The 113,268-nt window shown below is 45.2% G+C and overlaps 1 protein-coding gene across 1 annotated transcript; it reads left to right on the top strand.

The window, feature by feature from the left end:
* The first annotated feature begins 30,487 nt into the window (after positions 1–30,487).
* Positions 30,488–94,212, top strand: MPPED1 (metallophosphoesterase domain containing 1). Its single transcript, XM_077261307.1, has 7 exons — positions 30,488–30,722; positions 43,066–43,333; positions 68,645–68,826; positions 69,938–70,163; positions 80,798–80,913; positions 90,642–90,755; positions 91,915–94,212. The coding sequence occupies exons 2-7, from the start codon at positions 43,182–43,184 to the stop codon at positions 92,031–92,033; spliced, it is 909 nt and encodes a 302-aa protein (XP_077117422.1). The 5' UTR covers positions 30,488–30,722; positions 43,066–43,181; the 3' UTR covers positions 92,034–94,212.
* The last annotated feature ends 19,056 nt before the right edge of the window (positions 94,213–113,268 follow it).

Raw genomic sequence — 113,268 nt, 5'->3', positions numbered from 1 at the left:
GAGGGATAATAATACATAAAACCACCATCAGGTTACAGTAGGGCTGAGTAACAATACATACTGTTCCCTCTGTGCGCATTCTCCTATATCTGACAAGTCAGTGCCCTCTCTAATAATTCCTATGAAGTCAGGGGAGGTTTTTATGCCTAATTGTTGGAATCACTGTCATATTTTGAGAGTCTGATGTTACATAAAGTGACTGCAGAAATTTGTCTAGAACCCAGAATACCCATATAAAACTTATTTAACATTGGCAGTCTCTTAACTACAGCATTTAAGGAGGGAAACATCCAGGATCAGAGTTTGCTCCCATCCCGGCTGTGGCAGTAGGACATCAGCTGTAGGTTCCAGATCACACTGCGGAATACAAGGAAAGCTCGGGAGCACATGCAAATCCTTTACTTGACTCTTGAGCAAGGGTGTACTTGTCTCTGGACAAAATGTTAGATTGCAAAAAAAAACACAAAATAAAAAAACCCTAAAAACAATAATACTTTAATAGTTCAAAATTAAAATCCTGCAATACAGGTTTTACACTACAATTCTAAAGTAGATGCTGTGTCGCACACTGCTAGGTGTCATAGTGTGGAATCCAAGATAATGCAAACTAAATATATGGAGTTAAGGAAACTGTCCCTACGCTCCCTGACAGAAGTTTTGTCCCTTATCCATGTTATGTAAATAAAAGCTTATAACCTGACGTTAAATTCATCCATTGGTTGTATAAATTATTCTTTCGAAAGCTGAAACCCTACGAAATGTGGTTTAGGTCAAGAAAATAAATTGGCATCAATGCAGAAATATTGATCAGTTAATGGACACAGAATGATCAAATTTTTGCAAGACAAAGTTTTGTCGCCTGGTCATATAATGCACCCAATCCTAGTTTACATCCTCACTTGTGCTCAGTAAATAATAGATTAATTAGTGTGTGTGTATAAAAAAAAACCCAGCACCCGAGACCTTCACTTGAACTGCAACTTGAGCTCTGACAACATGTCAAAAATCCACCCTGCGACCAAAGCCTGGATTATCAAGAGGCTGAAGACCAGATCCACTGCAAACGTGGCTGGCACCTTTAATGTGTCTCAACGTCAAGTACAAAGAATTAAAAGATTTGAAGAGACTGGGGATGTGTTTGACAAGCCCAGGTCCGGCAGACCCCTCAAGACAACTGCTCAGGAGGAACGCTTGTTGGTTAGAAAATCCAAAGCAAGTCCCTCTTCCACTGCAGCACAGGTCCAACAGGCCTGGTCACCTCAAGTCCCTGTGTCAAACTAGAACAAAAAAAAAAAAAAAATGTGACAAAACCAGCTCACCTACTAGGCATTTGTTGTGGGGAAGCCCGGATAACGTGCAGTCTTCACGTGAGGCAATGGAACAAATAGAGGAGAAAATCCAGCTTCCAAAAATATCAAAATTTATTAAAGATAAAATCCAAGATCCAAAAACATGGTTCACAGGAGAAGAAGTGGCAGCATGCTGCCACTTCTTCTCCTGTGAACCATGTTTTTGGATCTTGGATTTTATCTTTAATAAATTTTGATATTTTTGGAAGCTGGATTTTCTCCTCTATTTGTTCAAACTAGAACAGTTTGTAGGATTCTGTCTCGAAATGGCCTCCATGGCCGAATCAGTTCCCAGAAGCCAGCACTAAACAAAAGGCAAATAAAAAACCGCGTGGCATTTGCAAAGTCCCACAGCCTGCTAAACAGATGGACGCTGGATAAGTGGCAGAAGGTGGATTTCTCCGATGACGCTTCAGTAGAATTACACCACAGCCGCCGCAAATACTGCAGGAGACCTACTGGAGCCCGTATGGATCCAAAGTACACCCAGAAAACAGTTACATTTGGTGGTGGAAAGATCATGGTCTGGGGTTACATTCAGTATGGGGGTGTGCAAAACTTTTGCAAGGTGGAAGGCAATATCAATGGCCTAAAATATCAAGAAGTATTAGCTATCTCTTATATTCCAAATCATAAAAGGGGTCAAATTCTGCAGCAGGATGGTGCTCCATCTCATACATCCATCTCTACAACAAAGTTCCTCAAGGCAAAGAAGATCAAGGTGCTCAAGGACTGGCCAGCCCAGTCACCAGACATGAACATCATTGAGCATGTTTGGGGTAGGATGAAAGAGGAATAATAATAATTTTATTTATATAGCGCCAACATATTCCGCAGCGCTTTACAAATTATAAGGAAGCTTGGAAGACAAAACCAAAGAATCTAGATGAACTCTGGGAGGTATGTAAGACTGCATTCTTTGCTATTCCTGATGACTTAATTAATAAATTGTATGAATCATTGTTGAACCGCATGGATGCAGTCATTCAAGCTCATGGAAGTCACACAAAATATTAAATATGACTCTAATAGCACAACAACTTCATTCACCAATGTTATGCAACATATATTTGTATTTTAAGTTAATTATTTGATTGAATATCACATTACTTTCTGTGAGCGACAAAACTTTTGTCTTGCCGAAATCTGACTATTCTGTGTCCATTAACTGATCAATATTTCTGCATTGATGCCAATTTATTTTCTTAACCTAAACCACATTTCGGAGGGTTTCAGCTTTCAAAAGAATAATTTATACAACCAATTGATGAATTTAACGTCAGGTTATAAGCTTTTATTTACATAACATGGATAAGGGACATAAGGGCCCCTTCACACTGTGCAATCAAAGTCTGAACGAGCGTTCGATTTGTGACGTTTATCCGTCCTCGTTCCGAGGTTGCAAAGTGTGACATGGCGTTACGATTTGCGACGCAGCCCAGCATCGTACGATGTGAAAGAAAGAGCAGAACTTTCTTTCGTCGTAAATGTCTCGCTGTGGCGGTCGAAATCGTAGTATGTGACGGCGGTCATACGAGCTCGTAATGCGACTACGTGGGTTGGGCTTCCGCATACCTGTCTCCTGATTGGGCGTGACGTTTTAGCACGCCCATGCTGGTAATACGTCACGCTCGGAGTCGTAGGACTATGGCGGTGTGAAGGGTAGCGTACGATTGCGACGCGTGACGTTCACATCGCAACTACGTCAGAAAAAGCGTTAACATCGTAGAGTGTGACCGCTGGCTACGAGCTCGTACTGCGATGTCGAATATGACGCAAATGCGTCGTAATCGTAGCAGAATCGACCAGTGTGAAGGGGCCCTAACTTCTGTCAGGGAGTGTATATTCTCCCTTCAAAAATTCCCTATTTTGCCACAGAGGTTGGTGCCCTAATATATCCGAAGTGGCGCCTCCGCTCACTGTCAGCTGGCCCTCGTGTCGCCTATTATACACCCTACCACCAAGAAAGTGCAAGTTAAACACATGCAAAAAAAAAAAAACAACAATATAAAATCAATGAACAGAATGATGATACCACAAGTATATTGCACTTTCCTGAGGCCGATGGATCAAGTCCAATAGATACAGCATCAGCCCCTTGCTCAAATGATAATACAACCGTATAGCATATAAGGGGAACAGCTCCCAATCACATATTTCCCGGTTTATATGTAACATACATGCTCAATAATTATATATATTATTAATGATGGTACTTATCTAATCACGAAACACTGTCCAGACTCGTTTCTCCCCACTGGTTGTTGAGGTTCATCAAGGAACTTCAGGTGATCCAGAATTCAAAGTTCTTAGGGCAGGTACCATCAAGGTGGAATTCCCTATGGCTGCTGATCCAATGTAGCTGAAATCAATGTGGCCACTCCTGCTTTCTTCTCGTTTTGGGAGGCTAAGTATACTATGGGATAGAGGCGCTTAGCAAAATTACAGTTTTCATTAAGGTATAAATGGGTTTCTTGCAGAAAAACTGCATCTGCTTGTTGGGTACGTAACTCGTTTATAACCAGACGTCTTTTGGTGTTAGAATTTGCACCCTTAACATTTAGTGATAAGAGATTAACCATTAAATCATGATGATGAAGGGCGTATGAAGTTGTACCTAAAATGCAGTGGTACTGTTCTCCTATCTGAGAGTTGATCACATTCTGGTGAGGGATTGCTCTTATAGAAGTTCTCATCTTACCTATTAAGATACAGAAGAGATTGGGGAAGACTAAGACATAACATACACTATAACATAAACAGATATATGTGGCGCCCCAGGGTCCTGGTCATTACAGTAATGTCGCTTTCCTTACGGGGAGAGTGATATTACGTTTGGAGGCAAGAAAGAATAACTGCATCCAGGTATCACAAACATGCAACACATTTCACACTCCAGACCAGCAGGGGGAGCCTTTGATCCTATTTACTAGGTGACTCCCCACATAGCAATATAACTGGGAGTGTGGAGGGAAAGTTAGCCAGTCCTTCAGGGAAGCAGTTCCTGGCAGGAGTGTGTTCCTGTCAGGGGACTGAGAAGAGAGTTCACGGAGCTGTGCATGCCCCCCGAGCTGCAGCATCCCAGAAAGAGACATTTAGAAGGAGAAGTGCATTGTAGCGAGCGTGAAGAAAGCAAGGCAAAGGAGAGGATATCAGAAGGGGACCAGCCCTGCTCAGGCTGCCTCCTTCTGAGGCGCAGAATCTCAGTAGCCGGAACACCGAGGGAGTAAAGACCTATGCTTTACTTCAGAGACCGGCAGGACAGTTAATTCTACGTTACCTGTCGGACCCACACCCAGGAGGCACAGTGACAACCCTCAGAGCTGGGTCATCTAAGAGATCCTATAAACAGGCTCAAGTCACCCGCCATACGGGTTTATAATCTATCCGACTACAGGGGAGAGAGATACAACATCTGTGAGGACCTCATGTAAGCTTTTAGCAGTGAGGACCTACACCATTACAGCGCATAGGAAGGCTATTGATTTCCACCTGGACAAAGGGACTCTTGACTTGCCTCCAGACCGGCCAAACTCTGCCTGCCCTGTGATCTGGTGCTCTGGAATGTGGACGCTGAAGCCTTCAGTAAACAAGGTAAAGGACTGCAAACCTGTGTCCTCGTTCTTCACTGCACCTCTCACCATTCTACCATCTTCATACTGGGAAGCCCTGGGGACATACTTCACCTGTGGGAAGGTATACCATCTAGCTGCCATAACATCACCCCAGCGGACCCTTTAAAGCAGCGTCGGTCACCCTGACCGAATACCACAGGTGGAGTCAAGAGCAATAGACTTTATTCCTTTTAAAGACCTTTTACATGGGCGCCCAGGGCCACGGACCGGGTCACTGCCACCGTGACATCCCCCTGTGAACCATTGGACCCGGTACCGAGTACCCCGCTGCCCTGGCGGGCGTTCCATATACATGAATAATGCCACCATTAGAAAAGGAAAGAAAAAGGAGGGAAAAAAATAAATTCCATATTAGGGGGGAGGTGGGGTGTCATGAAGTAGAGCAGAAATCGGAGAAGAGGGGAATCACATTGTCCATCGCTCACCGCCCAACAATAATGAGATTAAAATAGTGTATGAGAGAAGATAAATGTACGTGAACTTAAAGCATTTCTATGCAAAAAATGACAGAAATCCAACACCGGTAAACAAGATAAACGAATACAGTATATAGGTGAAGCATAGTGTCACCAATGTCCTGAGATTAAGTAAAAGCACAATTCTCCAGCTCAGGTCAGGCTTTGTTGCTTCTCGTGGTGAGGATCAGTTTTTCCTGGATGCTACTCGTTTACCAGAGCAGTGAAGGTGCGGTGAAAGGAAGTTCCAACTCCCAATCTGGAAGACCAGGAGCTGGAATGTCAATTCAGTACAAAAAGTTACCAGATCTCGGGGTGAGCGTAGAGTCACTGGTCGCCTATTTTTCATATCTGTAAAGGGCAAATGGGAAGTTCCACCCATATTGGAAGTTTTTTGTTCCTCACAGCAAGAAGGAGAGTTCTTAGGAGTCTTCTTCTTTGAAGGGTAATCCAGGAGAGATCGGAGTATAGCTGAATACGTGTTCCTTCAAGTTAGATCTTGTGAAGACTATGAGCTTTGGACTATATGGACTATTTTAATTGAAAGTCGTGGACACAACACATCATATCTGATTGAGACTGACAGCCTTTGGTGAGGAGGACTCTGCGTGCTCTGTCCAACTTTAATTTATGAGAGGTAGGTTGGTCCAGGATGGAATTGAATAACGATTCAAGTAGAGCATAAAGATCCTCAGAACTTGTTGCTTCAGGAATACCTCTCACTCTGATATTGTTGTCTAGGCCTTCAAGGTGCTTATTTGTCTCATTTAAGGCCTTAGTGTAAGGGTACTGTCACACCGTGCAATTTTGATCGCTACGCTCTGCTCTCACTGTACGGCTGCACTCAGTCAGAGCAGGAAGCAGACGGCAAGGGACCTGACGGACATCAGATGGTGAGTATGTACGGTTTGTTTTTTTTTACTTTTACGCTGGTAACCACGGTAAACATCGGGTTACTAAGCGCGGCCCTGCGCTTAGAAACCCGATGTTTACCCTGGTTACCAGCGAACCTCGGCATCGCTCCAGCGCCGTGATTGCAAAGTGTGACCGCAGTCTACGACGCTGGAGCGATACTCATACGACGCTGTGACGTCACGGATCGTGCCGTCGTAGCGACGAAAATTGCACGGTGTGACAGTACCCTAAGAGGTGACGTGACTCTGTAGCTTGGAGATGTATTGTCTGGTAACGTCATGCTCTGTTTCCATGAAGTCCACTCTGTCCATGAGAAGTTTGACATCCTGACGCATGGATTTATTTTCTGCTCTGCAGGCATCCTTTACCTCAGAGACAAGGGATTTATAGTCGTGTTTAGTAGTGAGGTGACTGCGGTATTTTTCCAGTGACTTGTTTCCTGAGGGTGAAGCTATTTCTCCTAATTCAGTGTATGAGGGGGAACCCTGAGAGCCTCCTTCCACGTCTTGAAGATAAAGTAGAGCATTTAATGATGGGGCTGCCCCCAACTCCGTATTGGGGGGGGGGTCCAACCGGGCTCAATTTTTTTTCCTAGTCCTCCCTTATGAGCTGATTGTTGCTGAGATATTGGTGACATAGTATTTCCGGTACAGATTTTTTGCAGTATAAGTGGAAGGGTAGAAGAGGTTTGAGCTTTGGTTGATCCGAAAGGAGGTATCCTCAATGGCGTATACAAAGGCCCAGGGAAGAAGCTTGCAGGTAATGAAGATAGTGGGTGCTTGGTATCCCTCTCTTTCACTACTGCACCTTATGGAGAGTTAGCTGAAGGTTGTTGTCCTTTTAGTTGCAAGTCTTGTGACTTTATACGGGGAATGTCTGTATCTCGTTATGGCTCAGAAGAGATTCCTCCTTGTTGCATCCCAGCAGAAGACAGGACGCCTTTGGCACAACTCGCGGTTCTGTTACTATAAAGTGGTGACTTTTTTGTTGAGAAATTTAGGGACATGGTTCCCCTTTAAAACCGGTCTAGGGATGTTAGATGGGTTGTTGATTTTCGTACTCTTGGGAGCAGTGCTGCCACTAGGAATTTTGGGGCCCCATACTGGCAAAATTTTCGGGGCCCCCTTGAGACTCCTCCCAGGCTCTACCCCTCGAACTGTCCACAGTCCCACCGCTCTCTCTTGGAAAAACTCCACTTCTCACCAATCACACATTAACGGTTCCCATCACCAGATCACACATATAGCCAGCAGATTTTGTTTTGGCCAAAAGATTTTTTAGGACGCCACCACAACAAGGTAGACTCTTTTGGCCGTGCACTACTCTACTCTAACCTATTAAACATTTGTTAAAATATCCAATACAATTTTGGTATATATATATATATATATATATATTTTTTTTTTTTTTTAAATGACCAATAATATCACATACAGGGGACAAATATTGCCGCACCATGACCAGACACCATATTACCACCACATAGTGACCTATAATACCACACACAAGGAACAAATACCGCCACACCATGTCCAGACCACATATTATCACCACAGTGACCGAATAAATATCACATACAAGGGACAAATACCACCACACCATGGCCGGAAAATATATTACCACCACATAGTGACTGAAAACTACAATACTGATCAGTAATAAAAAAAACCCACAATACTAATATCACCATAAGTGCCATTATACACAGTAGATCTGTACTTAGTATGCAGTGTCCGTGTACAGGTATTACAGTGATCGCCGGTGACATTATACACAGGAGCTCTTTATACAGTGTCAGTGTACAGGTAATACAGTGATCACTGGTGACATTATACACAGTACCTCTGTATATAGTGTCAGTGTACAGGTAATACAGTGATCACCAGTGACATTATACATAGGAGCTTTGTATATAGTGTATAGTGTAAAGGTAATACAGTGATCACTGGTGACATTGTACACAGGACTGCTGTATATAGTATACAGTGTATAGTGTCAGTGTACAGGTAACACACTGACTTACCAGTGACTTCTTTACTGTCTGGTTCTCTCGCCACTTACAGCTGATCGCTGTGGGTCTCAGAATTGGGGGACACCATGATCAGCATTGATGGGGGTCTGTCATCAATCGTTTTGCTGCAAAAACATTTTCTCGGTATCTGCAACATGGCCTTCTTGTGTGCGTGGGAGAATGTAATGTGGGGGGCATCCTACTGTGTGAGATGTGGGAAAGCATATGGTGTGTGTGAGTGTGAGAGTGGGAGGGAAGGAGGGACTATGGGAATATCATACTGTGCGTGGGTGACTGTACTGTGGGGGGCATCCTACTGTGTGAGCGGCTGTGAGGCAGCATACTGTGTAGGCCCCGTCACACTTAGCGACGCTAAAGCGATCCCAACAACGATACGACCTGTCTGGGATCGTTGCTGCGTCGCTATGTGGTCGCTGGTGAGATGTCAAACAGTGAGATCTTCCCAACGATCGCTGCTGCGATCTCACTGTTTGACATCTCACCAGCGACCTGTAGCGACCTGTACAACCATGTCACATGGGAGCTATTATGACGATTCAGTGTCTGAATCACACATTGACAGTTCCCATCACGAGATCACACATATAGCCGGCAGCTTTTGTTTTGGCCACAAGATTTTTTAAGCCACCAAAATGACAAGGTAGACACTTTTGGCCAGGCCCTACTCTACTGTAACCTATTAAATATTTGTTAAAATATGCAATACAATTTAGGTATATTTTTATTTATTTTTCAATTTTTAAAATGACCTATAATACCACATACAAGGAACAAATACCACTGCACCATGACCAGACACCATATTATCACCACAGTGACCTATAATACTATCTACAAGGCACAAGTACCGCCACACCATGACCAGATGACATATTACCACCACAGTGATCGAATAATATCAAATACAAGGAACAAATACCACAACATCATGACCAGACCAGATATTACCACCACATAGTGATTGAATACTACAATACTGATCAATAATTAAAAAAAACCCCACAATACTATCACCATAAGTGCCATTATACACAGGAGATCTGTACTTAGTATGCAGTGTCTGTGTACAGGTAATACAGTGATCACCAGTGACATTATACACAGGAGCTCTGTATATAGTGTATAGGTAATCCAGTGATCACTGGTGACATTATACACAGGACCTCTGTATATAGTATACAGTGTATAGTGTCAGTGTATAGGTAACTGTTATGGACCTGGTGGTTAGGAGCACCTGGAAGGACCTGATAGTTAAACTGAAAAACAGGACGAGCTCTGGGAAGTGGGAACTCTGCTGACCGTAACCCTAATCCTATTATCACACACACTAGAATTAGCCGTGGAAAGTACATAACTCTGCCTAGACGTTTCTTCACAGCCTAAGAGTTAACTACCCCTAAAGATAGAAATAAAGCCTCACCTTGCCTCAGAGAAATTCCCCAAAGGAAAAGGCAGCCCCCCACATATATTGACTGTGAGTTAAGAGGAAGGTACAAACGCAGAAATGAAACAGGTTTCAGCACAGGAGCCCAGTCTTACTAAATAGACAGAGAATAGAAAAAGGGATCTTTGCGGTCAGCACAAAAAACTACAAAAGCCACGCAGAGTTGTGCAAAAAGACCCCCGCACTGACTCACGGCGTGGTGGTGCCACTCTGCCACCCAGAGCTTCCAGCTAGCAAGACAAAATCATGATAGCAAGCTGGAAAAGAACTTAGCAAGTACTAAGAAATATATTCAGTACACAAATGAACAACAAATGAGCTTAACAGGGACTTAGCTTCTACTGAAGTAGACAGGTCATCAGAAAGATCCAAGAGAGATCTGAACCAGTACTGATACATTGACAGCTGGCATCAAGTAACGATCTGAGCAGAGTTAAATAGAGAAGCCAGCCCAGTCCTAAACGATGGCAGCTGAGGAAGCAACTTCAAGACCAGCAGCTCCACTTTCAGCCACCAGAGGGAGTCCACGGACAGAACTCACAGAAGTACCATTCCTGACCACAGGAGGGAGTTCGAGAACGGAATTCACAACAGTACCCCCCCCTTGAGGAGGGGTCACCGAACCCTCACCAGAGCCCCCAGGCCGATCAGGACGAGCCAGGTGAAAGGCACGAACTAAATCGGCAGCATGGACATCGGAGGCAAGAACCCAGGAATTATCCTCCTGACCATAGCCCTTCCATTTGACCAGATACTGAAGTTTCCGTCTTGAGATACGAGAATCTAAAATCTTCTCCACCACATACTCCAATTCCACCTCGACCAACACCGGAGCAGGAGGGTCAACGGAAGGAACCATAGGCGCCACATATCTCCGCAACAACGACCTATGGAACACATTATGGATGGCAAAAGAAGCTGGAAGGGCCAAACGAAATGACACAGGATTGAGGATTTCAGAAATCTTATAAGGCCCAATAAAACGAGGCTTAAACTTAGGAGAAGAAACCTTCATAGGAACATAACGAGACTACAACCAAACCAGATCCCCAACACGAAGTCGGGGACCAACACGGCGACGGCGGTTAGCGAAACGTTGAGCCTTCTCCTGTGACAATGTCAAATTGTCCACTACGTGAGTCCAAATTTGCTGCAACCTGTCCACCACAGAATCTACACCAGGACAGTCCGAAGGCTCAACCTGCCCTGAAGAAAAACGAGGATGGAAACCAGAATTACAATAAAAAGGTGAAACCAAAGTAGCCGAACTGGCCCGATTATTAAGGGCGAACTCAGCCAAAGGCAAGAAGGTTACCCAATCATCCTGATCAGCAGAAACAAAGCATCTCAGATAGGTTTCCTGTTATGACCCCAGTGGACAGGGTCTCAGAGGAACGTGTAAGTCTGCAAGATACAAAAATCCAGCTCATAGGGCTGTGGTAACTGGGTTGACCAAATAGCTACTCCTAACGCCAACACTAGAAGTAGCCGGGGATCATGCCTACGGTGATCGCTAGATGACTCGCGCCAGCCGGAGAATCTAACTACCCCTAGGAGAAGAAAACAAAGACCTCTCTTGCCTCCAGAGAAAGGGACCCCAAAGCAAGATACAAGCCCCCCACAAATAATAACGGTGAGGTAAGAGGAAATGACAAACACAGAAATGAACCAGGTTCAGCAAAGAGAGGCCAGCTTACTAATAGCAGAATATAGCAAGATAACTTATCTGGTCAACAAAAACCCTATAAAAATCCACGCTGGAGATTCAAGAACCCCCGAACCGTCTAACGGTCCGGGGGGAGAACACCAGCCCCCTAGAGCTTCCAGCAAAGGTCAGGATACAGATAGGAACAAGCTGGACAAAAATACCAAACAAAACAAAAGCAAAAAGCAAAGAAGCAGACTTAGCTTGAAAAACAGGAACCAGGATCAGAGGACAAGAGCACAACAGATTAGCTCTGATTTCAACGATGCCAGGCATTGAACTGAAGGTCCAGGGAGCTTATATAGCAACGCCCCTGAACTAACGGCCCAGGTGAGGATATAGGAAAAGACAGACGCTCCAGAGTCAAATCACTAATGACCACTAGAGGGAACAAAAAGCAAAATCACAACAGTACCCCCCCCTTAGTGAGGGGTCACCGAACCCTCACCACGACCACCAGGGCGATCAGGATGAGCGGCATGAAAGGCACGAACCAAATCGGCCGCATGAACATCAGAGGCGACCACCCAGGAATTATCTTCCTGACCATAGCCCTTCCACTTGACCAGGTACTGAAGCCTCCGCCTGGAGAGACGAGAATCCAAGATCTTCTCCACCACGTACTCCAACTCGCCCTCAACCAACACCGGAGCAGGAGGCTCAGCAGAAGGAACCACAGGCACAACGTACCGCCGCAACAAGGACCTATGAAACACGTTGTGGATAGCAAACGACACACGTAGATCCAGGCGAAAGGATACAGGATTAAGAATTTCCAATATCTTGTAAGGACCAATAAAACGAGGTTTAAATTTGGGAGAGGAAACCTTCATAGGAACAAAGCGGGAAGAAAGCCACACCAAATCCCCAACACGTAGTCGGGGACCCACACCGCGGCGGCGGTTGGCAAAGCGCTGAGCCCTCTCCTGTGACAACTTCAAGTTGTCCACCACAAGATTCCAGATCCGCTGCAACCTATCCACCACAGAATCCACCCCAGGGCAGTCAGAAGGTTCCACATGACCCGAAGAAAAACGAGGGTGGAAACCAGAGTTGCAGAAAAACGGCGAAACCAAGGTGGCGGAACTAGCCCGATTATTAAGGGCAAACTCAGCTAACGGCAAGAAGGTCACCCAATCGTCCTGATCAGCAGAGACAAAACACCTCAAATAAGCCTCCAAAGTCTGATTAGTTCGCTCCGTCTGTCCATTAGTCTGAGGATGGAAAGCAGACGAAAACGACAAGTCAATGCCCATCCTACTACAAAAGGATCGCCAGAATCTGGAAACGAACTGGGATCCTCTGTCTGACACAATATTCTCAGGGATGCCGTGCAAACGAACCACGTTCTGGAAAAACACAGGAACCAGATCGGAAGAGGAAGGCAGTTTAGGCAAAGGAACCAAATGGACCATCTTGGAGAAGCGATCACATATCACCCAGATAACAGACATGCCCTGAGACACCGGAAGATCAGAAATGAAATCCATGGAGATATGTGTCCAAGGTCTCTTAGGGACAGGCAAGGGCAAGAGCAACCCGCTGGCACGAGAACAGCAAGGCTTAGCTCGAGCACAAGTCCCACAGGACTGTACAAATGACCGCACATCCCTAGACAAGGAAGGCCACCAAAAGGATCTGGCCACCAGATCTCTGGTGCCAAAAATTCCTGGGTGACCTGCCAACACCGAGGAATGAACCTCGGAAATGACTCTGCTGGTCCACTTATCAGGCACAAATAGTCTGTCAGGTGGACAAGAATCAGGCCTATCAGCCTGAAATCTCTGCAACACACGTCGCAGATCAGGAGAAATAGCTGACAAGATAATACCATCCTTAAGAATACCAACAGGTTCAGCGACTCCAGGAGCATCAGGCACAAAGCTCCTGGAAAGAGCATCGGCCTTCACATTCTTTGAACCTGGTAAATACGAGACAACAAAGTCAAAACGGGAGAAAAACAATGACCAGCGGGCCTGTCTAGGATTCAGGCGTTTAGCAGACTCGAGATACATCAGATTTTTGTGATCAGTCAAGACCACCACACGATGCTTAGCACCCTCGAGCCAATGACGCCACTCCTCAAATGCCCATTTCATGGCCAACAACTCCCGATTGCCCACATCATAATTTCGCTCCGCAGGCGAAAACTTCCTAGAGAAAAAGGCGCAAGGTCTCATAACAGAGCAACCAGGGCCTCTCTGCGACAAAACGGCCCCTGCTCCAATCTCTGAAGCATCCACCTCAACTTGAAAGGGAAGCGAGACATCAGGCTGGCACAAAACAGGCGCCGAAGTAAACCGACGTTTCAACTCCTGGAAAGCCTCCACGGCAGCAGGAGCCCAATTAACCACATCGGAGCCCTTCTTGGTCATATCCGTCAAAGGTTTCACAATGCTAGAAAAGTTAGCGATAAAACGACGGTAGAAGTTAGCGAAACCCAAGAACTTCTGAAGACTCTTAACTGACGAGGGCTGAGTCCAATCAAGAATAGCTCGGACCTTGACTGGGTCCATCTCCGCAGCAGAAGGGGAAAAAATGAACCCCAAAAAGGGAACCTTCTGTACACCAAAAAGACACTTTGAGCCCTTGACAAACAAAGAATTTTCACGCAAAATTTTAAAGACCATCCTGACTTGCTCCACATGCGAGTCCCAATCATCAGAAAAAAACAGAATATCATCCAGATAAACGATCAGAAATTTATCCAGATAGTTCCGGAAAATGTCATGCATAAAGGACTGAAAAACTGAAGGGGCATTAGAGAGCCCAAAAGGCATCACCAAGTACTCAAAATGACCTTCGGGCGTATTGAATGCGGTTTTCCATTCATCCCCTTGCTTAATGCGCACAAGGTTGTACGCACCACGAAGGTCTATCTTGGTAAACCACTTGGCACCTTTAATCCGGGCAAACAAGTCAGACAACAGCGGCAAAGGATACTGAAATTTGACAGTGATCTTATTTAAAAGCCGATAGTCAATACAAGGCCTCAAAGATCCGTCCTTTTTAGCCACAAAAAAGAATCCCGCACCAAGAGGGGAAGAAGACGGACGGATGTGTCCTTTCTCCAGAGACTCCTTGATATATGAACGCATAGCGGTATGTTCAGGTATCGACAGATTAAACAGTCTTCCCTTAGGAAATTTACTGCCTGGAATCAAATCTATTGCACAGTCACATTCCCTATGAGGAGGCAATGCACTGGACCTGGACTCGCTAAAGACATCCTGATAATCAGACAAGTACTCCGGAACTTCCGAAGGCGTAGAAGAAGCAATAGACACAGGCAGGGAATCCTCATGAATACCACGACAGCCCCAACTAGACACTGACATAGCCTTCCAGTCAAGGACTGGATTATGGGTCTGTAACCATGGCAGCCCCAAAACAACCAAATCATGCATTTTATGTAGAACGAGAAAACGTATCACCTCGCGGTGTTAAGGAGTCATGCACATGGTCACCTGTGTCCAATACTGCGGCTTATTTTCTGCCAATGGCGTAGCATCAATACCCCTAAGAGGGATAGGATTTTCTAATGGTTCAAGAATAAAACCACAGCGCTTAGCAAATGAGAGATCCATAAGACTCAGGGCAGCACCTGAATCTACAAACGCCATGACAGGATAAGATGACAGTGAGCAAATCAAAGTTACAGACAGAATAAACTTAGGATGCAAATTACCAACGGTGACAGGACTAACAACCTTAGATATACGTTTAGAGCATGCTGAGATAACATGTGTAGAATCACCACAGTAGTAGCACAAGCCATTCCGGCGTCTATGAATTTTCCTCTCATTTCTAGTCAGGATTCTATCACATTGCATCAAATTAGGTGTCCGTTCAGACAACACCATGAGGGAATTTGCGGTTTTTCTATCACATTGCATCACATCAGGTGTCTGTTCAGACAACAACATGAGGGAATTTGCGGTTTTGCGCTCCCGCAACCGCCGGTCAATTTGAATAGCCAGGGACATGGTATCATTCAGACCTGTGGGAATGGGAAAACCCACCATAACATTCTTAATGGCCTCAGAAAGGCCATTTCTAAAATTAGCGGCCAGTGCACACTCGTTCCAATGTGTCAGCACGGACCATTTCCGAAATTTTTGGCAATACACCTCAGCCTCGTCCTGGCCCTGAGACATAGCCAGCAAGGCTTTCTCTGTCTGAATCTCAAGATTGGGTTCCTCATAAAGTAAACCGAGCGCCAGAAAAAACGCATCAATATCAGCCAATGCCGGATCTCCTGGCGCCAACGAAAAAGCCCAATCCTGAGGGTCACCCCGTAAGAATGAAATAACAATTTTTACTTGTTGAGCAGAGTCTCCAGACGAACAAGGTTTCAGGGACAAAAATAATTTACAATTATTCCTGAAATTCCTAAACTTAAATCGGTCTCCTGAAAACAGTTCAGGAATCGGAATCTTGGGTTCAGACCTAGGATTTCTGGTAACATAATCTTGTATACCCTGCACACGAGCGGCAAGCTGCTCCACACTTGTAATCAAGGTCTGGACATTCATGTCTGCAGCAAGCTTAAGCCACTCTGAGGTAAAGGGGAAAAGAAAAAAAAAAAAAAAAAAAATGAGAGAGGGAAAAAAAAAACTCAAAATTTTCTTTCTTATAATCCCACTTCTGCAATGCATTAAACATTTAATACTGGCCTGGCATACTGTTATGACCCCAGTGGACAGGGTCTCAGAGGAACGTGTAAGTCTGCAAGATACAAAAATCCAGCTCATAGGGCTGTGGTAACTGGGTTGACCAAATAGCTACTCCTAACGCCAACACTAGAAGTAGCCGGGGATCATGCCTACGGTGATCGCTAGATGACTCGCGCCAGCCGGAGAATCTAACTACCCCTAGGAGAAGAAAACAAAGACCTCTCTTGCCTCCAGAGAAAGGGACCCCAAAGCAAGATACAAGCCCCCCACAAATAATAACGGTGAGGTAAGAGGAAATGACAAACACAGAAATGAACCAGGTTCAGCAAAGAGAGGCCAGCTTACTAATAGCAGAATATAGCAAGATAACTTATCTGGTCAACAAAAACCCTATAAAAATCCACGCTGGAGATTCAAGAACCCCCGAACCGTCTAACGGTCCGGGGGGAGAACACCAGCCCCCTAGAGCTTCCAGCAAAGGTCAGGATACAGATAGGAACAAGCTGGACAAAAATACCAAACAAAACAAAAGCAAAAAGCAAAGAAGCAGACTTAGCTTGAAAAACAGGAACCAGGATCAGAGGACAAGAGCACAACAGATTAGCTCTGATTTCAACGATGCCAGGCATTGAACTGAAGGTCCAGGGAGCTTATATAGCAACGCCCCTGAACTAACGGCCCAGGTGAGGATATAGGAAAAGACAGACGCTCCAGAGTCAAATCACTAATGACCACTAGAGGGAACAAAAAGCAAAATCACAACAGTTTCCAAAGTCTGATTGGTTCGTTCAGTTTGGCCATTTGTCTGAGGATGGAAAGCCGAATAAAAAGACAAATCAATGCCCATCTTAGCACAAAAGGACCGCCAAAACCTTGAAACAAACTGGGAACCTCTGTCCGACACAATGTTCTCCGGAATGCCATGCAAACGAACCACATGCTGGAAAAACAACGGAACCAAGTCAGAGGAGGGAGGTAATTTAGGCAAGGGTACCAAATGGACCATTTTAGAGAAGCGATCACAAACGACCCAGATGACCGACATCCTTTGAGAGACAGGGATATCTGAAATAAAATCCATGGAAACATGCGTCCAGGGCCTCTTCGGGACCGGCAAGGGCAAAAGTAACCCACTGGCACGATAACAGCAGGGCTTCGCCCGAGCACAAGTCCCACAGGACTGCACAAAAGAACGCACATCCCGTGACAAGGAAGGCCACCAAAAGGACCTAGCCACCAAATCTCTGGTACCAAAAATTCCAGGATGACCAGCCAACACCGAACAATGAACCTCAGAGATAACCCTACTAGTCCATCTATCAGGGACAAACAGTCTCTCCGCTGGGCAGCGGTCAGGTTTATCCGCCTGAAACTCCTGCAGCACCCGCCGCAAATCAGGGGAGATGGCAGACAAAATTACCCCCTCTTTGAGCATACCAGCTGGCTCAGAAACTCCCGGAGAATCAGGCACAAAACTCCTTGAAAGGGCATCAGCCTTCACATTCTTAGAACCCGGAAGGTATGAAACCACGAAATCGAAACGGGAGAAAAACAGTGACCATCGAGCCTGTCTAGGATTCAACTGCTTGGCAGACTCGAGATAAGTCAGATTCTTGTGATCCGTCAAGACCACCACGCGATGCTTGGCGCCTTCAAGCCAATGTCGCCACTCCTCGAATGCCCACTTCATAGCCAACAACGCCCGATTGCCAACATCATAATTACGCTCAGCAGGCGAAAACTTTCTAGAAAAGAAAGCACATGGCTTCATCACAGAGCCATCAGAACTTCTCTGAGACAAAACAGCCCTTGCTCCAATCTCAGAAGCATCAACCTCGACCTGAAAAGGGAGCGAAACATCTGGCTGACACAATACAGGGGCCGAAGAGAAACGACGTTTCAGCTCCTGAAAAGCCTCAACGGCCGCAGAGGACCAGTTCACCACATCCGCACCTTTCTTGGTCAAATCAGTCAGTGGTTTAACAACACTAGAATAATTAGCGATAAAGTGACGGTAAAAATTAGCAAAGCCCAGAAATTTCTGAAGGCTCTTTACAGATGTAGGCTGAGTCCAATCATAAATGGCCTGGACTTTAACTGGATCCATCTCGATAGTAGAAGGGGAAAAAATGAAGCCCAAAAAGGAAACCTTCTGAACTCCAAAGAGACATTTAGACCCCTTCACAAACAAGGAATTAGCACGAAGGACCTGGAACACCATTCTGACCTGCTTCACATGAGACTCCCAATCATCCGAAAAAAACAAAATATCATCCAAATATACTATCATGAATTTATCCAGATACTTTCGGAAGATATCATGCATAAAGGACTGAAATACAGATGGCGCATTAGAAAGCCCGAATGGCATCACCAGATACTCAAAATGGCCCTCGGGCGTATTAAATGCGGTTTTCCACTCATCGCCCTGTTTAATACGCACAAGATTATACGCCCCTCGAAGATCTATCTTGGTGAACCAACTAGCCCCCTTAATCCAAGCAAACAAATCAGCCAGTAGAGGCAAAGGGTACTGAAATTTGACCGTGATTTTATTAAGAAGGCGGTAATCTATACAAGGTCTCAGAGAACCATACTTCTTGGCCACAAAAAAGAACCCTGCTCCCAACGGTGATGACGACGGGCGAATATGCCCTTTCTCCAAGGACTCCTTTATATAACTCCGCATAGCGGCGTGTTCTGGCACAGATAAATTGAAAAGTCGGCCTTTAGGAAACGTACTACCAGGAATCAAATTAATAGCACAATCACAATCCCTATGAGGAGGTAGGGCACTGGACTTGGGCTCATCAAATACATCCTGGTAATCCGACAAAAACTCAGGTACTTCAGAAGGAGTAGAAGAAGAAATTGACAATGATGGAACATCACCATGGACCCCTTGACAACCCCAACTGTACACAAACATTGATTTCCAGTCCAATACTGGATTATGGACCTGTAGCCATGGCAAACCCAACACGACCACATCATGCAAATTATGCAACACCAAAAAGCGAATATCTTCCTGATGTGCAGGAGCCAGGCACATGGTCAACTGGGTCCAATACTGAGGCTTATTCTTGGCCAAAGGCGTAGCATCAATTCCTCTTAATGGAATAGGATACTGCAAAGGCTCCAAGAGAAAACCACAGCGCCTGGCATACTCCAAGTCCATCAAATTCAGGGCAGCGCCTGAATCCACAAACGCCATAACAGAGTAGGATGACAAAGAGCAAATCAGAGTAACGGACAAAAGAAACTTAGGCTGTATAGTACCAATGGTGACAGACCTAGCAAACCGCTTAGTGCGCTTAGGACAGTCAGAGATAGTATGAGTGGAGTCACCACAGTAAAAACACAGCCCATTCTGACATCTGTGTTCTTGCCGTTCAGCTCTCGTCAAAGTTCTATCACATTGCATAGGCTCAGGCCTCTGCTCAGAGGACACCGCCAAATGGTGCACAACTTTACGCTCCCGCAAACGCCGATCGATCTGAATGGCTAAGGACATTGATTCATTCAGACCAGCAGGCGTGGGGAACCCCACCATAACATCCTTAAGGCCCTCAGAAAGACCCTTTCTGAAAATAGCCGCCAGGGCACACTCATTCCATTGAGTAAGCACAGACTACTTTCTAAACTTCTGACAATACATTTCAGCATCATCCTGACCCTGACATAGAGCCAGCAAGATTTTCTCTGCCTGATCCACAGAATTTGGTTCGTCATAGAGCAATCCAAGCGCCAGAAAAAACGCATCTACATTAAGCAATGCAGGATCTCCTGACGCAAGGGAGAATGCCCAATCTTGAGGGTCGCCACGTAACAAAGAAATAATGATTTTTACTTGCTGAATAGGGTCACCAGAGGAGCGAGGTTTCAGAGCAAGAAACAGTTTACAATTATTCTTGAAATTCAGAAACTTAGATCTATCCCCAGAAAACAAATCAGGAATTGGTATTCTAGGCTCTAACATAGGATTCTGAACTACATAATCCTGAATGCTTTGTACCCTTGCAGTGAGATGATCCACACTAGAGGACAGACCTTGAATATCCATATCTAGGGTTGAGCGAAACGGATCGGTCATTTTCATAAGTCGCCGACTTTTGGTAAAGTCGGTGTCTCATGAAACCCGACCCGATCCCTGTGTGGGGTCGGCCATGCGGTACGAGATCTTGGCGCCAAAGTCGCGTTTCGTATGACGCGTTTAGCGCCATTTTTTCAGCCAATGAAGGAGCGTGGGCAGAGTGATGACATAGGGGTTAGGGGCGTGCATGCCTATCATCATTTTATCGCTTGTGCGCAGTAGGGATTTGGAATGTGTAACACGAAATTTTCTGTGCTGGGACAGAGGGGGAGAGAGAGAGAGAGAGAGAGAGAGAGAGAGAGAAAAAAAAAAATCCCCATTGATGTGCATAGGTTTTCGTGTTCCGGCCGATCCTCGACTTTTCGTAGTAATCGGCCGATTTCGCCCGACTCGACTTTTCCAAAAGTAGGGTTTCGCAAAACATGACTCGACCCTAAAAAAGTCAAGGTCGCTCAACCCTATCCATATCTACACCTGAGTCCTGAACCACCCAGAGGTTAAGGGGAAAAGAAAGACAAAACACACTGCAGAGAAAAAAAAATGATCAGAACTTCTCTTATCCCTCTATTGAGATGCATTAACACTTTGTTGGCCAGCTGTACTGTTATGGACCTGGTGGTTAGGAGCACCTGGAAGGACCTGATAGTTAAACTGAAAAACAGGACGAGCTCTGGGAAGTGGGAACTCTGCTGACCGTAACCCTAATCCTATTATCACACACACTAGAATTAGCCGTGGAACGTATCTAACTCTGCCTAGACGTCTCTTCACAGCCTAAGAGTTAACTACCCCTAAAGATAGAAATAAAGCCTCACCTTGCCTCAGAGAAATTCCCCAAAGGAAAAGGCAGCCCCCAACATATATTGACTGTGAGTTAAGAGGAAGGTACAAACGCAGAGATGAAACAGGTTTTAGCAAAGAAGGCCAGTCTTACTAAATAGACAGAGGATAGAAAAAGGGATCTTTGCGGTCAGCACAAAAAACTACAGAAGCCACGCAGAGTTATGCAAAAAGACCCCCGCACCGACTCACGGCGCGGTGGTGCCACTCTGCCACCCAGAGCTTCCAGCTAGCAAGACAAAATCATGATAGCAAGCTGGAAAAGAACTTAGCAAGTACTAAGAAATATATTCAGTACACAAATGAACAACAAATGAGCTTAACAGGGACTTAGCTTCTACTGAAGTAGACAGGTCATCAGAAAGATCCAAGAGAGATCTGAACCAGTACTGATACATTGACAGCTGGCTTCAAGTAACGATCTGAGCAGAGTTAAATAGAGAAGCCAGCCCAGTCCTAAACGATGGCAGCTGAGGAAGCAACTTCAAGACCAGCAGCTCCACTTTCAGCCACCAGAGGGAGTCCACGGACAGAACTCACAGAAGTACCATTCCTGACCACAGGAGGGAGTTCGAGAACGGAATTCACAACAGGTAACACACTGACTCACCAGTGACGTCTCTAGGTGAAGTCCTTCATTTCTCATCCCGCACAGACCGCCATCACTTCATCCAGCCAGGACTCGTCTCTGCAGGAAATAACACAGTTATCTCGAGTTCCACTTGCAGAACACATTACTTAATTTTCCAAACTTCTATATTACACCACATGAAGAAGGCAACATAGTATCACTCTACACAGTAATAGGAACGCCCCTCCATTTAAAACAGTGTACTCAAAAAATAAAATAAATACATCACTGCAGTAATAATATCCCTTAATTAGCCCCTATGGTAATAATACTGTATTCGCCATCCTAGCCCCCGTGTGTCTCATTCCTGGCGTCAGCCCTAATGAGTATCCATCCTGCCCCATATGATCTCCCCATCCTGCCCCATCTGTCTCCATCGTATCCATCCTGCCCCATGATCCTGCCCCATCTGTCTCCAATCATGCCCGTATCACCATTCTGCCCCGTCTCCAATCATGCCCCCATTTCTGCAATCATGCCCCGTGTCTCAATTCTTCCCCATCTGTTTCCAGTCCTGCCCCATCTGTTTCCAGTCCTGCCCCATCTGTCTCCAGTCATGCCCCAGTGTCTCCAGTCATGCCGCCATGTCTGTCATCCTGCCCCCTGTGTCTCCAATCGTGCCCCGTTTCTCCATTCTGCCCGTGTCCAGCGTTCTGCCCCTGTGTCCAGCGTTCTGCCCGTGTCCAGCGTTCTGCACCTGTGTCCAGCGTTCTACCCCTGTGTCCAGCGTTCTACCCCTGTGTCCAGCGTTCTGCCCCTGTGTCCAGCGTTCTGCCCCTGTGTCCAGGGTTCTGCCCCAGTGTCCAGCGTTCTGCCCCAGTGTCCAGCGTTCTGCCCCTGTGTCCAGCGTTCTGCCCCAGTGTCCAGCGTTCTGCCCCAGTGTCCAGCGTTCTGCCCGTGTCCAGCGTTCTGCCCCTGTGTCCAGCGTTCTGCCCCAGTGTCCAGCTTTCTGCCCCAGTGTCCAGCATTCTGCCCCAGAGTCCAGCTTTCTGCCCCTGTGTCCAGCTTTCTGCCCTGGGCCCCCCAGATCGCCGCTCTCAATAAAAAAAAACAAAAAAAAACAAGTCCTGCTTACCTGCCGCGCTCCTGCTCTCTCTACGCAGCTGAAGCGTGCACTGCACTCGCCGGCGACTGACAATGACGTCAGACGCCGGCGACATGCACGCTGAGGCTGACGTCAGCTGCCAGCCTTAGATTGGCTGGCGGCTGTTAACTATTGACGTGCGGGCGTGGGCCCACACGTAAATAGCGTTAAACAGCTGCAGCGCCGGCCGCCGCAAAGGGCCCGGTTTAGCCTGCGGCTGCCAGTAGGGGCCCGGTGAGCAGATGAGACGGGGCCCGATGCGGGCCCTCTCTGCCCACCGGGCCCCATACGCCAGTCACGGCTGTAATGCCCTGATGGCGGCCCTGGGGGGGGCATCCTACTGTGTGAGGGGCTGTGGGGCAGCATACTGTGTGTGTGTATGTGTGAGAGTGAGGGAAGGATTGACTATGGGAATATCATACTGCATGTGCGACTGTACTGTGAGGGGCATCCTACTATTTGAGGGGCTGTGGGGCAGCATACTGTGTGTGTGAGAGTGAGGGAAGGATTAACTATGGGAATATCATACTGTGCGTGGGCGACTGTACTGTGGGGGGCATCCCATACCTCCCAACCGTCCCGGATCCAGCGGGACTGTCCCGATTTTGACAGTCAGCCCCGCGATCCCGGGCGGGACATTAGTTGTCCCGCAGTGGTTGGGAGGTGTGCTGCTATATCAGGCGGTCAGCCTCATCCCTGCACCCGCAGAGCAGCCTGAGCACGGAGCACACCACATATTGGCTGCTCCGTACGCACAGGACCTGTGATGAGGTCACAGGGGGAGGAGTCAGGGGTCACATGATCGGGACCTCCATGGATTGCAGGACTCGGCTGTGCTGGTTGCCAACTTGCCATGGTGCTGCTGGATGAGGTAAGTAGCTGCCTTGTGTGGGGTCAAGAGGTGTTTACAGTGTGGATGTAGCAGACAGTGTGTACAAGGTCAGATGTATGGAGCGGAGCCATGTGTGTATGAGGTGTATGGAGCGAGCCGTGTGTGTATGAGGTGTATGGAGCGGAGCCATGCGTGTATGAGGTGTTTGGAGCGGAGGTAAATGTGTATGGAGCGGAGCTGAATGTGTACGAGGAGTATGGAGCGGAGCTGAATGTGTACGAGGTGTATGGAGCGGAGCTAAATGTGTACTAGGTGTATAGAGCGGAGCTGAATGTGTACGAGGTGTATGGAGCGGAGCTGAATGTGTACGAGGTGTACGGAGCGGAGCCGTGTGTGTATGAGGTGTATGGAGCGGAGCTAAATGTGTACAAGGTGTATGGAGCGGAGCTGAATGTGTACGAGGTGTACGGAGTGGAGCCGTGTGTGTATGAGGTATATGGAGTGGAGCTGAATGTGTACGAGGTGTACGGAGCGGAGCCGCATGTGTACGAGGTGCATGGAGCGGAGCGCGTGTGTACGGAGCGGAGCCGTGTGTGCAAAGTCTACGGAGTGCAGCCACGTGTGTAGGAGTAGCTATGTGTGGTCATTATACGGTACAAAGTATCGTGCGGCCAGTATACAGTATGAAGCATCATGTGTGGTCATTATACAGTATGAAGCATCATGTGCGGTCATTATACAGTATGGAGCATAATATGTGGCCATTATACAGTATAGAGCATCATGTGTGGCCATTATACAGTATGGAGCATCATGTGCAGTCATTAAACAGTATGGAGCATCATGTGTGGCCATTATACAGTATGGAGCATCATGTGTGGCCATTATACAGAATGGAGCATAATGTGCAGTCATTATACAGTATGGAGTAACAAGTGCAGCCATTACACAGTATGGAGCATCATGTGTGGCCATTATACAGTATGGAGCATCATATGTGGCCATTATACAGTATGGAGCATCATGTGCGGTCATTATACAGTATGGAGCATCATGTGTGGCCATTATACAGTATAGAGCATCATGTGTGGCCATTATACAGTATGGAGCATCATGTGCAGTGATTATCCAGTATTGAGCATCATGTGGGGCCATTATACAGTATGGAGCATCATGTGCAGTCATTAAACAGTATGGAGCATCATGTGTGGCCATTATACAGTATGGAGCATCATGTGTGGCCATTATACAGTATGGAGCATCATGTGCAGTCATTATACAGTATGGAGCATCATGTGCAGTCATTATACAGTATGGAGCCTCATGTGTGGCCATTATACAGTATGGAGCATCATGTGTGGCCATTATACAATATGGAGCATCATGTGCGGTCATTATACAGTATAGAGAATCATGTGTGGCCATTATACAGTATGGAGCATCATGTGGGGCAATTATACAGTATGGAGCATCATGTGCAGCTATTATACAGTATGGAGCATCATGTGCAGTCATACAGTATGGAGCATCATGTGCAGTCATTATACAGTATGGAGCATCATGTGTGGCCATTATACTGTATGGAGCATCATGTGTGGCCATTATACAGTATGGAGCATCATGTGCAGTGATTATCCAGTATTGAGCATCATGTGGGGCCATTATACAGTATGGAGCATCATGTGCAGTCATTAAACAGTATGGAGCATCATGTGTGGCCATTATACAGTATGGAGCATCATGTGTGGCCATTATACAGTATGGAGCATCATGTGCAGTCATTATACAGTATGGAGCATCATGTGCAGTCATTATACAGTATGGAGCCTCATGTGTGGCCATTATACAGTATGGAGCATCATGTGTGGCCATTATACAGTATGGAGCATCATGTGCGGTCATTATACAGTATGGAGAATCATGTGTGGCCATTATACAGTATGGAGCATCATGTGGGGCAATTATACAGTATGGAGCATCATGTGCAGCTATTATACAGTATGGAGCATCATGTGCAGTCATACAGTATGGAGCATCATGTGCAGTCATTATACAGTATGGAGCATCATGTGTGGCCATTATACAGTATGGAGCATCATGTGTGGCCATTATACAGTATGGAGCATCATGTGCAGTCATTATACAGTATGGAGCATCATGTGTGGCCATTATACAGTATGGAGCATAATGTGTGGCCATTATACAGTATGGAGCATCATGTGCAGTCATTATACAGTATGGAGCATCATGTGCAGTCATTATACAGTATGGAGCATCATGTGTGGCCATTATACAGTATGGAGCATCATGTGTGGCCAATATACAGTATGGAGCATCATGTGTAGCCATTATACAGTATGGAGCATCATGTGCAGTCATTATACAGTATGGAGCATCATGTGTGGCCATTATACAGTATGGAGCATCATGTGCAGTCATTATACAGTATGGAGCATCATGTGTGGCCATTATACAGTATGGAGCATCATGTGTGGCCATTATACAGTATGGAGCATCATGTGTGGCCATTATACAGTATGGAGCATCATGTGCGGTCATTATACAGTATGGAGCATCATGTGTGGCCATTATACAGTATGGAGCATCATGTGTGGCCAATATACAGTATGGAGCACTTTGTGGCCATATTTTTTTGTTTATAATTATTCTTTATGAAACAGTGTGATCAGCAGTGCTAAATGGGTGTGATTGGGATGTGGATATGGGTGTGACTAGTTATGAATGGGTGTGGTCAGAGGCGTGGCCTAAAATTTGCCGCTTTGCGCGCCGCAAACTTTGTCCCTCTTTCCCATCTTCAAAAGTTGGTAGGTATGGGCATCCTACTGTGTGAGTGGCTGTGAGGCAACATACTGTGGGTGTGGGGAGTGGGAGGAAAGGAGGGACTATGGGAATATCATACTGTGCGTGGGCGACTATACTGTGGGGGGCATCCTACTGTGTGGTGGGCTGTGAGGAAACATGTGTGTGAAGAAGGGGCTATGGAGATATCATACTGTGTGTTTGGGAAAGTGGGAAGGAACGAGGGGCTATGTGGGGGGTATAATACTGTATAGGGAGCACTGTAGGGTCCATGAAAGCAGTACTGCACTGTGTAGAAACATTAATGTGATTCCCTAGGAGTAATATTTCTATGTGGGCACATATAAATGTTTTGGCGATGTTAGGGAAGTGGATTAAGGTAACATATAAATTCCTGCCCGCACTGCGCTGTACGTGTCACCCTTCCTTGACTTTGGCATGGTTTATATAAAGTTTGCAGTGTGTGGTACCAAGGAAGATGATCAATTTTGAAGGTGCATTACCAGACTTTAACAGAAGAGGGCAGCAAAGAAGAGAGAATAATGTAAATGTTCCTTTTTTTGTGAAAAAAAATATATATATATTTTTTAGATGTTTCTTTTGCAATCTTGTACATTTTCCGGGGACCAACCGCAGAATCACCTTGAAAGAGCAGTGATCGATGTGTTATCTCCGATTGGTCACACACATTAGATGTCAGTAGGACGTGGCCCGCTGAGGGTGTCCTGACTCCCCTCTGGTGGGGTATCCGGCTGGGCAGTTGGATTTTGACTGTTTGATCCTTTTTGCTGCCTTCTTCCTCCACTACTTTATCAGACAATATTCATCTCATGGCCTGAGCTGGGAAATAGCGCCACTCCTGTACACAGGCTGTGTCTGGTATTGCAGCTATTTAATTGAAAAGCTCAGAGCTGCAATACCAGACACAACCTAAGTACAAGAGAGGCGCTGTTTGCGTTATTTTGCTCTGCATGTCAGATCTCGACCTTTATCATATATAAATCGGTATAGGACTTGGAAAAAGTAACAGCGCCTCCCCGGTCTGCAGGCTGTGACTGGTACTGCAACTGCGGTCAATTTTAGGTGGAATTTTAGCCGGAAATGACTGATAACAGAGAACAGAAGATTGAATTATACCCGGGTCCCCATTGTAGAGTGTATTCCCCCATCTCAGTCTATGGGGGGCACTTACTGCTTAATTGAAATTTTGTATTATTTATTAATTATTTAGCGACTTTCTGGTAAAATTGTGCTATCACGCAAGATGTTCGGATTAAGCAAAGCTGCAGTGTAAAGCATGAAGGCGAGATAGCGAACAGCCAATGCAGATGTGATGAAACGTTTTCATTGAAACTCATTTTTCAAAACTTGACAAAACTTACTTTTATTAAGCAGATGTAGCAGAGCCGAGTGTGTCATTTGGCAGAACTTAGAACAATGCTCGGAAGCGTTCGGTATATGCAGATGTTGCACAGTTGAGTTGATCATTGATCAAAACTCGGTGATCTACTGGGATCAGATGAAACAGTTTCGCTTAGGCACTGACATAGGAGGGGTGACTTGGTCATAGGGATGCAGTAATGGGATTTAATTCTCCATGGAAGCATTTCTGTAGATCTAGCAGAGCTGAGTTGGCAGAACTCATGGCGACTTACAGTAAATATGTGATGAAACATTTTCATTGAATCATACGAATAGTGTTTAGCAGAGCTGAGTTTGCCACGAATCCATCGTGTTTCAAACACAGAATAGCAGAGGTGAGTCGGTCACGAAGAGATGACGTTTCAAGAACGGTACAGCAGAGCTCAGTTAGCCATGAATCCATGATGTATGAAGAACAGAATAGCAGAACTGAGTTGGTCACTAAGCGATGACGTTTCAAGCACTTTAAAGCAGAGCGATGATGTTTCAAGCACAGTATAGTAGAGCTCAGTTGGTCGTGAAGCGATGATGTTTCAATCAGGGTATAGCAGAGCTGAGTTGGTCATGAAGCAATGACTTTTAAAGCATGTTATAGCACAGTTGTGTTGGTCGTGTAGCTGTGATGTTTCAAGCACGGTATAGCAGAGCTAAGTCGGTCACAAAGATGTTTCAAGCATAGAATCACAAAACTGAGTTAGCCATGAAGTGTCAAGCATGGTATAGTAGAGCTGAGCTGGTCATCAAATGATGACGTTTCAAGCACGGTGTAGCAGAGCTGTGTTGGTCGTGCAGCTATAATGTTTCAACTATGGTATGACAGAGCTGATTTGGGCACGAAGCAATGGATGTTTCAAGCACGTTACAGCAGAGCTGAGTTGGTCACAGAATGATGACGTGTCAAGCACAATATAACAGAGCTGAGTTGATCACAGAGCGATGGCATTTTGAGCACGGTATAGCAGAACTGAGTTGTTCAAGAAGCAAGATGTTTTGAGCACAGTATAGCAGAGCGGAATTGGTTGTGAAGCCATGACGTTTCAAGCACAGTATAGCAGAGCTGAGTTGGTCAGAGAGCTATGAAGTTTCAAGCACGGTACAGCAGAGCTGAGTTGGTCACGGAGCAATGGACGTTTCAAGCACGATACAGGAGAGCTGAGTTGGTCACGGAGCGATGGATGTTTCAAGCACAGTACAGCAGAGCTGAGTTGGTCATGGAGCGATGGATGTTTCAAGCACAGTACAGTAGAGGTGAGTTGGTCACGGAGCGGTTGATTCAAGCATGGTACAGCAGAGCTGAGTTGGTCACGGAGCGGTTGACATTTCAAGCACGGTACAGCAGAGCTGAGTTGGTCACGGAGCGGTTGATATTTCACACAAAGTATAGCAGAGCTAAGTTGGTTGCGGAGCGGTTGATGTTTCAAGCACGGTACTGCAGAGCTGAGTTGGTCACGGAGCGGTTGATGATTCAAGCACGGTACAGCAGAGCTGAGTTGGTCACTGAGCGGTTGATGTTTCAAGCATGGTACAGCAGAGCTGAGTTGATCACGGAGCGGTTGATGTTTCAAGCACGGTACTGCAGTGCTGAGTTGGTCACGGAGCGGTTGATGTTTCAAGCACGGTACAGCAGAGCTGAGTTGATCACGGAGCGGTTGATGTTTCAAGCACGGTACAGCAGAGCTGAGTTGATCACGGAGCGGTTGATGTTTCAAGCACGGTACTGCAGTGCTGAGTTGGTCACGGAGCGGTTGATGATTCAAGCACGGTACAGCAGAGCTGAGTTGGTCACTGAGCGGTTGATGTTTCAAGTACAGTACAGCAGAGCTGAGTTGATCACGGAGCGGTTACATAGTTACATAGTTATTGAGGTTGAAGGAAGACTGTAAGTCCATCTAGTTCAACCCATAGCCTAACCTAACATGCCCTAACATGTTGATCCAGAGGAAGGCAAAAAAAAAACATGTGGTAAGAGTAAGCTCCACATTGGGGAAAAAAATTCCTTCCCGACTCCACATACGGCAATCAGACTAGTTCCCTGGATCAACGCCCTATCAAGGAATCTAATATATATACCCTGTAACAGTATACTTTTCCAGAAAGGCATCCAGTCCCCTCTTAAATTTAATTAATGAGTCACTCATTACAACATCATACGGCAGAGAGTTCCATAGTCTCACTGCTCTTACAGTAAAGAATCCGCGTCTGTTATTATGCTTAAACCTTCTTTCCTCCAGACGTAGAGGATGCCCCCTTGTCCCTGTCACCGGTCTATGATTAAAAAGATCATCAGAAAGGTCTTTGTACTGTCCCCTCATATATTTATACATTAACATAAGATCACCCCTTAGTCTTCGTTTTTCCAAACTAAATAGCCCCAAGTGTAATAAGCTATCTTGGTAAATGTTGACGTTACAAGCACAGTACAGCAGAGCTGAGTCGGTCACTTGGTACTCATCATTGTGTTATTTCGCTCAGTGACAAACACGTCTCTGCTGCATCTGTTGCACCTGCTAACGCCCGGCCCCTCCGTGTCTTCTATTCCCCATCCCTCCTATCCGTACTTCGGGGAGCGCTATAAGCGGGCGGCGTGTGGAGGGGCCGCTGTGTACAGTTCTAGGGGGGGCGCAGGGACCGGTGTCAATCATCGCAGCCTCCACACCCCCCGCCGCGCGCAGACATCCAGCAGCCGCGTCCTCTCCAGCGCGCCGCACATGAGATTAGCGGAGCTTTGGCGTCTGTCAGCGAGGAGCGGAGACCGGACAAAAGCGTCTGTGATCCGGCATTGTGCGGAGGTCAGTGCCCCGGGGAAGGCGTCACTTGTCCCATTGTGTCCGGGGGTCTGTTTCGGGTGGGTTTGGGGGGTTGCGGAGATCTAAGAATGATTTCACCCCATTGTATGCGAGCAGCGGTGCATTCCAGCATCATCGGATCTGACACCACAAAGTGTAAAACCGCTGCAAAATGACAGATTATGTGACCGTGGGCAAAAAAGAAAAGTGCGGCGCCCTCCGGTAACTTCCCTAGTTTGTGTCTGGGGTTATTGTCTTTACATTGGGAGAGAAGCCGCCAGCGACCGGGACACTAATAATTCTTAAAGACACATCACCCTGATTTATAAAAATGACCTGGAAATAGGATTTGTGGCCATTATGGGCTGTCATCCAGCTTTCCAAAGACCCTGAGTGGCATCCACTATCATGTAGGATTGACTTTTATCATTTGTCCTTCTGGGAAAAGATGGGTGACAGACAGCCATTATCATTTAGGGGTTGACAGCGCTAATTATGGGGTTGTCATCACTTCTAGAGGTCGTCACCCAGGTTTCTGCAGACCCTGAATGATATTAAGATTTTGTCCTTCCGTGAAAAGATGGGTGACAGTCAGTAATCATCATCATATAGGGGTTGTCTGCAACAACTTTATTTTAGAGGCTGTCATCAGTAATTTATATTTTAGGGTCAGTCACCCAGCTTTCCACAGACCCAGATAGGCTAGTTACTTTATACTGTAGCATTTTAGATTTATAAATGATAACATCCAGATTTCTGTAGTTCAGAATTTATGTAAAGCTGAAGAACAGCCCTATATGGTGAGGCCGTCACCCAGCTTTCCATGGACCCTGACTGGCATGGCTACCTGCTTTTATATGAGTTGTCACTCTACATAACAGTATAATATTACATGCCATTCAGGTTTAGGGGAAAGTGGTGTGATTGGCACTAATGGGTGCCATTATGATGGCTTTTTCACCCAGCTCGCCACAAATCCTGATTTTATTTTATTCAATTATGTAGATTTAAATATAAAAATTCATATATAAGACATTCAGAATTTGTGGAAAACTGGAGACTAGCCCTATATGGTAATCATTGTAATACTTTAAGGAACTGTCACCCAGCTTTCCACAGACCCTGAATGACATATTACTTTACACCATTATGATGGATAAAAATGCAGCTTTATGTCCCTCTGAATCCAGGTGAGGCTTGAGAAGAGTCGGTAATGATAGATAATGCAATTCTCAAAAGTGGTGTCACACAGCTTTCCTCATACCCTGAATGGTATATATTGTCATCAATGCAGATTTGTCTTTCAGAATGTGGGGAAAGCTGGAGAACAGCTTCAAATGCTACTTATTATTATACCTAGTGGTGTGGCCACCCAGCTTTCTGCAGACCCTGAATGACATCTAAATCTGGATTTTTATAAACTTTTCCTGACTCGGGGTCTAGGGAGAGCTTCTATCAGCACCATAATGATTGTCATTAATGGCTGTTACCCATCTTTCCACAAACCCCCGAATGGTGGCACTTTAATATATAATGTTACATGTAGTATTACTTTATCAAAACTAATGCTGGTTTATGTGACATTCAGGACCTGGGGAAAGCTGGGTGACAGCTACTAATAATGTCCAATATAGAGCTCATAGGTGCGGTCTCTTAGCTTCAATGGCATGAATGGCAGATAAAACTAACGTTATATAGACCATTCAGGGTGTGTGGAAAGTGGAGGTAACTCCCCTATGAGCTCTGTAACGGATAGTAGAACTATGAATGTGTATATATAATGTGTGTGTCTTGTTGGAAGGTGAATCTTCGGCCAAGTCTGAGGTCCAGAGCACTCTGGAAGAGGTTTTCATCCAGGATATCTCTGTACTTGGCCGCATTCATGTTTCCTTCAATGACAACCAGTCGTCCTGTCCCTGCAGCTGAAAAACACCCCCATAGCATGATGCTGCCTCCACCATGTTTCACTGTTGGGATGGTATTGGGCAGGTGATGAGCAGTGCCTGGTTTTCTCCACACATACCGCTTTGAATTATCACCAAAAAGGTCTATCTTCGTCTCATCAGACCAGAGAATCTTATTTCTCATAGTCTGGGAGTCCTTCGTGTGTTTTTTAGCAAACTCTATGCGGCTTTCATATATCTTGCACTGAGGAGAGGCTTCCGTCGGGCCACTCTGCCATAAAGGCCTGACTGGTGGAGGACTGCAGTGATAGTTGACTTTGTGGAACTTTCTCCCATCTTCCTACTGCATCTCTGGAGCTCAGCCACAGTGATCTTGGGGTTCTCCTTTACCTCTCTCACCAAGGCTCTTCTCCCATGATTGCTCAGTTTGGCTGGACGGCCAGGTCTAGGAAGACTTCTGGTGGTCCCAAACTTCTTCCATTTAAGGATTATGGAGGCCACTGTGCTCTTAGGAACCTTGAGTACTGCAGAAATTCTGTTGTAACCTTGGCCAGATCTGTGCCTTGCCACAATTCTGTCTCTGAGCTCCTTTGCCAGTTCCTTTGACCTCTTGATTCTCATTTGGTCTGACATGCACTGTGAGCTGTGAGGTCTTATATAGACAGGTGTGCGCCTTTCCAAATCAAGTCCTATCAATTTAATTACACACAGCTGGACTCCAATGAAGGAGAACCATCTCAAGGAGGATCACAAGGAAATGGACAGCATGTGACTTAAATATGAGTGTCTGAGCAAAGGGTCTGAAGACTTATGACCATGTGATATTTCATTTTTTAATTTTTGTTAAATTTGCAAAAATTGCTACATTTCTGGTTTTTTTCAGTCAAGATGGGGTGCAGAGTGTACATTAATGAGACATACTGTATATCTGATGTGTGTGTGTGTTATATATATAATGTGTGTGTGTGTGTATATATATATATATATATATATATATATATATATATATATATATATATATATATTTTTATATACACACGGGTCCAGGAAAAGCTGAGTGACGGCTCCGTGGGCAGAAGAATGATCAGTAATTATGGAATAAGAGGCGGCGGACTCCTCTCCATTTCATTACAGTCTTTGTGTTGCGGCATGAGACGCTCTGCAGATTTTACCGCCATCTAGTTATCATGGAGTTATTTAGAACCTGAGAGTTGTCACAGAACTGAGATTTCGGAGCTGAATGTCGAGGTCCTTACACCGGGGAGCGATGATGACTCTTATTACCCATCACTGATAGCCGTGTGCCCTTGCTGTGCCCGTGCTGTGCTCCTCCAGGCTGCACTGACTACCAGGATACCCCCCACACTCACATCATCGTGCATTTCATTTAAAGGAATTGTCCAAGATTAGAATATTACAGCTGCTTTCTTTCAAAAAAACATCGCCACATATTTTACAGGTTAGAAAACATATCTAAAAATAATAACTTTTTTCCCCCAGTACAGCGCCACACCTGTCTACAGGTTGTGTGTGGTATTGCAATTCATTCCTATTTACTTGAGCAATTTCAACCCGAAGCCGAAGTGAGTGTTCTGCCATATACTGTATGTTTCAACCATGTGAAACTACAACTCCCAGCATAGCCTGAACAATGGTAAGGGTATGACTCCTCATCCCCCTACAGTCCAAGCTGGCCCTGTGTCCTCTCCCTCCACCCCCCGAATTAGTACCAGGTTACTATTTCCCCCTTTAATTAAAAATTCAGTCATGGTGCCCCCCTTAAATAAAAAAAAATAAGCTACTACATCCCCTTGAATTAAAAAATAACAAAACCAAGCCATCATGCCCCTGGATGAATAATAAGCTACTGTACCCCCCTTCTTGAATGACAAATAGAACAGAGCCCCCCTTGCCAAATAACTAATAAACCACTGTGTCCACCCAAAATAAAAAAACGAAGCCACTGTGCCCCCACAGAGAACAGGACAATTTAATTGAGAGTGTAATTCCGTATTTCTCCTGCGGGGGAGCTGCAGGTAAATGAAACACTTGTTGCTTGTTTATTCAACAGTTGATGGTCAATTAGCAGAAGTGATCTGTGAAAAACTCTTTGTTTTTTTGTGTGGAACTTCTGACAAAAATGGAAAGTTCCTTTAAGAATTACAATACATTGATCGCAATCCACTTTGGAAACAGATGTCAGAAGTGTAACTGTCAAGAATTACGGGTTACACCAATTTTTTTTTTTACGATAATTTTTGATTAATTGAGATTAATTTAGGTTTTGTCAAAGTGACACGAGGCGGAAAGAGGGGAGGAGGTTTCTTGTTGACGGGCGGGTCGGCGGGCGCTCGGCTGAGGTTGTCAGGTATTGCGGATGATCTGAAATTGAAAAGTGAGTGTGATTACCGTCTGAGCGGCTCAGCGTGTCCCTACAACAGAAGTAAGAATTCCCAGCCATAAATATCATGCGGTGACATCCCGCTATTAAAATCTCACTAACAGAAACATATGCTGCAGTTAATGAGGTCTGGGGGCTGTCAGCTCCTCCGATCACGGTGCACAACAGAACGCCAGCTACCGCATAATCAGGAGCGGAGCCGCACTGGTCAGGAGCAGGAGTCTGCCGAAACTGTCACATCGGCAAAAAATCCTCATTTTTTTTTCTCTTCCTTCATTCTTCCTATTAGATCTAAGTATGAACCATCCTACAGTCTTATAAGGAGTGTTGATACTTTAGAAAATCCTAAAACGGGAAGGAAGGATGGCCAGATCTTGAAGGAGAAAGGGTCTTATTTTTTGATGGAGGGGTCCTCACTTTGGGCTTGAAGAAGAAGTGTTGAAGAACACTCCTGATCTTCTCCTCTCCACCCCCACATTATGCCACTGGATAGTTCTCTACAAAATCCCCACCATTTAGTGGCCTCTACCACCCAGTCCTCTGCAGTCACAGACCACTCACAGCTGTGTGATGGCACTTGGGTCTTTTTGGGTAGGACTCTATCCTCATGGCACATCTCAAATAGTCAATCTTTGCCCCCTCTTCCTTGCAGTAGCTGCACATCTCTCGAATTCCGAGGGCATCTGTTGTGTATAGTACCATCTTTAGGTCACCCACAGATTTTGACATAAATTCAGGTCTGGACTATTCCAAAACCTTGATCTTCTTCTGGTGAAGCCATTAGTTTTCTGATTGGAGGTCACAGTTGTGTGGGAAGGTGAAATTCCCCTTCAACTTAAGATTTTTTAGCAGAGGCCTGAAGGTTTTATTGCAAAATTGACTGATATTTGGAACAGTTCATAATTCCTTCCATCTTGAAAAAGACCCCAATTCCAGTTGCCGATAAAGCACAATGCTGCCTCCACCATGCTTTACTGTGGGTATGGTGTTCTTTTGGTAATGCACAGTGTTGACTTTGAGTCAAACATACCTTTTGAAATTATGGCCAAATAGTTCAACCTTTGTCTCATCGGACCAAAACACGTTCTCCCTCATGCTTTTGGCAGACTTGATGTAGGCTTTGGTAAAACATATCCAAGCTTGGATGTTTTTCTTTGTGACAAAAGGCTTCCGTCTTGCCATCCTATCCCACAGCCCACACATATGAAGAATATGGGAGGTTGTTTTCTCATGTAGTACACCAAAACTTGCCTGAAATTCCTGCAGCTCCTTTAATGTTACTGTAGGCCTCTTGACAGCCTCCCAGGCCAATTTTTTTATGTCTTTTAGAAAATATTTGAAGGACATTCAGTTCTAGATAATGTCACCACGGGTGGATTAAGAGTAGCCAGGGCCTCGGGCAGTTTAGTAGGTGTTTGCCCCCCCCCCCAGGTACCAGATGTGTCACGTGACATGTCACATGATCCCCTTTGATAGACCATGTGATAGGTCATGCGAGTAACAAACAGATTCACATCTGTACATGGAAAATGACAGAGAGAGCAGAAATGAGGGGAGATCGGGACTAGTTTTGCCCTTCACACTTCCCTTCCTGATCGCGGAGGTTGGCGTCCTAAGCTGTAACTGTATGGCGCCCCACTCCTCGTCGTCTACCCTTATATATATAGTCCTACCACTACTCTAGGTGATCAGATAACATGTAATGAACATATATAATATATACAATATAGTGGGCTGACGGATGGAGATATACATATATATATATAATCAATATTTATCAACAATCTCACCAGAAAAAACCCTAACAAAGTCCAAGAAGAAAAATATATGATGTTCTTGTACAACGAAGAATAACTCTTCAGGTCATAAATGGCCATTACGTAGCAGAGCAACTAACACCATAAAACATCAATATACTGTACCTCATAGTCACGTACTATACATACAGCTCTGGCAAAAATTAAGAGACCACTGCAAAATGTTCAGTTTGTCTGATTTTTCTCTTTATAGGTATATTTTTTAGTAAAATGTAAATTGTTCATTTATTCTATAAACTTCTGACCACATGTCACCGAAGTTCCAAGCAATAAGTTTTGTATTTTTTTTCTGACAAAGAAAAATGGTCACATTTTTTTTTTTAAAAACCCAGTGCTTTCAAACCTCAAATAATGCAAAGAAAATAAGTTCATAATCATTTAGAAACAACAATACTAAAGTTTAACATAGGAAGAGTTCGGAAATCAATATTTTGTGGAATAACCTTTTTAATCACAGCTTTCATGCGTCTTGGCATGCTTTCCACCAGTCTTTCACACGGCTTTTGGTACAAACATGTAAGCAGTTCTTCTTTGTTTGATGGCTTGTGACTATCCATCTTCCTCTTGATTACATTCCAGAGGTTTTCAATGGGGTTCAGGTCTGGAGATTGGGCGGCCATGACAGGGATTTGATGTGATGGTCTCTTAATATTTGCCAGAGCTGTATATGTATAGTGAGAGAGAGACGCTATTTGGCCTGAACACTTGTATATTTATGCTTAGCTTATTGGCATATTCTTCCAACGTGTTTCCCACTCTTTTGGTCATTCAGGGTTTTATCAGGGAATTCCTTCAATCAAAACAAGAAAAAAAAGATCATAGGCCATACTGCAATGAGGATAACAGCTCACAGGCCCATGCAATATTCCCCCACAAAACCTTCTTCATACAATATGAGCCCCCACATAGCCCTCTACATACAATATGAGCCCCCACATAGCCCTCTACATACAATATGAGCCCCCACATCCGGCCCTTTGGCTGTCTCAGTCTGGCCCGTGGACCGAGACAGCCATGGGGCTGGAAATCAGAGGTCCATGGGCCACACGGTGCCCGCCTGTTCGCTGTCTCCATGTGCGGCTCTGAGCTGCGCCCGCCGCTGACTCCTTTGGTGGAGGAGGGGCCTCCAGCCACTTCCTCCACCAATCAGTATATGAGCGGAGGAAGGGAGAGAAGCAGAGCGCCAGGGATTGTGACCGAGGTGAGTATATGGTGTTTTTTTTCCCTCATGTATATGGGCTGTTCGGGTGGGCATAGGAAGGCTATGGGGGTGTGACATGGTGCTGCACATGCAGCGCCCCAGAGTCCTGGTCATTGCAGTACTGTGGCTCCGCCACTATGGGGAGCCATGGTGCGTCCGATGGCACTGAAGGAGTTCATCTGATCAGGTATCACAGACACCAATACATTTCACAGCTGGGCCTCCGGGGGGGAGCTAAGGGTGCTATTCATTAGGCCACTCCCCCACCATAGTGGGTAAACTGGGGGTCAGGCAGGAAGTTAGAGGAGAAAGCTGACTGGATTGAACGAAGCAACACCTTGTGGCAGAGGGTGTTGTGGAGGAAGAGACAGTAGGGTCTCTGCCAGGGGTGGGATCCTGGCAGAGGCTTGGCATTGGAAAGAACGTAACGGGTCCGCGCCAGCTCCGGGAAGCGGCGGGACCCAAGAAAGGACTAGAAGCGAGATAGATTGTGCTGAGTGAGAAACGAGATCAAGCAATAGGAGAATTCCAGTAGGGGTCATGCTGTAAGACCGGAGCAACACCCTGCTGAGGCGCACTACCGGTGGCCGGAACGCCCGAGGGAGTATTATAACATTCAGCTTCAAGCAATACTCTAAACAGCGGCAGGACAGTCAGTTTAAGGCGGGCTGTCTAACACATATCACCTATGAAGTCTTGGGAGGCAATTGCGGGAGAGGGGCGTCTCTAGGGTCCCGGAAGAACTCCAGGCCTACCCGACAAACGGGTGCCGTTCTAACTGTAACATCAGGAAGGGACGGAAGATTAGAAGAACATCATTTAATCGAGTTGTGAGGGAACTTAAGAAACAGACACAACAGTTGTGGGGTACTTTCTGTAAGCACAGCAGGGAAGGACTACAACACATAGCGCTAAGAAGGAAGGCACCGATTTCCACCTGTGAAGTGAACTCTGGAGGTGCCATTGGACCGGCCGGACTTGCGCAGCTTGGTGAACCGTATTCTGGACTGAGGACTCAGAGATCTCCAGTAAAGAGGTAAAGAGACTGCAACCTGGTGTCCTCGTTATTTACCGCGACCTGCACCCCACAACTGCACCGTTACAACACGACTTATTGCACCGGACGTCCCCCACTGACAGACAGGGCCACGGACCGGGTCTAGCCACCGTGACAACCCCAGGACTGAGACTCAGAGGCCCGGCTCCGGGTGCCCCTAGGCCCTGCGGCAGTGGGGGCGCTCCACACACATGGGGCGACATGGTGCGGCACATGGTGCTGCATATGGAGGCGACATGCTTCACATGGGGAGGCTATCGGGGGGACATGCTGCGCATGGGGAGGCTATGGGGGCGACATGCAGTGTATATAGGGAGGCTGTGTGGGGGCTCATGACACATATGGGGAGGCTGTGTGGGGCTCATGCCATATATGGGGAGGCTGTGTGGGGCTCATGCTGTATATGGGGAGGCTGTGTGCGGCTCATGCTGTATATGGGGAGTCTGTGTGCGGCTCATGCAGTATATGGGGAGGCTGTGTGGGGCTCATGCTCTATATGGGGAGGCTGTGTGGGGCTCACGCAGTATATGGGGAGGCTGTGTGGGGCTCATGCTCTATATGGGGAGGCTGTGTGGGGCTCATGCAGTATATGGGGAGGCTGTGTGGGGCTCACGCTGTATATGGGGAGGCTGTGTGGGGCTCACGCAGTATATGGGGAGGCTGTGTGGGGCTCACGCTGTATATGGGGAGGCTGTGTGGGGTTTATGCTGTATATGGGGAGGCTGTGTGGGGTTTATGCTGTATATGGGGAGGCTGTGTGGGGCTCATGCTCTATATGAGGAGGCTGTGTGGGGCTCACGCAGTATATGGGGAGGCTGTGTGGGGTTTATGCTGTATATGGGGAGGCTGTGTGGGGCTCATGCTCTATATGGGGAGGCTGTGTGGGGCTCATGCTGTATATAGGGAGACTGTGTGGGGCTCATGCTGTATATAGGGAGGCTGTGTGGGACTCATTCTGTATATGGGGAGGCAGTGTGGGGCTCATGCAGTGTATATAGGGAGACTGTGTGGGGCTCATGCCACATATGGGGGGAGACAGTGTGGGGCCCATGCCGCATATAAGGGGCTGTTGGGGGGCTCATACGATATACAGACAGGGCTGTGCTTCAAACGATATGTAGGGGGATATCAGCATTCTTAATTCTGCTCAATATTAAGTTATACAATTAATATTAATACAATTATGAGTAATATAATAATTATAATATATCGACATTAATATTGACCAGAATTAATTTTGACCTACTGGTTCGGCCCTCCACAATGGTCATGGTCTCTCATGTGGCACCTCGGGAAAATTAATTGCCCACCCCTGCTCTACATACAATATGAGCCCCCACATAACCCTCTACATACAATATGGGCCCCCACATAGCCCTCTACATACAATATGAGCCTCCACACAGCCCCCTCTATACAGTATGAGCCCTTGCATAGCTCCTACATACTACATACAATATGAGCCCTCAGACAGCCTTCCAATATACAGTATGAGCCCCCACATAGCCCTGTACATACAGTATGAGCGCCCACACAGAGCCCCCTACATACAGTTTGAATCGATACACAGCCCCTACATACGAGTCCACACACCGCCCCTACATAAAGTATAAGACCCCACATAGCTACCTATATACAGTATAAGGCCCACATAGCTCCCTATATACAGTGTTAGTTCCCACATAGCCCTGTACATAGAGTATGACCCCCCCTAAACCATATAGCTACCGATATACAGTAGGTGCCCTCACCTAACCCTGTACATATATAGAATGAGCCACCACACGGAGCTCCCTACAGAGAGTATGACTCCACACGCAGCCCCTACATATAGTATTATACCTCACATAACTACCTACATACAGCATAAGGCTCACATAGCTCCCTATATACAGTATGAGCCCTCACATAGCCCTGTACATAGAGTATGAGCCCCCTACACCATATAGCTATCTGTATACAGTATGAGCCCTCACATAGCCCCGTGCATATACAGTATGAGTCCCCACACAGAGTTCCCTACAGTGAGGATGACTCCACACACAGCCCCTACATACAGTATAAGACCCCACATAGCTTCCAATATACAGTATGGTCACTCACATAGCCCTGTGCATAGAGTATGAGCCCCATACACCATATAGCTATCTGTATACAGTATGAGCCCTCACATAGCCCCGTGCATATACAGTATGAGTCCCCACACAGAGCTCCCTACAGAGAGGCTGACTCCACACGGCCCCTACATACAGTATAAGACCCCACATAGCTTCCAATATACAGTATGGTCACTCACATAGCCCTGTGCATAGAGTATGAGCCCCATACACCATATAGCTACCTATATACAGTTTGAGCCCTCACATAGCCCCGTGCATATACAGTATGAGTCCCCACACAGAGCTCCCTACAGAGAGGCTGACTCCACACGGCCCCTACATACAGTATAAGACCCCACATAGCTTCCAATATACAGTATGGTCACTCACATAGCCCTGTGCATAGAGTATGAGCCCCATACACCATATAGCTACCTATATACAGTTTGAGCCCTCACATAGCCCCGTGCATATACAGTATGAGTCCCCACACAGAGCTCTCTACAGAGAGTATGACTCCACACACAGCCCCTACATACAGTATAAGACCCCACATAGCTTCCAATATACAGTGTGTGCCCTTACATAGCCCTGTACATAGAGTATGAGCCCCCTACACCATATAGCTACCTATATACAGTATGAGCAGCAGATGGTGGCGCACAAACAAAATAAGGTTCAGTGCAATCTGTTGATGGGGACCCCCCGGTCCCTGGGTGGTAGCCCAGATTGCCGTCATTATAATCCACCTAAGAATGTCACTGTTGTGCCAAATTTTAGCCACTTCTTCTAGACGACTTCATAGTCTTCCATTGTATATCTAATGGGAATTTGTTTGTACCCTTCCTATTACTGAGATCTTTCCACAATGACATCCCTTTGCTGTGTTGTTGGCTGTTTACTAACCACGGTTTCTACTGTAAAATGCTGAAAATGGCTGGAAAATCCTCCTAGAATAGCAAAACTTTATATGGAGTTAATCAGAATCAAAATAATTGATGGATTTATACAGATTATAGGTGACTTTTTTTAGTTACTTGACAAAAACTGGCATCTTAACGGGTGTGTAGACTTTTTATATCCACTGTATATGCTTATTTTAAGGCGTTATTTGGTCATGATTTTATGAGTCTTTTTATGCTTTTTTGTGTTCTGTACGGTCCATTTTTTTGCATTATTACGTAGACCACGTATAACAGTATTATGTCAGCACGCGATGGTGGTATTATTTAGGAACAATGTGGCCTTTGTGGGTCCGGATAACACGTTCTCCTGCCCTCCGCATGCTCTCATAACCATTTATGACGTAAAAATTGGGTAAAATAAAGCCTCAATTAGAAATCTGCTCGTTTCCAGTGTCTCATGGTAATTATATCTTCCTGCGGGGTGGGAGAAAAAAAACAACTTACCTTCTGTTAAAAAAACACAAGGCTCTGTCATTTAGGTGCTGCTTTTTAGCAACATTTAGAGGCTTGTCACCTGTCATGTGCGGGATTGTAAAATTAATTTTCTGTTTTATCTTTCCTGGAGAAAAAAAAAAAATTAATACAAAGGACGGGAGAAAAAAAATGGGTTGTTTAGAGTCGGCGTTGTTGGATTCAGCTTAAAAAAAAAATTAAAAAAAATTCTAATAAATTGATGATATAATTACTTAAAAAAAATATGTTAACCCTTTGTTCTCAATTGCGAATTAAGGATTAACATTTTTTTGGGGGGAATAATAACAGACATGACAAATGGCAACCCTACTTAAATATGTGGCAATTAACCTCCCCCCCACCTACATAAATATACCACCCCTCCCCGTCGGGGATTTTAGCACATGGTTCATGTGTGAAACACTTACATCTTCTGCCTTTTTTTTTAGTATTTCTAGGAGGGGAGTGTATTGTAGACGGAGAAGATGACAGACTTGTCTCTCATCGGGGTGGGAAGATAGCAGGGACAATCGTATGAAAATAAAACCAGGACCACACTGCGACGATGGCGTACACCCACTCGCACATCATGGCATCGAGAAGGCACCCGCCAAGTCGAGTCATTATTGAGCTAGACGAGTACAGCTCCAACCCTACCCAGGCGTTCACCTTCTACAACATCAACCAGGGACGATTCCAGCCGCCCCATGTGCAAATGTGAGTACACCCATCACAGAAGGTGATTCTTAATGATCCGACTGATTGCCCGTACTGATGTGCCGGTTTTACATAGGACTGCTGGTAGACCTAGTACAGTATGAATCTTTATGGGGAAACTCTTCTACTTTTTCTACTATTGTTTCATGATGATTATGGTATATATTTATGAACCCAACAGTGTAAAAGTGACTTCGTGAGGATGATAGAAAGATAATAGATAGATAATAGAAAGATAATAGATAGATAATAGATAGATAGATGGATAGATAGATAGATAGATAGATAGTAGATAATAGATGGAATAGATAATAGATAGATAATAGATAGATAATAGAAAGATAATAGATAGATAGAAATAGATAATAGATAGTAGATAATAGACGATAGATAATAGATGATAAATAGATAGATAATAGATAGATAGATAGATAATAGATAGATAATAGATAGATTAGTTAAATAATATATAGATGATAGATAGATATATAGATAATAGATAGATGATCGATAGATAGATAATAGATGATAGATAGATAGATAATAGATAGATAATAGATAATAGATAGATGATAGATAATAGATAGATAATAGATAATACATAGATAGATAATGCTATTTACGGACTTATCAGTTATTGCTATATTACTCTGACTGGATGAATATGATGTGGAATATTCTACATTTTTTATCTTTCCCATGCAATCAGTGATTACTAATCAGGAGAACTGTGCAGTATAATGATTATAGACCGCGGACGCTCGATCTCAGCAATGTAATAAGGAGACAGAAATGAAAGTTTCTATCTTGCTCTTCTGCCATCATTTGTTCGGCTGTCTGAATGGTGAAATGTAAAATCATCACCTGACACTAAGGAATTATTGTTATGGAGGCTCGGAGAAAGTATTTATTATGTTCCATAAATATCAGTGAGCGCTGCGGCGATAAATACGGAATAAAGCAGAACGGATGCTCACCTGTCAGCGAGGATAGAGAGGAGAGGGATGGGGCTGCGTGAAATCACAGCAAACCAGAGAGTTAGCACTGTATTATTTATATTATTTATTATACAAAAAAGGTCAAACGTTTTATTTTTATTTTTTTTTTATATTTCTTTTATTTATTTCCAAGAATGGAGAAAAAATAAATACATTTTTAGAATATGACATTAACCAAATAATATATTCCACATTCTCGCTTCAAAGTTTGCCATTTTAGGAGTCGGAGGGTTAGGTTGAAGCTTCTGGGCCTCAGTGAAAAATATGAGGGACCCCACCTACCATATGCAATATGTATGTGGTAGAAAGGCTTTGGGGTCTTCTCAGGTACTAGGGCTCAGATGCGACTGCGACCAATGCACCTACCATAGCTACGGCCCATATTTTGGCAAACGACTGTATTGCCAACTATTGGTTGGAAGCGTTGGTGCTGCAAGGTACAGCAGCACTGGAAATGCTAGAGCACTGTGGAACAGCAGAGCTGGATTTGCTGGACACCACCAGGAGTAGCATAGAACAGCAGAGCTGGATTTGCTGGACACCACCAGGAGTAGCATAGAACAGGAGAGCTGAAAATGCTGAACATCACCTCTAGTGGTGTTGAGTAGCAGAGCTGGATATGCTGGGTGGCACCAGGAGCAACATGGAATAGTAGACCTGGAAATGTTGGACGGCACCTGGAGCTACGTGGATCAGCAGAGCTGGAAATGCTGGATAGTACTTGGAGCGGCATGGAACAACAAAGCTAGAAATGATGGACGATACCTGGAGCAATGTGGAACAGCAGAGCTGAAAATACTGGATGGTACCTGGAGCGATGTGTCACAACACAACTGGAAATTATGGACAGTACCAGAAGCAGCATTTTTTTTCAACAGAGCTGAAAATGTCAGATGGCACTGGGAGCAATGTGGAATAGCAGAGCTGGATATGCCAGATTGCATCTGGAGTACCATGGAACAGAAGAGCTGGGAATGTTGGATGACACCTGGAGCAATGTGGGACAGCCGAGATGGAAATACTGGACAGCATCTGGAATTACGTGGAACAGTAGAGCTGGAAATGCTCGATGGTACCTGGAACAGTGTGGAATAGCAGAGCTGGGTATGCCAGATTGCACCTGGAGTACCATAGAACAGCAGATTTGGAAATGCCGGATGACGCCCGGAACATTGTGGAACAGCAGAGTTGGAGCTGGAACAGGTGAGCAACATACAATGATTGAAGCTTATCTAATCGGTTACTATGGGCTAACTTTGTTCCCAATGTGGTTCCTTATATTTCACATAATTGTCAATGCCCAATTGGTATTCTATCCACCAGCCCCAAAGGATCTACTATGCTATGACCCTGAGGATCTGTACATAGATCATAATATTCCCCCTCAAATCCAAATTGGGACTTATCGGGCTTGAGAAATAGTATGGCAGCTTTCCTTTCACCAAATGTAGCCAGAGTGGCGACACTAGATCGATGCGAATAGAAAAAATAGGTGGTTAATGGGTCCTTACCATTTGACAAATTTCTAAAATGTGCCCTAGTTGTACATAAAATAGAGGAAATAATGATGCCAACAGTAAGTTTCTGGAATTAAAGATTACAAATTGTGGCTATAAAACACCTTAGATGCCATGATAACTAATGACTGTAGCAGATTAGGGGTTCAGCGGCTGGGAAGCAGCTGTACAGCAGGACCAGGCACAGTCACATCTACAGGACAGCAGCTGTACAGCAGGACCAGGCACAGTCACATCCACAGGATAGCAGCTGTACAGCAGGACCAGGCACAGTCACATCTACAGGACAGCAGCTGTACAGCAGGACCGGGCACAGTCACATCTACAGGACAGCAGCTGTACAGCAGGACCGGGCACAGTCACATCTACAGGACAGCAGCTGTACAGCAGGACCAGGCACAGTCACATCCACAGGATAGCAGCTGTACAGCAGGACCAGGCACAGTCACATCTACAGGACAGCAGCTGTACAGCAGGACCGGGCACAGTCACATCTACAGGACAGCAGCTGTACAGCAGGACCGGGCACAGTCACATCTACAGGACAGCAGCTGTACAGCAGGACCAGGCACAGTCACATCTACAGTTAATCAGCTGTACAGCAGGACCAAGCACAGTCACATCTACAGGAAAGCAACTGTACAGCAGGACCAGGCACAGTCACATCTACAGTTAATCAGCTGTACAGCAGGACCAAGCACAGTCACATCTACAGGACAGCAGCTGTACAGCAGGACCAGGCACAGTCACATCTACAGGAATGCAGCTGTACAGCAGGACCAGGCACAGTCACATCTACAGGATAGCAGCTGTACAGCAGGACCAGGCACAGTCACATCTACAGGATAGCAGCTGTACAGCAGGACCAGGCACAGTCACATCTACAGGATAGCAGCTGTACAGCAGGACCAGGCACAGTTGTCATGTTCTCAATGGCAAGAGAACATAGCATCAGCATATATAGGAACTAGCTCTTGGAAGATGGGAACTGAGCTGACCATGAACTAAACCTAACGCACAACTAGCAGTGGCCGGGTAGCATGCCTACGTTGATTCTAGATGCCCAGCACCAGCCGGAGGACTAAATAATGCTAGCAGAGGAAAATATTAGTCCTAGCTCACCTCTAGAGAAATACCCCGAAAGGAGACAGAGGCCCCCCACATGTATTGGCGGTGAATTAAGATGAAATAACAAACGTAGTATGAAAATAGGTTTAGCAAATTTGAGGTCCACTTACTACATAGCAGAAGACAGAAAGGACACTTTCATGGTCAGCTGAAAACCCTATCAAAACACCATCCAGAAATTACTTTAAAACTCTGGCATTAACTCATAACACCAGAGTGGCAATTCCTGTTCACAAGAGCTTTCCAGACACAGTAACGAAACTACAGCTGTGAACTGGAACAAAAATGCAAAAACAAACATGGACAAAAGTCCAACTTATCTAGTAGTTGTCTAGGAGCAGGAACAAGCACAGAGAGGCTTCTGATAACATTGTTGACCGGCAAGCAACTAACAGAGCAGCAAGGTTATATAGCGACTCCCACATCTTGATGGGAACAGGTGAACAGAGAAGATGAAGACACCAGTTCAATTCCACCAGTAGCCACCGGGGGAGCCCAGAATCCAAATTCACAACAGTACCCCCCCCCTCAAGGAGGGGGCACCGAACCCTCACCAGAACCACCAGGGCGATCAGGATGGGCCCTATGAAAGGCACGAACCAAATCAGAGGCATGAACATCAGATGCATTCACCCAAGAATTATCCTCCTGGCCGTATCCCTTCCACTTGACCAGATACTGGAGTCTCCGTCTGGAAACACGAGAGTCTAAGATTTTCTCCACAACGTACTCCAACTCACCCTCAACCAACACCGGAGCAGGAGGCTCAACGGAAGGAACAACCGGTACCTCATACCTGCGCAATAATGACCGATGAAAAACGTTATGAATAGAAAAGGATGCAGGGAGGTCCAAACGGAAGGAAACAGGGTTAAGAATCTCCAATATCTTATACGGGCCGATGAACCGAGGCTTAAACTTAGGAGAAGAGACCCTCATAGGGACAAAACGAGAAGACAACCACACCAAATCCCCAACACAAAGCCGAGGACCAACACGACGGTGGCGGTTGGCAAAAAGCTGAGTCTTCTCCTGGGACAACCTCAAATTGTCCACCACCTGCCCCCAGATCTGATGCAATCTCTCCACCACAGCATCCACTCCAGGACAATCCGAAGATTCCACCTGACCAGAGGAAAATCGAGGATGAAACCCCGAATTACAGAAAAACGGGGACACCAAAGTGGCAGAGCTGGCCCGATTATTGAGAGCGAACTCTGCCAATGGCAAAAAAGCAACCCAATCATCCTGGTCAGCAGACACAAAACACCTCAGATATGTCTCCAGGGTCTGATTAGTCCCCTCGGTCTGGCCATTCGTCTGAGGATGGAAAGCGGACGAAAAAGATAAATCTATGCCCATCCTAGCACAGAATGCCCGCCAAAATCTAGACACGAATTGGGTCCCTCTGTCAGAAATGATATTCTCAGGAATACCATGCAAACGAACAACATTTTGAAAAAACAGAGGAACCAACTCGGAAGAAGAAGGCAACTTGGGCAGAGGAACCAAATGGACCATCTTAGAGAAACGGTCACACACCACCCAGATGACAGACATCTTCTGAGAAACAGGCAGATCTGAAATAAAATCCATCGAGATGTGCGTCCAAGGCCTCTTAGGAATAGGCAAGGGCAACAATAATCCACTAGCCCGAGAACAACAAGGCTTGGCCCGAGCACAAACGTCACAAGACTGCACAAAGCCTCGCACATCTCGTGACAGGGAAGGCCACCAGAAGGACCTTGCCACCAAATCCCTGGTACCAAAAATGCCAGGATGACCTGCCAACGCAGAAGAATGAACCTCAGAGATGACTCTACTGGTCCAATCATCAGGAACAAACAGTTTATCAGGTGGGCAACGATCCGGTCTATCCACCTGAAACTCCTGCAAGGCCCGCCGCAGGTCTGGAGAAACGGCTGACAATACCACTCCATCCTTAAGGATACCTGTGGGCTCAGAGTTACCAGGCGAGTCAGGCTCAAAACTCCTAGAAAGGGCATCCGCCTTAACATTCTTAGAACCCGGTAGGTATGACACCACAAAATTAAACCGAGAGAAAAATAATGACCAGCGCGCCTGTCTAGGATTCAGGCGCCTGGCGGTCTCAAGATAAATCAAATTTTTGTGGTCAGTCAATACCACCACCTGATGTCTGGCCCCCTCAAGCCAATGGCGCCACTCCTCAAAAGCCCACTTCATGGCCAAAAGCTCCCGATTCCCAACATCATAATTCCGCTCAGCGGGCGAAAATTTACGGGAAAAGAAGGCACAAGGCCTCATCACGGAGCAGTCAGAACTTTTCTGCGACAACACTGCCCCAGCTCCGATCTCAGAAGCGTCGACCTCAACCTGAAAAGGTAGAGCAACATCAGGCTGACGCAACACAGGGGCAGAGGAAAAACGGCGCTTAAGCTCCCGAAAGGCCTCCACAGCGTCAGGGGACCAATCAGCAACATCAGCACCCTTCTTAGTCAAATCGGTCAATGGCTTAGCAATATCCGAAAAACCAGCAATAAATCGACGATAAAAGTTAGCAAAGCCCAAAAATTTCTGAAGACTCTTAAGAGAAGAGGGCTGCGTCCAATCACAAATAGCTTGAACCTTGACAGGATCCATTTCAATGGAAGAGGGAGAAAAAATATATCCCAAAAAGGAAATCCTCTGTACCCCAAAAACACACTTAGAACCCTTCACACACAAAGAATTAGACCGCAAAACCTGGAAAACCTCCTGACTTGCTGGACATGAGAGTCCCAGTCATCCGAAAAAATCAGAATATCATCCAGATACACAATCATAAATTTATCCAAATAATCGCGAAAAATATCATGCATAAAGGACTGGAAAACTGACGGAGCATTTGAAAGACCAAAAGGCATCACTAAATACTCAAAGTGGCCCTCGGGCGTATTAAATGCGGTTTTCCACTCATCCCCCTGCCTGATTCGCACCAAATTATACGCCCCACGAAGGTCAATCTTAGAGAACCACTTGGCCCCCTTTATGCGAGCAAACAAATCAGTCAGCAACGGCAATGGGTATTGATATTTAACAGTGATTTTGTTCAAAAGCCGATAATCGATACATGGTCTCAAAGAGCCGTCTTTTTTTGACACAAAGAAAAAACCGGCTCCTAAGGGAGATGACGATGGACGAATATGTCCCTTTTCCAAGGACTCCTTTATATATTCTCGCATAGCAGCATGTTCAGGCACAGACAGATTAAACAAACGACCCTTTGGGTATTTACTACCCGGGATTAAATCTATGGCACAATCGCACTCTCGGTGCGGAGGTAACGAACCAAGCTTGGATTCTTCAAAGACGTCACGATAGTCAGACAGGAACTCAGGAATTTCAGAGGGAATAGATGATGAAATGGAAACCACAGGTACATCCCCATGAGCCCCCTTACATCCCCAGCTCAACACAGACATAGCTCTCCAGTCGAGGACTGGGTTGTGAGATTGCAGCCAAGGCAATCCTAGCACCAAATCATCATGTAGATTATACAGCACCAGAAAGCGAATAATCTCCTGGTGATCCGGATTAATACGCATAGTTACTTGTGTCCAGTATTGTGGTTTATTATTAGCCAATGGGGTGGAGTCAATCCCCTTCAGAGGAATAGGAGTCTCCAAAGGCTCTAAATCATACCCACAGCGTTTGGCAAAGGACCAATCCATAAGACTCAAAGCGGCGCCAGAGTCGACATAGGCGTCCGTGGTAATAGATGACAAAGAGCAAATCAGGGTCACAGATAGAATAAACTTAGACGGTAAGGTGCAAATGGAAACAGATTTATCAAGCTTTTTAGTGCGCTTAGAGCATGCTGATATAACGAGTAGAATCACCACAATAGAAACACAACCCATTTTTCCGTCTAAAATTCTGCCGCTCGCTTCGGGACAGAATTCTATCACACTGCATACTCTCTGGCGACTTCTCAGTGGACACCGCCAGATGGTGCACTGGTTTGCGCTCCCGCAAACGCCTATCGATCTGAATAGCCATTGTCATGGACTCATTCAGACCCGCAGGCACAGGGAACCCCACCATAACATCCTTAATGGCATCAGAGAGACCCTCTCTGAAAGTCGCCGCCAGGGCGCACTCATTCCACTGAGTAAGCACAGACCATTTACGGAATCTTTGGCAGTAAATTTCCGCTTCATCTTGCCCCTGAGATAGGGACATCAAAGTTTTTTCTGCCTGAAGCTCCAAATGAGGTTCGTCATAAAGCAACCCCAAGGCCAGAAAAAACGCATCCACATTGAGCAACGCAGGATCCCCTGGTGTCAATGAAAAAGCCCAGTCTTGAGGGTCGCCCCGGAGCAAGGAAATCACAATCCTGACCTGCTGTGCAGGGTCTCCGGCAGAGCGAAATTTCAGGGACAAAAATAATTTGCAATTATTTCGAAAATTCTGAAACCCAGATCTATTCCCCGAGAAAAATTCCGGCAAAGGAATTCTCGGCTCAGATACAGGTGCATGACAAACAAAGTCTTGCAAATTTTGTACCTTCGTGGCGAGATTATTCAAACCTGCAGTTACACTCTGAAGATCCATTACAAACAGGTGGACACAGAGCCATTCAAAGATTAGAAGGAAAAAAAAAAAAAAAAAATCTCAGCAGACTTCTTATTTCTCTCCTTTCTCAGCCAAGGATTTTAACCCTTTAGTGGGCCGGTCAAACTGTCATGTTCTCAATGGCAAGAGAACATAGCATCAGCATATATAGGAACTAGCTCTTGGAAGATGGGAACTGAGCTGACCATGAACTAAACCTAACGCACAACTAGCAGTGGCCGGGTAGCATGCCTACGTTGATTCTAGATGCCCAGCACCAGCCGGAGGACTAAATAATGCTAGCAGAGGAAAATATTAGTCCTAGCTCACCTCTAGAGAAATACCCCGAAAGGAGACAGAGGCCCCCCACATGTATTGGCGGTGAATTAAGATGAAATAACAAACGTAGTATGAAAATAGGTTTAGCAAATTTGAGGTCCACTTACTACATAGCAGAAGACAGAAAGGACACTTTCATGGTCAGCTGAAAACCCTATCAAAACACCATCCAGAAATTACTTTAAAACTCTGGCATTAACTCATAACACCAGAGTGGCAATTCCTGTTCACAAGAGCTTTCCAGACACAGTAACGAAACTACAGCTGTGAACTGGAACAAAAATGCAAAAACAAACATGGACAAAAGTCCAACTTATCTAGTAGTTGTCTAGGAGCAGGAACAAGCACAGAGAGGCTTCTGATAACATTGTTGACCGGCAAGCAACTAACAGAGCAGCAAGGTTATATAGCGACTCCCACATCCTGATGGGAACAGGTGAACAGAGAAGATGAAGACACCAGTTCAATTCCACCAGTAGCCACCGGGGGAGCCCAGAATCCAAATTCACAACACACAGTCACATCTACAGGACAGCAGCTGCACCGCAGGACCAGACACAGTCACATCTACAGGAAAGCAGCTGTACAGCAGGACCAGGCACAGTCACATCTACAGGACAGCAGCTGTACAGCAGGACCAGGCACAGTCACATCTACAGGACAGCAGCTGTACAGCAGGACCAGGCACAGTCACATCTACAGGACAGCAGCTGTACAGCAGGACCAGGCACAGTCACATCTACAGGATAGCAGCTGTACAGCAGGACCAGGCACAGTCGCATCTACAGGACAGCAGCTGTACAGCAGGACCAGGCACAGTCACATCTACAGGAATGCAGCTGTACAGCAGGACCAGGCACAGTCACATCTACAGGACAGCAGCTGTACAGCAGGACCAGGCACAGTCACATCTACAGCAAATCAGCTGTACAGCAGGACCAGGCACAGTCACATCTACAGGAAAGCAGCTGTACAGCAGGACCAAGCACAGTCACATCTACAGGACAGCAGCTGTACAGCAGGACCAGGCACAGTCACATCTACAGGAACACAGCTGTACCGCAGGACCAGGCACAGTCACATCTACAGGAAAGCAGCTGTACAGCAGGACCAAGCACAGTCACATCTACAGGACAGCAGCTGTACAGCAGGACCAGGCACAGTCACATCTACAGGAAAGCAGCTGTACAGCAGGACCAAGCACAGTCACATCTACAGGACAGCAGCTGTACAGCAGGACCAGGCACAGTCACATCTACAGGACAGCAGCTGTACAGCAGGACCAGGCACAGTCACATCTACAGGACAGCAGCTGTACAGCAGGACCAGGCACAGTCACATCTACAGGAAAGCAGCTGTACAGCAGGACCAAGCACAGTCACATCTACAGGACAGCAGCTGTACAGCAGGACCAGGCACAGTCACATCTACAGGACAGCAGCTGTACAGCAGGACCAGGCACAGTCACATCTACAGGACAGCAGCTGTACAGCAGGACCAGGCACAGTCACATCTACAGGACAGCAGCTGTACAGCAGGACCAGGCACAGTCACATCTACAGGAAAGCAGCTGTACAGCAGGACCAAGCACAGTCACATCTACAGGACAGCAGCTGTACAGCAGGAGCAGGCACAGTCACATCTACAGGACAGCAGCTGTACAGCAGGACCAGGCACAGTCACATCTACAGGAACGCAGCTGTACAGCAGGACCAGGCACAGTCACATCTACAGGATAGCAGCTGTACAGCAGGACCAGGCACAGTCACATCTACAGGACAGCAGCTGTACAGCAGGACCAGGCACAGTCACATCTACAGGAAAGCAGCTGTATAGCAGGACCAAGCACAGTCACATCTACAGGACAGCAGCTGTACAGCAGGACCAGGCACAGTCACATCTACAGGACAGCAGCTGTACAGCAGGACCAGGCAAGTCACATCTACAGGAACGCAGCTGTACAGCAGGATCAGGCACAGTCACATCTACAGGATAGCAGCTGTACAGCAGGACCAGGCACAGTCACATCTACAGGACAGCAGCTGTACAGCAGGACCAGGCACAGTCACATCTACAGGATAGCAGCTGTACAGCAGGACCAGGCACAGTCACATCTACAGGAAAGCAGCTGTACAGCAGGACCAGGCACAGTCACATCTACAGGACAGCAGCTGTACAGCAGGACCAGGCACAGTCACATCTACAGGAAAGCAGCTGTACAGCTGGACCAGGCATAGTTACAGTTATGGGGATGTAGGTGTTCAACAGGACCGGGTGCAGTCACACCTACGGGAAGGCAGCTGTACAATGGTACCAGGCACAGTGACACCTACAGGAAAGCAGCTGTACAGCAGGACCAAGCACAGTCTCACCTACAGGAAAGCAGCTGTACAGCAGGACCAAGCACAGTCACACCTAGAGAAAAGCAGCTGTGCAGCAGGACCATGCACAGTCACTCCTACAAGAAAGAAGTTGTACAGCAGGACCAAGCACAGTCACAACTACAGGAAAGCAGGTGCACAGAAGGACCAAGCACAGTCACACCTAGAGGAAAGCAGTTGTACAGCAGGACCAGGCATCGGCACAACTACAGGAAGGCAGTTGTACAGCATGAACAGGCACAGTCACATCTACAGTTAATCAGCTGTACAGCAGGACCAGGCACAGTCACACCTACAGAAAGCAACTGTACAGCAGGACCAGGCACAGTCACATCTAAAGGACAGCAGCTGTACAGCAGGACCAAGCACAATCACACCTAGAGAAGAGCAGCTGTAGAGCAGGACCAGGCACAGTCACACCTAGAGAAGAGCAGCTGTACAGCAGGACCAGGCACAGTCACATCTACAGGACAGCAGCTGTACAGCAGGACCAGGCACAGTCACATCTACAGGAATGCAGCTGTACAGCAGGACCACGCACAGTCACATCTACAGGACAGCAGCTGTACAGCAGGACCAAGCACAGTCACACCTACAGGAAAGCAGCTGTACAGCAGGACCAAGCACAGTCACACCTAGAGAAGAGCAGCTGTACAGCAGGACCAGGCACAGTCACATCTACAGGAAGGCAGCTGTACAGCAGGACCAGGCACAGTCCCACCTACAGGAAGGCAGTTCTACAGCAGGACCAGGCACAGTCCCACCTACAGGAAGGCAGTTGTACAGCAGGACCAGGCACCAGCACACCTACAGGACAGCAGCTGTACAGCAGGACCAGGCATAGTCACATCTACAGGACAGCAGCTGTACAGCAGGACCAGGCACCGGCGCACCTACAGGAAAGCAGCTGTACAGCAGGACCAGGCACAGTCACATCTACAGGACAGCAGCTGTGCAGCAGGACCAGGCACAGTCACATCTACAGGACAGCAGCTGTACAGCAGGACCAGGCACAGTCACATCTACAGGACAGCAGCTGTACAGCTGGACCAGGCATAGTCACATCTACAGGAACTCAGCTGTACAGCAGGACCAGGCACAGTCACATCTACAGGAACTCAGCTGTACAGCAGGACCAGGCACAGTCACATCTACAGGACAGCAGCTGTGCAGCAGGACCAGACACAGTCACATCTACAGGAACTCAGCTGTACAGCAGGACCAGGCAGTGCAGGCACAGTCACATCTACAGGACAGCAGCTGTACAGCAGGACCAGGCACAGTCACATCTACAGGACAGCAGCTGTGCAGCAGGACCAGGCACAGTCACATCTACAGGACAGCAGCTGTACAGCAGGACCAGGCACAGTCACATCTACAGGACAGCAGCTGTACAGCTGGACCAGGCATAGTCACATCTACAGGAACTCAGCTGTACAGCAGGACCAGGCACAGTCACATCTACAGGAACTCAGCTGTACAGCAGGACCAGGCACAGTCACATCTACAGGAACTCAGCTGTACAGCAGGACCAGGCACAGTCACATCTACAGGAACTCAGCTGTACAGCAGGACCAAGCACAATCACACCTACAGGACAGCAGCTGTACAGCAGGACCAGGCACAGTCACATCTACAGGACAGCAGCTGTACAGCAGGACCAGGCACAGTCACATCTATGGAAATGTAGGTGCACAACAGAACAAGGCACAGTCACACCAACAGGAAAGCAGCTGTATAGGCACAATCACAGGTGCAGGAAGATAGCTGTACTATAAAGGAAACAATGACGCTTTCTAGACCACCATGGCCCCTTCGTTCTAATAGTCAGACACCCACTGATCACACATTTTCCTTTCCGATTATCCCCTTTAACCTACACCCCCCTGAGTTCGCTATAAATTTGCTTTCTAACCTCTATGTTACATTTCCCGCTGGTTTTCTCCATCTCTGGCAGATTTCCTTCCCACTCTTATTAATAAAAGCCCCGTAGAGGTTTTATTGAATTCCTTCTAGGTGCAATGTAAGAAAAAAGGTTAATCTTCTCGGAGAAGCTGTAATTAACCTCGTCAGTGCAGCGGCCTCTGATACTGGGGATTCACACTAATTAAAACCCAGTGCTCTTTGTGGTAACGGGAGTAAATTATCACCAATTATACCGCGATTTGGAGCATCTTCATCAACGGTCTCTTGTTAGACGCAGAATTCAGTCATTATTCAGGAAGCGAGGCTTTCATATGCTGCCAGACTAATTATTTTTCTTAAAGGAGCCATGTCTCATTAATTCTGCTGGTAGAAACAGACTCTTGTATAAGAGATAGATAGATATGATCCATGGTATAGATATATAGATAGTAGCTAGATAGATAATAGATAGAGAATAGATCGATAATAAATAGATACTAGATAGATCATAGATGGATAATTGATAGATAATAGATTATAGATAAATAGATAATAGATACAGTAAATAGAAAATAGATATAGATGATAGATAATAGATAGATAATAGATAGATAGATAGATAGACAGATAGATAGATATTAGGATGGATAACAGATAGATTATAGATAGATATATAGATGATAGATAGATAGATAGATAGATAGATAGATAGATAGATAGATAGATAGATAGATAGATAGATAGATAGATAGATAGATATGATTTATGGGATGGATCAAACAATAAACCAGATAATGTTACGAGTGAATTAACAATGGAAGTTCTCCACTATGCAATACTAAAGTTCTCTTCAGGAAGATGGTGTGCCCGTTCACAGGAGTTACCACATAGGTTCTCTTGCTCTCTCTCTGGAATTCTGGCGCTAGTCGGACCCATAACTCCAGCACTTGAGCGGTGCAGACTTCCCGCTGAGGCCTGTCACGAAGGCCATAATGCCATCCCTGGTCTGCGTCTGCTCCTCTCCTACACTTGGCGCCAAATCCTTCTGTGGTTTGGCACGCAGGGCCTTTACTTCCTGGGGCCCACGAGTCACCTGACAAGGTCAAGCACATGAAGCTGCTCCCCCTGAAATTCCTCCAGTGCAAATTGGTTCCACCTGATTGCGCCCGGCCAGCAGATGGTGGTCTTTCCTCACTATAGTTATTAAGGTTGAAGGAAGACTTTAAGTCCATCTAGTTCAACCCATAGCCTAACCTAACATGCCCTAACATGTTGATCCAGGGGAAGGCAAAAAAAAACCATGTGGTAAGAGTAAGGCTACGTTCACATTAGCGTTAAGCTAATTTGCGTCGGGTTTGCGTCGGCGACGCAGCTGCGACGCATGCGTCATGCGCCCCTATACTTAACATGGGGGACGCATGCGTTTTTTTGTGTTGCGTTGTGCGACACATGCGTCTTTTTTGCCGCAAGCGTCGGACCAAGAAAACGCAGCAAGTTGCATTTTTCTTGCGTCCGATTTTCGGCAAAAACCGACGCATGCGTCACAAAACGCAGCGTTTTTGCGTGCGTTTTGACGCGTTTTTGCGTGCGTTGTGCGTTGCGTCGCCGACGCAGCGGCGCACAACGCTAGTGTGAACGTAGCCTAAGCTCCACCATGGGAAAAAAATTCCTTCCCGACCCCACATACGGCAATCAGACTAGTTCCCTGGATCAACGCCTTATCAAGGAATCTAATATATATACCCTGTAACATTATACTTTTCCAGAAAGGTATCCAGTCCCCTCTTAACCCCTTCATGCCGCGGCCCTTTTTCGTTTTTGTGTTTTCGCTTTTCACTCCCCTCCTTCCCAGAGCCATAACTTTTTTATTTTTCCGTCAATATGGCCATGTGAGGGCTTATTTTTTGCAGGATGAGTTGTACTTTTGAACGACATCATTGGTTTTACCATGTCGTGTACTAGAAAACGGGAAAAAAATTCCAAGTGCGGTGAAATTGCAAAAAAAGTGCAATCCCACACTTGTTTTTTGTTTGGCTTTTTTGTTAGGTTCACTAAATGCTAAAACGAACCTGCCATTATGATTCTCCAGGTCATTGTGAGTTCATAGACACCTAACATGACTGGGTTATTTTTTATCCAACTGGTGAAAAAAAATTCCAAACTTTGCTTTAAAAAAAGTGCCATTTTCCGATACTCGTAGCGTCTCCAATTTTCGTGATCTGGGGTCGGGTGAGGGCTTATTTTTTGCGTGCCGAGCTGATGTTTTTAATGATACCATTTTGGCGCAGATGCGTTCTTTTGATCGCCCGTTATTGCATTTTGACGCAATGTCGCGGCGACCAAAAAAACGTAATTCTGGCGTTTCGAATTTTTTTCTCGCTACGCTGTTTAGCGATCAGGTTAATGCTTTTTTTAATTGATAGATCGGGCGATTCTGAACGCGGCGATACCAAATATGTGTAGGTTTGTTTTTTTTTTATTGTTTTATTTAGGATGGGGTGAAAGGGGGGTGATTTAAACTTTTATATATTTAATATTTTTTTCACATTTTTAAAAACTTTTTTTTTCACTTTTGCCATGCTTCAATAGCCTCCATGGGAGGCTAGAAGCAGGCACATCCCGATCGGCTCTGCTACATAACAGCGATCATCAGATCGCTGCTATGCAGCAGAAATGCAGGTGTGCTGTGAGCGCCGACCACAGGGGGGCGCTCACAGCAGGCCGGCATCAGTAACCATAGAGGTCTCAAGGACCTCTATGGTTACCATCCTGATGCATCGCCGACCCCCGATCAGGTGACGGGGGTCGGCGATGATGTCATTTCCGGCCGCCCGGCCGGATGCGGTAGTTAAATGCCGCTGTCTGCATTTGACAGCGGCATTTAACAGGTTAATAGCGGCGGGTGAATAGCGATTTCACCCGCCGCTATTTCGTGCACATGTCAGCTGTACAAAACAGCTGACATGTCGCGACTTTGATGTGCGCTCACCGCCGGAGCGCACATCAAAGCAGGGGACCCGACATGCGCCGTACATGTACGGCGCATGTCGCGAAAGGGTTAAATTTAAGTAATGAATCACTCATTACAACGTCATACGGCAGAGAGTTCCATAGTCTCACTGCTCTTACAGTAAAGAATCCGCGTCTGTTATTATGCTTAAACCTACTTTCCTCCAGACGTAGAGGATGCCCCCTTGTCCCTGTCACCGGTCTATGATTAAAAAGATCATCAGAAAGGTCTTTGTACTGTCCCCTCATATATTTATACATTAACATAAGCTCACCCCTTAGCCTTTGTTTTTCCAAACTAAATAGCCCCAAGTGTAATAACCTATCTTGGTATTGCAGACCCCCCAGTCCTCTAATAACCTTGGTCGCTCTTCTCTGCACCCGCTCCAGTTCAGCTATGTCTTTCTTATATACCGGAGACCAGAACTGTGCACAGTATTCTAAGTGTGGTCGAACTAGTGACTTGTATAGAGGTAAAATTATGTTCTCCTCATGAGCATCTATTCCTCTTTTAATGCATCCCATTATTTTATTTGCCTTTGTAGCAGCAAATGATCATATTCTGCAAGGGCTCTTCAGAGGTGTCACTGCTTCCTTTTACAGATAGATAGAAAATGGATAAATATTACATAGAATTATATTCGATATAACAAGGGATACACTGACTGGGTGGATCAGGGAAATGCGGTAGATATAGCATATCTCGACTTCAGCAAAGCATTTGATAAAGTATCTGATACTATCCTTATTGAAAAAATGACCAAGTATGGGATTGACAAGGCTACAGTTAGGTGGATTCTTAACTGGCTCAGGGATCATACTCAAGGAGTGGTAATAAATGGGTGCACATCCAATTGGAAAAGTGTTTCAAGTGGGGTGCCACAGGGCTCTGTCCTGTCCCCAGTGCTGTTGAACATTTTGTTCTAGATAAGATGATTTAATGATCTAGATAAGGAAACTGAAGGTAAACTGATCAAATTTGCAGACGATGCAAAGCTACAAGGGATAGCTAATGCTAGAGAAGACAGAGAAAGGATTCAGAAGGATCTAGATATGCTTGAACAATGGGCAGCGACTAATAGAATGGTATTTAACAGAGAAATGCAAGGTTCTACATCTGGGCAAGAAAAACAAAAATTACTTCTACAGAGTGTGAGGAATAGAACTAAGCGACAGCACGTGTGAAAAAGACTTGGGTATACTAATAGATCACAGACTGCACATAAGTCAACAGTGTCATGCAGCAGCAAAAAAGCAAACATGGTTCTAGGATGTATTAAAAGAAGCATGGAGTCTAGATCACGTGAAGTAATTATCCCCCTCTACTCCTCCTTGGTCAGGCCTCATCTGGAATACGGTGTCCAGTTCTGGGCACCACATTTTAAATAAAGATATTGAAAAACTGGAGCAAGTTCAGAGAAGAGCGACCAGGATTGTGAGCGGACTGCAAAATATGTCCTACGAGGAGCAGTTAAAGAATCTGGGAATGTTTAGCTTGCAAAAAAGAAGGCTCAGAGGAGACTTGAGGGCTTGTTCACACGATCCTTTTTTTGCTGCGGATCCGCAGCGGATTTTCAGCTGCGGATCCGCAGACGTTTTCCATGCAGGGTACAGTACAATGTTACCCTATGGAAAACGAAATCCGCTGTGCCGACGATCCTTTTTTCCGCTAGAAAATCCGCGCTGATTTTCTGCGGAAAAAAAGAAGTACCATGTCAGTTCTTGCTGCGGATTCCGCTCCTGTTTTCAACATGCACCAATAGGAAAGTGCTGTTGAAAACTCGCAGAGGAATCCGCAGAAGAAACAGTCGGAAAATCAGCAGTGCTGTTTTGCACTGCGGATTTTCCAAATCAGGACCTGAAAAAAAAAGGATCAAAAAAAGGATCGTGTGAACATAGCCTAATAGTTGTCTACAAATATCTGAAGGGCTGTCACAGTGTAGAGGGATTATCCTTATTCTCATTTGCACATGGAAACACGAGAAGCAATGGGATGAAACTGAAAGGCAGAAGATACAGATTAGATATTAGAAAAAACTTTTTGACAGTGAGGGTGATCAATGAGTGGAACAGGCTGCCACGAGAGGTGGTGAGTTCTCCTTTAATGGAAATCTTCAAACAGAGGCTGGACAGACATATGTCTGAGATGGTTTAGTGAACCCTGCATTGAGCAGGGGGTTGGTCACTATGACCTTGGAGGTCCCTCTCAATTCTAACATTCTAGGATTCTATGATACGAGAGTGTTTGATAGATAATAGATAGAAGCGAGTCCATAGACAGGAGATGGAGATGTAGCGCGCTTCAGACTATGTGATGTGACGCTCTATGCTAATAATGTAGCGAACCCTCACAAACCCGTGTGTGCCGATAGCCCGACAGTGCTGGAACGTGTAGCAGACATTCTGTGTATTCTCTGCAGTGCGTTATGGATTTCTCCCTTTGCAAAAGGTAAAATACACAATGAAAATCTGCAGGAACAATTGACGTGCTGCAGAGCTGAAATCGTTTCACGTGAAGAAAGTCTCCCCACATGTAGGTGAGACACAAAGCTGCAGAAAATAGTCTCTGAGAGCGTTTACCCCAACTAGGAAGATCTACCATTCAGGAAGTTGGAAAAGCTGGGTAATAGCTGTACGTAATGTAAGAGCAGTTGGGATCATGTCTTCACATTCTCAATGAACTAATATTCAGCCTGATAGAAGCAGCAAAGTCCAGGAGTAATAGTTTCTGCTGTTTAGAAAAAAATGGAGGAGTCTCCTCTTAAAAAAACATTAATCAGCAATCCACAGGCCAGGTGATAAATGTCTCCCCACCAACAACCAATGATTGAGAGACATGAGCTTTAAAGGGACTGTCCAGTCGGAAGTTCAAAAGTGATATATAAGTCCCATCTTAGAGGGGATAGTAACCTGCTTATTTTTCTCAGATCTTGCTTGTTTGCTGATTTTTAGTTTAGAATTGTGAGGTCAGAGCTGTGATCGGTGTCTACAGCTCATCCACAGAGTTTACAGGAAGTCTTATGTAGTCAGGACACGCCCCCTTTCTCATCATTGGCTCAGGAGGCTGTTTTCTCCCGCCTCATTGCAACTCTGCCTCTCTTGATTGGCTCCTGACAGGCACACTAGAGAGAGGCGTTATCTATTACAGAGGAAGAGGATGATTATAAATTACAGATACTAAAAAAACAGAAAGAAGAGATGGACGATAGATAGATAAATAGGGAGGAGGAGGTGAGCTGTGACATTACCTATTGTGAATGGTGGATCCTGTGTTATCTACTGTATACAGAGGTGTTATCAGTCATTGTACAGGAGGAGGAGGTGAGCTGTGACATCACCTATTGTGAATGGTGGATCCTGTGTTATCTACTGTATATAGAGGTGTTATCAGTCATTTTACAGGAGGAGGTGAGCTGTGACATCACCTATTGTGAATGGTGGATCCTGTGTTATCTACTGTATATAGAGGTGTTATCAGTCATTGTACAGGAGGAGGAGGTGAGCTGTGACATCACCTATTGTGAATGGTGGATCCTGTGTTATCTACTGTATATAGAGGTGTTATCAGACATTGTACAGGAGGAGGAGGTGAGCAGTGACATCACCTATTGTGAATGGTGGATCCTGTGTTATCTACTGTATATAGAGGTGTTATCAGTCATTGTATGGGGGAGGAGGTGAGCTGTGACATCACCTATTGTGAATGGTGGATCCTGTGTTATCTACTGTATATAGAGGTGTTATCAGACATTGTACAGGAGGAGGAGGTGAGCTGTGACATCACCTATTGTGAATGGTGGATCCTGTGTTATCTACTGTATATAGAGGTGTTATCAGTCATTGTACAGGAGGAGGAGGTGAGCTGTGACATCACCTATGGTGGATCCTGTGTTATCTCCTGTATATAGAGGTGTTATCAGTCATTGTATGGGGGAGGAGGTGAGCTGTGACATCACCTATTGTGATTGGTGGATCCTGTGTTATTTACTGTGTATAGAGGTGTTATCAGTCATTGTACAGGAGGAGGTGAGCTGTGACATCACCTATTGTGAATGGTGGATCCTGTGTTATCTACTGTATATAGAGGTGTTATCAGTCATTGTACAGGAGGAGGAGGTGAGCTGTGACATCACCTATTGTGAATGGTGGATCCTGTGTTATCTACTGTATATAGAGGTGTTATCAGTCATTGTACAGGAGGAGGAGGTGAGCTGTGACATCACCTATTGTGAATGGTGGATCCTGTGTTATCTACTGTATATAGAGGTGTTATTAGTGACTGTATTCCTCCCTATGATGATAAAGATGAAGCTGAAAATTATTTAGTAAAGAACTGGAAACATTACACGAGTTTAAAATAGCCCCAGTGAGCAACATGAAAAATACAAGTTTTTTATACAGATTATGATATGTAAAATAATAAAAATACCAAAAATATAAAATAAAATGATTGGATGATGGCCTAGCAGGGGTTAGAAGGATCCAATATGTCCAATTTTGGACTGTTGATCCTTTTGTTCTGACATCAGAGATGTCTAACACTGGCACTCTCATAGATGGCAGTCAACTCAATGATTGCATGTGTATTGAGGCTTAAAAGGACTCTGTCACCAGGTTTGCGATGGCAGCATGATTCCAGTGATGTGTCACTTATTAGCCTGTTTGCTGATGTTTTAATACAAACATTGTTTCATTAGCAGGAGGTTATCACCAAAGGACTAAGTGTCTCGCGCATCCTAGACCAACCACACCCCGCACTGATTAGCAGCTGACTGTCAATATACAATGCACATAGGAAGCTGCCAATCAGTGGTGTGGGTGGGGTTATACAGAGCTCAACATTCAGAGCTCTGCTAGATCTACAGCAGAGAAAACGCTTCATTCTATCACAAGTGCTGCACCCAGGAAACTAAGCGATACATCGCTGAAATCGAGGTCTCTGCCCCCACATCATGCTGATGATGAAGTAGAAAAAAACTGCATTATACAATATGGAGCAATATCAGGACTATGGGGAGTGTAGTATACTATATGGAGAACTATGGGAAGTGTATTATACTATATGGAGGACTATAGGGAGTGTAGTATACTATATGGAGCACTATGGGGAGTGCATTATACTATATGGAGAACTATGGGACGTGTATTATACTATATGGAAGACTATGGGGAGCTTATTATACTATATGGAGGACTATGGGGAGTGTATTATTCTATATGCAGTACTGTGGGGCACATTATCCCAGATAGAGGACTATGGGGAACATTATAATATATGGAGGACTATGGGGAGTGCATTATACAATATGGAGGACTATGGTGCACATTATACTATAGGGAGGACTATGGGGTGCATTATACTATGTGGAGGACTATGAGGTGTATTATACTAAACAAGCAAAATGCTACCTATTCATTGAGTGATTGGATTGTTAGCCAGAACAGAAATTGATCTCAGCGGCACATCACCCGGTTAAAACTGTAAATATGCTGCTGATAACATGATACTGTATGGAGACAGAATGATCTATTAGTGATTGCTCTGTCCCCATCATTTCTCCTCAGCCGGTGTAAAGAGACCCGGGAACAAGTGTTGAACAACTTCAATATTGTCGATCACGCTCAATTAGTGGCCTGAACTCAGCGCATGTAAACGCAACCAAAATGTTTCTGTGTGATGGTGCAATATGTCAGCATTTGGGGCCCCACCTTAAACTTTTGTCCAGGGCCCCACTTTGTCTAAAACCGGCCCTGGATCTATATTCCTAACCACACTCTGTCTGTCCTCATGTCTTGTGGATCTATAATAAACCTGACACCAATTTAAACTTTAGTAAGTAACATCTCAACTCTCTGCACCCTCATGGAGACAGACTGCTGAATGCTGCACTTTAAAAATATGTTAAACTTCACTATTGTCAGACTACAAAGGGAAGTGTTCCTCTGACAAGCCGACTATTCCCCTGTGACGCTTCCCTGCTGCTCTGCAATTCTATCCCCTGCAATCCCAGAGGAGCTAATTATTACCAATGTATATCTATTGTATAAAATGGAGAAGGCAGAGACAGACATTGGGGGGCTGACGAGGCTTTATATGTGGCTTTTTGTTTAAAGTTTGTTGAGAAACTTCAAATAAGTACGAGACAATCTTCTATCGTATATTATCTATCTATCGTATATTATCTATCTATCGTATATTATCTATCTTTTATCTATCATATATTATCTATCTATTATATATGTATGTTATCTATCTATCTATCTATCTATCTATCATCTATCTATTATCTATCTATCATCTATTATCTATGTATTTTCTATATATCTATTATCTATTTATCTATCTTATCTATTATCTATTTATCTATCATCTTTCTATCTATTATTTATCTATCTATTATCTGTCTATTATATATTAATCTATCTGTCTGTCTATTATCTATTTTCTATATATTACCTATCTATTATCTATATGAAGTAAAAGAAAAATGCGGCACTCACCCTTTAGTTGCTATGCTTGCGTGTTCTTTATTGGATAAGAAAAAGTTAATCACAAACGTCCATTAGGACTACAGATGAGCGAGAGGGTGCGGGAGTGTGGACGACGGCCGTTTCGCACCAAATGTGCTTCGACGGGTCCAGGACCCGTCGAAGCACATTTGGTGCGAAACGGCCGTCGTCCACACTCCCGCACCCTCTCGCTCATCTGTAGTCCTAATGGACGTTTGTGATTAACTTTTTCTTATCCAATAAAGAACACGCAAGCATAGCAACTAAAGGGTGAGTGCCGCATTTTTCTTTTACTTCATATGAATATCTAATCTATTACTCCATGCTGAGCACCATATACCCAATCAGCTCGTGTTCCCTGCACAATAGTGGTTAATCTACTCAAGACTGAGAAATTTTGCACGCTTCTAGTGCCGTCTGACTCTTGTCTCATGGACCCTATCTATTATCTATCTATCTAGCTATCTATCATCTTTCTATTATTTATCTATTTATTATCTATCCATCATCTATCTAATTATCTATCTATCATCTATTATCTGACTCTTATCTTCTGCATACTTTGTGCTATCACTATTGTATTTGCATATCTGACCATTGTATAACCATTGTGTATATAGTGTTTTGTCTAGTGTGCCCTTAAGATGATTAAATATATAATTTAACTTTCTGTTGAACTTTTATCTCGATCTACGAATCCACACGACCGTGTTCTTGACTTAACTTTCCACGCCAGTGGGGCTGGTTTCTGGCTCGATATAATCCCATTAACGGACTGGGCTTATGTCTAACAAGGAACTGGTGGCAGTCCTACCAGGCTGACCAGGCGCTGTTTCATTGGTACTAGTGAAAAGGGCCTCTCAGCCTGTCAGGGTTGAGAGCGTGGGTGGTTCCACATCAGTGACTGTGTGGGCCACATCCTCTCACTCCCAGTGCCGCCCTGGGCCCGTGTGGAGAGGGGGTGTCTGTTTAAAACTGTGTGAAGCTGACCTTGCGTGTTACCAGGTGGTGCAGAACATCAAGGTGGTGCAATTGAGGAGAGCGTACCATGTGATCCCCCGGACGTAATAGTGACGTCAGGCAGGGTGGCGAGGTGTGGGTTCTGCACATGTGATTGTAGCGGGGGGATTTTGCGTGATCTCTCCAGTGCCACCCTTCACAAGGAGGCTTTGTAGAAAATTCGTGGCAATGGTCAATCTTTTAGGACTCTTACACCCATTAGGAGGCACTGGAGTTCTAGTCCTCTTCCTCTCTCTTGCATATTTAAATTCCCAGAGGAGCATTGCATGGCCTATAAGTCTCCTTACACAGGGTTGGCAATTTCAACATGGAGAAACGTACCCCTTTAAATACCTGGATGCACATAAATCCAAAGTTAGACAAATTGTCTAAAAATGGAAATAGAAAAAAAAGCAATACTACCGTAGGACTGCTCTCTCGCAAGTTTGTCCTAGAGGCATTAACAGAAATATTGATGAGCCAGAAAAGCACATTTGCAATAAGGAGCAGTCTAAAACATTGTATTTTATTTAAAAGCTGTAGGAAACATTTGGTGAAGGTAATTGTTAGCTATTTTATCAAATTTGTCACCGCATTTCACATTACAAAGTGTATACTTAATTAAATAGATCTTTAGACCTGATGAGCCTGGTTTACTCACTTTGAAAATCTTTGTCATATTGGCTATATACTCCTGATATTAAAATGAGCATTCGATGAGTCTACCTAGAGTTCATTAGTTTAAGTTGTACTTTTCTCTGCCCATCCAGCCTGACTGATAGCTGGGGCTTATACTGAGCAGTGTGGTGTGTCAGCAGGGAGGAGGCACACTGAGGAACTGACAACTAGGCTAGGTGGGTGGAAATTGACTTTAAATTTCTAAAAAGGATTATACAAGTTAATCGGTTATGGATTTTTTTAAAGTACATACAGCAATCTGCGTGCTCAAAAAATATGTTCTAGTCCCCGCAGCTACATATCTCATGGCGGTTTGACAGTCTCAACACATGCGTGGATTTCCTGTTTGTTAGGCAATCCCTACAAGTGTTGCGGCTGTCAAAAAGCCGCGAGACATGCAACTGCCGGGACTCAAACATATTATTCGAGCATGCCGAAAACACTCGGTTAGCACCCAAGCATGCTCGAATAACACCTTATCCAAGCACGTATGCTCATCACTAGAAGTGAGTGCAGAAATCCAGGTCATCCCAAAGGGTTCACTTACTTTTTCTTGCAACTATAACTACTGGCATAGAAACAGACAGGCTATAAAGAATCTGGTTTTTTTCCCCAAGATGTATATATCCCCTCACTATAAATCTTCTGCCATGAAGGGGACGGTATCTGCCAATAAAATATGCAGAGCAGCCTCTTCCATCACAAGGTAGAACACATTCTGTACCGGAGCTATTTTAATCCGTGACATCGAGGGAATCTTCACAAGGATTTCGGCTTGAAACAAATATTAATAGCAGCAAGACTGAGAGAGAAGCCGCTGTCTCCGAGGCTCCATGACAAACTCAAAGGGGAAGAATTAAAGAATTAGGATGTGGAGCTGTTATTAAAGGGCCACTTCGCTTCCAGACAGAAGTGAAAATTGAATTAAAATTAGATCGAAAGTGTTTTTAGCAAATTAAGAGCTGTTTTCTGCTTATAAAAATGGACAGCGAGGAGGTACCCAAAAAACAGGGGCGCTACCATAGAAGTTGCAGTCGCACCTTGCACTGGATCCAAAAAGTGATAGTTGGCGCCCCTGATGGGAGATTTTGCATTGGGGCCACGAGCTTCTGCCAAAAGCCGTGATCCTGTCTTAGCCTTTGCAATTTCTTAAGGTATGGTTAAGGTTATAGTTTAATCGTAGAGTTACCATTTCTTTTGACACCCATAACTTTTCCAGACTTTTGTATGAGTGTAGTACGATATGTTACCGTATACCGTATATTCCTCCAGGGTAGATCCCGTACCTCATGACGCCCCAAAACCACCTGGCTACACCCGATTTGTCTGCATTTCCGATACCCATTCAAGGACTGATCTCATACAAATGCCATATGGAGATGTCTTAATCCACGCTGGAGATTTTACAGAGCTCGGGCTACCGAGTGAAGTGAAGAAGTTTAATGATTGGCTCGGTAAGTAGCGAGGAACCCTAGAGCACCATAAACTAGGCTCTGTATTTTAGCACTCTGGATTATTGTATGGTCGTGAGATTTTTGGGATGTATATATGAGACGCAATGTCAAATGTAGCCTGAGGAACCACCACATCTAAGTGTGGGAGTAAAGTTGCCATCTTAAAAGATCAGGCATCCACATAGATGATGAGTTAGAATGCCACATTTTGGATCGTTTTCGTCACCATGTCATGTATTGGGTGAGATGCTCCTATGCGTCCTAAAGTTTATAGGAGGGATGAATGATATAGCGCTAGAGCTGGGTGGATGTATAAAGGTAGAGCCATGCGCTAGACCAAGGTGAAAACCAAGAACTGACCACCTTCCATACAAGTTGGAAGTTGGACACGATGACCTTTGAGGTCCCTTCCAACTCTAACATTCTATGATTCTATAAAGTCACTTGGACAGCTTCTACATGGAAGCTTTTTAAAATCAATTTTGTGGGAATCCTACGAAAATATGGATGCCATATTGAAGATTTTGCATCGGGGTTCACAAGCTTCATATTATGCCACTGATGTCTACCCTCAATGGTGTAGGGATTACCAGTGCTACTTCCCACCTAGGGACTATCCCTGAGCAAATTCCATATACAAACGCCAACTCCTACTTGGGAGAAACTTAAACCCATTCTCAGTAATATACACATACTGATGTTTTAGACCTAAAGTGCAGGATGGTCCTGACCGTCACAAAACACCTAAATGGAGCTTTCTGAAGGCCATATGGCCTCCAGGTTTTCCTGTGCACATGACCCATTCTAATAAAAGAAAGATGCTGATCTGATCACCGATCATCTTGATCACGTCAACCCACCATTTTTGGAAATGACTGTAACGGAAATCTGGCACTAGGCCATTACCACTAATGAGGACCCTCTAACTAAACCCCCCCATAACTCACCCCTTCGTATTCAGTGACCTGATACTTCTTCTATTTGACATACTGAGATAATTTTGCTATTTTCTAGTGTATAACGATAAGTCCTGTAATCTCGCCATCAGTATACAGCTATTTTTATACATCGGCCCTCGGTATCTAACGATGTATAATGTGTTCTCTCTTAGGAGGCCTCCCGTATGAGTATAAAATAGTAATTGCCGGCAATCACGAGTTGACATTTGACCACGAGTTCATGGCAGACTTAATCAAACAAGATTTCTATTATTTTCCCTCCGTGTCAAAACTGAAGCCGGAGAATTATGAAAATGTTCAGTCTCTGCTCACAAACTGCATCTATCTCCAAGACTCTGAAGTGACCGTGCGAGGTTTCCGGATATACGGCTCCCCGTGGTAAGAACAACTTATTAAGACAGGCAAAACCTGATGTATTACAAACTGAGGTTTTCTGTAAGGTAAGAATTCAGCAAACGAGGAGCAAGGGAAGAGGCGCTGATGTTTAACACATTTTGTTATCTTAATGTACGGCATCGTAGAAATGCTACATCCACACGGGGCTGGTGCAACTATGGCCTTGGGATGTATATAACCGGTTTATACTCAACTCTCATCATGTAGTGGAAGAGAGATAAAGCTCTTTATACATCACTGATGGCCAATATATGTAGTAGGATGAAACTTGGAGCCATTTAACACAGGGGTTTTAATAAAGGTGTTCTCCACTTTTCTTTAACTAAGTTTTTTGTAAGATCTTCATTTTTGAAGTTACTATAAATCTGTCATATGATGAACAAACGTTCCTTAAAGGGGACTTGTCACCTGCCATGAATTGGCTATTTTTTGCCCTGTTATAAATGCCGCTGTTCTCCTGAATCCGGCGATGTTTTTCTTTTGTTCCTGCTCCTCTCCTTTCCTGAGATACGACCCTCCCTTCCCAGTATATAAATCTAATTTTGTTAGGCACTCCCCTAGTCAAGAGTTGAGAACCACACCTGCTTGGCTAACAAGAGTAGAAGGAAGAAAGGACAATATCTTGGGAACGGAGAGGCGCAGGAACAAAAGAAAAATGACGTTGGATTCAGGAGAACGGCGCCATTTACATTAGGTAACAAAAATTACATATTAATGGCAAGTGGCAGATCCTATTTAAGGAGTCCAGGTGTGTATGGAGTCTTGCAATGCTTCATGAGAAAAGAGGAAATTTAGCTTTTTTTCAGAAAGTGTCTAGTGGAGGTAGCCCCCTTATAAGTCAACGCATGACATTTTAATGACATTTGCCGCTGCTTCTGCTTGCTTGCTTTAGAAAAGTACCCCTTTAAATAAAACGTATAGATATTATAGACATTATCATAACTCTTAGAGGCGATGTGGCACATTTGTCATTAAAGAGGTTCTCTAGTTTGGACAATCCCTACTGGAATTAGAAAAGATGATCCCTCGACAATAAGCTGATCAAATAGTAGCTTTCCTCCAATCATCTGGGGGGGGGGGAAAATCACACCCTTCACATTCAAATCGAAAGATTGTCTGTGGCTTGCAGGTCAGGACTAGTCTAACCTTTTTTGAAGGAGTCTAGATGGGGGATGACCACCTCTATGTGAGCAGTGATGGTGGCCATGTTGATTTTTGGCCTATTTTTTTTTTAGAATCAGATAAAACTAGAAAATGGGTCGAAAAAATTATTTTTACAACTCGTCAGGAAGGGTTTTCAACCCCTTTTTGTTAAACAAATGAGCGCAAAATGTCCATCTCCAAGCTTCCTGTATCGGGTGGTCACACCCATAGAAGAGGAAGCCTGGAAATCAGCAGGAGACTTAGGTAGCACTACAGATGAGTGGTGATGGATTGGTGAGTACTTACACTTTTTATTTTATTTTTAAAACTATACAACCTCATTTAAGATCCTGAAACTCCAAGCAAACAGCTATTTTTTTCTAAAGGAAGCCATCTCTGGCCAGACATTTTTCTTGTATTGCCCACTACACGGTCAACACATGAATGTCTTGAGTTGGCCAGAGCAGTGGACTCTCGTACAGAAGGGTTGTCCGTTCCGGCTCACGGGTGGTGGGGTGGTGCATATAAGAGACCTCCCTAAAATGACATTCATATGACTTAATAAGGCATATGGACGGAGGTTATCATCAGGAGACAACCTCTAGAAATGAGACTTATTACATTACTTCGGTTTCGACCCAGCAAATTGATAATTTACAAAATTTGGTCGCATTTGCCTATTTCTTTGCCAATAAAATTGTGTATTAGGAAGAAAAATGACAAAAACTCAGTGCAAGAGGCAGTCTTTGTTCAGACAAGCTCGTCCCTGTGTACTGTAAATTCGGGAAGGATATAAGCCACCCGGAGTGCGAGCTTAATAAAAAAAGGATTCAGCTATCTGGAAGTAAATTGTTTTCTAGATTACTTACTTCAAGAAGGAATCTGTTTCTGCAGGATGTACAATGGCCCCGGCAACAAGTTGAGAACATGACAAATAAATATGGAAATTTACATTATTTTTTTTTTGTCCTCCCGTTAAGAAGAATTTCATTGTAGATTTAAAATCTGATGGAGTCGATGTGTGACTTATTACGTTCCTTGGCAAAGCCTTGATTTCTTTTTTTTTTTTCGAAAGTTCTCAATTGAAAATCTCTCTCGGCTTTATACAAATCCCTGTGGATTTTCATTACGGTAAATGTAGACAAGGCCGTCCTTCCTGTGTTGTCTGCAGAGACAGTACGGCAGGGTGTGTGTGCTGCTTTATGGCAGCTGAAATAAATAAGAGTAAATGGGCAAATACAGGGTCCAAGATGAAAAGTAAAGTCCCTCTCCCCGAAAACCTTGTCTGTGTACATTGTGTTACCAACCGGTCTTATCTAGGCCTCCTCGGTACAATAGAGCCCTTACTTCCTCCATTCTCTAATAATAAGGAAGTGACTCAGCTCAACCTGTCTCAGTCTACACTGCAAAGCTGATAAGTGAACTATAGTTAACAGGAGATCTCTATGTTCTGAAAACTCCAATTTTCCTAAATAATTTTTATAGGTATTGTCACATTAAAAATAAAGAGTTTCTTGCTGCCCTTTGGCAGATGTGTTGCTACGGATGATGAAGGGTTGACAATCATATCTATCTCTGGTGTTTAAAAGGACACTATTGGTCATCGGTCACAGTATTCTAAATGGCATGATTGTTGTGAATGTTCATCGATTTAAAGACAGTCTCCCTTAGGGAGAGATGCCCAATAAAAAGAAGTCTTTCACAGTGGACAGCCCCTTTAAGGTAGGACGGAGGTGTATTATGGCTCTATTTGGAGGCACTGCTATAGCTGGCTCTGTCATGGGAAAATTGTACCAATTTTATTATGGGTCTATAGAAGGAGGTGTGGACCACCTGTGGGAAGATGATGAAGTATGGTAGTGTTATGTGGTTTTCGGTGTGTGATAGCGTTGGTTGACAAGTCTAGCTTGTTACATGGGGCACTGGGGTTGGCACTACCTTGGGAGCGCAGTGATGGTCTTTCTTGAGTGGTTGTTTTTGTTTGGGGCACTGTTATAGAGTTTCTTTAGCTGTGTGGTCATTTCATGGTAAAATCTGCACCAATGCTATTATGGTCCTATGTTAGGAGGTGTGGACCATCAAAGATGATTGTAGAAGTATGGTACTGTTATGTGGTTTTAGGTGGGCAACACCGTGGCTCAGTGGTTAGCACTGTTGCTTTGCGGCACTGAGGTTCTGGGATCAGATCCCATCAAGGAGAACATCTACAAGGAGTTTGTATGTTCTCCCTGTGTTTGGTGGGTTTCCACCAGGTTTTCCGGTTTCCTCCCACATTCCAAAAACATACTGATAAGGAATTTAGATTGTGAGCCCCAATGGGACAGTGATGATGTATGTAAGGTGCTGGGGAATATTGTGGTGCTATATAATAAAAGCATAATAATAAAAATAACAATATCGTTGGTTAACAAGTCTAGTGACAGATGTTCTTATCCAAGTGAAGGATCGGATTCCCTCTTTGAGAAAGCAACGCGAAACGCGCGTTAGGGGGTCTCCAAAGTCCCAGGCACCTGTCACCTCACCATGGGTAAGAAATTTTACATCTGATATATAGTATTTGGTTCCTTCACTTGGATCTTTATGGTGGACACTCGTCCATATGGGAACCAGTATTGCATCACATTACCATGTGCTAAATAGGTATACTTATTTACAACCTCATACCATGGTGTAATATACAGCTACGTGCCTGTGATGAGGATGTTCTCGTACTAGGGTCTCCTTTCGTTTTTTCATATGTGTTTTTGTATTAATACTAGTTTTTATATATTTCTACAATAAAATATTGATTTTATAATTAACTCCTCTCTCTTTTTTGTTGATTAATGAATATTTGGAGTATACGTCACTGTCCTCGTACATACATGGGTAAAATTATACATCTTTTTACAACTACGCACGGAGTGTGTGGGATCCATGTTGGTTCTGTTGGTGTGCTTTCATTACCGTGTCTTAGATGTCTGACACGTTCATTGCTTAACCCTATTTTATTTCTTATGTGGACACTGTCAAAGGCATCGCCGTCAGGGGAGGGCACTGTGATTAATAACTTTTGTTTTTTACAGTATTTCACTCTTTTTTTAACTTTTGTATAGGAATGAGCGGATCTGTGGAAGTTCAGATTCTGGTACAACTTCAACCCGAACACGTTTAAAAACAAAGGGGACCTGAACTTTTGAGCTGGAAAATTCTCTCTCTTTCTTTCTCTCTCTTTCTTCTGCTCTCTCTTTCTCTTTCCATCTCTTTCTCTTCTCCCTTTTCTCTCTCTCGCTCTTTCACTTTCTTTCTCTCACTATTTCGCTCTCTCTCTTTCTCTGTCCATCTCTATCTTTCTCTGTCCATCTTTCTCTCTCCATCTTTCTCTCTCTCTCTTGCTCTCTTTCCATCTCTTTCTCTCTCTTTTTCTTTCACTCTCTTCTTTCCATCTCTTTCTCTCTCTTTTTTCTCTCTCTTGCTTTCACTCTCTTTTTGAGCTGGAAAATGCTCTTTCTTTCCTTCGCTCTCTTTCTTCCGCTCTCTCTTTCTCTTTCCATCTCTTTCTCTTCTCCCTTTTCTCTCGCTCTTTCACTTTCTTTCTCTCACTTTTTCGCTCTCTCTTTTTCTCTGTCCATCTCTATATCTCTCTCTATCCATCTCTTTCTCTCTCTCTTTTTTCTCTCTCTCTCTTCTGTCCATCTTTCTCTCTTTCTCTCTTGCTCTTTCCATCTCTCTCTCGCTTGCTCTTTCACTCTCTTTCTCTTTCCATCTCTTTCTCTCTCTTTTTTCTCTCTCTTGCTTTCACTCTCTCTTTCTCTCTTGCTTTTTCACTCTCTCTTTCCATCTTTCTTTTCTCTCTCTTGCTTTCACTCTCTTTCTCGCTCTTTCACTATCTTTCTCTCACTCATTTGCTCTCTTTCTCTCTCTTGCTCTGTCACTCTATCTCTCTCTGTTTCTCCTTTCATCTTTCTCTCTCGCTTTCTCTCTCTTTTTCACTTTCTCTCTTGCTCTTTCACTCTCTTTCTCTTTCCATCTTTCTCTCTTTTCTCTGTCTTGCTCTTTCACTCTCTCTTTCTCTCTTGCTCTTTCGCTGTCTTTCACTTTCCATCTCTTTCTCCCTCTCTTTTCTCTATCTCTTGCTCTTTCACTCTTTCTTGCTCTCTATTTTTTCTCTTTCTTTCTTGCTCTCTATTTCTCTCTCTCTTTTCCCGGACTCCCCCTTGAACTCTGAACATTGCTCCGGACTTCCTTCCAGCAGAAGTCCGTGTTCGGCATTGAGCACTGGACACTAATTGTCCGGTACAATCCCTGAACTTTCGGGTTCGTTCATCTCCACCTTTGTACAGTTTATATGGCATTATGTATTTACTTACTTATTTTAACTCCCTGGGAAAAGTTTTACAGTTCCGCAAAATAGTTTTCAGATTGATGCCTTTGAGGTCGCTGGTGAAAGCCTCAGTATTAAGGCTGCCGTTCCATCTGAGAGAATGACAAATCTCATTTATTCTGAGCGCCGCCTGCAGCCAGCCGCACACAGCAGGAGTTATGTCATGATTACTGTGGTTTTATCCGCTACAAGTGGGAATAACCGTGACGCTCGCTGACATATGTGCGGTAAGACGGCAATGTCTGCACGTGCGTCCGGTGTCATCGCTGAGCTCATTATGTGCAATTAGCAAAGTGGAAGTCAATTGAGAAAAATTTATAAAATAGTCGAGTAATCGGGTGAAACTGGATTGTCTTCTTTTTTTCCTGATTTGGGAACCTTAGCTGCATTCCTTCTTAGAGATTCTCCCCCATGCTTTACACTGCAGGTGTATTTTTTCAGATGCGGTGCCTTCAACAAAAAAGCATGGAGGAAATAGTTTTCACCTTTGGAAGCCCCCTTTTTTAAGGAAAAATGGAGGCCCCCCATGACCTTGGCAATATGGTTCACGATGGCCCACTCACTCCATAGCAGTTTATCATGAGTTGGGCGCAATCCTAAACCCGCTAATATGTGAGGAGCGAGTGGTAGAATCCTATACACATGTACAACATCTAAGCAACGTGGCACCAAAATGTTTCAACTTTTTGTACAGACCCCATGGTTTAATACAAAAAGTGACAGGTGCTCCCATAAGAGTGTGTCAGCTAAATACCCTAATAACACAAAGGTGGATTGCTTTAAGGGGTGCAGAGGTAGCAGAGGCATTGGGATCCTGGTGCCTGAGAGGAACCTAATGCCCCTCCATCATATAAAGGTTATGGTATTATACACAGCACAAGATTGTTGGGGGCTGTTACAGATTTTGCATCTGTGCCAAAGTTACCTTAATAATAGACTGTTAGTTACAGTTACCCCCATGTTAAATGTATTACCCACAGATCCCCCATAACAGTGCATCATCCACAGATCCCCCATCACAGTGCATCATCCACAGATCCCCATCACAGTGCATCATCCAGACCCCCATCACAGTGCATCATCCACAGATCCCCCATCACAGTGCATCATCCACAGATCCCCATCACAGTGCATCATCCAGACCCCCATCACAGTGCATCATCCACAGATCCCCCATCACAGTGCATCATCCACAGATCCCCATCACAGTGCATCATCCAGACCCCCATCACAGTGCATCATCCACAGATCCCCCATCACAGTGCATCATCCACAGATCCCCTATAACAGTGCATCATCCACAGATCCCCATCACAGTGCATCATCCACAGATCCCCCATCACAGTGCATCATCCACAGATCCCCCATCACAGTGCATCATCCACAGATCCCCTATAACAGTGCATCATCCACAGATCCCCCATCACAGTGCATCATCCACAGATCCCCCATCACAGTGCATCATCCACAGATCCCCTATAACAGTGCATCATCCACACATCCCCATAACAATGCATCATCCGCAGGTCTCCCATCACAGTGTATCATCCACAGATCCCCCATAACAGTGCATCATCCACAGATCCCCTATAACAGTGCATCATCCACAGATCCCCTATAACAGTGCATCATCCACACATCCCCATAACAGTGCATCATCCACAGATCCCCCATAACAGTGCATCATCCACAGATCCCCTATCACAGTGCATCATCCGCAGATCACCAATAACAGTGTATCATCCACACATCCCCATAACAGTGTATCATCCACAGATCCCCCATCACAGTGCATCATCCGCACATCCCCCATAACAATGCATCGTCCGCAGGTCTCCCATCACAGTGTATCATCCACAGATCCCCATAACAGTGTATCATCCACAGATCCCCCATAACAATGCATCATCCACAGATCCCTCATCACAGTGTATCATCCACAGATCCCCAATAACAGTGCATGATCCGCAGATCCTCCATAACAGGGCCTAGTGACACTGGATATACAGTGGGGCAAAAAAGTATTTAGTCAGTCAGCAATAGTGCAAGTTCCACCACTTAAAAAGATGAGAGGCATCTGTAATTTACATCATAGGTAGACCTCAACTATGGGAGACAAACTGAGAAAAAAAAATCCAGAAAATCACATTGTCTGTTTTTTTATCATTTTATTTGCATATTATGGTGGAAAAAAAGTATTTGGTCAGAAACAAAATTTCATCTCAATACTTTGTAATATATCCTTTGTTGGCAATGACAGAGGTCAAACGTTTTCTGTAAGTCTTCACAAGGTTGCCACACACTGATGTTGGTATGTTGGCCCATTCCTCCATGCAGATGTCCTCTAGAGCAGTGATGTTTTTGGCTTTTCGCTTGGCAACACGGACTTTCAACTCCCTCCAAAGGTTTTCTATAGGGTTGAGATCTGGAGACTGGCTATGCCACTCCAGGACCTTGAAATGCTTCTTACGAAGCCACTCCTTCGTTGCCCTGGCGGTGTGCTTTGGATCATTGTCATGTTGAAAGACCCAGCCACGTTTCATCTTCAATGCCCTTGCTGATGGAAGGAGGTTTGCACTCAAAATCTCACGATACATGGCCCCATTCATTCTTTCATGTACCCAGATCAGTCGTCCTGGCCCCTTTGCAGAGAAACAGCCCCAAAGCATGATGTTTCCACCACCATGCTTTACAGTAGGTATGGTGTTTGATGGATGCAACTCAGTATTCTTTTTCCTCCAAACACGACAAGTTGTGTTTCTACCAAACAGTTCCAGTTTGGTTTCATCAGACCATAGGACATTCTCCCAAAACTCCTCTGGATCATCCAAATGCTCTCTAGCAAACTTCAGACGGGCCCGGACATGTACTGGCTTAAGCAGTGGGACACGTCTGGCACTGCAGGATCTGAGTCCATGGTGGCGTAGTGTGTTACTTATGGTAGGCCTTGTTACATTGGTCCCAGCTCTCTGCAGTTCATTCACTAGGTCCCCCGCGCGTGGTTCTGGGATTTTTGCTCACTGTTCTTGTGATCATTCTGACCCCACGGGGTGGGATTTTGCGTGGAGCCCCAGATCGAGGGAGATTATCAGTGGTCTTGTATGTCTTCCATTTTCTAATTATTGCTCCCACTGTTGATTTCTTCACTCCAAGCTGGTTGGCTATTGCAGATTCAGTCTTCCCAGCCTGGTGCAGGGCTACAATTTTGTTTCTGGTGTCCTTTGACAGCTCTTTGGTCTTCACCATAGTGGAGTTTGGAGTCAGACTGTTTGAGGGTGTGCACAGGTGTCTTTTTATACTGATAACAAGTTTAAACAGGTGCCATTACTACAGGTAATGAGTGGAGGAAAGAGGAGACTCTTAAAGAAGAAGTTACAGGTCTGTGAGAGCCAGAATTCTTGAAATTTTGTTTCTGACCAAATACTTATTTTCCACCATAATATGCAAATAAAATGATTAAAAAAACAGACAATGTGATTTTCTGGATTTTTTTTTCTCAGTTTGTCTCCCATAGTTGAGGTCTACCTATGATGTAAATTACAGACGCCTCTCATCTTTTTAAGTGGTGGAACTTGCACTATTGCTGACTGACTAAATACTTTTTTGCCCCACTGTATGGCGGTACCCATGGTGTGCCTGAACCTGCCGGATTTCTTCAGAATTACCTCCGTATAGTTAATGGAGACAGTCGTAAGAGCGTTACGGAGTAAATAGGGATTACTAATTCCGTGCTGTAGGCCATGTAGGATAATAGCGGCTTCCTAGGAGCCATTATTGGGGTTAATATGCAATAAATAAGAAGGTTACCGGGAAAGTAACAGATATCCCTCCACGGTCGGACTAGTTTTGCGCTCTATCGCCAACGCTTTTATAGGAGTATAGGTAAAGTTTGCATTAATTTTCCCCTGGGTTTGGTTTTTTACATTCTAATTTTCCACTAAATGAGACATCTGTTCTGAGAAGAGAAATTTCGATGGTTTCCATGGTAACCATCATTCTGCGTATGAAATGTATTTGAATGGTTACCTCAGAATCTTAGCGGGAGCGTGTGAATATTAGTATTAGCCTTTGTGTCGCTTTCTCCTTGGCCAAATCTTAAAATATTTGTGAACGAGACGACTAATTAGACGTAATTCTGCTCTGTGGAACAAGGCAATTGTGACCAATCAGGTCGCTGCTTTCATGTTCAAGTTATGGAGTGCAGAAATGAGAAACCAAATCTGATTGGATGTTGCTATGGACAATCCTGACTACTTTTGTTTTTTTTTTGTAGTCAGGACTGAGTAGTTGTTTTTTTTTTCTCAAGATCTAAAGTAATGGATGATCCCTATGTATGATACCTTATAAACGTCCCTTTGGCCAGAACAGACCATTTTAGTAACACAGATCGTTTCTCAAAAAATATTTGATTTACCACCTTGGAGATATTTTTAGCTCCACCCTGACTTTCCCTTCTAACACATGCCCAATATTTACCAGAAATGGCCATGTTGGGTAACATCTGAGTAGCCCAGTAGAATACCGCCATTGGTGGTAGTCCACATGACTGCCATTCGGGCTCGTGAGCAGGGTGGGCCTGGTGCTAAACGGGCCCTACTCGAAGCATAGTGTCTATCTACTTTGCATTACATCCGGCATACATGGGAGAAGCTGGGAGGATGTATATGGGGTGGCTAACGAAAAGAGACCATGGCATTTAAGTGGTTAGATGAGGGAGCCCTTTGTGACCTCCACCCAATGCTTTGCCTAAGGTTGGCAGGAGGCCCCAAATTTGAAGTGTCCCTCTATCACCTTCTTGTGATCGAGGGGATCCATCGAGTTGTTGAATGTCTGCTGTAAACCAAAATTCGTCCCTTCACCATGGGACCCCTACATTTCTATATAATCCCATGTCTTAATCAGCACCACTTTTAAGACATAGTTTGTGAAGCATTAACAAGGCAATCATACACCACCATTGCGGTTAAAGAAATGTTACAGGATTTAAAAAAAAAAAACTTGCTTTTTCCTAAAAACAGCGCCACACCTGTCTACTGGATGTGTCTGGTATGGCAGTTTAGCACAACTAAAGTGATTGGGGCGCTTTCTGACGACATGTTTTCTTTTACAGGCAACCATGGTTTTATGGCTGGGGATTTAACCTCCCTCGTGGGCAGGCTTTATTAGACAAGTGGAACCTCATTCCAGAGGCTACAGATATCCTTATAACGCATGGACCGCCCCTTGGTAAGATATCCAAAACAATTTACCAAAATAGATACACACTGAAAACCTAAAATGTCAACCTTTCAAAGCCATAAAGGGTCAGAGGTAGCAGTCGCATTTAGTCCCTCTAACATAAATTAGGGCACTGTTACACATTTTGCATTGTGGACTAGGAGCTTTCAATTATTCCTCTTTAAAAAGAAGGGTCTGGTTGTTCTCCTAAAACATCAGTCTTGTAGCTCTTCACCTTTCATTGAATGTCAGTGAGCTAAATTGCCAGTGAAGGGATACATTTCTCCTTAGGTGCTGGAAGGCCAGTGCCTAGGGCAGCGCTTTATGATAGGCGGTGTGACCACACATAAAAAAGGCTTTTTGCAGCCCCTGCCTCTCGTGGGACTTCTGACTACTCCTTAGACCTTGGATTGCTAGTGCCAGGGTAGCACTTTATGAGGGCTGGTCTGACCTCACATAAAAAGGGGCACCATTTTTCAGTTCCTGCCTCTCGCAGGACTTCTGACTACTCCCCTAGGTCATTAAAGGCCAGTACCTAGGGGGCACTCTATTATGGGCGGTGTGACCTCACATGACAAAAGGACTTTTTTTTCAGACAGTGTCTCTCACGGGATTTCTGATTACTTCCTAAGCCTTGGATGGCCAGTGCCTAGGGCGGCGATATATTAGGGGCGGTGTGACCTCACATAAAAGTTTTTTTATTACAGACCTTGCCTCTCGCAGGACTGATTTGATCCAAGAGGGGAAAGTTCTAGAGTTGAATTATGGTGGGACCAAGACAACCTTTGGTTTCCAGCCCTGTTATCTACTAGCTTCTTATGCCAGCAGCCTACATGGAACATGGTGTCACTGTGTAGAGACCGCAGATAAAGAAGGATGCAGGGACAAATGGGAGCCAGAAAGCAAACAGCGTTTTTAACTTTTCTTTTAACTTCCAACCAAAAAGATAACAACAGTTTTCCACGCAGGGAACTTAAGTCCAAGTCTACAATATCACAGTAAATCCTATCTACTATATATGAGGCCTGAACTATACCCGAAGAACGCGGCAGCGCCTTACTAGTACCTCCCCTACTAAGGTAAAGTCAACAACGTTCACTTATCAGTGCTGTTTCAGCGATGTAGTCCCGGTGGTGAGGCTCCGTCAGCGACGTAGTCCTAGTGGTGAGGGAAGGCGGTGTCCTCCGACGTCGAGCCCAGGTGTAGATTCGAGTCCAGAATGTCTTTTGCGGTGCTGCGTTACCTCCCGCAGGCGGACGTTGATCCGGGGTAACAGTTTCCACGTCTAGAGAGGAGTCTTTTTGAGGAGAATTAGCAGAATTATAAGTATCAGTCACAGCTAAGAAAAACCCAGGAGGGCCCGGAGCACTCGGTGGCAAGATGCTCCCGGGGAGCGCGGTAATACTGTCCCTGAGCTGATCAGCACTACCCCTCTGCCTGGGGGGTCGCTGACGACGAATGCGCCTCTTTTTGGGGGCTCTGGTAATTGCCCGCAGTGTCTGTTGCACGTTTTCCCCCTGCTTCCAGCGAGTCTCACTGCGGCCTGCACACACACAACAACTGCGCTGCAGTTTCCTCTCCTCAGAGATTTCCCGCGCTTCTCTGCCCCTGCTTTCGCGCGTTTTGCTTTTTATCCTCTCCTCTCCCTGCGTCACTCTGCCTCCTGTCACATGAGCCTGGCTTCCCATGCGCCCCTCAAATCCGTCCCCCGGAACCCCGACTCCCAGCAACAATGGTTCCACCCGTCTGCACAGCTCACCAGGTCCCTGTCCCCTACATTCCCCCACCCTGTATGCTCGCCAGTCCCCGGGCGAGGCCTTCGCACTGACAGGTCGCCCACCTGACGGGTTGTTCCACACTTGGGTCTGTCTAGTGTGTAAGTCAGGACTGTAGCGAGTTGGGGGTCTACCGGCAGTAGGACGTTCAGAACGTCGTGGCTCGTGTCCTTGTGTAGGGGGTGTTGGGGGAATGTCGTCAGCGGAAGGGTGACTGGTCAGGGGTAGTGTAGTAGTCGAGATAGGGGGAGTATTTTGACGCCGTTCTTCTTCTTCATCATCTTCTTCATCCCACCAATGGTTGTTGGGGGACTCAGTCGTAGGTGGCTCTTCCCTGATTGCGGATTCCGGGGTGTCCGAGTCAACAGAGCGACACAACCGGAGCATGTTGCGATGAAGAATGCGAGTACCTGTACTTCCGGGGGCCTCAGACTGCACTTCATATACAGGTCCATGCGGGTCTATACGGCGAAGCACCCGATAGGGTGTTTTTTCCCAACGATGGTCTAACTTGTTTTGTGGTCTTTGCTCTCGAACGAGTACTCGATCACCTGGCCGGAACTCTGGGGGTTTTGCTGTAGGGGTGCTCCGGTGCTCCACTTCCCGAATTCGAGTGTGCACCAGTCGGTGTAAGGTCTGCAGCCGATGCCGATGATCACGCACCCACGAAGCCATCCCTGTTCGAGGGACTTCTTCCTCCGAAGACAGTTCCAGATCTGTCATGCCTTTTCCTGGGCGCCCAAAGACCACTTCATACGGGGTGCGTCCTGTGACTTGATGAACTCTATTGTTGTAGACCCACACTAGGTCAGACACATACTCCGGCCAGCGGGCCTTCTGATCTTGTTCTAGCGCACGCAACATTTGAAGCAAAGTCCGGTTAAACCGCTCACATGCCCCATTTCCCTGGGGGTGATACGGTGTGGTGCGTGACTTATCAATGCCGTAGAGGCGATGCAGCTCATCCATGACTTTGCCCAAGAAACAGGCTCCTTGATCCGAATGTATTCGCCTCGGACAGCGGTAGACTTGAATAAAGTTCTTACAGACAGCACTCGCCGCAGACTCAGCTGTCTGATCGCGGGTAGGGGTGATTACTGCGAACTTTGAAAAATGATCCACCATAACGAGGCAGTGTTCGTAGCCTTGATGCGCTGCTCCAATGGTGATGTAGTCTATCATCAATACTTCAAAAGGGGCAGACGTCGTGATGCTCTGCACAGGCGCCCTTTCCTCCGGTGACTTGGTTAACTCACATTGTCGACATTGCCTACAGGCAGTTTGTACTTCCGCGAGCAGCCGAGGATGATAGAACCGAGTTTGCAGCCACTTAAACGTCCTCTTCACTCCGAAGTGTGCCCCGGACTCATGAGCTTCTTTAGCAACTGCGGCCACCACGGGCCCTGGTAAGACCATCTGCCACGTCGGCCCGGAATCTGCCTGAGCCATGGTTAAAGTGGCATAAGAGCCCTTCCTGAAGAGTTAGGCGTTCCCATTGCCGCAGAAGAAGGTTCAGGTCTGACGGGAGGGTTTGTCCAGGAGTTCTCACGTGCAATAGACCATTCGTTATCCACTGTCGCAATGGAGCTAGTTCCTGGTCTTCCTGTTGCAGCTGTATCCATTCGTCCCGACTCTGAACCAACAGTCCTGTAGCCGTTCCGTTCCCGGTCTGTTCCCGGCTCACAGCCGTCCGAGCAGCGCCCCCGATGGCGTAGGGGATTTCTTCTCCCTCCAGCTCCTCATCTCGGTTAGTTCTTGGGGGGTTCTTCCACAGACGAGATAACGCGTCAGCATGAACATTCTCCGCTCCTCGCTTGTAGAGGATACGGTATCTGTACTTGGCCATCCGGGCTACCCAGCGCTGTTCCTGGGCACCCAATTTCGCATTTTCCAGATGTGCCAATGGGTTGTTATCCGTGCGTATCAGCACCTCGGAACCGGCCAGGTACTCAGCGAACCGCTCCGTCACAGCCCACACCACGGCCAGCAGCTCCACCTTGAAAGAACTGTAATTGTCCGGGTTCAACTCAGAGTCATGAAGAGACCGACTCGCATAGGCGATCACTCTCTCCCGCCCATCCTGAACCTGAGACAACACAGCCCCCAATCCCTGAGAGCTGCCGTCGGTGTGTAGGATGAACGGTTGCGAAAAGTCCGCATAAGCCAACACCGGCGGCTCCATGAGAGCTGTCTTCAAGTCCCGGAACGCTGCTTCTTGTGGCTCCTGCCATTGTATCTTCTTTCCCCGTTCCTTGGGGGAGCTTCCTTTCAGCAGGACTTGTAGATTGTGAGAACGGCGAGCAAAGTTCTTCACGAAGCGCCGGTAGTACCCAGCGAGGCCCAAGAACGCCCGTACATCCTTGGCGGTCTCCGGTGTGGGCCACTCCTGGATTGCGGCAATCTTCTCCTGCGATGGCCGGACTCCTTCGGCGGACACCACATGCCCCAGGTACTCGATCTGTTCCCGGAACAAGTGACACTTCTGGGGCTTCACCTTAAGCCCGTATTTCAGCAACCGGTCTAGTACCTGCTCCAGTCGGCACAGATGTTCCTCGAATGTTGGAGCATAGATGATGATGTCATCCAGATAAATGAGAGTGGCCTCGAAGTTCAAATCCCCCAGACACCGCTCCATTAATCGTTGGAAGGTGCCTGGAGCGTTGGCCAGCCCAAACGGCATTCGATTGAACTCGAATAGTCCCATGGGAAGGAAAAACGCTGTCTTAGGACGATCTGCTTCTGTCATCGGGACCTGCCAGTATCCGCTGGCTAGGTCTAAGGTGGAAAAATATTTGGCCCGACCCAGCACGGAGAGAGACTCCTCGATACGGGGAAGTGGATAAGAGTCTCGGACGGTGCATGCATTTAGCTTACGATAGTCCACACAGAACCGGAGCGTGCCGTCCTTTTTCCGCACCAGCACGATCGGGGCAGCCCACGGGCTCTGACTCTCGCGGATCACTCCCTTTTGTAGCATCTGGCCTAACAACGTCTTTACTTCCTGGTACATCTGCGGGGGAATCTGTCTGTACCGCTCCCTGATAGGCACTGTATCTCCGGTCGGAATTCCATGTTCGATGGCCGTGGTACAGCCAAAATCATCTTCATGTTGTGCGAACACTTTAGCATAATGTCCAAGGAGTCGCTGCACTTGTGAGATCTGTGATGGATCCAGGCCCGACAATTCCGTCCGCATGTGCTCCAGAATAGTTTGACCCTTTCGAAACGCTATTGGCTCAGGATCCTGCGTAGACCGGACACTGACCATCCAGGGATCAGGGGAATCCACCGTTAACTGCAAAGTATCTGGAGGGGGCATCACTTCTAAAGGTCGTAACACTTTGGCCATCTCACTTCGGACCCGTAGCACGACATCGTGTTCGTCCACATTCACACATCGCACTGGTACGGCCCCATTTTTAACAGTAGCCAGGGATCGGGCCACCAGCAGTCCTGTGGGCAAAGGGGATGTAAAGGTGGGCTCAATCTGTACTTGTACTCCTTCTAGAGGGATGCGAGCTCGTATGGGCAGGGATATAACAGTCTGTCCTGGGGGGAACGTCACCTTTGCTGTCGGGGAAGTAATTACTCTCCCTAGTATGTCTCCCTCCTGACAGGTCTCTTGCACCCGGACTTCCCTCACTAACTGTCTGAACACGGAGCCCTGAGGTGTACTGGTCCCCCACTGATTGAGTGTCTCTTGCGTAGTCTCCCCTAACAGAAAACTGCCAAAATCTTTCAATACGTTCATCCCCAAGGTCACAGTATGTTGTGGGCCGGGATCTCCCCGTGTTAACACAACCCCCCGGCGGCCCAGGTCCTTCCCACATAAAGATATTTGCATCCAGGTGACCCCTTCCACTGGGATGGGCAGCTGATTGGCGGCCTGTAACCGAATTACGGGACCCCATTGGGGTCTGACTGTCAAAGGAAAGTGTTTTCTAAAATAAGCCTCGGGCATAGTCGTGACTTGGGACCCGGTGTCCACCAGACAACGGACAGCCCGCCCTTCAAACTCTGCCCAAACCAGGGGGCAGCTGGCAACCAAATTTCCGGGACTTTCACCACCCATTCGCGGGGACTCTGACTCCGAGCGTCATCCCCCTAGCTCGGAGCCCTCTAGTTTAACGCCCGACGAGACGAGGCCCTCCCCCTCCGGGGGCACTCCCGTGCGAAATGTCCGGCCTCCCCGCAACCATAGCAAACACCGGGGACCGGATAATATCCTGGACGAGCGCCACGAGCTGGACTCCCAGAACCTTGCCCCCGGGGTAACTCCCTTGGGCTTCGCGCATTTTCTTTTACTTCAGCCAGTTCGTCTCTGATTTGTTTGAGCTCTTGCCGCATCTCCTGAACCCACGACGGCTCACCCCCTCCTGCGGCGGCGGTCTGGATAACCCGAGTCTCTCCTGTCGGGACGGTCACCCCCCTCTCTTGTTCCCGGGTGCGGGCCTCATTGCCTATGTCGAAGAAAGTCAGGCGCGGGTCGACCCGCACTCGTTCACGTAGAGCCTGTTTGGTCAACTCATCCCGCAGTCCCGTCACCAGCTGGTCGCGCAGGGTCACGTCAACATGTCCCATCCCCATACCATCTTTCCGCACGATTGCAATGTTTAGCTCTTGCAGAGCATTCATGTACTGAGTGACAGACTCGCCCTCTTTTTGTCGCCGTCTAAACAACCGGGCCCGCAGCTCTCCCACGTCGGTGGGATCCCCATGCGTCCCCTCTAACACATTTAACACACCGGTAAAAGTATTCCGCTCCGTGGGGGGTCTCAACATCACTGAATCCCGGGCCTCTCCGTCTAAGGCCATAATGGCCACCTCTGCTTCCAGGGCCGGGGTCATAGGATGCATTCTCAGCAGCCCCCGCATCCTTTCAGTCCAGCTCCACAACAACATGTTGCTCCCATTAAACTTGGGCAGATTATTTAACATGGCCCCCAATGAGAGAGACGCTCTCGGCCCAGCCCCATCCTCCGTATCTTCTGGCTCCCTCTTTGGATCCTGCATCCTGCCGACTACGCCAAATGTAGAGACCGCAGATAAAGAAGGATGAAGGGACAAATGGGAGCCAGAAAGCAAACAGCGTTTTTAACTTTTCTTTTAACTTCCAACCAAAAAGATAACAACAGTTTTCCACGCAGGGAACTTAAGTCCAAGTCTACAATATCACAGTAAATCCTATCTACTATATATGAGGCCTGAACTATACCCGAAGAACGCGGCAGCGCCTTACTAGTACCTCCCCTACTAAGGTAAAGTCAACAACGTTCACTTATCAGTGCTGTTTCAGCGATGTAGTCCCGGTGGTGAGGCTCCGTCAGCGACGTAGTCCTAGTGGTGAGGGAAGGCGGTGTCCTCCGACGTCGAGCCCAGGTGTAGATTCGAGTCCAGAATGTCTTTTGCGGTGCTGCGTTACCTCCCGCAGGCGGACGTTGATCCGGGGTAACAGTTTCCACGTCCAGAGAGGAGTCTTTTTGAGGAGAATTAGCAGAATTATAAGTATCAGTCACAGCTAAGAAAAACCCAGGAGGGCCCGGAGCACTCGGTGGCAAGATGCTCCCGGGGAGCGCGGTAATACTGTCCCTGAGCTGATCAGCACTACCCCTCTGCCTGGGGGGTCGCTGACGACGAATGCGCCTCTTTTTGGGGGCTCTGGTAATTGCCCGCAGTGTCAGTTGCACGTTTTCCCCCTGCTTCCAGCGAGTCTCACTGCGGCCTGCACACACACAACAACTGCGCTGCAGTTTCCTCTCCTCAGAGATTTCCCGCGCTTCTCTGCCCCTGCTTTCGCGCGTTTTGCTTTTTATCCTCTCCTCTCCCTGCGTCACTCTGCCTCCTGTCACATGAGCCTGGCTTCCCATGCGCCCCTCAAATCCGTCCCCCGGAACCCCGACTCCCGGCAACAATGGTTCCACCCGTCTGCACAGCTCACCAGGTCCCTGTCCCCTACAACTGCACGCCACAGACTTGCAGCACAATAGTGCCATAAGTGACAACGTAAATGGGCCTTTAACAGAGGTGAATTCAGGTAGTATGATTTAAAAATATGGCCGCATGCCACAGAACAAAAGTGGCGCTGCTTCCGGAGATTCCCCTTTAACACATCCTGCTATTTCTTTTGTCATATTCAGTGGGATTCCATATTAAAATAAATCTATCTGATCATTTTTCCTGGCCTCAGAGCTTTACAATCCCCCCCGGACGTCTTGATTTAGTGAAACTGGGATGTTGCATTTAGGAGGCGGTTTTATCTTTTTTGTCTTCCTCTTGATGGCAGCTGCTTTTGAAACTGATGATAAATTTGGAAGCGCAGAAAGAAAACCAATGAGATTCGTTCTATAGGACGAGACTGTCAGGGAACAATTATCCTCGTATTTACAGGATGTAAATGACGCTGATGAAATTGCTCGGCGTTGACTGACTGTCATCCGGCATATTGTCCCAGTTTAACCTATACGGTGCTGACGCAGACTGTGACAATGAACTTCCATATAAACTGTATAGTAATTTCAAATGAGTTGGTCACGTACCTTTGCGGCGTTGAATCGCATTAGTCGTGTGACCTATTTAGAGATGAGAGAATATTGCGAAATTCTTTGTGGTCAGATTCACTTCGATCCCTATCAAAAATGTTCAGATTACCGTAAAAGATGTTTGTTAAGATCTCAGGTCTTTCCAGGAATAATAAATGAAGAAGAGGGAAGGGGTAAAAAATTATAAAAATACTCACCTGTCCTAGGCCCTCACCAGTCTTTCCCCTCCCACAACTCCTCAGTCTTTTGCATCGGTATTCTGCTCTTCCTTGCGTCTCAACCATATGACCAAGTAGGGCCAATTATTGACCTCAGTACCGGAAGAATTGAAGACCGGTGTGGATCTAGAAGGTTAGTATAATGGATCTTACTATTTTAATTCCTTCCCAAGTCTTAAAAGTATCCTTTGAGTCAAATCCCCGAAATTTTGGATTTACCAGAATCTAACCCACACCTTACAACCTAGTAGAGCAAAACGATGCGGTCAATGTGGTTCTGGTGGGGCCATCTTTACAGCCCGGCTCTTGTGACCCTGTCCAGTGCTAATCTTGCCTGAATGCCTGAGATAGTTTTTTTCGCTCCTTTCATCGCCTTTAAGACTAACAATGGATCTTCCTAACAGCTGTACAAAGATAGCAGATTCAGGGGGCATTGTAGAGTCTCCAACTACTGTAGTGAAATATTGGCTATTGTATTGAAGAGTCGGGAAGGAATTTTACCCTTAATATGAAGTTACTAATGTCTGCCCCATGGGTTTTTTGCCTTCCTCTGGATCAACATGTTAGGCCATAAGTTGAACTTGATGGACTTAAGTCTACCTTCAACCTTAAAAACTATGAAACTATGATGGGATGACCAATTGAACTACCTTCAACCTTAAAAAAATGATGAAACTATGATGGGATGACCACGTGAGCTACCTTCAACCTTAAAAAATGATGAAACTGATGGGATGACCAATTGAGCTACCTTCAACCTTAAAAACTATGAAACTATGATGGGAAGACCAAGTGAACAAGCTTCAACCTTAAAAACGATGAAACTATGATGGGATGACCAAGTGAGCTACCTTCAACCTTAAAAAATTATAAAACTATGATGGGATGACCAAGCAAGCTACCTTCAACCTTAAAAATGATGAAACTATGATGGGATGACCAATTGAGCTACCTTCAACCTTAAAAAATGATGAAACTATGATGGGATGACCAAGTGAGCTCTGCCTGTCATTCTAACCACTTAAGATGCCACAGTCACCAATCACCGCAGTATTTAAGGGGTTTGACAGCAGTAGCCTAAGTTTTATTTGATCTTCTTGCAGATAGGACACAGTGTTCAAACTAACATTTCCTTTGACATCTTAGTACATCACCAATATATTGTTGGCAACATGCAGCATTAACATATTACATTTTAATTGCAGGATTTTTGGATTGGGTGCCGAAGAAATTACAGAGAGTGGGATGTGTAGAATTATTAAATACGGTGCAGAGGAGGGTCCAGCCCAGGTTACATGTGTTTGGTCACATACATGAAGGTATGATCATATTAAACCCTATACATAGTGTGACCGCATAATAATCTAAAAGTGGTTTGGGCCCAAAGTAGAGATGTGCGGATCAGTCAAAATTTGAATTCGTCTCTTGGCACTTGTTTTCCCCAGGAATTTCGATGCGCGGTGATGTTATTCTCTAGCATTTGATGCCCCCTATTATAATCATACATCTCCACAGACCCCAGAAAATAACAAACATAAGATGTTAAAAAATTAGGAAAATCTCTATACTAACCTTAACGTTCACCTCTCTGGCCCCTCTCCTCATAGTCACCCGTCCGGTCCTTGCCACATCTTCTGATTCTCTGTGGCTCGCACTCAACCGGGACGGTTCTGAGTAAGTTTGCGGAAGGTCACAGCATCATGACATGCGTTATGACCGTCCGTGTTCATGCACACAACTCTACCGGGCCTTATGACCGTCGATAGTCCCAGGTCAGCATGAAAGGCTAGCAGATTCCAGAGGCAGCGTCACAGTCACCCTTCTGGTCCTTGCGAAATCTTCTAATTCCCCGCCGCTCACGCTGGAATCCCCAGTCCTGTCACACTCAGCCGGGACGGTTCTGCATAAGCTCGTGGAAGGTCACAGCGTCATAACATGCGTTATGACTGTCCATACTTATGCACACAACTCTACCAGGCCTTATGAAAGTCAGAGTCCCAGCTGAGCATGAGAGGCTAGGGGATTCCAGCGGCAGTACCACAGTCACCCGTCCAGTCCTTGCCACATCTTCTGATTCCCTGTTGCTCACGCTGGAATCCCCGGACCTCTCACGCTCAGCCAGGATGGTTCTGCATAAGCTTGCAGAAGGTCACATCATCATGAAATGCGTTATGACCATCCGTGCGCATGTGCAGAACTCTATCGGGCCTTATGAAAGTTGGGAGTTCCAACTGAGCATGAGAGGCTAAGGGAAAGAGTGGCGATGATTAGCGAAGGGACTGGAGAGGTGAGCGTATAAGTATTTACTTTTTAAAAATTTATAACTTTTTGATGGTCTTTTATGGTTTCGAAAAATGGCAGGCAAAGGCCACCATTTTGCGGAAGCAAATTACAAAAAATCTGCATCATATTTTGACATGGCCATAGGCCCCTTACTAATGAAACTCGATAAATTGTAATTTATTTCTGTTGTTTTAGGTTATGGTGTAATGGCAGATGGAACCACGACATACGTCAACTCCTCAGTATGTACTGTCAATTACCAGCCAGTAAATCCACCCATAGTTATTGACTTGCCGAACCCAAGGAACACGTGATTCATACATTGTCTACATCTTCATCATCCTCATCAGCTGGTCCATAGATGCCGCTTACATGCGTGATGTAAATACCAGCGCTGAATATGGACTACTTCTATGGGATTTGCAGGTGGCTAGTTCTTGTGCGAGCCCATAGCATGAAAAATCATTACCAAGCTAAACCTGACGTCAACCACTCGGACATTGCTATTGAGAGAACTGTGATGTTTTAATGATGTCATCAGGCTGCACATAAGTCAATGTCTATGGATTTCCATGCTGCTGCTATGGTTATTTAAAAGCACAGTAAAAAAGAGAAAAAAAAAAAGCTAAAAAAAATAAAACTTTTTTCGTATACTTAGAATAAGCAAAAATCAATGAAATGGACATTAAATGCCGAAAAATGCTGAAGACCTCTTACATTCTCCTTACCAGCTGCTAAGGGGTTAACTCTAGTGAGACTGTTTTATATATGTTGACTCCTTCCTTTCCATCTCTCACTGGTAGCACTGGTGCTGCCGCGCCTGTTTTGCAAGCACAGTTCTCCTTAGTCATGTTGGGCTGAATTCTTCTTTCATTCTGAATGCAAAAAAGAAAAACTTTTTTTGTTTGTTATATTTTGTTTTTTTTCTTCTGTATATAAATAAAAAAAATCTGCAATCGCAGAAGAAATTCTGATTAATAGCAAGTTAAGCATTAGAAATGAGATCTTAACAATGATTGATGGTACGGCATTTAATTAAGTAATAATTGGGCAACTTTATAATTAAGGTCAATTATATGACACTATAGTGCAGTTTACATTACAATTGGAACATCAAACAAAACGTAAAATAGAAACAAAACGAACATATAACCCCCTATAAGTTGTGGTGACACGGGGGTCAGTGGGTGCTCTAGTCCAGTAGCCCGAAACCGCATGGACCCACTGAACACCTGCTCTCCTTTTACATGAGCGCAATACTACTCAGACAACACAGGGTGAGGGTAAAACAGTGTGGCAATACTTTATTGAACCACAACACAGGTAAATAATACATAAAACAGTCGCAACAAAATACCCAAGATGGTGCAAAATTAGAGTCTTATCCTTCCACTTGACTCACCAGGATAAGAGCGTCTGTGACATAAGAGGTTCTAGGTATAAGGCCAGGTGACTGGAGGGTCACAACTTAGCTTCTCCAAACATCTTGGTGGAGCCGAGTGACCTGTGGGTCTCAATTCTGGCTTTCCCAAACGTATCCATGGGGCTCAGGTGACCGGTGGGTCCAAATCCTGACTACCCCAAACGTATCTATGGGTTCAGCGATGGTCAATGGAGCAGATCTGTATTCTTTCAGCTGAGGCCATGGTCCCCTAAGTTGGCATCCTGTAGAATGCCAAATCTATGTCCCTCGTGATGGAGCCATGATCTGGCAGCTATCCTATAGAGTGTCCCTGGCTGTGGCTTTGTAAAGACTCTCTGATTCTTTGGATCTCTTGGATAACCTGTTACAGAGGCATATCCCAATTTTATAGTTCCAACTGTTGTCCTTTAAGCCATCATCCATAGGTCAAGGGGAAGGGATTATGAGGTTAACTCGCATTACTAGATTATTTATAGTTTATCCTTCAATGTTTGCAAGTCAACAAACTGCATGGCCTGGTATAATGTGTAATCAGCATATTAGCAAGCATAATTGTTCAGTAACCTTGTGTGCTTGTTTTGCAAAGATAAAAGTACAATAAACTGTAGGAGCTGATTTAAGAGGTAAATAACAACCATTCATCAATTTACAAATATCAATTCAACCTACAAGAAGAGTAAACATAAAGATAACAGTCTATGCCACCTGGATTAATGAAATTACGTTTGGATAATTAAGATTAAATGATGTGTCGTGACTTAAGTAAAAAGCAATAGTGCATTTAAATAACACATATGTAGTAAACACTGTTTTTGATCAAAAAAAGCATAAAGGCTATCCCAAAAGTGCCATCGAGCACGTCAGAGACATTATTGTTTGGCAACTGCATAGGGAGCTGCCAGAAGTGGATCTTGATGATTTACCCAAATGTATTCTGCGCGGCAGAACATTCCTCAGACAATTAGTAATTACTTCATTGATGCCAGCCAAGGCTGTAATTTTCAATCTGGGGGTTTCTGCAGGTGGTACTCAGACTCCATACTGAATAAATCAAGATGTTTTGAAATGTTTACCATTTTTTTCTTTTGCAGATCATAAACATGTCTAGCGATCCTGTGATTTTCATAGTTCCATGACTTTTAATTCTTGATGTTGGAATCTAAGGGGTAAAGTTTCTCCTTGTTGAGAGTGACAAGCCAAGCCATGCTTGCTCCTCTGGGAAATTAAATATGCAAATTGTCTCTTCAGAGAGGAAGAGGACTAGAATTCAACCTCCACCCATTGGAAACAGCGATCCTAAAAGTCAATATTGACTCTTTAACGCGCCTTGTAATATGACTTAGGGTAAAAGACAAACCAGAATTTCAATTTGCAGACACGGTGTTTCAGGGTGTTGCTCATCATCAGTGCAAAGTATGAGATCTGATTTGGGTTAGTGAGAGGCTCTGGACTGGGGTCTAAGGGCTAATGTTTCTCCTTCTGGAGAGTGTCAAGCCAAGCCTGGCATGTCAGAGTGAGGAGACTTATAAGCCATGCATGCTCCCCTGGTGCGGAAATTTCAGCGTTGAAGAGTGAATATGTCTAATCTATATAACAAGTTCAGTCACTATGAAAATAAATTACTAATCTTGTATTGATCCGGAGTAACACTCTATAGATCATTTATTATAAAAATGATAAACACAACTACAGAAACATAACAAAAATATCAATTAGAAAAGTAACCATCAATAATAAATAAAATAAAAGTATAAATATACAGTATACAGACAGATCTATATAACTAATTATATAAACTAATTCTGATCCAGTTGCCGTAATATCAAAAATAATAAAAACAACCAAGGTAAAAAGAAATAAACAAACAATAGCCTACCTGACAAAAATACAGTACATAATGTTGTGATACTAACTATATACATATATGCAATCCAGGACTAAACTATAAACTCCACTCTCCACTCTCGAGCCCACAACCTCCAACCCCTGACCTGACAGCTGGTCCTTTGTTTACTGCCTCAGTCCATGCCCAACATTCATAGACCAGTGCTGGTTTTTACCCAAACACCCCGGTATCCCAAAGTCTTACGAGTAGTACCCACCTCCTCCTTTTTCGCACCACATATACTTCTGTAGACTACATGCAATATATACACAGACATACTAATATAAATCAAAAGATGTTAATCTCCCTGAATATTCCAACTTGTGCAATCATTGAGCACAAAGGGCAAGCTTCCTTATCAAAGTTCTGATCTCCCACATTTCGAGACCCACAGGTGAATTAGATTCAGAACCGGAGTAGCGTAAGCCGGAAGATGCCCAAAAAGTGTGTGAAGATCCTTTACTTGCCCTCCTCCAGCTCTTTTGCCGAAATCTTTCTGTCCATGTTAAGAAGCACTATGGGACTCCATTTCTCAATTCAAGATGGGTCCTTACCCTTTGAAAGGTTGATCAGGTCTGACCTCATTGACGTCGGCAGAGTGTCCGAGGTAAGACTATCATTGAATACCTCACTCAAGAGTGGAACCAAAAGGTCTTTAGAATTCAGATGTTAAGCCATCTAGAGTTGGCGATTATTTTATGGCATGCACTTCAATACTCTCTTCTCGAATAATCAAAATAGGGGTCTACCCCTAAATCATGGACAGTTTCACCCAGGAAAGGTGACATCATACCTCACACCAGATCCCACTTCACCAAGAGGTGTGAGTAGAAGGATCTGACAGCTTCCAAGTTCTTTGAGTTGATCTTTTCAGGAATCCCAGTGTTGACCAGTCCTGTAACTACTTTACTACTCATTGACATCTTGCAGCTTTTGTAAGGGTTGGGGGAGCGGTACTTCCCATAATCCCTCTCAAAAACCAAAGATGCTTGTCTATCATGCTGACACTTCAGTAGCAAAGATTTCACTCTGGAGATCTCCTCACGGTTACCTCCAGTTGACACAAGATGCTTGAGTTTGCTCTTCAGGCCCTGATACATGTGGTACCTGTCCACACTCCAGGGGGCTCGAGAGTTGGTGCAAGAATATTGCCACCCTTTTCTTGAACAATTTTTATCACTCTGACTTACTACTACAAAGATCCAATAAGGGTACCTGGCTCTGAAGAAAATCCTAAAAGGACTGTCTTATCTCCACTTCTTCCAAGAGAGACAAATTGAGCTTCCAAAAGCCTCTTCCCATCCAGGGTGAGGGGTTTGGGGGGGATCCCTGTATCATTCAGAGAAAACAAAATCAAAGAGTGGTCATAGAGCTACACCTCAAAAAGAGAAACTGCTGAAGAGACGGATTCTTCCTTTTAAATAAGGGCCTTGTGACAGTGTTGAAGTCCCCTCCAAAGATGACCTGCAGACTGGTAAAAAGGTAGGGCTTGATCCTCATTAAAAACACTTTTGGTCCCACTTTTAGTTTCCCCAGATTGGGGACCATAAATGTTAATGAGCCAGAGCTCTTGTCCCCTCATGAGAACATCTAAGATCAGGCACCTTCCCATTTCTAACTCAATAATCCGTTGGCATTCTACTGGTGCTGTGAAAAGGACCGCCACTCCGCTATATGGTTCGGCCACAAGAGACCAATAGGAGGGCCCGAGTCTCCACTGCCTCTTAGCTTTAAATATGTCTGGTATGTTTGGCAGCCTGGTCTCTTGCAAAAAGAAAATGACAGCTTTAACCCGGCTGAAAAAATCAAAGGCAGCAAATCTAGCCATATTTGATTTAATGCTGGCAACATTAATGGACGCCAGCATCAATGGAGTGGTTACTGCTATCTTTGGTGATTGAGTTAGATGGCTTTCTTTTTCCCACTCACCTTCTTATCTTCCACCTAAGAGGGGGAATCCTCTTTAATGACACAGAGGTGTTCATTCCCACTTTTATTGTTCTCGTCTCCCAACTCTGGGTCAGTCCCTCCCCCAAGGACCTTGAATCCCCTGAAAAATGAGATTTGGCACGCCCTGTAAGCTCCACCGAAGCTGGAACCTCACCCTCAGCCTCCTCATCAGAGGAAGAAATGTTCTCAAGGGCTTAGTACCGGTTACAAAAAACAACCAGAGGGCAGTCAGTTTTACCTTCCTTAGGTACCTTCGTCAGAGAAGGAGGTGTTTTATTTCCCTTGTTTCTTTTCTTTTTGGTGCCAAGCTTACGATTGTCCTCTAGCCACTGTTTATTATCCTCTTCCATACTTTCACAATGGGATGATTCTGAGGAAGTGACACTTTCCTCCCTGTGGATCCTCCCGATCTCCTCATCCAACTCATCATCCCTTGGGGCCTCAGCAGCAAGACTGGCATCCAGGACAGGGGTTGTCCCAGTAGCCCAGGGCTCGCCCAGCTTCTTTTCCTGTTTGCACTTGTCTAGACGCCTCAGCTGGGCAGGCATCTTTTCATTGCTTTTCCTCCTGGCCCCTCAGTTACCTCACCTCTGCTAGTCCCCTTCCCAGAAGAATCTGCCTCATGGCTTTCACCCACCGGGGTCACGACCACATTAGCAAAGGAGCAAGGGCAACAGCTGAATGGGTCACCTAACTCACTACACAGGTGTCATCTAATCTTGACATCCCAAAACAATGCACATTTTTTACACTGCAGTTTGCACTGAAGTGTGTGGGGTAGTCACACCTGTGACAGAGCTGTTTGCTCATGGTAGACCAGGATATGATCCCTACCCAGGAAGGCAGATGATGGAATGTGGGCAACCGTACTACCTGAATGTTTAAGCTTTACCATAAACGTCCAAGCGACTGACCAGATACCCAACTCACGCGGGTTTTCTTTCGCATCTCTCCAACCTCTTCATAACAGCCAAGCCACATCATTATGTCATAACAAGAAAGCAACTCATTACAAGTCATCATGGATTACTTCCTTGACTTGGTTTTGGCGAGACACTGCCTGAATGACAAAGTCTCGCCAGTTAATTTTTTGCCAACTCATACTTCAACCAGAAGAGCTCAAGCCCCTCTAGCCGAACAAATCTGACATCAAACTAAGACGTGGAATACGGATATATCAAGGGCAGGCGTTGATGTCAATTACCTTGAAGCCCATCCTCAGCAAGAGCTCTACAACCTTAGACTTTGGAGGAGCATCACTGCCCCTCCATTGAAGATGGACCACATTCCTCCGCACACTGCCTGGCCCAGCTGTTGGACAGGACCATAATGTATCCCCTCCACTTTATGTTCTTGGAAGGCCCTGAGGCCATGCCTCTCTATCTAGGATAAAACATCCTCCCCTTCCTCTACCATTAGTGATCTCTCCCACTTCTTTAGAGCCTCCAGGAGACGCTGCTGCAATGCTGCAACATGCTGTCCTCAAAGCCCGGAGACGAGGATAATGCCCTATTTCCTCCGGAGGTGACACTGGCATAACTCCTGACAGGCACTGCCACCGCAGGGGGGCAATCAGACCAATGACTACATCAGCCCCAACAGCATCACTATTATCCACTTCCATCACCCTCTCACCCTCCACCAAGCCAGCAAACACATCACTAGACAATGAGTTTGCCTCATTCACATCCACCTCCGCATTCAATCCTGCTGGACCAGTAAGAACAGTGGGTGACATTTTGACCTCAGCATCATTAGGCACAAGGGGCTTGGACACCTCCAAAGAACTGGAGGCAACCTCACCTCTGGTCTTACGTGTGCCCTCTGTGTCATCAGTTGGTAATTTGCGTTGCTTCACATTTGATACCAGGTGCTGCTGATCCTTGGCTGCTGTGAACTGCCACTGATCTTCAGCATCAGGATCTTGCTGACCAGTGGTGCCAACACAGACTCGCACTTTGGTGGGAGGAAAGTACCTCCCATTCCCGGCAGCCCCTTTACACTGTCGCCGCTTATCAATTAAGTGATCAGTGACAACAGCATTCAGAGGCGTCAAGGCTACTTCTACAAGCAGCAACAGAGCTCTGCGCCTTACTACTTCGCTTTGTGATCTCCACGTGCCTTTGAAATGAATCCACAGCAAAACCCGAGCTGGGCTGGGCAATGGGGCTTATACGGTGAGCTGACCCTGACCCTCAGTTAATGTTATGCTCATGCTGCAGGGTGGCCTGTGGGGGTGGTCTGTGGGCGGGGCATTATGTGGTGCTCTTGATTACATATGCATCCTTATGGGCTTATGAGAGGTCACTGATCCTTCAGTGACCTACCTCCTATTTTACGTAATGCATATAACTTTGTTAGCTTACATAAAATGAATTTACATCCAGCAAAATGATGCCGGCGGCAGCGCCTGACAGAGGCATCTTTCTCTTACCCATAGATTCTACTGTGCAAGCGCCATGACCGGCGCCATTTTGCTGCAGCTACATTTTTTTCCTCTAGCAAAATGGTGGCGCCTGCGCCGTAGCATCTATTTCTTACCGATAAGATTCTACTATGCAATTCTACTGGGCAAGCGCCACTGCCGGTGCCATTTTGCTGCAGCCCAAATTTTTTCCTACAGCAAAATGGCGCTGGCAGCGGCGTATGCGTAGTAGCATCTAGCAGTAAGAGATAGGTGCTACTGCAAGGGGGTAGCCGTGGCCCTCATCTCCCACGCCCTGTCACATTACATGAAAGGGTTATGACTGGGTGTGTGGACTTGAGCTGTGAGGGCGCTAGGCCCGTGCAGGCTGCATGTAATCAAAGTTGTAGTCAATGTTGCTGGTTTGCCAGGACCAGGTGTTGAATAGTGCAATGAGGGAGACCACCAGTCCAAAATAAACTTTTTACTGAACGGAACTTGATAGGTAAAAATACAAGAGATAGCGGGTACACAGTCTTATGAATGTTTGCTTTACAACTGGAAGCATTTTCCACAAAGTTTCCTTCCTTCTTTTCTCTATATTCACCTATCCTCTTTACTCTTTCCACTTGTCCTCAGTATCCGTTTCTCACTACTTCACCACAACCCAGCTCCCCATTATAGTGCTGTCTTGCAAGAGTCCTTTACTTGACCTGCGGTTCCGCGCTTTCTTCCCCCTCAGGGTGCCAATATGACCGGTACTTATCTTCTCTAGAGCTGACGCTCTGTAACACCGTCTACTCGTCTCACCTACTGAGTTATGTCTAGGTCCATTGCTTTCAAGAGCTGTAAGCTAGTCGGGGGCCTTTCTGCTAGGCGTCCTCTTTCAGGACCAGTCTCCAGTAGATCACTCAACTCTTAGTCACTTCTGCTCCAGGACATGCTATCTCTTTCTTTCAGCTGTCTCCCACTTTAGGGACACCCCAGAAGGCGGCACTGCTCACAATGGACATTAAGTCCTCTTTTTGTGTACTTCAGACCCTATCTGACATTCTAACAGGAAACTGTCACTTTTCCTTCAACTTAGTGCCTCCCATTCTGGGCTAGTCCCAAATATTAACTCTCACTTTCCCTGGGAACTAACTTGCTGGGCCGAATACAGCCTTGTCACCAACTACACAGATTACTACACATACAAACATCATCAACGAGTATCACTATTCACATTACACAATATACTTCTTTCTTCAAGGGGGAACGTGAGCAGCATGTCCAGCTCCTTACAACTACATGGTATGTAAGCATGTAGTCACATAGAGCGACTGTAGACTTTCTCCACAAACCTGAACAACCCATTTAATTTTGCTGATATGGCCTTGCATCTACCTTGATTACTTTTTTACCTTTCTTTACCTTGCAAAACATCTGCTTTTTTATTGTTTTCCACTTGGACTGATTTCCACTAATGACGATGTTCCCTGCGTAAGTATGGTCTGAATGAAGTTCTTGTTAATAACTTTTTTTTTTAATCTCCCGCTAGAAAGAGGCACTTGTAGACTAATGTAGACTGACTACCTTGACCATTAAATTACCTCAGTCTATGGGGTAGAATTCTGTCTGTACAATCTTTTCTATTCTATCCGGGCAGCTTCACGGACTCAGAAGCCATCACAGAAACAATAAACCATAATCCATTTTCTTTCCATTCAAGGTAGGACGACAATTGAATGAAGTTTGTTGAAAATAAAGTAATTCACTTTAGCAGTCACTTATCCCGGGCGACAAGACCTCGGATTCGATCCCAGGGTGTTGTTTACCTGCAATAAAAGCTGAAATGACCATTGTCCTCAGTCTGAAAGCTTTCAAGAGCCGTTCTAGTGACGCTATACACTGCATACAATCAGTATAGAAACCGATATCATTGTGTTTACCTAATTGGTAAAAAAGTTTCTTCTTGGCCTTCTCTTTTTGGGACACTAAATTACAATGAAAGATTTTCTTCATTACCCGAGAATCACAAACAATTTCTGTAACTCCCAATCAGACTTCTGCACCCGTCCACATGTATTTTGTCCACTCCTCGTAAACAAATTGCTCCATGTGTGTCAGATGTGAAGGCGCCTTCTCCAGATACGAGGTTTCAGATCGTTCCACACATGTTCAAAAGGATTTAGATCATGGTTCATAGAAGGCGTTTCAGAAGAGTCCAATGCTTTGCTCTTCGCTGTGTTTTGGGTCATTATCATGTTGGAGGACCCATAAACTGTGACTCAGACCAAGCTTTCTGACATCGGGCAGCACATTTTGCTCCAGAATGCCTTGATAGTCCACAGATTCAACACACCCTGTCCCAGATGCAGCCCCGAAACATAACCAAGCCTCCTCCACGTCTTACAGTAGGTACAATGTTCTTCTCTTTGTATTCTCACAGAAGCTCTGTGGCTCGTCAATATGCATTTTGGCAAATTTTGTTTCCCTGTTTTTTTTATAATATGCTTTCAGAAGTGGTTTCCTCCTTGGTCGTCTTCCTTGAAGTCCACTTTGGTCAACATATCGACGGATGGCGCAATCTGATACTGATGTACCTTGACCTCTCATCTATTTGGACGTTATCCTGCGTTCTTTGCTTACAATTCAAATTATCCATCTCTTCAATTTGTCATCAATTTCCCACTTCTGACCTTGTCCAGGGAGGTTGGTTACAGTCCCTTAGACCTTAATCTGCTAAATAATATGTGCAACTGTAGTAACAGGAACATCAGGATTTTTGAAGATGGTCTTATAGCCTTTACCTTTAACATATTTGTCTATAATTTTCTTTCTAATCTCCTGAGATGTCTCCTTACCTTTCTTTGGTTCATGTTCACTGTGGTACACACCATGATGCCAAACAGCACATTGACTACTTTTCACCCTTTAAACAGGCAAACTGACTGGTTACATGTTTTGAGACACCGGTGATGCTAATTAAAGGGCACACTTAATATCTAATGCTACATTTCCCAATCGTCATCTGTTAGGTAATAATTCCCCAACATCAGAATCAGAAAGGATCCTACTAACATTAGATTTTGGCCTTTCCTAAGAAAAAAATCTGAGTGTTTGGCCAACTTTCATTTCAATGTAAACGATTGTTTTGCAGGTGGAATTTAACAACCTTTTTAGCAGACTATCATCATCTGAAAATAAGTTTGCATGCTTCATATTTTTGACCGGTAGTCTAGAACTTCTAGGGCATTTGCAGTAACAAGGAAAACATGATAGCTGGCAAAGTATATTGGGAAAATCTTAGGTTCTTTTTTGTACATTGTCTAAATGTCTTGACGCAAGCCAGTGAGATTCAGAAAGCTCTCTTCTGGTTATCCTTCTCATTTCAGACTGAGACAGGTAATTAAAATGCAAATTAAAAATGGAAATTAAGGATGTTGAACACATCTCCCAAGAATACACCACAAGGAACTGCTGGATCTTGTTTTTTTTTTTTCTATACGCCGAGCAATGCAGAGAAAGATAGTGACAGCAGTCTACTTAATACTCACCCGACTCTCGTCAGCTTTCATTTGGTCAACAGCTTTGATATTCACCAGGCAGGATCACAACTTGGTGGATTTGCTCATAATTGTTAATTTTGACAATTTAATGAAAAAAATAAAATAAATAAAACACAGAAATATAAAACAAAATTAAAGTTAAAGCATAAAGTGGATCTGTCATTAGATTTCAAAATATATACTGCGGTTTAATAGATATTAGACTTTATGGGACTGGTGTGCTTATTGTGAAATTCCATGTCAGAATGGCCATAACATCCTTCTTGAAACAAAACTAATTTTCCACTCACCTAGTCTGATTGACAGCTCCTCAATGTCCTTCCTGTCTGCTGATGAATCTCCACCTACCGAGCCTGATTGACAGCTCAGCAATGTCCCTCCTCTCTGCTGCTGAAAGTCTTCCTCCCCCCAACCCGACAGTTCCTCAAAATCCCTCCTCTCTGATGAATTTCTTCCCCCCCAAACTTGACAGTTCCTCAGCATCTCTCCTCTCTGATGCGGAATCTCAGTCCATCTAGCCTGATTGACAGCTCCTCAGTGTCCCTCCTCCCTGCTTAAATCTCACCCTGCTCAGGACAATCAGCTGCTTGCATCTGTCAGTTAGGCTGGGTGGACAGGGACAAAAAACACTTGGACTCATGAGGTATTTTACTCTTCAGCTTGACTTATAAAAGGCACATGGGGTTGGAATTTGAAAGCATGTTTATATTGGTGACTCATTTTTCAAGTATGTTCTGACAACAAAAGATTCAATATTACCTTTAATACTGTTTTAACAAATGGTACTGTATGTGTTCTTTTTGAGCCCTCTATTTGTAAAGAAGTACAAGGGTAAATACCCTGTTCCTAATATCCGTTAATGACAACTTTTTACAAGTCTCTATGCCCAATCTAGGTCTTAAATGAAGTCCTACTCTGCTAAGGGTTGTCCAATACTTTGATATTGATGACCAATCTTAAGGATAGGTCATTAATATAACATTGTGGGAGTCCAACATCCGCCATCAGCTGTTCTCAGAGCCGATCTGTAGTGGCCACTAAACAGTTGATAGAGGTGTTCTGTTCAGCTTCACAAATTGCTGATCGGTTGGGGTGATGAGTGTCGGACACCCCACCGGTTTGATATTGATGACCAATCCCAAGGTCATCAATATCAAGGACCTATTCCCAAGTTATTGGAGCAGTGGAGCAAACCTTGAACTATCCGGGCTACTGGTGCCCTATTAAGTAGGGAAACTTTATGTGCCATATGGAAGAGCACAGGTTGTACATCCCTCATGGTGATGACTCCGATTAATGATGCCAAGTTATGTGCAGGAGCATGCATTGGTGTTTTACAGGTTCCGGATGGCCAAGGGCGACCATACTTAAAGGGGGATATGTAAGGAGATGGACATCTGTCTTATTCAATAGTGATTTGTTTGACATGTCCTGGTATATGTAAGCTGATTGCCATTAAGCAGTCTAGAAACACTGAATAACCCCTCCTAAGAGGAGCTGTGGTGGCAGCCATATTGCATGATCTAAGGAATACTAGTTATATCAGCTTGACAAAAGGAAGCAGTCAATGGCTTATACTTACATGCATTTTTATTTTTTTGGGGTGGTAGAACCTTTTAGTGCAACAATGAAAGGGTTAACCAAATTGCCAAATAATAGAATATCTTCCGACCATTAAGAATGGACTGAACTGCCACTTCCTGACGCGAAACTAGTAAACGTTTGTCATTGAACATTTTCTGAGTGCCCATAAATCTTCAGCGTTACTTGTATATCGTGATGGACGACTCCCATCAGTTTCCAACGAAAACTCAGTGAGAGATGTTTTACCGGGCGCGTGGACGGCGCTTAATATCAGATTTGTGTTTTCACGGGCAGAAACAGACAGAATATGAAATGTTCATTTAATTATGGCTTCAGAATCCCTACATGAAGCTGATCGATATTCAGCTCACGTTAGGATGAAGACATTGGGGATGAAATGTATTTCTGTACAGATAGAAAGCGGAGACGGAGGCAGCGGGGACGCCAGAAATGAATGAGGGATGAGTAAGAAGGATGTCCTTTTCACTTGTTTGTTACAATCAGGCGCGTAGAACAGATGCTTGATGATAAAGTACATCTGAAATGGATGTTTTTGTTAGGCTGAGTGCTAAGTGGATTGCTAAAATAACTGTTGATTAGGTTTATCAGACGCTAGAGCTTCTCCGAGAGGAGGAGACGAGATACACGGGCATGCAAAAAACAACACAAAAGCCGTAAAAATCACACCGCAGTCCAAAAAATAACTAGTATATACGTAACACTTCAATCAATATACTGAAACTCGACTGGGGATGCGGTTGAAATGCAAATCGGCACTTGAACAGCTTTTTAAGGGTCTCCTAGCTCCCAAATATTCCAAATTTTGACTATTTCAGCTTGTTTAAAATTTTGGGCTTGGATAGAAAGGTTATGAAGAAAAAAAAACCTATCTCTATGGTGGGATATCCTGATGGGACATGGTTCGCTCATCACTATTTAAAATATGTAAGATTTCCATGCGTGAAAAAATGTAAAAGGAGTTGTCGATTTGTTTTCACCTGTCCACAGGATCGGTGATAACTTGATCACTAGTTGTTTGGTTGTTGGGACCAGCAACTTTCCTGAAATCAGGGGTTCGAAATGCCCCGTTAAAGATGGCTCGTGTGTGCCACCGCTCCTTGCATTGCCTATGGGACTGCCTACCTCCACGAGAAAACTAAAATTGTGATGGTGCACATTTGCGGCTACGCATGATCCTCGCAGAGTGTCAGAGCCCTTTTGTCAGGTTAGGAAGACCCTTCTAAGAAAAGAAAAGTCTGATGAAATGATAATATTGCTGCTGCCCTAGTGTTAAAGGGATGTTTTAAACTAAAAAGAAACATTGGCCCAAAATCTTATACTATGTAATGCCATGCCGATTTCCTGCTGCCCCCTGTTATGATCCCAATGGTAGAGGATCTCAGGGTTTTCAGCAAAGTCTGCAAACATAAAAAACCAGCTCATAGGGAGGTGGTAACTGAGCTGACCGCATACCTGATCCTAACCCACAACTAATAGCAGCCGGGGAACGTACCTACGTTGGTTCTAGACGTCTCGCGCCAGCCGGAGAACTAACTAACCCTTTCAGAGAAAATCAGACCTCACTTGCCTCAAGAGAAAGGTACCCCAAAGTAAAGACACGCCCCCAACAAATAATAACGGTGAGGTAAGAAGAAAGGACAAACGTAAGTATGAACTAGATTCAGCAAAGAGAGGCCCACTATATAATAGCAGAAATATAGAAAGCGGACTTATGCGGTCAGCGAAAAACCCTACAAAAATATCCACGCTGAATATCCAAGAACCCCCGCACCGACTAACGGTGTGGGGGGAGAATATCAGCCCCCTTAGAGCTTCCAGCAAAATCAGGAATCACATTATGAACAAGCTGGACAAAAAACAAAACAATACAAATGAACAAAAATAAGAAAGCAGGACTTAGCTTATCTTGCAAAAATCAGGACCAGTAGACAGGAGCAACCAGACAAGGACTGATTACATTAATGCCAGGGAATGGACTAAGAATCCAGGAAGTTTAAATAGGAACACCCAGGGTCTAACGAACCAGGTGACTACCAACCTGGGGAAAGACAATCCAAGGCCATACCGCTAGTGACCACAAGAGGGAGCCAAAAAGTGTAGTTCACAACAGTACCCCCCCTTTAAGGAGGGGTCACCGAACCCTCACTACGACCACCAGGGCGATCAGGATGGGCAGCGTGAAAGGCACGAACCAAATCGGCCGCATGAACATCAGAAGCGACCACCCAGGAATTATCCTCCTGACCATAGCCCTTCCATTTGACCAGATACTGAAGCCTCCGTCTAGAGAGACGAGAATCTAAGATCTTCTCCACCACATACTCCAACTCGCCCTCAACCAAGACCGGAGCAGGAGGGTCAACAGCAGGAACCACAGGCACAATGTACCGCCGCAACAAAGACCTATGGAACACATTGTGAATGGCAAACGACACAGGAAGATCCAAACGAAAAGACACCGGATTAAGGACCTCCAATATTCTATAAGGACCAATAAAGCGAGGCTTAAACTTAGGAGAGGAAACCTTCAGAGGGACATACCGAGAAGACAACCAAACCAAATCCCCAACATGAAGTCGGGGACCCACACCGCGGCGGCGGTTGGCAAAACGCTGAGCCTTCTCTTGTGACAACTTCAAGTTGTCCACCACATGATTCCAAGTCCGCTGCAACCTATCAACCACGGAATCCACCCCAGGACAGTCAGAAGGCTCAACATGACCTGAGGAGAAATGAGGATGAAAACCAGAGTTGCAGAAAAATGGCAAAACCAAAGTAGCGGAACTAGCCCGATTATTGAGGGCAAACTCAGCCAATGGCAAAAAGGTCACCCAATCATCCTGATCCGCAGAAACAAAACATCTTAAATAAGCCTCCAGCGTCTGATTAGTTCGCTCCGTTTGGCCATTAGTCTGAGGATGAAAGGCAGACGAGAACGACAGATCAATGCCCATCTTAGCACAAAAAGATCGCCAGAATCTGGACACAAACTGGGATCCTCTGTCAGACACGATATTCTCAGGAATGCCGTGCAAACGAACCACATTCTGAAAAAACAAAGGAACCAGATCGGAAGAGGACGGCAACTTAGGCAAGGGCACCAAATGGACCATCTTGGAAAAACGATCACACACCACCCAGATGACAGACATTCCCTGAGACACCGGAAGATCTGAAATGAAATCCATGGAAATGTGTGTCCAAGGCCTCTTCGGGACAGGCAAGGGCAAAAGCAACCCGCTGGCACGAGAACAACAAGGCTTAGCCCGAGCACAAGTCCCACAGGACTGCACAAAAGAACGCACATCCCGTGACAAGGAAGGCCACCAAAAGGACCTAGCCACCAAATCTCTGGTACCAAAAATCCCAGGATGCCCTGCCAACACCGAAGAATGAACCTCGGAAATAACTCTGCTGGTCCATTTATCAGGAACAAACAGTCTGTCAGGTGGACAAGGGTCCGGTCTACCAGCCTGAAATCTCTGCAACACACGTCGCAAATCAGGAGAAATGGCCGACAAGATTACTCCCTCTTTAAGAATACCAGCCGGCTCTGAGACTCCAGGAGAGTCAGGCACAAAGCTCCTAGAGAGAGCATCAGCCTTCACATTTTTCGAACCAGGAAGGTATGAGACCACAAAGTCAAAACGGGAGAAAAACAATGACCAACGAGCCTGTCTAGGGTTCAGGCGTTTAGCAGACTCGAGATACATCAGATTTTTGTGATCAGTCAAGACCACCACACGATGCTTAGCTCCCTCGAGCCAATGATGCCACTCCTCAAATGCCCACTTCATGGCCAACAACTCCCGATTACCAACATCATAGTTCCACTCAGCAGGCGAAAATTTCCTGGAAAAGAAAGCACATGGTCTCATCACAGAGCAACCAGAGCCTCTCTGCGACAAAACAGCCCCTGCACCAATCTCAGAAGCGTCTACTTCAACCTGAAAGGGAAGTGAGACATCAGGCTGGCACAAAACAGGCGCCGAAGTAAACCGGCGCTTCAGCTCCCGGAAGGCCTCCACGGCCGCAGGAGCCCAATTAGCAACATCAGAACCTTTCTTGGTCATATCCGTCAGAGGTTTAACAACACTAGAAAAGTTAGCAATAAAACGACGGTAGAAATTAGCAAAACCCAAAAACTTCTGAAGACTCTTAACAGACGTGGGTTGAGTCCACTCATGAATAGCTCGGACCTTGACTGGGTCCATCTCCACAGCAGAAGGGGAAAAAAAAAAACCCAAAAAGGAAACCTTCTGCACTCCAAAGAGACACTTTGAGCCCTTCACAAACAAAGCATTATCGCGCAAAACCTGAAACACCATCCTGACCTGCTTTACATGAGAATCCCAATCATCAGAAAAAACTAAAATGTCATCCAGATAAACAATCATAAATTTATCTAGATACTTCCGGAAGATGTCATGCATAAAGGACTGAAACACTGAAGGGGCATTAGAGAGCCCAAAAGGCATCACCAAGTACTCAAAATGACCTGCGGGCGTATTAAATGCAGTTTTCCATTAATCTCCCTGCTTAATGCGCACAAGGTTGTACGCACCACGAAGATCTATCTTGGTGAAACAACAGGCACCCTTAATCCGAGCAAACAAGTCCGACAATAGTGGCAAAGGATATTGAAATTTAACCGTGATTTTATTCAGAAGCCGATAGTCTATACAAGGTCTCAAAGACCCGTCTTTCTTGGCCACAAAAAAGAATCCCGCACCAAGAGGGGAAGAGGAGGGACGAATATGTCCTTTCTCCAAAGACTCCTTTATATAAGAACGCATCGCGGCATGCTCAGGTACCGACAGATTAAATAATCGTCCCTTAGGAAACTTACTACCAGGAATCAAATCTATAGCGCAGTCACAGTCCCTATGAGGAGGAAGAGCACTGGACCTGGACTCACTGAATACATCCTGATAGTCCAACAAATACTCAGGGACTTCAGAAGGAGTAGAAGAAGCAATAGACACCGACGGGGAATCGCAATGAATTCCCTGACAACCCCAACTTGACACAGACATAGCCCTCCAATCCAAAACTGGATTATGGGCCTGTAACCATGGCAGACCCAAAACGACCAAATCATGCATCTTATGCAGAACAAGAAAACGAATCACCTCCCGATGTTCTGGAGTCATGCACATGGTCACTTGTGTCCAATACTGCGGTTTATTCTCCGCCAATGGCGTAGCATCAATTCCTCTAAGAGGAATAGGATTTTCTAAAGGCTCCAGGACAAAACCACAGCGCTTGGCAAACGACAAGTCCATAAGACTCAGGGCAGCACCTGAATCCACAAACGCCATAACAGGGTAGGAAGACAATGAACAAATTAAAGTCACAGACAAAATAAATTTAGGCTGCAAGTTACCAATGGCGACAGGACTAACAAACTTTGTTAGGCGTTTAAAGCATGCTGAAATAACATGTGTAGAATCACCACAGTAAAAACACAACCCATTCTGACATCTATGATTTTGCCGTTCAGTTCTAGTCTGAATTCTATGACATTGCATTAAGTCCGGTGTCTGTTCAGACAACACCGCCAGAGGATTAGCGGATTTGCGCTCCCGCAAACGCCGACCAATCTGAATGGCCAGCGTCATAGAATCATTCAGACTTGTAGGAATGGGGAAGCCCACCATCACATTCTTAATGGTTTCAGAAAGGCCATTTCTGAAATTTGCGGCCAGAGCGCACTCATTCCACTGAGTAAGCACGGACCATTTCCGAAATTTTTGGCAATACACTTCAGCTTCATCCTGGCCCTGAGAGATAGCCAGCAAAGCTTTCTCTGCCTGAATTTCAAGATTGGGCTCCTCATAAAGCAATCCGAGCGCCAGAAAAAACGCATCAATATTTGCCAATGCCGGATCTCCTGGCGCCAATGAGAAAGCCCAATCCTGAGGGTCGCCCCGCAAGAAGGAGATAACAATTTTAACTTGCTGAGCTGAGTCTCCAGACGAACGAGGTCTCAAAGATAGAAACAATTTACAATTATTCCTAAAATTCCTAAATTTAAATCGATCTCCAGAGAACAGCTCAGGAATAGGTATCTTAGGCTCTGACATAGGACTGCTAATGACAAAATCCTGAATGCCCTGCACACGTGCAGCAAGCTGATCCACACTAGTAATCAGAGTCTGAACATTCATGTCTGCAGCAGAGCTTCAAGCCACTCAGAGATAAAGGGGAGGAAGAAAAAAAAAACAAAAAAAAAAACTCAGAACTTCTTTTCTTTTAATCCCACTTCTGCAATGCATTAACTATTCACTCGGCCTGGCATTCTGTTATGATCCCAATGGTAGAGGATCTCAGGGTTTTCAGCAAAGTCTGCAAACATAAAAAACCAGCTCATAGGGAGGTGGTAACTGAGCTGACCGCATACCTGATCCTAACCCACAACTAATAGCAGCCGGGGAACGTACCTACGTTGGTTCTAGACGTCTCGCGCCAGCCGGAGAACTAACTAACCCTTTCAGAGAAAATCAGACCTCACTTGCCTCAAGAGAAAGGTACCCCAAAGTAAAGACACGCCCCCAACAAATAATAACGGTGAGGTAAGAAGAAAGGACAAACGTAAGTATGAACTAGATTCAGCAAAGAGAGGCCCACTATATAATAGCAGAAATATAGAAAGCGGACTTATGCGGTCAGCGAAAAACCCTACAAAAATATCCACGCTGAGTATCCAAGAACCCCCGCACCGACTAACGGTGTGGGGGGAGAATATCAGCCCCCTTAGAGCTTCCAGCAAAATCAGGAATCACATTATGAACAAGCTGGACAAAAAACAAAACAATACAAATGAACAAAAATAAGAAAGCAGGACTTAGCTTATCTTGCAAAAATCAGGACCAGTAGACAGGAGTAACCAGACAAGGACTGATTACATTAATGCCAGGCAATGGACTAAGAATCCAGGAAGTTTAAATAGGAACACCCAGGGTCTAACGAACCAGGTGACTACCAACCTGGGGAAAGACAATCCAAGGCCATACCGCTAGTGACCACAAGAGGGAGCCAAAAAGTGTAGTTCACAACAGCCCCCATTTTGACGTTACTAAAGCCCCTAACCAGTTCCTGTTAGTCCTTGTCTATTCCGGTGGACTTGTGATAGCCACAGCCAATGACTTGCTCTAGCAGTCACATGTGCTCCTACTTTTAGTACTTCCTGTCACCACTGCAGGCAGTGATTGGCTGCAGTGTACTCACGTTCATCTAGACGGCAAAATCTCAGAGAGGTCATCTGACCAAAGCCAACTGGACTGACCGGGAACTCAGGAAGCCTTGAAGCCTGAGCAGTGAAGGATCGGTAAGGTGTGTATTACCTTTTTTATTATTTTACACCATTTTGAATAGGTTTTTTAAGTGGTCGGACAACACTATTTAATGGTCAGAGATAAAGCTTTGACACTATTATGATGTTTTAGTAATTCTAAGACCTTCCAAGTGTCACTAAGGGACAACAGTATCTGGAGTTGCGAACAGTCAGGGAGCAAAATAAAGGATACCTGGGTGAATGGTGGGGGAATACTGTCTTAGTGTAATAGAATCCCCTCATCCTACGTTACCGAGTAATCCTGATTAAAAGAAACACATATTCAAGGCATACAAATGGTTAAATTAAGATGTCACACACTATAGAGGTCCAAAATTTAAAGCCTACCGGAGCAACATTGGCATGGGATTGGTACATTTCTCATTGGTTTCTTCACATATTTCAGTTTCCATCCAGACTTCTGAAAATTCTATTAAATTCCTATAAAATTGTTTCTGGTGATTACTCAAAGAAAGAACCAAATTGTATATTGGTGCACTGCTTGACCCAGAACTTGGTTCTCCAGCATTTTGTTGCTCTGCTGAGACAGTGGTCAGTCAGAGCTCAGTATACAGTGAGTGCATGTAATAATTACCGCAGCTCCTTCTCTGCCTGTGGTCAAGGTGCATGTACTGAGCCGCGTGGCTGTGAATCCAGCACTTACTAGAAAGGTGATCCATCATCTCAATGTCTCTCACTGCTCTTGACTTGTCTCCTCTCCATAGAAGGTAATAGGAGGTGTAACCTGACACATCAGTGAGCTGGCATTCCATATTGTGCATCATTTTCAGGCGTATATTCCTACTGGAGGCGGACACTTGGATGTAGCAGACTGCGTCAAGGTATTCGCCTCCAGTAGGCATATATGGCCAAAAATGATGCACTTTAGGGCACACGGGGACTCTGTCAGCACCATTATCGTCAATGGCCCTGTCTATACACCTGAATCCCGTTTTGAGGGGGTTTTGGATGCAAGCCCTGACAGGACCACTGATTGTTAAGTCATGTGAGCACTGCAGCCAATGTCATGCTAGCCCCGAGAGACATCACTGGAACAGCGTCGGTGTGAGAGGTGAGTATCTGTAATTTTTTATTTTACACTGGAGACTATAGTACTTAAAGGGAATGTGCCATCAAAAACATTTTTTTCCACAATTTTTTGCTTTAAAATTTTTAACTTTTTTTTTTTAATGGTATAAAACGTGAAAAATTGTTTAAAAAGGTTTGACACTTTTAAAACACTAGGGGGAGAAGGTGCTGAAATTTCCCATGAAAACCTCGTGTACCGCTAGCTCACATTACGACTACAGTAAAAGTGGGCGGGAAACTCACATGTGTGTGATGTCACTGCTCCCGCCCCTTCTGGGCGTTTCCAAAACAATAAGGAAGGATGAA

The sequence above is a fragment of the Ranitomeya variabilis genome, chromosome 5 (assembly GCF_051348905.1).
Source record: "Ranitomeya variabilis isolate aRanVar5 chromosome 5, aRanVar5.hap1, whole genome shotgun sequence".
Classification (NCBI taxonomy): Eukaryota; Metazoa; Chordata; class Amphibia; order Anura; family Dendrobatidae; genus Ranitomeya; species Ranitomeya variabilis.
The sequence above is the reverse complement of the archived record's forward strand: the minus strand, read 5'-3'. Positions and strand labels throughout refer to the sequence as shown.

Bases quoted from the DNA above. Each gene is read 5' to 3' on its own strand.
- MPPED1 (XM_077261307.1), top strand. From the start codon at position 43,182: ATGGCGTACACCCACTCGCACATCATGGCATCGAGAAGGCACCCGCCA. The intron at 68,827-69,937 runs GTAAGTAGCGAG...GTTCTCTCTTAG, and splicing joins GAAGTTTAATGATTGGCTCG to GAGGCCTCCCGTATGAGTAT. The intron at 80,914-90,641 runs GTAAGATATCCA...TTTTAATTGCAG, and splicing joins AACGCATGGACCGCCCCTTG to GATTTTTGGATTGGGTGCCG.